Below are 122,356 nucleotides of genomic sequence, written 5' to 3' on the forward strand. Positions count from 1 at the left end.
TTACCTGCATTCAAAACAAGATTACATTTAACCCTAGGACGATTATCGCTCGAGAGTTAATGAATGATAAACCCCAAATAAATTCTCAGAGTAACATATTAAAGATATAGAATGCTAAGATCTCAAATTTCATGCTACATATTATATTCAATTCTTGTGGTATTTGGTGATCTAGTTATGTAACAATAAAAAATATATTTCCACTAAAAGCTTCACCTACCGTTAACATGTTGTAACGCAAGTGCACAAATCACGAGGATTGTCGTTCAACCCGCAAACTTCGTGCACTTGTGGAGAGTGGTTGAGCCCCCCACCAAGAGCACTAAGCCCCGAAGATTATCATCAATCATCCCGCAGACGACGATCCCGCAGGACCGTGCTGCTGACGACGAACCCATAAATTGTGATTAAAGCGCGCAAAAACCCTCGACACAAATCCCCCCAGCGCAGCGTCCGGACAAGGTTTCAAACCCGCTTTTTCGCCGAGATAGTATGCAGATTGTGGACGAGCACCGAAAGCATGGCATTCACTTTGCCTCGCGAAAACCGTTGGTCAAGTAAGTATAAAGTAGGGAAGCAAAAAACCGGCGTCGCGGTTGGGGAGGATTTTGAAACGCTTCTCGCGAAACCCCAAAGCTAAGGAAGACAGAACCAGAACCGTCCCCGGTGGAAAAGGAAGAAGGAAACGTTGCACAAACAACCGGAGAAAGGGGAATAAATGCTTTCGAGGGTTGTGTGTGCAAAGAGTGGCGAGTGCTTTATGCTCGTCCCGGTGGACTCCTTAAATGGGGACGCACAGGGTAATTCGAAAGTTGCAACATATAATTTCCATCTTCGCTTCCCGGCCCTCCGCCGACCGGGTTGAAATCTTTCCTCCCGATTCGCGTCACGAACGAGGGAGGCCGACAACAAAGCTCGCAGCAGACCCGGCAGCTTTTCAAAATCACGTTTCCTTCGTTTACATTCCGACTTGGGGCTCCGACTGTTTTTTTTTTTGCAAACGCGAGCGAAAGGGATGCAAGGATCGCGGATTCCTGCTGCAACCTTTCCATTCGCGCTGGGGTTCTCATGAAAAGCTCGTCGAATCAGCAGCTGACGCACATCCTTTATATGGCCGCTTGGAAGGATGGACTAAATAGAAAGAAGAAAAGTTCCACGATAAACATAAAAAACATACAACATTAAATGGAGCGTTTGATTGCCGGCACTAGCATTAAATACATATGTCCATGTTTCGGACGCTTTGGAGATCTTTTCTTTTTACGCTTTCATGTCCGACCGCAATACGCGAAGGTACTTGTATTTCATTACCTTCGATTTCGGGATCCTTTTTCTTGTTTGGTTGTTTTGAATGTTATTTCCCAAATTTTGCGCTCTACCTTTCGGATCGTTTGTGTGCGCGATAAAAATCCCCCAACCTTGCTGCGAAGAGAACACAATGGCATACCGCGGGGCTTTTGAGGCGTTGCGCTCACGAAGTTCTTCGGAACAACATGAAAAACTGCATCACCATCGCCTTATCTGCCGAGCCCGTTTCATCGACCACCGAGAGAAACCGAGAGAACCGGGCCTAATGAGGTATTGAATGCTAACGATTTCGTGCCGCTGATAAAAGCAGTGCACGAACAGCTTGAGGCCGTCTCTTCCCGCATTATCGCGCTTGTTTTTTTCTCTTTTCTCGTTAGGTAATTAAACTTTTGTTGGTGTCGATCGAATGTTTTCGCCGCGGAACAGGTTTTACTTCATTTTCCACCGTCCAATGTGGCCGGTGTTGTAAAGTGCTTTTTATTTTACAATATTTTTGTACAACACGCCAGCCGAGCCGCAAATTATGCGCCGATGTTAAGAGCAGTTTGATTTAGCATAATTTATTGATGGAAATTAGTCTCAAATTTTCCACCCCGAATGATACCTCCGTGTGTGTCGTGTCAACACCGTGATCTTCCGCCGTGCAGCATCCTCCTGCTTGCTTAGCGAAGGCTTTTTATAGTTTGCGCCTTGGCGTTTACGTGTCAGGAATTTATTGCCCGCTTCACTAGAACCCGCTTTCCAACTTCGATGGAGCCCCATCTCGACAATGTCATAGTTTCTAGCTCTGATCTATGGACCAGGAAAGACCACCTCGAACCACGGATAGAAACTAGAGACGACGACAAAACGAAGGGAAGTCCGAAGGGAGGAATGGAACGAGGCTGGCTTTACTGCCAGCAACTTAGTTTGATTTATTTTATTTTCAACGCTTTCGCCTTTCGCTTCCAACGGTTTGCGGGAGAAATATGAATATTCTTTACGTCGTGCGTTTAGTCCAAGGCCAGTTTCCTAGAAGCGTGTCCAATGACAGGTAATTCTTTTCTTCGGAACCGGGAACGTGCAAAGTTCGAGAAGTGTTAGATATAAATCCTCTAAGATACACAACACTCCTTCTCATTCTAACAAAACTCTTCATATACTTAATTTGCTATACGATGCAAAAATTGCCCTTTTACTTAACTGGTTTCTTTTTAAATCGCGAAATTTTGGGTCTACCCAAAGGGTCAACTTGTTAACCTGTTATTGATTACGATTGCGCAAAAGAGAATAAATCAGGATCTGGACCCATTTTCTTCGCATTTCTGAGTCATTTCTTTTCTGGCGATTGAAAGAGATTACATCACGACAAAATGTTCCCGCCGCAAACAATTTAAGACGCTCGCTCATCCACCGAAAACCATGAAGGGAGCCAAAATAAATCAGTCCATCTAGAAGGACGTGCGCGGATGGTATTGAATCCATAATGTACGCAACCGCTTTTTCGGGGGAGAGCATTCCTTCCTGGGCGGCCCTTTCTTGCGCGAGGACAAGAGACAATAATGAACATATCCCTCAAGGATGGTTGGGTAGTGGGGAGGCATACGCAAACGTACGAAAACGGTACCGTGACGCCGTAGCGTGTTGTTCCGACGCAACGCGTCTCGTCGAAAAACCGGTTTTTGCGCTAACGGGCACATGCTCTCACGGACGACGATCGCGTTTTAAGGGTTGAAGTTTTTTGTCTTTCTTCTGCTAGAGGGGGTTGCTTTCCGACAGCTCGAAAGCTGCTGTAAAGCGTCTCTCGCGTGCAGGTAAGATCTCACAATTTCGAGAGAGTAAACATGGAAGCAGCAGCCATAGTAGTGACAGATCTTGGTGTTGGTATCGACCATGATGGCGACCTGGTTGGGATTTAACGCACAAGAGGGTGTACGTTTTGCGACGAAACTAAGGATGCTGCGTTGTGGCGGAATTCCCGGTGACACTTTAACACTTCATTATGCTACTAGTACCATTGTAAGTACTTTTACAATTTACATTATTGAGCCTTTGTTTTGACTTACTTCGTAACAATGTTTGATCTCTACGTACTCCAGAACAGTTAGTAGTAATTTTTAACTTTTTTTTTTCAATCCACATAACAGCATATTATTAGTTCTAAAAATATCTCCAATCGTCCTATGAATCTTTCTATCGAACCAGTACCAGGATAATTCAAAAGTTTTGAATAAAGTTCCTTTTTAAATTTTTGTCCAATTCAATCGGTCAAACGGTTCAAATAACGGTTAGTTCAAACCTATTTGAACGTTACCAACCGGTTGGCCGATAACTTTGTACTAAAGATCGAAAACCGGTTCGAGCTAACGCCAGAATGTATGCAATAATATGTATATGCCCCTGAAGGTAGGCAGTTGTATCAGCTATAACGCATAGTAACGTTTGAGGTTTTTTTCTGTTCTAAATTGCTGAATCGTAGTTTTAACTGTTTGTTTTTGTAAATTAATTATAGAATTTCCATTGAACGCTCTCAAAAGGTAGTAAATAACCCAAAACTATTAATTATATCGTCAGTTTCGAAAAAACGCATGGAAAAATATTTAACATTGATTGTCTTTGCAATACTACTTTAGGTGCGCAACTTGAACAAAACAAACTCAACGGAATGCGAAACCTGGCCACTTGAATTGCTGATGTTTTCCACGCTTTTTTTCTCTTCTCATAAACAAACCCTTCTTTGCAGCAATAAAAATGTGTATTGCCAAACGCAAGATTCCATCGTCAGCACATTCTACTCATCGTTTTGGGCAATTAATGAAGCCGGTTTCGAAATTGTGAACCAGAATCAAATAATTGCCGTTTTAGTGCGCAGCTTATTGATTTCGTCGATTGGACGGGTTTGGTTTTGAGCCAAAATGATTTTTTTATGACATACGCGAAGTGGAAATGACGTACTTTCAAGAGAAGAAAACAAACACATGTGTTTTTAAGACAATGAATAAAAAGAATGATTAGGTACGGTCACACGAGACGAACCCTGCTCGAATTTGGACGCTCGGCGAACCTTTTCTTGAATGTGTTAGTGAATCGAGCAGAGTTCGCGAACCTTTTTCGAGCAGAAAAGGTTCACCGATTAGGTACGATCACACGAGACGAACCTTTGATGGCGAACCTTTCGCACACTATTACAAACGAATGCCAAAAAAAGGTTCGCCGAACCTTTTAGCGTTCACACGTAACGAATCTTTGATGTAGTTTCATTGATAGTTGGTAAGAATAAATCAAAGTAAGCATTGTAAACAAATGGGGAAATCGAACGGAGCGTCAAAAAGGTTCGCGGCAAAGGTTCGTGCTATCCACCAAAATCGGTGAACCTTTTCTGCTCGAAAAAGGTTCGCGAACTCTGCTCGATTCACTAACACATTCAAGAAAAGGTTCGCCGAGCGTCCAAATTCGAGCAGGGTTCGTCTCGTGTGACCGTACCTATTTTGGTGGATAGCACGAACCTTTGCCGCGAACCTTTTTGACGTTCCGTTCGATTTCCCCATTTGTTTACAATGCTTACTTTGATTTATTCTTACCAACTATCAATGAAACTACATCAACGATTCGTTACGTGTGAACGCTAAAAGGTTCGGCGAACCTTTTTTTGGCATTCGTTTGTAATAGTGTGTGAAAGCTTCGCCATCAAAGGTTCGTCTCGTGTGACCGTACCTATTGAATGATGAAATCAATCTTTCGTATTCCTATTTCACCTCTTCTTTTTGAAGCAGTCCGACCATCCATTGTCCCAGTTGGTTCTCATATAACTCATCAATACGATTCGACATGGTCCATGAAGATTGTCATGGTATTTACTAGACTAAGCGAAAAGAAATTAACACATCTAAACGTGATCGATCACCTCCTTTCGGTGGAGACGAATCGAATGCAACTGCTTGCATCGAGACGAGTTCAAACGAAGGGTTGTATCACACTCCATTACACCCTGAGAACTGACCACTGCAGTACACCCAACGCTCAACTATGCCATCGACAGCAGCGGCGGGTGCGTTATTTAACCTTTTGACAAACACTAATTAAAAAACCGTCGAGTCCACGACATCACAACGACGACCGCGGCGTCGATCGACGATGACCGTTGACGGATCATATAAATGTCTTAATGTTAACAGTGAGCGCTGAACGTAGCGACAATCTGTCTAGCCGACGATGGCGCCCGCGGTGGACATCTTGCGGCATTTTTCCACGAACTGTCCTCCGTCACCGCCACCTGAAATATTAGCGCGCCACGAATAATTGGTGATTCATAGTTTCTGAGACGCGGAAAAATTAGCACATGGTTGATGTAACGATATGCTCTAGAGATGATGAAAGACGCGATAAATACACAAACCAATGATGAAAAATGCACGCGATTTATCCAGCTTTTTATTGCGATTTCTTCTCAAAATAGTAAACAAGATAAAACAACGAACATAGTTTGTCATAAATATTAAGTTGCGTAATAAGAAGTGATATGAAAAGATAATTGAAAAAAAATAAAAAGTATCCATTTCAAATATAATCGTATTGAAACCAAGTTAGACAATATAAAGTCTTGTTTATAATTAGACATATTTCAAGATATACATTGGATCAAACAAGATCTCGATAAAAGTTGATTGCGATATAATTTTAAAGCATTGCAATGATGCAAACCTTGAGTTTAAACAAAGAGTATAACAACAGAATGAAATGCATATCGTTGAATGAAAAAACGCTTATGTACAATACGATTCTCTGATCGAATGCTAAGCGATTCCTATTACGCTTCAACTCGACGTTTTCCGACGATTAAAACTTAACTGCCAAGATTTTCGGCTTACGAAAATCATCTACCCGCCCATTTCCCATCGTTCTTGCGTCAATACGTGTCCATGGACATGGTAGAAATTGCCGGGAATTTGCAGTTTCCCGTGCGAGAGACGGCGCACACCACCTCCCGTTGCTTTCCCGACACCCGCTGCCCGTTGAAGGAAATAGTCTCGTACGCTAATGTCTATGATTTAAATCCATCAAGTTCTGGTGTGCGCGGCCGAGAGAACGCCAAAGGGAAAAACGTTCCCCGTGCAGTGGTGCAGGGGATGTTTTCCCCGAAATTTCCGATGAATGAATTCCCCAATCAACGGCGTGGCCCTTTCCTCCTCCTCCTTCTCCTTCTCCTGCTCCTCTTTTCCCTTGTCGGAGGTCAACTGAACAGAACTTTGACCGACGAGTCAAGAGCTCTTGGGAGGGATGGGGAGCGAAAATGAGCTGAAAACGCTTTTTTTTCCAGCCCATTCGGCCCATTAATCGACCGTTCAGGGCTTCTGGCCGAAGCGGAAGAACCTAGAAGGGTTCTGTGGCCGCATCTTCCCCGGAGCAGGTCGTCGCGCTTTGAAGGAAAACTCATGAGTGTGTGAGGAGCGCAAGGAAAAGCCTCGAAAGATCGCTTGTGCATTGGCAAAAAAAAGGTGGCATAATGGAGGAGAGGCTTGAGCCAGAGGAAGGCTGTTTCAGACCAGCCCAAATCGTAGCCGGGGATGAAGAATGGTAATTATGGGCCGAAAGCCAGCGCGAGCGGCCAGTTATTAGAAGTTACAATGTTTCATTGGCCAAAGGCAAAGAGGCCCAAACTCCCCTTCAAGGTGATTGGACTGTTCTGGAAGTTACGGGACTGTTCCTCCAATTCATATACTTACATCTGCTTGCTTACATCCTGGGCTGAAGATCTTCAACAACAAAAAACATGTCTGTCAACGTACCTGTAAAGAAAAGAGCATAAAGAATCCTACATTAGATCCATCTGAGCTTGAAGAGAAATATGAATCGGTGATTAACGCTGAACCGACGTTAGTCTTTCCTTGGAACTATATTTCCCCGAAAAAAAAAAAACTGCGTCCAATTGATGACCCCTGGCAATGGAATTGGTCACGCGATTCTGCATCCCCGAGCAAACTTCTTCGCTACCAACACAAACACGCGGTCGCATGCCGAAACATAACATTGAAAAATGGGCAACGGGCCCGCATACCAATTCTCGCCAAACTGACCAAATTGTTCAATTTTGGAGGAGGTGGAGGGAAAAGGGAGCTAGGAGAGGGCGGACACCAAGCTAGGCGATTCAATTTATGATCTCTCTATTTTTAATTTCCTCCACCGACAACGGAGACGCTGGGGGCAAGACTTACTTCTACGATTTGTCCAGCGCCTTCGCCGCTGTGTCATAAATTTCCATCAACGAACCGACCGCATCTTTAAGCCCCGTGTTCCTCCTCGGTTCATACTCCTACGCGACGAGGCACGCCCAAAAACCAAAGGCAAAGTGATTGTTTGCCACCTCTGGAATCTTCCCTCGCAAAACGAGGGCATTTCGATTAGGAGAGGGTGTTCTCGAAACCGGCGCTGTGTCTCATCGATCGATTGATTTTAAGTTCTGCAATCAAAGGCCCCCTCCGCCCAAAGTCGAACGGGGCTATGGTTCCCATCGCAAAACCTTGGGTGAGGAAAGCGCTGGCAGGTCCTGGGGTGGGGTGGGGTACTGTTTTGATTACTTTTAATTGATAGTTGTTGAGCCGAAGGCCTAACGGTGGCGTCTGCATTCGTTAGGAGCCATGGTAGAGCATAAAGATCGACAGCTTCTTTCTTATGCACACAGGAATGCATCAACAGTTGCACACGGCATTCGAAAGGTTATCGTTGGAATGTTTCGGGCCAAACGTTGCCAATATGACACTTCTACGGCAAGGACTGTCAAGAACTACAAAGATTGGCTCTGAAAATAGCCGAGAGAAGGAAAAAATTAACCTTTTGCTGTAGCGTAACGCTATGTAACGCTCTGTAACGTTAATTCACAAAGGAGGCAGAAAAATAAAAATGGGATCCTTTACCTCTTTGGTCGTCGTTCAACTATTGTTGTCAACACTTTAAACAGTTTGAGTGAAGGGCAAAATTATTAAAAACTGGAACTGGTTTTGTGTTTTTCTTCCTAATGTTCTATTTTTCTACAATGATGACCCAGACTATTTTTTACATCGATTTTTTACACGATTTAACAATGGATTTATAATTATTTCTCATTTAGATTTTCTGTTTCTTACTTATGTATAATAATACATCTTCTTACTAATTATTTTCATTATGATTTTCTGTCTCTTACTCATGTACTATACTATATCTAACTAATTATTTTCGATCGTAAAAACAACTCTTTCACGTAAAGAAAATATGAACGATGAAAAAACAAACAAACGACGTTGCTGCTATTGCAATGATTATTATTGAATATTCCTCCGTCTGATAAATACTCCCTCACCCTCTACTTCCAACATCTGAGCACCTTGCGGTGCCAACATCGTCGCAAACATATGTTTCCAATCGAACTCTAAACCTCTTCGCTTTCGGTGCAGTCGAGAACGCTACAACCGGGATGGTGCTTAAAAATAAGACAAACGCTCACGCAGCAACACATACCCCGATGGCGAAGAAAAATACACCCACCGCCCAACGTTCAAGTGGACTGCACTTAGCGCACATTTCAGATGCACCAACTTCCGATAAAGAAAAAAGCGAACCCTCGGAGCGGCGCTATTTATTTGTAGACCACGTATGATCGAAACTGGTCCTACGAGAACGAGCTCGGGGATGATGGTAATTATAACAAAGTGGTTGCGGGATACCACTCGAACTGCGCGTTTTGGAAAGCGGAAGAAACTGACGGAGGGGGAGTCTCTCCGAAACTCGACCGGACGGACGGTGGATTTCATCATTTTCCACTGCTCGGCATGGACATGGTCAAATAAACAAGCGGGCGGGGAAAAATATCGAAAGGAAGCAGCTTATTTTTCCTGCACCCATTTGTCAAATCGAAAATGATCATTGTTTTTCTATACATCGTTTTCTTGTGTCCAATTTTATGTTCTGATTACGTTTAAACTTGCCGCAGCTACACCTTCAAAGCGTCTCTTTTTATGACGCTAAATGTGATTTAGCTCAACCAAAGGCAACAAATCTGTTCAAATCTCTACATTTTATGTTCCTCTGTCTACGCCGTTCACACCATCCTCACCATTGCGAAAACGTTAGATTTTGCAAAGCCACCGAATGGGCCATAACTTTCGCTTCTCGGTTCTCATTCGCTTTTCTAGTTCCCGTAAAATATAGCTACTGTCCCAAGAATTACTCACCAGCAGACGACAGACGAGGTCGAAGACTAGCTAAACCACGCGTGCACATATGCTTGGGGCTTGGATTTTTTTAACACGATCCAATCCCAACATTTCACACCACTAATGTTAATAACAAATGGTAGACTTTTTTGGGAGGCACAATTTTTGCCGTTGACCGCAAAAGTGTGACTTTGTGGCAAGCAAACTTTGTTCAACAAAGAAAAAAGGAAAGAAAGAATGGATGTGAACAAAAAATGCCAATCGCCCAAGAAAAGAAAATCCATCCGGGGGCTTAGGGAGAACCCTTCCCTCGGGCAGAAGTGTTCCAAGGCAAACGTTTATTTTTTCCCCAGCGCGACGCGACCCAAAGCATCCGATTCGGGCATGTAGACGTCGGTGGAGCAGCATATGGACACATCTGTGCGGCTTCACCCTGGTCAATGTATTCGAAGGCGGAATTGAACGTTGAACTGTAAACAAATAAATAATAAAGTGCGTAGCATACAGGTTTTTGGAGCCAGAAGACGTAAACTCACGCCAAGGAAACAATGTTTCCCATTGTTGTGAACGTCTTGTGTTCGTCAATACGGATTTTAGGAAATCTCGCCTCGCGTTATGGTCGTGTTGATCGCAGTATGGAAGGTTCAGAATCACACACTACCAGCAGCAGAAACAGGATACACCCAGCAAGGACCGAGACGAGCAACCCGGCATCGAATGCTGGACGAACAATGCGCGTGAGAAATCCTTCCAACTGTGCTCTCAAGTTCGTCCTTCGCGATCACTTTATTTCGTCCTCCTCCTTCGAGGATCCTTTTCCTGTACAATCTCTGGCTGGTTTGTCTTGTTTGCCTCGATCGTCCTTCCTTCGGTGTACGGTTTTCTTCTTGTCATTCCCGTCTTCTTCCCGCTGGGGTTTTTGAGAGCGCTGGTGGACGTTTGTGTACATACATCAAAGTGGCCTGTTTTTTGTGCTGCTCCCAGCGGCAACATATGGCGCACGATCCGCTCGGAGATGGAGATAGGTGGAACGAAACGACCTGATGATGAACCGATCTGATGATGGGACGAAGAAACTTGATCTACGGTACACCAACACACGCTCCGCGCTGTACATGTGCGATCCGGACATCAAACGTCTTTCAAGATCTTGATGGGGAATTGGTTTGTAGGTTCGGGTACCTTTTTTACTCCAAGGGCACAGTACAGTTCACGCTCGGTATTTGCATTTTCAAAGCAGAAACTAATATTTCCTCAAGCCCTTATAATATTTTATCTTTTAAATAATTTATTTATCCCGCTCCAGGGCGAGATTGAAATCACTGTGCCCATAGAATCTATGAGTTCTATCTCCCGTTTTTATTCATTTTTCTACAAATTCCGTAAATCTTTCGGTCGGTCGGTTTTCAGCAACTCTACCAAATGGTTTCCTTTGCACCAGTTTTCAAATCAAAGATCATCTCCCGGGGAAGCGAAATCACGGTTCACGGAAAGAACTTTCCTCTTTCCTTTTTTTTTCACCAACCCACACACACACAAACGCACACACACACAAGTGGATATAAGACGCTAATTACAGCCCCCGGGAAGGTGGATGAAATAAATCGTTTAGTGAAGCAAAACGAATCCCATCTTGCGTTCCCCGTTCGGTGGAGGATCTCTTGCGGGAAGTAGCGACGGAAGGAGCATGAAGCTTCTTAAGCCGTTCGGTTCGCTTCACACGGCCCTTCACCCTTCGGCGTGCCGTATGTGCTACCGTGCGAGCGTGTGTGTGTATGTGTTCGTTTTGGGCCCATTCGGTGGACGGCGGTTCTTGGCCGGCATTAATCAACCCCCTTCTTCCTGGACCCGAATGTTGCGGCCTCTCTCTCCACCTGGACCAACTACGCCAAGAGGCGCGTGTAGGCAAAGTGGCTACTGTGGACGCAAAGGTGAGAGGAAAACTCCACGACCGGCTACGAGGGAAAAAGGCAAACGGAGATGAATATTGAAAGATATGAAGCATAGCTAAACGCTGCGATGTAGATTGAAGGTCTCGAGCCACCACCACTTTTGCTTCTGTTTGGAACGGAAACAATCGTTCACACAAATACCCACACACACACACATACAGAGAGAACACAAGCATTGCTACAGATGGATCGAGAGGAAGCTGCGGAACCGGACGTCAGCGCACCGGCCGGACAAGGGAGGAAATGGTTGTGCAGAAGGAGTAAAAAGGGGTAAAGAAAGCATCGAAACCAAACAACAAAACCGGAAGATCGGAAGTGATCCATTTGTCGTGCAGGTCGACCCGATCGGCTCGGATGAACGTCGGATTTTGGCCATTCTTTCGCTTTCGCTACGATTCGAAGCTACCGGCTTCATATTAATTCGGAAAAGAGTTAAGAAAAAAGCTTCTAACCACGACAGTGAAAGTACCGGGTGAGAGGAAGACATAAATCATACAAGTTTATTGTGACAAAGAAAAATCGATCGTCCGATCGACGTGCAAGGAAAATGCTTGCGAAAAAGACGCTGTATGCGAAAGAAACGGTGGGAAAACTGTCTCTGTTTTAAAAACTCTTTTTTGTCGGTAGATGCGCTTTTGTTGAATGAAGTTATTTGTCATTCAACTCAATTATGAAGTGATTTACAATTGAACGTTTACGATTTGTATCGTTACCATCTGTACAGTGAGTTGCTGAGCCGATAAACCTTGTTGGCTGTATTTTTGAATACAATCATTTTAACTTAGCTTTATGTGGATTAGCTCATAGTAAGTCAATTCAAACAAACATTATTCAAGTTCAGGTTTTGGAATGCAAACTTTTTAAGAGATATTTTGAGTTTTGCATAATTGTTTGCTACATTTCTAACAACTGATTCAAACGTGAAATTATTCATTAAATATTGTCTTTCTTCAAACGTTTGCAGAATTAAAGAACCATGAAAACACATCCATAAACAGTTTTTTACAACCATTCATAAATCTTGCATCGTGAGCCTGTGGATTAAACACGTAATCAAAAGGCTTCGGTTCATTTACCCTTTACCTTGTATATACATGTTATTTTGACTCGTTGATTAAGAATGCTGAGCAGTAACTTTCAACTGTAACAACACACGCAAGAAACAAAGTAAACACGCACAAAAATTGTAAAACGCACAACAAAATCATGTCGCGACAATTTCTTATAAAGGTTTTTCAATTGAGAAAGCAACGATAGTGGATAAAAAACCAGGTGTTTGCCTGTTTATTCAAATCAGTACATTCGTTCACTCGAGAGGTCAATTCGGTACATGGTGCCATATTTTTTTACCAATGCCATCCGAAAAGGCCTTTTTCCCCTTTGCATTCGAAGGCACAAAAACAAGGCTCCACCAAAAACCACCGAAACCACAATCAAGATTTTTAGTTCGCTTTTTGTTTTCTCGGGGTTACCGGGAGGACATTGATACGCTGACACCGCGAGAAAAACCCGTCCCGCAAGCCCATTGCAAACCGAAGCCACCGAGCCACCGGGCGTGAGGCTCAATTTCATTCACGAAACCCCACCCTCTGCGCACCTTGTCCGCTTTGCTACCCCTGCTGTTATCACCATCTTTCTCGTGCTCTTGCTCTTTCCTTTGGCATAGGCCGCCCTTTTGCCTCCCCAAATCGCGCGCTTCCACCGTAAGGGGGGGGGGTGGGGGGGGGGGGGGGGGGGGCGGGGACAAGAAAAGACAACGAAAAACTGGTTTACCCGGTTTGGCGCTCCATCCATTCATCGGGGTTGGACATCGGGTTGGAGAGCGCCAACGGCAACTTGTTGCATTTTAATTCGACTAATTTTTATGAATGAAGCCACTGCGGTCAGCGCTCAGGTGTGCTCAGAAAAGCCCCCCAAGGCTAACCGGTCCGGCTGGGGCTGCCATTCGAACCCCGAGCGAAACTCTTATTCCAGTCACCATCACCACATCCGCTGTCGGGGGTTTTGGAGCATTCCATTACATGCTTTTGAGGCTGGATGCTGGGTTTCCCCTCCCGGGCCTTTTACCGATGCTGCTCCCCGTGACGGTTCGAGCGCAGACTAACACCAGACCCCGGAGACTTAGGGAAAAACACGCGAACATACGAAAACTGTACGTTGTTTCGACTGTCTGACCTCGAAACGATTAGCGCCGAGACGATTGCGTGGTCCTCCATGTTTTTCTTTCGGTTCGCTCCAACAATAATCATCGCTAACGTAATCGCTGAGCAGAGGAAAACACGCCCCAACTCCGGCCGAAGTTTGACAGCCCAAGACCATCGTTTCATCCCAAGCGTTTCCAGCGCGCCTCGATAGTCCAATTGTGTGCCTAATTATTTATGGTAATCGCCCTCCAAATCGCCTTCCATTTATGAGACGCTCGTGGTTCTTCTCATCTCGCCTTCTATGATCCCGGAGATGTTCGACGAATTTTGGCAAACATGTGTTAAAACGATTTGCGTCTACTTGATTGATTCTAGCCGTTTTCCTTTCAGGTTCTTCTGTGTCTTTCTGGAAGCATTCGATCGTTCAAGAGTTCGCCTTGATGCCATGCAATTGGACACCCCGAATTTGAACTCGTACGAGGTTCCATTTCGTAGCCTACTATTTCTCGAAAAACACAACTTCTCGATCGTTACTCAGCACGCTACGCTTATCAACTATTGCAAATCACATTCCTCGTCCCCAAACATAACCTTCGATCGATGATCAATGTGTTTTTCGCATCGCGACGCTAATCACCACCCTTCACTACTAGGCCACCATCTAAGCGTACGAACTTGTGCAACGTCGTGTTTTCGCTGCAAAGCAAATGTTTTGTTTTTGCACGCCAAGACGCCGGGTCTGTGATTAGCCGCCGAAGGCACGACGTACAGTTAGATTAGCTCTTCTTCCATCGATCGAGAAACCCTGTAGAACGGCGCAGTAGCCTTCACGCGAAGATCTCCGACTTGCAACAGGGTAATTGCTGCACCTGTGGCATCGAGAATCGAGCGAAAAGGAAGGCTGCATGCCTCGTACGATGTAATCACCTCGAATGGTTAGTGTTAGTTGGTTTGTGTTTAACTCCCTCCTGTTTGCCATAATCCGAGGCTGTCAATTGCTTCATCGAGATGTCAGTTTGGTGACGATGTTACGGATAGGATCCCGTTTTCTGTCCAATATTATGCAAGTGATTTCACATTCCGGTCGAGGTGTTCGAGAAGATACATTGCAGAAACTCTCACACACACACATAGACACTGTGGGAAAGCTACTTTGGCCACGGGAATGAGTAATGGACAATTAGTCAATCAATTCGATCTACAGCTGGCGAAGGGTACGTGCAGCATGCAGTTCCACGGTCAATATGGCGGCGTCGGATGCAAAATGGCAGTGTGGGAAAATATGGAGGTGAGGGCGCTAAAATAGTTCTCCGACCTAGCGATAGAATAGAATAACCACTTGTGTGCTTCACTCGAATAATGACGTTTAGCAAGAAAAAATTTGTTTTCTAAAAGAAGATCATTCGAATCAACTAAAGTTTACAATCAACAAATGTAGGTGTTGATTTATGCGCAGTTACTTACAAAATGTCTTTCCTTCAGCCATGAATCTTTTGATCTTTGAAACAAAACAATGGCTTCAAACAAGGCAATTCATCCCGTCGGTAATTTCTCGCAACCTATTCGCTCGCCAGGAAACGAAAGATCACTCTTCACAACTCCGGACCATTTTCAACAATTCATCGCGAAGCCGCTCGAAAACAAGACATCCTGCGGTTTTCATAAGCCGCCAACGATCATCCCAATGGCGTCTCATTTTCTCATCACCCTTTCCCCAACCCACCACCCACGCGGGGGTGGGAGAAAATGCCACCCGAAGGAAAACAAACTGGCTGGACGAGAGCAGCACCGTCAGCACCTTTCGTTCCTCGATCGCGGGTTCACGCGGGGCTGATTAGCAAAGCCCCTTTTGAGGAGGGTGGCCGGGCAAAGGGCAGGTGTATTTAAACAAACATAAATATTTATGAGTGTTTGTTTCTCCTCCCCTTTCGCCCCCTCGGTAGCTCTTGGGGCTGATGGAGATGGATGTAAAATGGTTCGAAATGGGGTTTTTTTTGCTCTCTCGCTGTTGATCTACGCAGCTATCGTTCATCTTCGGAGCAATCGGGTTGGAGGAAGCCAGGTTGGGGTGGGAAAATGGTGGCCGGATGGGTGATGGAAAATTTGAGCCACCCTACCGAAACGGGCAGGCGAGCAATTCATCCATCGACAGCCGGTTGTTGGATAGAACCAAGGGGGCAATATTGGTTGTTGGTGCGAGTGGACGACGGTACATTTTAAAAACCCTACGCCTCGCGATCGGTGGACGGTAAGAAATTCAACTCGCAACGGAACGCCACTCGCGCCTCGAGTTGTTTATTCAACGAAACCTATATTAAACCACGATCATCATCATTGGCGAGAGTGAGCACGATTCGGAAGCGCGTCGTAAGCGTCGTGAATAAATGGTCCATATTGTTTATAACACAAATCAAAAACGCCTATCGTAGCACCACATCGTTTTCCTCCGCTCTTAAGAAGGGACCCAGGGAAATCCGGCTCGGAAACGAGCTCTTTGCGTGTCACCTCACTGAGGCCATAAATTCCGGAAATGTTATAATACCAACGCCGGGGTACCTACTTCAATCCGAGCGCCCCCGGAATCCCGGAAGTAGCCGCACATTCTACTCCATCCTCTTTTGAAGACGGCGGTTTAGGGAAAAAGCGATTTAGATGCTGCCGTAAGGGTTTTAATTAATCCAACTGCCCGTTAACTAGCCGCCACGAGCGGCTCTAAAGTGAAAAGCGGAACTCTAAAGAATTCCTCCGACGATTCGGGTAGAACGTTCGGAGAAACATTTCAATTAGTATTTAAATGCGGCCGTCGAAATAAAGTCTACACTTGCGTCGGACGCAGCGGAGCTCTCACTTAGGAAAAAAGGTCGACGATCGCATGAATAGGAGAAGATTACGGGAGAGAGCAAAAGCAAAAAAAAAAGAAACAACGCCATACCGGAACTTTAAGAACCAAGAACCGGACATAAAAGCTGCCGCAAGTCGCACTCACACAATGGTTGTTCGAGCGGATGCTGTACACACTCTTCCGGCCCTGTTTCTTCTGTGTGGATGATGATGGATCATGGCGTGAAAGGTCGTTGGAGGATTAGTGTCGGCATTAACGACATTCCTCGTCCGAAGCCGGGAACCTCGTCCAGGTTGGAGACAGTCCGGGGTGCATATACATACTCGCCGTCTGGAAGCCGTTGGTCCGAATTCTCAGGATATCCATCAAACGATCTCCGGAGGAGACTGATTATGCGCGGACGCAGGTACCGTAAGATCGTGGTGATATCTGAGTTCATTGACACTCGCGTCCGTTACATCCTCGCCCCATCGGTATGGCATAATTGAATTAATGTCGCCACTGGTCACACCGTGACCAGAAGGACCAGTTTGCAATCCGAACTCCCGTTCCCCGACGTTCCTGGGTGCGAATTAATTATAAGGTGACTCACGGGCGGATCTCATCGATCGTGAGATGATCGAAGCATGTCAGCTCCAAAGACAACGGTGGCGTCAAATAACAGTTCTGTGCGGAGAACTTCTCAGCCTGTTGCACTCTAATACAAGCAATCTTGTCTTAAGGTGAGTCTAGAACGAGGCGGCCTCACGAAGGTGCCACGATGTCGCCCCAACGGAAGCGTTGCTCTAATGACAGGCTTTCGGTGGCACTAATGCTGCTCCCATGCGAGCATTTCGTCCCTTTACGGCGGCGCTTACTGTCATAGTTTATCCCTTCCGAGCGGACAGAAGAAATCAAATCCCCGACAGTTCCCTCGCGTGGCGTGGGATGTTTTGGGATTGGTGAGGCGAATCAAAACAATCACAACGCTCCTTTCCTAATCGCCCCCAGGGTTTGATCCATCGCCAAGGGAACGAGAGCTGCCTCTGCCGAGCTGGAGGTACGATTATTACTATTTTCACCACGGCGTCCAAACACAAATCGCCGGAGAAAAGTGTGGTGCATTCCGACGTTAACGTGGATCGTTAAACCGAACTTCGGGGGGATGGGAAGATCATGCCGTTCGAATCAAACAGCCATTCAGCGTCGGGTTAAGCGATGGTTTCGGGAAATGGATTTATGAATCGGTATTAGGCATAAAAAATAAAGAGAAACCTTCCAGTCTCTAGTGGGGAGAATGTGGGGAGGAACCAGATATCTATTTAAGCGCCCCATTTGTTTTGGGACGTTTGTGGCTTGGCGGAACAAATCTTTTGAGTTGCTTGTGACAGCCGGGTTCTTAATGAGCTCCATTAAAATAAAATGGTGTATAAAAATCTTACGATTTATTAAGTGGGCAGTTTTTAATGTCTTAAAAGACGCAAATAACATTTAAATGAGCTGCGTTATAAATCAAAGTGATAACTTAAAATGGACATTTATTGAAAACAAAGACAGAGTTTTAACCATAAAATTAAATACCTACGGCTGAAGAATTTACCATAACTGAATGTTGTTACATTTATCAAAATAAAGTGTAACCAAATACATTATATTAAAACTCTTTTTATAGTCCTCTCCATATGGTGTCTTTCGGTCACCAACGGTATAAAGACGACTGCAGAAGGAGTACGCACCCTCTCTTGCGTTGAGCGTTACATTGCTGTACAATTAGGTCCCACATTTATCAACGCAACAGCCGTGAAGTAACAACAAATCGCCTTCCAAAGTTTACCCATCCGGAGAACCCCAAGGGCATGGCAGAACCCTCCGAAGACAAAACCCAAACCCCCGAAGTCCTTGCGTCCAACAACTTGTTTCAGCTACGATTAGCAGTTGTTTTACAGCGATGCAGTTTTACGACAGTCTTTGCATTCATAATTTGGAATATTTATTCCAAGTGAATGCCCAAACACCCTCCCATTCCCCCATTGGTCTAGACTCTAGAGGAAATTTGTTGCGACGTTCAAGCAGCGCAACATCTAACGATTAGTTCGAGCGTCAGTCCGCTGTTGGTCCATCACCATGTCATGCTTCTTGCTGTTGGTTCTCGCTTTTTTTCGGGTCAGGTGTTGATTGTTTACATTCGAAGCGTTATTGCGAGACACAAAGAGCATTCCCTTCACTCGCGAAGGGAAAAAAGCACAAATGCACCACAAGAACGAGGTGATGGCGCGCAGGGAAAACGCATTTTTCCGTACGCGAAGACAATAACATTAGCGTGAAATTAAACGACCGCACGATCGTCGACATCAACTACTGTGGCCTAAACCCTGGTAGGTGTGCGTGTGAGTGGCTTTTGTGTGTGTGTGTGTTTGGATCGGTCGGATTCGGTTGCGAGACAGCCCAAAACATAAACTGGACCCGTCCGGGGGGGCGACCACCTCCCAGCTGGAAACCATGTTGTGGCGGTTTGTTTCCGTTCCGTCTCTCGCCACGCAACACTGATTTTGGGGGTCCACCACGACCATTGTCCACCGCACTGTGTGTCGCTGCTGAGCGCGAACCACTAACAACATCTGGTCACTTGGAAGCCTCCCCGGGAGGTTTTCTTAATTGCCGACCATTGTCAAGCAGGCGAATCAAAACAGACTCAAGCGCTTCATCTATTTATTCAAGAACTCGTTAAAAATCGTTAACCTGGCTGCCTCTTGTAGATGGCTATCGGAACGATGTTGGAACCTGAAAGGAGTTTGGTTTTTTAAAGAGTACGTTTTCCACCGCAGACATTTTCCACCGAATGGTTTCATTTGCCACATCTGATATCAGAGGATCGACCTGGGTGTAGTCATTAGCTTGTGCGACTTTACGTCTACCAACATCAGCCAAGAGTAACAACAATCCGAATCAATTATAACCTCGAGAAGGTCTGGAAGATAGTCTTGACTCGTTTTCAAGTAGCTGGATGCTCTAGAAACTCTTTGTCAAACGCACGTGGAACTGATTTGGGAGTTCTCCAAATTCATTTGGCGTCCAGTCTACGCCCAACGAAGCGACTTAAGACATTAACATTAAAATACATCCGGATGTCCATTATCAGGCGTCCATTTCGGAGCGGATCCTCCCGAGCTCCAGTCGTACATTGTAGGGCGCATTTTTGGAAGGATTGCTGCCAAAGAAGCTCCCGTCTCGCCATTCCGGAATTCTGCCATGGCCTCTCGTCTATAATGCATGGAACTAGTCCCCTTTGCCCAGAACCCGAGCCGCTATCTGATCAGCCGGAAGTCCCGAGCAGCACACCATCACCTTTTCGAGCGATCTCACTTATTTACATTTTTATGACCCCGTATGAAAAACTTCGCACGCATGGGATGCGAGCGCCACCTTTACGAATCGACCCATCGCCCAAAGTCGTGCCGTGGAGCGAAATGGAGGGTTTGCGTGAACTCGAAAGCGCCTTGGAGAAAGAAAAACGGCGTCCAACGTGCAGAAAACTCGCCGCATGGAATCGGGCTGCGAGGAAATGTCTCGTTTTCGCTCCGGCCTACAAACAATGGGAACAATGGAGCGACTTCCGCAAAGTGGCGAAGAAAGAAACCTTCGTCTTTCTTCGCTCTCTCAATCTATCTCTTTCTGTTTTTCTTCTGCTTTTGCTTCCTTACACTTACGGTGAAAAGATCCATCTTGGACCCTCCATGAGGCGAAGTTCTTTAGCCCTTCTCCACAATTCGACACATCCCAACCTTTGGCGCGGTGCCTTCCCTTTCCAACCTACGCCATCCTCCAAATCGGTCATTATTTCGGGCTTCACGCGATGTTCTGCCGGCAAAACGGGCTCGGGTTGCTTACCTGCGTGGAAGCGAGGGGAAGATAAAACATAGAGATATCGTTAGCATATGAAAGTAATGAGCGAAAATTTGAAATAAATTAATTAAAATTATTAACCTCTTGCGTGGGCCTAAGCAGGGTTAACGAAGGGGTGCAGGGAGTGAAAGGGTGGTGGGTTTACCGGGCAGGTGATCACTGGGAGCCACCTTAATGGTTCGTACTGTTGTTTTAGGTTCTTTTTTTTGCCGTTTTTGGCCATAATTTTCATATTCGGGAGTCATTAACCAAATGTCGACGGCAAACGGGAAAATGGCGTAAACCGGTGAATGGGCTTCGACGAGGCTTAGGCTTAGGTGCGAGGTAATTCGTAGACAATTCTTGCCTCCCCCCGGCACTCTCTAAAAATGGACGATAAAATCCACCATCCATTTCCTCTTTCTTTCGTTCAGGACTGTTGAGTTGATGAGTTAAATTTTCCTAGCATCGTTTTCCGAAAAGGAAAAAAACAAATCCGTTGGTTTCTTCATTTTTCCCAAAGGTGACTGACCAAAATCTTGCCCCAACGCACGCTTGGAAGTGTCCAAGTGTCCTTAAATGGTGCCACACTCAATGGAAGAAAGCGATCGGGAAAGTCAACTGGCGGTAAAATGTTGTGACATGAAAATCAGCATACGACAAATATGGGCATAATGAAAGGAACTTGTCAGGCAACTCGCGATGTGAGGCTGCGGTTGCGAACGTGAATGCGATGGATCGGCCCAAGATCGGGCAGGATTTGTGGACTGCACCGTCGTCGAGCCGGATGGGGTTTGTTTCCGAAAAAGGCAGGACAAAATTATAGCCGACAAGAGTTGGCGACCTTTTGCTGTGCAAGTTGTCCATTGCACGTAGAGTTAAACGATTACATTAAATCATTTGAAGTTGTCCCCGACTGTCAACAGTTTTGTTTCGTTTGAATGGAAGCAATGGAAGAGAAATGTGTAATTCAATGATGGTGGTATCTTTTAAAAAGAAATTATAAAAATGTTGAGTAATGTTTTTACAATTATTTTCAAACTTTGCGTAGGCTGAGCTTTTACTCAATTTGCACAACGTCTTGTACGGACTAGATTAATCATGTTGGAAAAGGATGGATTCAATGATTTTATTGATATTTTTGAAGAGCCATCATTATTTCAATGTTTTTTTGTTTTTGTTAGCAATTTGATTTTCTACTTTAACATTCTATACTCAAGTATCTTCTCATTAGTTATTTGTTTCTGATAAGTTTTAAAGTAATGCTCTACTTTATCTTTCACAACTGAATATAAAAACCAACCGCTTCTTCTCACTTCAGCTTTTTAAAAATATTTTCGTTCAAAGCCATCAAAGTGTGTACTCGATCAGCGCCTATCAACCCATACTGACAACGTTTCGGACGTAATAGTCCACTTCCTGCGGAACAGCTATCACAACTCACACGGCTTCGGGTTGTGAAAATGGGGAGCATAAATTGTAACAAATTAAAAAGAAAGTACACAAGCAAACGCGCGCGCTGGGCAGGTGATAAAAAATAATAAACGCCGCCATTGCTGGCGGTTAAAATATTTTCCCGCACACGCATCGAACATCTGCCCTCGTAATGAGGGGAAACTCGACGAAATGCCGATGCACCGCCGAGGCTTGGGCGTCTTTTGCCTTTTTGGAATGTTTCTGCTGGAACTTTGGATGCGAGCGAACGCAGAGGGGCCATGTTTCAAAACGGTCCACAGTTGACAGTTTTTCAAAAATGCCTGCATAGGTATGCCCCCTTCCCTCCGCTCGCCTCGCGGTGGGCTGTTCCTTCTCCAATTTCCACACCGTCAGCAGTTTGGACACGCAGGAAGGGGTAAGCATCGGCCGGTAAGGAACGAAGGTGAAGCCTCCGGGCCGGAAATCATATTTTCCTAATGGCGGCGGAGCGGAGCTTTAATTATTGCCTACCACTTTCCCTCCCTCTCCCTCTCTCTCTCACTCTAGGGCTACCCTCGGGAACGCCTCGACGATGCTCCAATTACCACGTGAGTGTGTGTGTGTGTGTGTGTGTCTGGGCCGGGTTGGACCTCCCATGCTGGCGCAGCGATTTTCGAGCGCGAAAACGATATTCAAATTTATGGCTTTTCCTTTCGGCCACCAAAAACCACCGACAGCCTAATGGCTCTATGAATGGGTCCGCCGATCGTGGTCTCGTTTCCTTTCTCCCAACCCCCCGCCCTCCCCAACGCACCCTCAAAACGTAAAGCGTGCGTCATACCTAGGGCTAAGGCTGTTGACCGGGGAGGGCTTCGTTTTTGGTGGTGGAAGTTCTTGACATCTGCTTCCTTCTCCTTTTGGGACCACCATTAGCGCGCGGAAAAATACGTTGGAAATGGGAGGTGGAATTTTAAAAACAACAACACATAAATACATTCAAACCCAACACGGAGCCGACGAGGCACGACAAGACAGTTGAAATTGTAATTTAATTCATTTAACTCGATGCCTGGGAAGGCGATCCTTCCTTTTCCGTTACGCACTCGCCGGAGTCGCGTTCCTTTCCGTCCTGCTTCACCCCGGGCTCAATTAAGGCACTGATAAAACGTTGTCCAAAAAAAAACCCTCCCGAAAGCAACAGTAGAAATTAATTCCACACCACCACCACCACCACCATCACCATTGGGCCCTTCCTCTTGGGGAAGGCATTTCGGTCGTTTTGTCTTGCGTGTTCTGGTTCAGCATTTTCTTGAGCTTTGTCTTCGCCTTTCGCTCATTTCATTGCAGACGTTTTGAGGATGCGTGCGTTGGGTTCGGAATGAACACACATACACACACCCGAATACATCATGGACGCTATAATTTTCCCTTTAATATCTGTCCAGCAACGCCGCCGTGGCCATCGTGTGACCGCACTGAACCATACCGAACGCTTGCCCGAGTCCTGAGCTGACGCCGGTTTGCAGCAAGTGCAGCGAACTCCCAGGTCCCGGTGAGACATAAAGAAACCCTTCTGCTGCTGCCCGCATCACCGCTCGGGCTCGGGACAGGTTGCCAGAAAAGGGAATCCACCCTGGAAGGGAGATAGGCTTCCCGAAGCGGGCTTCCAAAATAGGCCTTCGCAGGGGCTCAAGTTGATTGCTACCGTTTCGCGTGGAGTTTGATTGGCTCGTTGGCAATTCCAGTTCTTCCGTGTCCCCGATCGCCCGCGCCCGTTGCCGTGATCATGCGAAAATGGCTCAATACCATCATCATCATCACCATCATCGCCGCCATCATGGGCAGTTCGATGTTCACGACCCGGATTGCTTCGACCGCGAAAATCTACGCTCCGCGCGAGGAATCGGACAGTCGATGGCGAAAAGCCAACTCCGGTAGCAAACGCGGACAAGGAAAAAACAACCCAGTCTTACGAATCGTACGCAAAGAAAAGGAGGGAAAAATAAACCTCAAGCCAAAAGGCACACCGTAGTAGTGGTGGTAGTGGTGGTGGTGAAAAACCAACCACGCGGCTCCCTGAAGTTCGTTGATTCCTCGACGCGTCCAATATCCGAATCATGCGCCGAATCATCGCTGCGACTGATCGACTCATTCGCGATCGTATACTTTTCGTTCGTTGGGGCCTTGTTCTTCTCGTTCCCCTTTTCTTATGTTTTTTCATGCCTCTTCTTGCCAAGTCCCCGCGGGCGCTTGATGAACGAGACCTGAAATGTACCGCCTGAACCCTGCCCGAGCACTTGCGGCGTTCCTAAATCGATTCGTGGCGTCGGTTTAATCGGTGACAGTCGAGTGATCATTAATTGGCCATCAGAACGAGCGATACCGGTTAGCCGGAGGTGTTACTGGCTGTTGGCCACACTTTCTCGTCCCCCAGCTAGACTGTGGAGTTACATTGCCTGCTGGGTGCGGTTCCGGACCCAGAGTTGGCGCCCAGAGATACCCTCGTCTAATCCATCCCACCAGATTTTCGGGGGACCCAAGCTCTACTACCCGAGACATCGGAGACTTATCACACGCCGTTGCGCGATCGCTCAAACCCATTAGCTAAACGAGCCCATTTGTATTCCGGACAAAAGTTCCGTCCAGATCTGGTCTCGCCCACGCACAAACGAACGTGAAGAACTGCGCTGGAGTTGGTTTGGAATGGAGTCCGAACGGCATTTACATTTTTCCTCGCCAGCATGAAACTGTCGTCCAACAGCATGGGTCAAGGAAGTGTTGTAGAGTCTTGAATGTCTCCAGAGGGCGCGTGCGTCCCTGCATGTGTGTGTGTTATCGAGTGGACACGCAAGAGATGGCGCGCCAAAAAGGTTCTGCCCATTTCTATGACCTTTCTCTGCTGGAAGTAGTTGGACTCCGAGGTACCTGTTCGCTGAAGCGTAACGGAACTCGAGTTCGAAGGAGCTGGAGTGAGCGCATTTGTAACGATCGTTTCGTTTTTCCACCCCGGACTCTCTTGTATTTCCCTCCCAAGACATTTGAGACTCTTGTAAGAGGAGACCTTCAGTCGGCGGGTGTGCGATTCCGCTTCATGGAAAAATCATAACGCTCGTTGTCACACACTGGTTTTTCCACCGTTTCTCACTGACAAACATACTTCTCCTCACAAGCGCGTGCATCTTTCGAACGCAAACCCGGAGGAACCTTTTTACGTTTGTGACCCCGCGACGGTTCCGTGTTTTTCGTTCGTTCGTTTTTCATTCTATTCTTTCCCACTGGAGTCGTGGGAACCGTGGCACCTCTCGCCGCGATGTGTGTGCATCGAATCGGTTCCATCTGCAACATATGTTGCATATCCATTTTCTCGCATCACACAAACCGGGATCTTTTCGGCACACAACAACAAAAACACGCTCGGGTGGTCGCAAAATAGTTTTACTCTCGAGTGTGCAGCTCGCGTACGCCGTTTTGAAAATAGCAACGAATTCGAATTGCACAAAAATAGCATCCATTCGCGATTCGCTCTCGCGAGGATCGTACCGTGCAATCGCAGTAGGCTCGCAGGTCTTTAAAAGGTAACCGAATCGGAACCTGATTCCGGTACGCGACGTTCGCCTTTTCCTTCGAGCAAACCCGCAGGAACTACAACAACCGCACGCACTCGCCCGCTCGGAAATAGTTTCCATCAGGGAAAAGGCGACGGATGGCGAAGTGATGATAAAATGCAGCATCTCCGGGTCCGGGTTTCCTTTTACGGACCGTCGTTAGCCGGATTTCTTTTCGACGCGGACCGATTTTTCAAAACAAAAAAAAAAACAAACCCAACCTGGCTACTGGTTTTCCCGGGGAACGGCGAGAACCCGTGCCCTACCGTCCCGCACGGTCGCTGCCGGGTTTAACATTCCGGAACTGTACCCAATTGGAAATGCGATCGGAGCGAGAACTGTGGGAAAAATAGGGAAGGCCTCGGACGTGGGACCGTTCTTCCTGCGCAAGCGAGCGTAATTTTAAACAATCAATTGCCTGATAAAATGGTTCATTTAATGAGATGCTGATGGTGAATTTCAATCACACCCGTGGCAGGATTGGCTTGTAACGATTGTTTTCATCGTCGTTATAATGTTGTAGTATTTGTTAAGTACTTGTTTCTTATTGTGGCATTCTACATAATGTATTGCCACGTTTCCTTTCCTACCGTTCTGGATGAATTTTGTGTTTTTGAAGTATGATCAACCCTCTCTTGTACTTATGTTAATGTTATACAAACATCGGTTGGTTAGAATGCACTGCGTGGAAGAACCTCAGCCTCGAGAAAGGTGTGGTATGACTTTTGATTGCGTTCTGAAGTAATTTTCTTGCTTGAGATTCTTACATATTTATGAAGCCAAAACATATTTATAAACGGTGACTAAAGTGACGAAATTTAACTTTTTTAGCAACTTTTTAATGTCATATAATCTGTTTATATCCTTGTGTTTCATTTTTCTTCTCTCTTTTTGTTCAAATCGAAAAGTTTATGGAAGAAAACAAATATCCCCAATGTAGAATATTTCTTCCACGTTGTTTTCTTTGCAATTACGCGTTAAATAAATGATTTATACGTTCCAACAAACTTGTTCCGCGTGACGACACGGCGACAAACGCAAGAAACGCCAAAGTCAAGATCATAATTATATGCGACTCTCACCATCGCCAGCGTGCTAATTATGCTGATTGGTGCGAATCGGCGTCTACATGCAGGCTAATGATACAATGCGGATTATTCAGTGGCGACCAGCTCCCGCCACTCGTCTTCTCAACGCGTTCCGTCACCTTCGCCGCATGCGTCTTCATCGGTGACAAGTACGAACGTATGCTCTTTCCATAAAACCATCCCTCTCCCAGAAATGGGTAAGATGCTCGCACGAAGGAGGGTGGACAGGGCTAAGATGGGGGCTAAAAGGTAAAGCGTAATAACCACACATTTGTGCCCTTCGGAGATCGGGGACCGTTCCGAATCGTAGAGAAGCAAGATGGTCGCCGTAGATAGAGTGAACCTTGCGCCCACTAGTAGCACCCTTTCCCCACCCCGTCATTTTCCGATCAACCTAACATCCGTTGTACGACAACCCAGCCTACCCTCAGCCCTAAGCTTTAACAGCGCCTCTCGTCTAGCCCGGGAAGATCGATGAGTCGAACGAGCCTCACGTTCCGTGCGTTCTCCGAGAGCCTTCTACGGCGGACGACGGGGAGAAGATGCAGGGAGCCCAAAGGGTGAAACCATCAAGCTCCAAAGCCGGTCTGGTTTCCTGTTATTTACTACAGAAGGCAAAGATCGATCGATCGATCGAACCGCTTGATCGAAGGCACTCCCAGAAGAGTGGGACTGCTCGGGAAGCCAAAGGGAAAACGGGAACCGGAGTGGGGGGAGCGAAAGGAAGACGTCTGCAGTAGAGCGTGTGTCTTGCCGGGCGAAAAGGTTGAGAACGGTGCCTTTCCTGGGGTTGAGGGATGCGCGTTGGATGTCGTAATGTGGCTCCAGGCGAATTCGCCAAAGAAGTCGATGACGACGACGACGACGAGCTTCGACGTGGGTTACCAGCATACGGGGCTTCCAAAGAGGACGAGTCAGCAAGGTGCTTTTATTGTGAAATATATGGCATGATGAAGACACACTGCCGATGGGTGTTCGTTGTATTGTTTTGCATAATCGACTGCATGTCGTTTTGTCAGGACTTTTGGAGGTAACCTTTCCGACAAGTTCGGGATTCGCTGACTCAACCGCATGAAAGAGATATTTCTTGTCGAAGAACAGAACCTTCCATTCATCTCGTCACTTCACAAAACATCTTTCGATGTGAAGCTGCTTCTTTTCATCACAGTTTCCGTCCGCTAGCCTTTGTTTTATTAATGAATCTGAGCATCAAAAAAGACGCATCATACCGAAAGAGACTATCAAAGTTTTGTTCTTTCCTAAACGAAAAAAAAAAAAAACTGGGTGTGTTCAAAACACAAACATGTCTGTTCACATACGCTCCACACCAAAGTTCTTGACGCCACGGAATGAGTCACAAGAAATCGTCCGCCCGAAAGAAAGGAAGCTTTTAATTGAAGCCAGCCGTTGCCGAAGTAAACCTTTACGTTTTTGTAGACTTTTTATCCAAAGGAGAGAATTAAAAAAAACACTTACAAAACCCACACACAAACACACGCACGCATAGGCACATACAAAAAAAAACCAACAAATCTATTCCCCATTCCATTAACCGCTTGCGGTGGTGAGTTCCTGGCTACCTTCGAGCCGTGTCCAGCGAACGGCAGAAGAATGGTGGCTTGATTTGTGAATGAAAACTACCCAATCATCGCTGATGAAGCGATCGTCCGCAGGGAACGATGAAGAAGGGTTGGAAAAATGGGAAAGGGGAAAACCGAAAACGCTGACCACACTGGCTGGAAGCTGGAAATGGTTTCGAATGAGCCTTTCAGCTTTGCTAGACTCCAGCGCTGCGCGGAAAGTTAATCTTTGGCCGTTCTTTTCTTTCGAAGCAGAAACACGCGTGAAATAATCAAAACCGAACGAACCTCGGCGTGAGTTACATCGTTTTCCAGACGCGCGCACGCCCGGGCCAACAGCTGCGATCGGAGGTGAACTTTAACATCGGCTGGGGAAGTGTAACGAGAAATGGTTAATCTAGGAGAGCATTTCTCAATTACACGCGTCTATTACTCATCCGATTCTTGCGCGCATCGTGCCGATGAATGCAATGTTGAGTTGGTGGTTTTTGTACAAACATTCCTTCGCTTCAGAAGCACCCTGGAGTGATGCCACTCCTCTGACGCCTCGTCAACGAAAACACTCTTCCTGAATGTCGCTGCAGTTCTCGCACCAAGAGTGAGCAAAGAAGATTCCAAACTCGGACCGACCCGCCAGAACAGAGCTGTTGGACCAAATCAATTAAATCAATTGACGACGATTAAGTTGCCGAAGACGGCGTCGGCGCGACGATGGTTGTCGTCGTTTAAGATACCGAAGGCTTGTCATAATACACCCTCTGATGCATAGGAGAGTGCATGTCAACACAATAAGTTGGTTATGTGTTGGTATACTTATCATAAATGCCATCAAGAGTATTTGAAAAACTTTTTCAAGTAGTTATTATTATTATTTTGTGATCCTTTTTAGACATTTTCCAGTATATCTATTTGTTTATATTTTCTTCAATCTGAATGTGTTTACTTTTTAGTGCACACTTTTTGGTGAAATCTGTTCATAAATTTATTCGTAACAGATGGTTTTCGAAGACCAAGCAAAGACGTAGCTTCCCAAAGAATTTGTTTTTGATATTATTATAGTTTTTATGTTGCATTTTCATTTATTTATGAGGCAAACACTTTTTAGAACTAATGTTGCTGTCACCCATTTTGTGGTGACACGGCAATCAACGAGTTAAGAGTTAATGGATTTTTAAAACCTTAACATGAATTTCTCCAGAAAAATTCCAAAAATATGTAATTCGTTGGCCACCAGAAAAAAAAACATTACTTTTCTTTCCTATAAATCGCTTTCAAGTATGGTTCCATACGTCCCAAGTACACCCACTCAAGCCCAGGATCGACAAACGTGAACTGGGACAACACTTCCAAGGATTTCCAATCCCGCAGCGCATCTTCCGAGAAAAAAAAGGCTGAAAAGATACCCATTTTCATGTTGCGGGCGGGTGAAACGAAAAAAAAATCTCAGCCAACAACTGTGTGTGCGCGTTTCCCGGTCAACGTGAGATCATTTCCTCGCCATCTGAAAACATATGGACCAGAAAGCCGCCTGGAAAAGTAATGCCGTCGGTGCGTTAGTGTGAGGCCCGTAGTATGAACGCGTTCGAGCAAAAAACAAAACCAAAACTCGAACATCTGAAAGCACTTGAACGTTGGCATCATTTTTTGTTTCCTACGTTGTGCCTTTCTCCCTGAAGTCAGGCCACTCGACTCCAGCAGCACGATGCATTGCGCGCCCGGGAAATGGATGAATGCATCCCGAGAAGGCCAATGGGATGGGCGAGGAGAGCGACAATGTATCTCTTATTTCATTGGGATTGGAAGAAAAAAAACACACACTCCCGATCGCTAAGATGCATTTGATGTCCGCCCGGTTCACACCAGCGCGTCACGAAGCAGCAGCGTCGGATGCATCCGGGGACCCCCGAGGGCATGGAAATGGAATAAATAAAGCGAGAGACTCGATCTCATGCGCGCTCTTGACGCCTTGGCCTCCTCCAAACCGGGGTCAATCATGCAGCAAATAAATCGTGCGTACGGTTTCACCTCCGATGATCGAACATCGTTAATGGATGACCCCAAAAACAAGGCGTTCGCGTTCGTCTAACCTTTGCGCCACCACTTCCGCCCAACGTGCGACGGTCGATGAGCGCACAAATATCGATTTAATTGGTCATTTTTTACAATAGAACAACAACTGGCCTCCGCCGAAAAGGAATACAAATGGGAAACAAACAGCAGTTGAACGACGCAATGAATTATTTCAATTGCTTACCGCTCCAAAAACGGCCAAATGGCATTCCCAACTGCCAACGAGTTGGTGTGGAAAAAGGCAAAAGCACGCAGTGAGGAAGAAACAACAAACCCTAAAGTGATCAACAAACCGATCGACCAACGCATTCGATCGGTGGCGCGATTCGGGTGCACGATGAAAGATTTTACGAGCCCAGGAATCTCACGCGAGGAAACGAAGAAAGCGAAGAACCTGACGTTGCCACAATTAAAGCGAAGCTGTGGGAATGTACTGGCAGCCCTTTACCCTTTCGCGAGCCCAAGCTCGAAGCGCGAATTTTATGTCATAAACATGGGTTTTCTTAAAATGTTTTACCTACCCCTTATCGGCCCGGAGCGTGCACTCTACGTTCCAAAAGCGCAGGATTCTCACGATGCAGCACCACGAGGCTGGCAATTATCGTTCGCTCTCCACTTGATGATGATGGAAACTTTTCACATCATTACTTTATCTTCCCGACGCACCGTGCGACGGTTTTTTTTTTCAGTGACAGTTTGCTTTCCGAGCAGCTTTCCACTTTTCCTCGTACGATCGAGATATCGGGCGATCGCATTAAAAAACGCGAGAGAAACAGAACACGAAGCAGATCGCGTTCGTTCCCTTGAGAACACTTCTGGGAGTTTGTCGTAGGACAGCATGTTCTTCAAAACAACCGATATCGTTCCCGGGTATTGAAAGACCGGATGGGAACAAAAAACGGCTGGGCACGCCTTGCGGTGCGTGATTTATTTATTTGTCAGCGACCCTTGAGAATAATTTTTCGACGAAACGTGAAGATAGTAAAGTAATGCGACGAAACGGAGAGAACGATCGAAAACGAAGCAAGAAAACCCAAAACCGGAGGGAAAAAAGGATGAAACTCTGATGAGACACTACTTTTATTGTTGGAAAATTAGAATAACAAACAAGAGCCCTCTTGTGGATGAAGTACGCAAGTCCTCTTGAGATACGAAAATCAACGTTCCGGGAAAAACATTGGCCACTGAAGGATTTGTCTCTTGTTCAACCCGATCGAAAGGAAGCAAACAAACCAAAAGGGGACAATCCGAGATCCTGAGTGAAGGATTCACTTGCCGGTTGCTCAATTAGGTTTCGATTCATCACCGATCGGAAGCAATCGCCAAAGAGTCGGAAGTGTGCGCTCGTGTTTCCGTTTCTCCCCCCAGGATGTCCTCTGTTTACAAGTTATTTTCCCCTTTCAACTTACATGCTCCCGTTTTATTTTTTTGTGTAGTATCTTCAAGCGCTTATTATAACAGCGTCGTGTTCAAGGAGTGTCGTCTGGAAGAATTCTGTTCCACCGGAAGGATGTCGAGAATTGAGCAACGAAGTGGTCCTAGCGAAATGGTTCGTGATGGGAGTGGTGTCATTTGCCTATACATCGTCGAGGTGAACGTGGATGGGAAAAAACACGAACCTCAAAAGAAAATGCAGGATAAACACCCTTGTGGCAACAGTAGACCGTCGCCGGAAGGAAGGAACGGATCGGAAGTGGGCTGTATGCAGCGGATAAGAGGTTTTGCATAGGGTAGTCATCCTCAAGCAGTGCATGTTTGTGTCCGTAGGCCTTGAAGGGCTCTCGACAAAATAGAGTAGGCTCTGACTTTATTTTTTTCTCGTGCTCCCAGCTAGCAAACGTCAATTTCATCTCGCTACTGGATGACATTCGGGGTTGTTGTTCATGCTGCTTTGCTGCTTCGAGGACCGGACGTGTCGAGGATAATTATCACATATCTTACCCCGAGCTGCATCCGGTCCGGGAATCCGAAGGAAATTCCGACCAGCCTCTCGGCGAAACGATGCGCCTCGATGTGCTACGGAACATTGAGCTGGACGGAAATAAAACTCGATCGTCATGAAGCCGGGGCGACAATTATGTTGTGCCGATGCCGATTATAATGATAACTGTTTCCACTTGCGAGAGGCGTCGCTTCCCAGGATATATTCCCATTGCAGTGCCATTGCACTTTTCTCAAGCCAACGGTAGAAGAGATTCCTCGGAGCTGTTTGGAATGCCCTACTGGAAGTGAATCGTTAGGCTTCGGTTGGTCAATTTTGCTGACCTACAATAATATGCCACTTGAGGGGTTGAAAACGATTTGTTCTTCCGTTTTCCTTCCTTCAAATAGAATATTAACGTTTTTCTAAAGGAAGTTAACGGGTTTGGAGTTGTTGTTCTAGGTTCACAAACACAGAATACCAAAGTATCCCGTATTTTTAATTATTTCTACATACTTAATCAAACCCTTGCTTTTGCTACAAAAGATTGCAACGCTCTAAATACCCACCGGATCGGAGCAGGCCGACAAAAACGGCTCATTTTCCAGCTTCAACGATCACTTAATCACGGAAGCGCCTTTGCTCGCGCGGCTGTCAGTGGTTGGTTTGTGAAGTTTCGATCCACCTGAGCCGCGTCTCGCCCGCCATTCAATCTTTTCTGTGTGATCCAGTTGATTAGCGGCAACCCGGCGCGGCCGGATGCCGAAACGATTTAACGGTATCGACGACTCGCGCAAAGGGAATGCCGCCGGCCGACGCCACCGCAAAAAAAAAACCAAAAATCCCCCATCCTACCGACGAAAGTGTAAAAATGGAATGACTTCCTCCCGATCGTCAACGTGTTGAGGGGCCCGAAACTCCAAGAAATCCATTCCAGAGCGGGTTTAGGTGCTCGGGTCCGTTTCGCAGGGGGGATGAAGTTATAAAAGTTTCCAATTCAACATTAAGCATCCCTCGCTACCTGGCGTCACCCGCCCCTCGGACGGGGGGTAGGTCATGTGGTGAGCGTGCTTTCACCGTGCGAGGCCCTAATTTTCCGAATTCCATCCCGCGCGCCGCTCATTAAACTTTATAGCGGTCACAAACCCGCTGCGGATGCTTTTTTCGCTGATTATCGGGACGACGCACAAAACTGATGAGCACAAAAACCCCAAACCTAAAACGAGGCTTTAAAAGCTCGTCAAAAAACAAAAAAACTAATGGAAACAGAGATGAGGAACTTTTAAAACGGCAGAACGATCTCCGTTGCAACGTTCCGATCGATTTGTATGCAAAAATATGTCGTCTTCTCAGCGCCTCGGAGTGGCTCACATGCGACGTCAGCAGATGTGCATGGAAACTGCTGGTTGAAGTGGGTTTTTTTCTTATTTTTCCCTTCGCCTTTTCTGCTTCACAGCCGAGCCGAAGGCCAAACCCAACCACCGGAGTGTAAGTGAATGGATATGGTGAAGATTTATGATCATTCCTTTGCCAGTCGCTCCGGACATGTGTGTAGCATCGCAAATGAATGCAAAACTCGGCGAATGAAAAGAAAAAAAAAACGCGAAAAAATCAAACGGTGCGACCTGTTGCTTCTTCGAAGATCTCCGGCTGGATCGCGGCCCGATCGGTGATGCAACAAATGTTCGGTGTCACGTTTACCTTTTTCCTCTTCCCTTTTTTTCCTTTTCGATGTCGGGGGATTGGAATTAGTAAGTAAATCTTGCCAATATCAATCGCGTAAAGCCGCTCGAACAAGCTCGCCCTAGGCAGCACCCGATCTTTTCTATGAAGTCGTTCTGATTTCACACGTACATTTCACACTCACATTTATGTATGCTGGAGCGCAAGTGCTGTGGTTTGCATAGCACGATCAAGAACACAGAAAAAAGATAGCGCATTTGAGAGGAATAAAAAAAACCCTAGCTAAGCCGCTAGCGATCGCACAAGTCTAGCAAGACAAGTCTGTAAAAATGTTCAACAAAGAACGGCGACAGTGTGGCCGAAAACAGTTGCGAGAAATGTAATGAGACATCTTTTCAGACATACCAAAAATTTATTTAGTTTACAAAAAACTGCCTCGAAAGAGAAGGTGAAAGGAAATGGTCCAATCTTTACAATTTGAATCATATCAAGCATACATCCATTGATATTTCAATCAAAACCTCGTACTCCAAACTAGTTAAACTAGATTAAGGTATTATAATTCAACTTTTAAAAACCGTACAGAAGTAACATCCCTTTACACATTGCAATAATAACACAAAAAAATTGAATGGTTGTAAGATGAGTTAACTTTAAAAACAAAACAAAACGGAATAAAAATAAAAAAGAAACGTAAAACCAATAAAAACATATATTTCCTTACAAAAAGAGTAGAAAAGAGTTACAAGTTTCTCAGCTCATCTCAACTTGTTATGTATGATGCGTTTTAAGTGTTTTACTTGGCCAGTATTGCGACAAACTCGCACCACACTGTGCATGATTAATAAATTTAATAAACCCTACCCCCTCCCGGGGGCCCCAAATGTCCCTTTCGGCCGCTCGCACACATTCAATGCTAAGCCGATGCGTGGGAGTTGTGATTACAAAATTTATTATTCACCATCGGATCGGCTAAAGCCGGATCGTTTCGCGGTGTGTGCCTTCCAACCGTGCCGCCCGGGCAGAGGGAAAACCGGTGGAATGTTTCACTCCCACTCCACCATACCTCCCTTCCTCCCCCCACAACAAGTCGTACTGTGCCCTGTTTGAAACCCTGAGATTCGACAAACACACCAAGCCAGCCGCGACGACGACGACGACGACGACTATGGCAATTTAAAATTCACACTATAAAACGACACTAAGCCGCCGGTCGAGGAGATCTGCGCGGGTTTCGCGGACTGCCACACGCCGTCAAAACTTGCGCCGTACAGCAATACACATTTCGGTGCGCCGATCCTGCTCTACCCTCTGGGCGCCCGGTTGAGCTCCGCATGGGGCTTAGGGGAAGCTCGGATTTCATCGCAGTGAGCAGAAACTTTGGCCAGTTTAAACCGGAGATGGATGCTGGTGGTGGAGTAGGAAAAGGGGGTAACGGTGCCACCACACCACACGAATTATATTCACTTGAAAACAGACACAACCATATTTGAAACTGGAAGGCTGTAAGATTTGGAATCGGCCGTGTAGCTTAAGGTTGGAATTTTCTTAAATCGCATGGCATTTCATCTCAAACTTTTATATTTTTGTATGTTATCGAGATGAAAAAGTGTCTATTTATTGTAAGAATAGATTGTCGAAATGGTAATTTTTCAATTGAAATTTTGGGTTAATTTGGAAAAAAAGGTAACCAGAAGAAACCCTGTTTGAGAACCTCTGGCATGGATAAAAGACAAAGGAACATAGCTTAAAGGCAATGCTTAGTCTTCAAAGTGTAAAATGAGACTTTTCCTGGGAAATTGCTTACCGTGTCCACAATCATCAGCTAGTGACAAAGTAATAGAGACTTGTTACGCAAACAAAAACATGGTGTCTCAGTGACGTTTAGTTTTTTCTAAAATTGTATGGTTTTCTTTGTCACATTATTTACGCTTAGGTCACTGCATTTTCAACTTTAACTTGAGTCTCTAACTCAATAAACAGGAGACTTTCAAGTAGTAAGATAAATATCGAGAATCAACTTGAATGTACATTGCTGAATGAAATCTATTTCCGTCGATTCTGTCACTTTCATCGACCACTTTTGATTTATTTGTCTGATAGCTTCGAGTGGTTGGACCGATCCCCATCTTCCGTTGCTGATTAAAAATAAAAGTATCTTTCCTTTCCACGATGAACCTGCGGTGGCGCAATGTGGCTTGTGCATGTGTGTACGATACGTTTCTTATCAAATCCCATCCCAGTGGTGGATGGAACCACAGATTGACCGCAATACCGCTCAGCTCTGTTTGACAGGGTCGGCTCAACAACATCAACCTGACCGCGAAGCGTCCACCACGCGGGGAAAGATATGGCCGTGTTTGTTTGTTTGTTTGCACAGCGCTGCCAGGGTTCTTATCGGGAAAAATAAACAACCTCCATGTCAAAACCAACCGAAGTCGCCTTGCCCCTTTCTGTCATTGCCTTTTTCTCGCGCTAGAAGCGGGATACCGTAAACTCTGGTGTTATCTTATCAAGTTTTATCGCAACGGAATTGTTTGCCATGAAAGTGTCTCCGAATGCACCAGAGCGTATCGCTTGCCTAGAAGAAAAAGGGTGGTACTTTTTATCTAAGTTTTTTTCACACTCTGATAAAAAAATATCAAAAAATATCTGAAGAGAACAATATCAAGATATTCCAAAAAAAGTATCTGACACACATATAAAATATTATCAAGAGCAAACAAAGCGATGGAGAAAAACTGAGCTGCAACAAAAATCTAAACACGATGTTTCGGAGTAATTTGAATAACGATCCTAAACTAAACGCTACCAGGAACTCGCTGGACTCGTCGCCCAGGGACGATATTAATATTCAATTCAAAGCCCGTAACCTGTCAGACTCGAGTCCCACGTTGGACTCGAAAATATGGTTTACATTACACGAGCTCAAAGTAAAACAGCGATCCTTTGTACGCAAACCGAATATTAAAGAAGTGCTTATTTATAGCGCTTATGCTTTTGGGATTGCAAATAGATCAAAGAGCAAACTTTGCAAACGGAATTTGCTTCTAGAGAATGATGGATCTTTGGGATTTCGTTGCTTGTTTCTGGGGTCTCAACTGATCGTGCCTTAATTTTTTCAAAACAGATCCTGGTTTCAGCACGTCCATGATGGATTGCACGCCGATACGGATGTGAGAGAATTTTGATCTTCAAAATCATCCACTAAAGTTGTTCTTTCCATCACAAAAGTATGCGAGACAGCGTGTTTATTTTCATTTTCCTCAAGGCGCAACGGATATCGACCCCGGTGAAATAAATTAAACTGAATATAAAGCATTAAATAAGCTGATTTTTCAACTGCTAGAACTAACACTACAATTTGCAACTTCTTAAGTTAATTGTACACCCTTCACGCCCGGATCTTGAACGGGTTTATCGGAGCCAGCACCAAACCACCTCGCGGGCAGCGTGTGTGGGAGAACTTGTACCGAGTGTTAAACACGTGTGTATGTGTGTACAATTGACAATTAATAGACAACGGACGGTTGGGTTCTTGTGGCGAACATAAGATTCTGGGTTAGATTGGACGAGTTTCGCGCGAATCGGGAAGGGGGTTCGTCGCCTGGCAGCGTGTCAAGTTCTTTGTTTCCCGTTCGCATCGGGTCGCGTGGTCCGCCGTGGTGTTTTGCGTGGTCGACGAACGGGTTCTCAATCTCGTTCATTCGCTTCCCAGGCGTCCCTTGGCCGCAAAACCCTTCCCTCCATAACGACAAAGAGACAAGCGGTGTGAATGGGCAAGAGGAAAAGAAAAACAGTCAAATGGAGATGGCAGTGGGTAATATTTCAGCGCTAAATCATGGCCCCCGGAGGCTTCGGTGGAACGACTCGGTAATGGTGTTGGCAAAAATCACAAAACATAAACAATCCCCACCGAAACCCCATTCCACTTAACGCGCGGAACGGCAAAGGCGTACGTGTGCGTGACCCATCGGGACAATGTAAGCGCGCCTTCGTCGTTGTTGTTTGCTGATGATGCACCACGCGGCCCATCTCAAGGCTCGGAGTGCAGAAAACACAAGTTATTTCAACGCTCAGGTTTGCTTTGGAACGGGACAACAAACAGACAACAAAAAACACACATTTTTGGAGGTTCCTTTCCGCGACTACCAAATCCGATTATCCTTCGGCGTATTGGACAGAAGCGGCTTAACGGCGCGAAAACTTATGCATGCACAGTAAATGCATGCACACTGAACGTCACGGTCAGTGTGTCTTTCCTTGTGTCTTTGTCTTGTTTATTTTCGCTCTTTTCACTGCATCACGCTTCGTTCCGTTTATACAACCAACGCGAGGGAGTGGCAGAGTGGTTGGTATCAAAAGATGCAAAATTAAAGAAGAAACGAATGCAGGCGAAAAGATCACCCGTAAAGCGTACGATCATCGTACAGCCCTCGGCAATGAAATGCAATGAAGCCCCAGTCAATCGAAAGGCGTCTCCGAATGATACCTGTTTTCATTCACAAAGAGGCTCGCGACTGCGGATTGTGAAACTGGTCGCCACACGTGAAGGCGGACGATTCGTGGGGAAGGCAATGAGCAGTGAAATCTATCTGTAAACAGCTAATCTCCTATCGGCACCTGAAGCGATTCGCGAGCGAAGCTGTTCGTGGTGGAGAGTGTTTGTTTTGGAATGATGCCACCCGACGATGGGAGCAAGTTTCTCGGAATCCAATGAGTCAGCTCCATCGTTTTGCTAGAAAAGGCCGCTTGTGGAGTTGAACAATATTTGCAACCTCGTCGTCGGAGGTTGGGATGGTAAACAGCGCTTGTAGACTTTTCATTCATCGAACTGCTTGCTCATTTTTTGCCATCGATAAATCACGAGACGGGACGATCACTAATAGCCACTTTTCACTCGAACAAATGCCACAGCTGGCAAGATTCTGCCCGTTTTCCGGCCATTTGAGTCCCGCGTCGACCAGCAAGAAAGCTGATACTTTGTACCGAGAGCCGGAGGGAACCTCCTGGTAGGCCAGAAGCGCAGTAAAACCATCGGACCGTGCCGTGCAAACGGAGTAGGAGGAAGTTTGCACTAGTTTGTTGTTTTTTTTGTTCTTTTATTTTTGCATTCGAACACTCTTTCCAACCCCGTCGACCATGGTGCACATGCACACATTGCACGGTTCACATGTCATGGGTGAAGGAAAAGTGGTTTGCGTTCCACCAAGAGGGAGAGAGAGAGAGGAGCACAAAGTACGGTAGAGAAGAAATAAGACAAACGTGAAACAGGAGAAAAGCGGATTGTGAGAGCCTGCGTGATCCGAGTGAATGAAGTGAGCGAAGAAATGATGCACGAAACGCTCGACATAAAGTGGAAAAGAGGAAAAGTGAAGAAAAACGTACCAACCAGAAAACATAAGGAGAGTAAAGAGAGAAGAAAAATACATAGAGCTCGAAAAGGGAAACGTGGATGATGATGATGATGAACCCCGGGATGGGAAACAAGAGAAGCAAATGATACAAGAAGCAAGAACCCAACATAAGGCAAGACATTTGAACAAGAAAAGAAAAAAGAACGAACCCTACACTCCGGGCACTTTATACCACAGGTATGGAGAGCAACGAAAACATGCTGGCAAAGTAAGGAGGAAAAAAGAAACAATAGAATAAGAACAACTCACAACACACAAACCAAGATGAGAGAAAAGCAGGAGGAGAATAAACATAAAAATTTCTTCTGCCAGCATAAAGTATTCGAGAGCGAGTCGGTATGTTTGGGTTTCTAAAGCTGGTCACCAACACTACCACAACCTCCACCTTCACACCACCGCGATGATCATCATCATCATCATGATCATCAAATCAGACCTTCGCGGTGAACTTTACCTGTTCACCTGTGTGGACTCCTCCACGGCGAGGCTGTAAAAAGGGCACACAACCTTTGCAGTTCTCGTTGTGTTTGCCTTTGTTTTATGTTCCCTGCTCCTTTTTCTTTTCTTTTTTTTCCTTTTTTGTCCCGTCCTGGTAGGATGCGCTCCGGTGCAACATGTGTTTTCGGGATTCCAACAGTGCCGTATGCACCTTCCGGCAAGCGGAGATGCGTTTCGGTTCCGTGCGCGCTTTTTTTTTTCTCTCTCCCTTTCTGTGCGATGAATAAACGGAAGGATCGAAATCGGATTCCGGGACAGGATTTCTGGCGTACCGGCTTTCGGGTTTTGGCGCGGTTCGCCGATTTCGGTGCTCACCCTCGAGGGTGTGCTTTGTTTTTTTTTTTTCGAGTTTGTTCGTTTTCCATTTTACTCCCTTTTTTCCACCGTGAAACACCATCTGCAATTGCAGATCGTTCTTTCCGCCTCCATCGGAACAGTCGTTACATAATTGCATACCTGTCCCGAGTGGATCCACGGAGTGTTTTTCGTTACTTGAAACCCAAATCGGACTCGGACTTTGGATTACGGCCAGAGAGAGGATCATCCCCTCGGAGGAAAGTGGATCGGTGGAAAAAAAATCTGCATCCAAATCTCGACACAATACGACGCAACCTGCCGAAACCTTCTGAGGAGCTTCTCAAATGCGAACGAAATCGCGTTGGTGAAGCAACAAAGAATGTCTCTCGAGTTGCGTGTCCATCTGGGATCAAACTGGGCATGGGAAATCAATTATCTTATTTTCCCGTCAAGCAGCGAGAAGCGATCTTCTATTTGCCTGCTGTCCCATCCCTGAACCTGATTCCGCTGTAATGTTGATCAATGACAGCTCAACGTCCGTCCGTCGATGCCGTCCGTGATTTTATAACATGTAAAACCTTCGATGGGAAAAAGTACAAACCCTAGAACTCCCCCGTCAACCGGCCCTCGACTACGGTGACTATCTTATCGGGTCGCCTCTGGTGGTTTGCATGAACTCGAACAACCTCGGTCTGTGGCCTTTGGGGTTGGACGACCTTTATCATTGCGCAGTCGATTTAATATGCGTCAAACCAACTATACATTGGGTGTATGACATTAACGACAGAATATCGTCAGTTAGAACAACATAGTATAAATAAAAGTCAATGTTTTAAATCACCAAAGTAGATAAAACATTTACAAAAACTGACGTAACGGATAAATTAAAAGAAAATTATAAGAAATAGGTTTACAGGCCACCCCAAATCGTGATATTCGGAGGGTGGCAAATAAAACCCTCGGACGTCAGTTTTGCGGCCAGGCGTCAGCAAAATTTGACGGTGCAGATCGCGTCACGCATGAGAAAAATGGCCATTTCCGGTTTCAGTTTCCTTTGTGCTGAAGAATGATAAATTTGACTCAAATTACACCAGACGGGCCGACAAGTTTTGTTACCAAAAACCGTCCTAACCCCTTTCCGTTTCCAAATGAACGGTTGGGCGGCCTCTCAACATTATCCCGCAGCCCAAAACACATTAATTGACACGTAAGCACACTAAACGTCCTAAAAGAACGAAAAGACGAAGTAAAGGGGTGGTTATAAGACATTTCCGAATGTTTCGAATCGATTGGCGCTATGAAAGACCGTTGGTGTGTGTGTGTATGGTTGTTGCTGTCTGTATAAATAATTTATGACGCAATAAGATTTGCTTGATCGAGCTGCTGTTGCGCGCTGGGCGTCGATTGGGATCGCGTGGGAGCCATTTACCTTGAGATGCGAATGTTGCCTCGATCGCACTCCTAGAGTACACCCTTCCAGCTCCACGACCAGTGAGGGGAAAGGCGAACAGAAAAAATACTTTCGACCAACAACTTATGGAGGTTTTAATATAAAGTGTTAATGATGCGTGCGGGCAAACAGCACCTTACACCGATTTGGCATCCGACCCGAAGATAATCGCGTCCAAAAATATGAAGACGATTTATTCATGTGCTTCAAGTCGAATTCGACGAAATACTCGACACGTCATGAAATGTATGTCATGAACGAACGAACACATTCCGAGGACGGAGACGAAAAAAAAGCATAACTCTTCTTGAAACAATGATTGGTCAGTGTGTCTATTTATATCGCCACGCTCTCGGCAGCGTACGCAATAAACTTCTCCCTTCACCTTGCAATCGATTCTCGGACCATTCTCGTACAAGATGGTTTTCCCAGTGAATGAGTTGTTTTTACACACAAAACTTGATCTTTAGGAGGTGATGGATATAATTTTGATGTTAACGATCCTCGCCAAACCTACCTCTCATTTCGTTGATCTCGTGCTTGTGGGTGAAGTCCTTCATGTAGCATCGGGCGGGCGTAACCAGCAGCCCCAGCATCAGCACGAACCTCGTTATCGTCGGCAACGATAAGAAACCCATCTTCACTGTTTTATCACTCGCACACGCAATCAAACACTGACTCACTCTCTCTTTCTCTCTCTTTACAAACTCAAATAAAAGGTGGGTAAGCAAACAACCCAAAACTGTCGACTGTCGCAATCTTCTCACTGAAGCTGGAACCACTTGTTGCACATTGCCACCCCGTCGATGGGGGGCCTGTATTTTCTTCTTCAACCGACCGACTCGCGTTCCGGCCAAGTTTAATTGGATTTTGGGCACGAACTTTTCACGTTTGGGTTTCCTGCTGCTGCTGTTGTTTTCTCTCGCCACTCCAAAACCAAGGAACGTATGTGCGGTCTTTGTGTGTTAATTGAAAACAACCGACCGGAGCACGCAAAGCATCATCCTCGCTGGTGCGAAATGGTGCGTAAATTTTCCCGTTTGTTTTTTTTTCAATCGACACCCGAACGACGGTGGGTTTCCCGGTCGTGGCGACCTGTTGCCATCGAAGGCGCTGCTAAAGGATGGGCGTTTTACGGGGTGGGCAACCTTCGTCAAGAAATCAACACACTTGCCCGCTCGGGAGCACCAAGTAACGGGTTCGTTTAGTCAGTGGAAAGTGAGGCTTTGGACCCGTTCGGAATGGAACACTGAGTTTTACAGGAAGCTGTACTGATGTAGTAAGATAATGGCTGTTCTAAACGACGCAGTACCTCGATCGGGCACTTGCGCAAATAAATATACTTTTTATCTTAGTTGCACTGCACTGCCCCGTTCACGGAGAGATATTTTTACTATTTCATCAACACCACACACTTGTTGCCTTCACAATCACGATCGTTGTTATTGTTGACACGCGCGCACACTTGTCGATCGTTTCGCGAACACTCCGGAATCACCGCTCCAGCAGGTTTTCCCTGCGACATTATGGAACTACCCGGCCAATTTTCGGCTTTCCTTTCCGATTCTTGCACCATGCGGCGCCAAGCGTTTCACCGAAAACTGTTTTCATTCAACGATCTCCATTCAACCCCACGACGTTTTAGGCGGAAAGGGGAACCCTTCACTTCGGTCGGGGTTTCGTTGTTTTATTGTTATGTTTCGCTACACAACATACCGTAACACGCACACACATGCACACCTGTTTGTTCGAACGTAGAAAAGCGTCACAACACGGCGGGGCAACCTTCATCTCACGACGCCGCGCTGGTCACCGGAATGAAACCGAAACAACATTTGAAGAACACTTCCACGTCGTGGCACACCGTAGGCATCCTTCGCCGATGGACCGAAGGGGTGGGATGGCGGTTGCTGGATGCGGGGACAGGTAAATATGCCCTCGGCCAACATGTACCGACAACATACACAAACACACACACGCAGAGACACACCGGTGCGCTCACTTATCTGAGGACGCTTCCCTTCGTCTTAAGTTCTTGGGGCAGACTTTCCGATGGCTTCCAAATATTCCCTACGCTCGGGACGGTCTAAAGGGCCAGCACTGCACAAAAAATGATTCCTCTTCCGTGACACGCACGCACAGCGTCCTTCCTTCTCGAACGGGTGTTTGAGCTGCACTGACGGAATCGACGCTTTCGGGGCGTCTCGATGCGCCGCGCCGTCAGCTTATCTCGCGCACACGATCGTCCGCGCGCGATCGTCCGACTCTCTCGGAGAGCACATCAATGAAACGGAATGAAAATGCGTGAGCATAGTTTTCCCAACCATTTATCTCTTTCTTTCTGTCGCTAACGATTATTTGCCCACTCGCTCTTTCAATGTTTCTTTTTCTTTTATGCTGTTGAACTCTCCAACTTACTACTCTCTCTCCCTCTCTTATGCTTTTATGCTTTTAAAACATTGTGCTGAAGTCCCCGTTGACAGAGTCTCTTACGCTCTCTCGATTTCATCACGTCATCCCTTTCCAACACTCGAACAAAAATGTACAAGTGTTGCATACAAGTTGTGCCGGGATCAGGTTTTGAATCGACGGTTATTTAACCCCACTGTCTACGACAAAAGAAATTTGTTTTGATTTGATATTTGTGTTCCGAAGTTGAGAAAAAAAAAAATGAAAATCTAACATTAACGGACACAAAAGATACACAGTTTTTAAAAGGAATTTGCATATATCGACTAATTTACGAAATTTATTTGATAGATCAAAACACACAGCAAGAAAGCTGGTACATTAGACACAAACACATTACGTTCTCCGACACAAAGAAAACTAACTTTTACTTCAGACACTGTTCCGGTCCTTTACCCCAACAACCGGCACTGGTGCACTGCTCAGAACATTCCATCCCAGCTGCACCTGTAGGAGGAAAAACAGTTGTTAACGAATCGATTTTACAACAAAGTATATCGGTTTCCACAAACAAGACTTACGGCATTTGGTAGCGTTTTGGTTCTTAAACACGATTGTCTCCTGGTCATTGCCCTTCATTATTTTATTCCAATCGATATTGTCTGCAAAGCATAGGCTGCTGTTCTCCAAGATAACAATCGAACCCGATTCGATGCGCTTTAGTGACTTTAGTTCCAATGATTGCAATGATGTCTATAACAAGCAGTACCCAATATTTGGAAAGGTATCGAAATTGAAGAGGTGAGATTCTTTAAAACATACCCGCGCAATATACACCGAGGCAAAAAAGTGCTCCTTCAGCTGACGTCCACCGACCACCTCTAGGTTGCGGAAGTAGGAAAGGTTGGTAAAGTCCGGATGATGACCCTGGATGCTGATGTAACCGGTAATCTGCTTTACGGTGGAGAACACTTCCAGCCGGTCCGGATGGATCTTGGTGTATCGCGGTCCGAACGAGAAGTTCGCAAACACCTGCTGATAGCCGTCGAACGTCTGATCGAGGATCTCCAGCGAACCCTCGATGATGATGCAGTCTTTGTACTTGCCGATGTTGTCCGAATGCACCACGCCCTCGCCGGGACATGTTTTCGGGCAGGCTCCATTGCATGGTACACATTCTCCGTTCTGTGGCATTTTGTTCGGTGGACAGGTTCGAACGCAGGCTCCGTTATCACGCAGTAGATGTTCCGGACAATTTCGTACGCATGTTGTGCCATACGCATACTTGCCATCGGGATTCGGTTCCCAGAGTGCTTTTTGAGTATTAAAGCTACCGAGGAGTAAATAATCTGAGAGGGTTAGTACTTCCTAATGGGCATTGTGTTAATTCTCAGTATACTTACATCTGTGGCCGAGGACATTTTTCCCGGCACACACCGTCATCATAGAAGTTCTTACACGCCATACAGTCCTCCTGCGTCGGACCGGTACAACCACCAGCACAGAACTGATGGCAACACTCGCCAGGCTTCGACCCAAAGCAGCGACCCTGCGAGCACTGAGGCGAACAGTTGAGCTTGCTGAACTTCTGACAGTTGTGGGCACCTTCGCCCCAGCAACCCGCTTCACACGAGTGATGGCACGGCGGACACTCCCGCTCCTGTGATGTGAAGTTGAACGTGTGCCGTATGTTACCCTGCGGATCCGACATGATCTCGTCCCAGTTGATTGTGTCTAGGTGGCACAAATTTCTATTATAAAGGATTCCCACCGATCCGCTGAGGTCACGCAATGCCGGCAGCTCGAGCGAGTTCATCTGCGAGAAGGCCACGAACAGTCCGAACTCGTCGACCCATTTGTTCAGCTTGAACATCGTTCGCCCGCGGATAATCTGAAGCCGCGGCAGGATCACCTGCGGGATGTCGACGTGGCTGATCAGCACGTACCCGGTCACCTCGCGAATGTGCTGCAGAAAGCTGATGTCGTTGCTCCCATTCTGGATCCAGGTGATCTCCAGGTTGCCATCCACGTACGTACAGTTGGTGTAGCGACCGCGCAGATTCTTGTAGTGGTTCTCGCGGTTCGGCGGCACCGACATGCGTCCGTTCGTACCGATGCATACTGCGAGAGAAAGGAAACGAAAGAGAACCACAACGGTTGGTTATGATTGCACTAAAAGACAAACGATCAGATCTCCCGTGATCCATCCTCATCTTTTCTTATCACTGTTGGTAACATTTAGAGGGGGTTTTTTAAACGTTTTTTTTTAAACGCTGCAACTTACTTTTTTCCTTCACTAACTCAGAGTGTGGGCGGGATTGTAACATCAAGGTGTCTTGTTGTGTCTCACGGCCATCCACTAGGGTTGTTGTCATCATCACAAAAATCCCCCCGGTCAGCACCACCCATAGCCACCGAAAGGCTAACCGTTGATTGTATCTCTTCATCGTGTTCTCCAACAACAAGACTATTTGAATGTTTAATCAATGCTGCAATTTATATATACTATGCTGCCACGCGAGAAACATAAAATCCGCAAAACAGAATCCTGTAGCCAGTGAACACAACCGGCTGAGCTTACGCCTGTCTGCGAACTGAGCTGCATTCGAACTAGTTCTAAACACTAGTCTGTTCCGCGGAACCGCGCAAATCGTCACGAGATGCTGGTGTTTATGTCTCAATCGCTCCTTTCTAGGAACAATAACTGTAACGGCCGATGAACCTGTGGGATAAGGAGTTTTGCTACACGTGCATACACCAGGAAACTATTCCATATGTATTTCCAGTAAACATCAAACATTATCGGCTGTATTCCTTATCAAGTGTATGAATATTGTACAATTGTACGCTGAAATATACGAAGGCATTTTCTGTGAAATTTGCTTGCAAGCTGGGTGAAAGTTACTTCAGAAATTATAATTTATTTTGCATGGTATACGATATCGCAAATTAAAAAGTATTGTTGATTAATCAGTGGAAATTATGTTAGTATATTTTATCGTTACAATAAATGTTTGTTATTATTATTGCAAATTACGAATGAACTTACCTTATCTTTGTCACAGAAAACACTTGATTTATTTGTGATGTTTTATTTGTTCCATAGTCATATTTAGAACATTGCGTTGGTGTTTTGTTTATTCTTCTCGATTTTTTATTAGTTTCAGGGTACGTGCCGTATTGTAAAGCAAAATATATTTGATAGCTCAAAACACAAAAAAAGAAAGCTTGTAAATTAGGCACACACACATTACGTTCTCTGGCACAAGGAATCGTAAATACTAATAGAGTACCCTCGATTAACGACAATCTTCCATCATTTTGGAGTCAAACGCTAATTGATAGCTTTTTTGTTTAACTTCAGACACTGTTCCGGTCCTTTGCCCCAACAACCGGCACTGGTACACTGCTCAGAACAGTCCATCCCCGATGCACCTGCAGAAGAAAAAACAGCTGTTGACGAATCGCCTCTCAAATTACTGTTACACCATGCCATGAGCTTAGATAGCAATAGCATTGAAAGCGAGTGAAGGGAGCGCGAAAGTGAGATGCAGACAATTTCGACAATTTCTACCTTGAGCTTAGATAGCAATAGCGAAGATGCCGAGCGAAGCGAGCGCCAAAGTAAGATGCACAATTTCTACGCGTCGAAATTTCCCCTAAGCGTCGAAGTTTCCCCTTAACCGCTGTGCTGTTGCTAAGGGAAACCAAATACCGTATGCGTGAAAATGTTTGCACCACCGTGTATACCATACCGTATGCGTAATAATGTTTGCACCATCGTAGTAAAATAGTTCCCGTTTTCTCTGGGCATACAAAACGAAATGAAACGTTTTCGTGATTTTGGGGACAATTTCGAATCGAACATTGCATCTACTCTTGGGAAAGGTGGTTCTTCAACGTGATGAAAATAACCAACGCAGAATAAAAATAACCAACGCAAAATAAAACTACATCCATAAGGTTGGGCCCAGTAAACGGGCCTTTTACCGGGCCCTGTAAACGGGCCACGTAAGCGGGTCCTGTTAACGGGTCGTGACACTGGGCTATGTAAACGGGTCCTGTAAATTGTTCGTGTTACCGGGCCCTGTAACCGGAACCAGTCAACGGGCCGTGTTACCGGGCCCTGTAAACAGGCCGTGCTACCGGGCTCTGTAAACGAGCTGTGTTACTGGGCCCTGTAAAAGGGCCGTCTTACCGCCGTTTACCGGGCCCTGTAAATTGGCCGTGTTACAGGGCTCTGTAAACGGGCCGTGTTACCGGGCCCTGTAAACGGGCCGTGTTACCGGGCACTGTGACCGGGTCCAGTCAACGGGTCCTATAAACGGGTCCTGTAAACGGGCCCTGTAAACGTGCACTGTAACCTGGCCCTGTAAACGGGCCGTGTTACCGGGCCCTGTAAACAGGCCGTGTTACCAGGACCTGCCAACGGGCCCTGGAACCGGGACCTGTAACTGGGCCGTGTAACCGGGCCGTTTTACCTAGTCGGTTTCTCAACAAAGTACATCGATTTCCTCAAGCAATAGGGTGAGTGAGGGTATTTTGGCCCACGTATGTAATTTTGGCCCACTTAGAAAGAAGATCAATTATTTCAATGATTTCAAATAAAAATGCCTCCTAACATTTTTTTTAGTGTTGAGGTCAATTTATTCTTGTTAAATACCAAATTTGGAGGCGATTGCATCAACATTTGTGGAGAAAATCGCTTAAAACTACGAAGCTGTCTCTTTTTCAAAAAACCATGTCGTTGGCGGATAGTTCGCCCACCTTGAGATATAAGCAACCACTGCGTAAAAAGTTCTGAAGTAATGTTTTTCTAAAGCTTTGAGTGTTTTTAGGAATTATCAAAACGTTACTTGAATTTTTAGAGCACGAGAAATAATTTTAATTTCGATGCAAAAGTGGGCCAAAATAGATGCAAGGAAATCTGATTTCGATTGGAACGAAATTTGTATGCATTTTGACACTGACAGCTGGTTGTCAGAAATTGTCTAAACGAAAATCCGGTGATCTTGGAAAAAAGTGGAAATTAAAATATCGAATTAAACATTTTATCTTCCTTATTTAACAAAAGTAAGAGTTATTAGCACAATCTAAATTATTATAAAGATTATTAAAACCATAAAACACATAAAAAAGGCATTCTTCAGGTGGGCCAAAACTGGTACACAGGTGGGCCAAAATAGAAGCATAGCGGGCCAAAATAGCGACAAAAAGTGTGTTCGGAAATTGATAATTTTTCAGTGAAAACATCAAATAAACTAAAAAATATGAATTTTAATGCATGCTTAGATAGCTACTCTACATTATCATACCCAGTTTGTCATGATATGATCGGTACAATTAATGCAACGATTTATTTTGTGGTGACCCTTCCCTAAGTGGGCCAAAATGGGTACTTTTACCCTACTTACGGCATACGGTAGCGTTTTGGTTCCTAAGTGTTGAGTTTGCGATTACAACTTCAACAATCGAGTAGGCTATAGTCATGTAGTAGACTATGATGAATGTGAAGCAAGATATTATTCTGTGTCTGTCTGTTAGCCTCATCGGATGTAATCTGTGATTCTGTTCAGTACGTGTAATAAAAGAAGAGTAGCGCAGTGGAAGCGAATCAAATAACCAACAGGTTATGGGCCCAGAATCTTGAGCGTGAAGATGGCGGATACGAATTTTTCGATTGAAAAGTTGAACGATTTCAATTATGAAATCTGGCGTTTTCGGCTGGAGTTGTTGCTGACCAAGGAAGGATTGATCGACGTAGTGAAAAATGAGAAGCCTGATACGCCTGATGCTACCTGGATTGTTAAAGATGGTAGGGCTAGAGCTTTCATTGGTTTGTCCATCGACGACAACCAAGCGTGTCACGTCATCCGTTCCGCAACTGCTAGAGAAATGTGGGAAGCTCTGCGGAAACATCATGCACGAGCCACGCTATCTTCCAAAATCCATGTTCTGAGGAAACTGATTCGTCTACAATTGCCCGAAAATGGCAACATGGCAGAACATCTTGCTGAAATAACGCAATTGTCGAACCGACTCGCAAGTATGGGAGATGCTCTGAAAGAATATTGGCTGGTTGCTATTATTTTATCCAGTCTGCATGCATCGTATGATACTTTGATAAGCGCCCTAGAAAGCCGACCAGAAGAAGATTTGAATTTACAATTCGTGAAAGGAAAGCTTCTAGATGAATGGCGGAAAAGAGTCGAGCGTGATGGCCATGGAAATGGAGAGCATTCTTGCAAGGTTGTAAGAACGAAGCAACCTGTGCAGAAGAAAAGGCTCTGCCATTATTGTAATAAAGAAGGGCATATTAGGCGCTACTGTAGGAAGCTAGAACAGGATCGATTACTGAAAAAGACGGAGGACCAAGCTGTGAACAGATCGTTTAAACAGAAGGCGCATTTGGTGGATGGAAATGCAGAAGTAGAAGTGTGTTTGGGAGCTAGATCTGAAAAGGAGAATTGCTCTGCGTCATGGATCTTCGATTCAGGAGCAACTTCTCATATGACTAGCAACGCATCGCTACTAGATGATATACGTGCAAACACCACAAATGTGAGCTTGGCTGATGGAAGGGAAACATCTGCAGCAGGGTTTGGATCTGCTAAGTTTCGATCTATTAATGGAAATGAAAAGGACATCCTTGTGAGGCTGAAACATGTGTATCATGTGCCGTCACTGTCAGGAAGTCTGCTGTCTGTAAGCAAGTTGTGTGATGAGGATTGCACAGTAACCTTTTACAAAAATGGCTGCGTTGTGAAGAAAGACGGCAAAGTGTTGATGAAAGGACAACGCAATGGAAATCTTTATCAGCTAAATACCAATGTACAGCGTACGTTGTTGGCAACGGCCGGACATAATGCTAACTGCATTGACATGTGGCATCGTCGCCTGGGTCACAGAGACCATAGTGCTGTGAAAATCATCATGTAGAAGAAATTAGGAGTTGTGTGAAAACGGAATGTTGCAACTCACTTATTGTCCCACAGAACACATGGTGGCTGACATCTTTACCAAGCCACTAGGAACAACAAAGTTCAAGAAGTTATCTAGGTTGTTAGGTTTGACCTAAGGGAATTGTTGAAGCGGTTGTGATTGAGGAGGAGTGTTGAGTTTGCGATTACAACTTCAACAATCGAGTAGGCTATAGTCATGTAGTAGACTATGATGAATGTGAAGCAAGATATTATTCTGTGTCTGTCTGTTAGCCTCATCGGATGTAATCTGTGATTCTGTTCAGTACGTGTAATAAAAGAAGAGTAGCGCAGTGGAAGCGAATCAAATAACCAACACTAAGCACGATTGTGTCCTGGTCATTGCTCTTCGTGATTTTGCTCCAATCGATGTTGTCCGCAAAGCATAGGCTGCTGTTCTCCAAGATAACGATCGAACCCGATTCGACGCGCTTTAGTGACTTTAGCTCCAATGATCGCAATGATGTCTATAACAAGCAGTACCCAATATTTGAGGTAGGTAAGGTGTTCAAGTTGAAGAGGTGAGATTCTTCAAAACATACCTTTACGATGTACACCGAGGCAAAAAAGTGCTCCTTAAGCTGACGTCCACCGACCACCTCTAGGTTGCGAAAATACGAAAGGTTGGTAAAGTCCGGATGATCGCCCTGGATGTTGATATAACCGGTAATCTCCTTGACGGTGGAGAACACTTCCAACCGGTCCGGGTGGATCTTGGTGTATCGCGGTCCAAACGTGAAGTTCGCAAACACCTGCTGATAGCCGGCGAACGTCTGATCGAGGATCTCCAGCGAACCCTCGATGATGATGCAGTCTTTGTACTTGCCGATGTTGTCCGAATGCACCACGCCCTCGCCGGGACATGTTTTCGGGCAGGGTCCATTGAATGGTACACATTCTCCGTTCTGTGGCATCTTGTTCGGTAGACAGGTACGAACGCAGGCTCCGTTATCACGCAGTAGATGTTCCGGACAGTTTCGCACGCATGTTGTGCCATACACATACTTGCCATCGGGATTCGGTTCCCAGAGGTAGTTTGTTGGGTTATAGCTGGTGAAAAGAAAAAATACGTTGAGGTTAGTACTTCCTGATCGACGTTTGATGAATCCTCAGTCTACTTACATCTGCATCGGAGGACACTCCTGCTTACACACACCGTCATCGTAGAAGTTCTTGCACGCCAGACAATCCTGCTGGGTCGGACCGGTACAACCACCGGCGCAGAACTGATGGCAACACTCACCAGGCTTCGACCCAAAGCAGCGACCCTGCGAGCACTGAGGCGAACAGTTGAGCTTGCTGAACTTCTGGCAGTTGTGTGCACCTTCGCCCCAGCAACCCGCTTCACACGAGTGATGGCACGACGGACATTGCGTTGGCATCATTTGGAATGAGTGTTTAATCCTACCCTGCGGATCCGAGATGATCTCGTCCCAGTTGATCGTGTCTAGGTGACACAGGTTGTAGTTGTTGAAGATCCCCGCCGAGCCGTTGATGATGTCACGCAACGCCGGCAGCTCGAGCGTGTTCATCTGCGAGAAGGACACGAACAGCCCGAACTCGTCGTCCCATTTGTTCAGCTTGAACATCGTTCGCCCGCGGATAATCTGAAGCCGCGGCAGGATCACCTGCGGGATGTCGACGTGGCTGATCAGCACGTACCCGGTCACCTCGCGAATGTGCTGCAGAAAGCTTAAATCGATGCTGCCATTCTGGATCCAGGTGATCTCCAGGTTGCCATCCACGTATGTACAGTTGGTGTAGCGACCGCGCAGATTCTTGTAGTGGTTCTCGCGGTTCGGCGGCACCGACATGCGTCCGTTCGTACCGATGCATACTGCGAGAGAAAGGGAGCGAAAGAGAGCCACAACGATTGGTTACGATTGCACTAAAAAACAAACGATCAGAGCTCCCGTGATCCATCCTCATGTTTTGTAACATTTAGGGGGGTTTTTTAAACGTTTTTTTTAAGCGCTGCAACTTACTTTTTTCCTTCACTAACATGTCTTGTTGTGTCTCGCGGCCATCCACTAGGGTTGTTGTCATCATCACAAAAATCCCCCCGGTCAGGACCACCCATAGCCACCGAAAAGCTAAACGTTGATTGTATCTCTTCATCGTGTCGGCAATTCCTACAACAAGACTATTTGAATGTTCTCAGCACTGTACCTCCCAATACAACCCTCCCAATTGTAGTGATCGCTTCTAAACAGAAGAAAGCCCGCACACTATTTACACTTAGAGAGATTGGTCAATTTACAATATTTGGAAAAACTAATTAATAAATCAGCAACGATAGAGGTGTCATCGAATTTTTTAAAACTCAAATTTTGTTTTAAACTGAAACGCGATTTATTGTAGAGTAACTGGCAATCTATGGAATGATAGATGCTTACCAAGCAGGTGTGCTTGAATTTACGAACGAATCTACTTCTTAATACGGTTCTTCAAAACTTAAATTTTTCATATGGAATACGCTGCCACGCGAGAAACATAAAATCCGCAAAACAAAATCTTGTAATCAGTTAACACAACCGGCCGAGCTTACGCCTGTCTGCGAACTAACCTGCATTCGAACTCTAAACACGTCTATTCCGCGGAACCGCGCAAATCGTCACGAGATGTTGGTGGTCATGTCTCAATCGCTCCTTTCAAGGTAATGCTGAGGATTGGGAGTCTGTTCGTACTGATGTATAAGGGTCGAGTGACGAACCTGTGGGATAACGATTGTTTGTTTTTTTGTGGGATCCATGTGGGATAAGGAGTCTTGCTACACTCGCACGGTCGACCAGATAACTGTTACATATGTATTTCCAGTAAACATGAAACATCTTCGGTTGTATTCCTTATCAAGCGTAAGAATGTTGTTCAATTGTACGCTGAAATTTACGAAGCCATTTTTTGGGCACGATTACACTATATCTACCTGAACCAATACCTCCAAATATAATACCAGCTTATGTAAAACAATCCCGGAACTTTTGACAAGAGAGAACGCGACCTTTTTTCGGCGCGCCAATGTTGCTTCCGATAACGGCAAAGTTAAACTTAACAAGCCCAAAGTGCTTCCTAACGATGCCAAACAAAAGCCTTGCGCGTGCAATTGACTGCCTACTACCGGCAAATAGCAGCTTGATACGGACGAATTGGCCCTGAAAACAGTGTATTATTACAAATTACGAATGAACTTACCTTATCTTTGTTACAGAAAACACTTGATTTATTTGCGATGTTTTATTTGTTCCATAGTCATATTTAGAACATTGCGTGGGTGTTTTGTTTATTCTTCTCGATTTTTTATTAGTTTCACGGTACGTGCCGTATTGTAAAGCAAAATATATTTGATAGCTCAAAACACAAAAACAGAAAGCTTGTAAATTAGGCCCAAACACATTACGTTCTCTGGCACAAGGAATCGTAAATACTAAAAGATTCCCCTCGATTAACAACAATCTTCCTTGATTCTGAAGTCAAACGTTAATTGATAGCTTTTTTGTTTTACTTCAGACACTGTTCCGGTCCTTTGCCCCAACAACCGGCACTGGTACACTGCTCAGAACAGTCCATCCCCGATGCACCTGCAGGAGGAAAAACAGCTGTTGACGAATCGGTTTCTCAACAAAGTACATCGATTTCCTCAAACGATACTTACGGCATTTGGTAGCGTTTTGGTTCTTAAACACGATTGTCTCCTGGTCATTGCCCTTCATTATTTGACTCCAATCGATATTGTCCGCAAAGCATAGGCTGCTGTTCTCCAAGATAACGATCGAACCCGATTCGACGCGCTTTAAAGATTTTAGCTCCAATGATCGCAACGATGTCTGTAACAAGCAGTGCCCAATATTTGGAAAGGTCTCGAAATTGAAGAGGCGAGATTCTTTAAAACATACCTCCGTTATATACACCGAGGCAGAATAAGTCCCCTTCAGCTGACGTCCACCGACCACCTCCAGATTTCGGAAGTACGAAAGGTTGGTAAAGTGCGGATGATTACCCTGGATGCTGATGTAACCGGTAATCTCCTTGACGGTGGAGAATACCTCTAGCTGGTGGGGTTCGATCCCCCTGTACCACGGTCCGAACGAGAAGTTGGCGAACAGCTGCTCATAACCAATGAACGTCTCATCGAGGATCTCAAGGGAACCATTAATGGTGTTGCAATCTTTGTACTTGCCGATGTTACCAGAGTGCACCACGCCCTCGCCGGGACATGTTTTCGGGCAAGGTCCATTGCATGGTACACATTCTCCGTGCTGAGGCATCTTGTTTGGCGGACAGGCCGGAACGCACACACCATTATTACGCAGTAGATTTTTCGGGCAGTTTCGCAAACATTTTGTGCCATACGCATACTTGCCATCGGGATTCGGTTCCCAGAGTGCTTTTCGAATATTAAAACTACCGAAGAGTAAATAATCTGATAGGGTTAGTACTCCCTAATGGGCATTGTTTTAATTCTCAGTATACTTACATCTGTGGCCGAGGACATTTTTCCCGGCACACACCGTCATCATAGAAGTTCTTACACGCCATACAGTCCTCCTGCGTCGGACCGGTACAACCTCCAGCACAGAATTGATGGCAACACTCGCCAGGCTTCGACCCAAAGCAGCGACCCTGCGAGCACTGAGGCGAACAGTTGAGCTTGCTGAACTTCTGACAGTTGTGTGCACCTTCGCCCCAGCAACCCGCCTCACACGAGTGATGGCACGGCGGACATTGCTTAAACATAAATTGGAATGAGTGTTCAATCCTACCCTGCGGATCCGAGATGATCTCGTCCCAGTTGATCGTGTTTAGGTGGCACAAATTTCCGTTGTACAGTATTCCCACCGATCCGCTGAGGACGTCACGCAACGCCGGCAGCTCGAGCGTGTTCATCTGCGAGCTAATCACCAGCAATCCGAACCCATTGCCCCCCCATTTGTTGAGTTTGAACAGCGTTTGGCCACGGATGATCTGAAGTCGCGGCAGGATCACCTGCGGGATGTCGACGTGGTTGATCAGCACGTACCCGGTCACCTCGCGAATGTGCTGCAGGAAGCTGAAGTCGTAGGACCTACTCAGGATCCAGCTGATCTCCAGGTTACCTTCCACGTACGTACAGTTGGTATAGCGATCGCGCAGATTCTTGTTGTGGTCCTCCGATGGCATCGACAGACGGATGTTCGTACCGAAGCACGCTGTCAACCAAAAAGGGAACGAAAGAGAGCCACAGAGGTTGGTTATGATTGCGCTACAAGACAAACGATCAGAGCTCCCGTGATCTATCCCCATCTTTTCTTATCAACTTTTGGAACATTAGGGGATTTTTTAACGTTTTTTTTAACGCTGCAACTTACTTTTTTCCTTCACTAACTCAGACTGTGCCTGCTCCAAGGTTGGACGGGATTGTAACATCAAACGGTCTTGTTGTGTCTCGCGGCCATCCACTTGGGTTGTTGTCATCATCACAAAAATCCCCCCGGTCAGGACCACCCATAGCCACCGAAAGGCTAAACGTTGATTGTATCTCTTCATCGTGTCGGCAATTCCTACAACAAGACTATTTGAATTATTGTTCTCAGCACTGTTCTGGTTCTTGGACTGTCTTCTTTTTTCTATTGCCCCAACCCTCCCAACGGTAGTGATCGCTTCGAAACTGAAGAAACACCGTACTCAGAGAATATGATCAATTTGCAATATTCGAAAAAACTAAGCAATAAAAATAGTGACTGTACAGACGCCATCGGATTATGTAAAACCGACATTTTGTTTTTAACCTCCTCAGTCCAATGATTGTAGGATAAGCTGATTTACATTACAAGCACTTTTTGAAAGCTCGATTTATTGCGGAATTCGTATGAAGGAAACAATACTACGAAGGCTTTACACAAATAACGGGTGATCTATGGAATGATAAACGCTTACCTCGTATGCTTGAATTTGCGAACGAATCTGGTTCTTAAAAATTTAAATTTTTAGATAGAATATGCTGCCACAACAAAATCCGCACAAGATAAGCCTGTAATCGGTGAACACAACCGATCGAGCTTACGCCTATCTGCGAACTGACTTGCATTCGAACTCGTCCTATACTCGTCTGCTCCACGGAACCGCGCAAATCGTCACGAAACGTTGGTGGTCATGTCTCAATCGATCCTTTCTACGCAACACTGAGGATTAGGAGTTCGTTCGTACTAATGTATAAGGGTCGGGCGACGATCATTTGGGATAAGGAATCCTGTTACACGGCAAGACGACTATTATGTATACATATATTTACAATAAGCAACAAACTCCTTCGACTGTATTACTTACGAAATGAAGAATTCTCGTACAATTTTACGCTGAAATATTTAAATTATCTGTAATAATCGGTTGAAGCAAGCAGGATGAAAGTTATTTTAGAAGTTATAATTTATTTTGTATATTATACGATTTCACTAAACAAAAAAATTTTGGTGATTAATCAGTGGAAATAATATTAGTATATTTTATCATTACAATAAATGTATGTTATTCTGAATTACGAGTGAACTTACCTTATCTTTGTCACAGAAAACACTTGATTTTCATATTAAGAACATTGCGTGGGTGTTTTGTTTATTCTTCTCGATTTTTTATTTCATAGTGTATTCATTTGGTTTGCTTTATTGTGACTGTTGTTTTGTTTTGCAGGACTTACATGCTTTTGCAAGCTATTTTTTCCACTATTGGTAGTACCCTATTACGCGTTGCTCGTTTGCATTATCTCTTTTCTTCTCCTCGTGTGTCGGCAAAAGTGTGCGCGCAGCATCGTCAAATCCCTATGCTTTTCTAACTGTTGTATGTTTTGTTTTTCGCTCGCTTACCTCTTTCCATCTTGTTCATTGCATTTCTTGTAAGTACTGTGGCATTTTGGTTTAGATTTATCTTTTCTAATAGTTTTTTTCCTTTCTACTGTGGCGCTGGGTTTAGCTGATGAATTGTAAGCATTTGCAGAATCCAGAGTTCATCCACTGTACGTCTGCGTCCAGTGCTTTAGCAGCTAAGAGATATCAGCACTAGCTTTGAAAAGTGTTTGCAGCCACGGATATCCGCATTCAATCAATTATGCATTTAAGTTCATCCGCGTGATGCATGCTGTTTTATTTTATAATTTCTCCATATTTTTCCATACTGTTACTATTCATTTTTATTGAGAACGAAAACTTTAAATGAATAAATTTATACAAATTACTTGACAAGCAGTTGTTATAATTTCACTTTTAACAATTTTCTTTAAAGAATCCTTGCAATGCTGTGATTTTTAAGGGTGTAAAGTCGCTAACCTTAAATGTTTATATCAGATCAATGTGACGTGCCGTATATAAAATATTGTACTACCACCAAACCAAACAAGCATCTCTAATCGTTCAATTTGATGTTGCTACCGGTAGTCTGGGTTCGGAAAAATCCTTACCAAAATCAACTCCGATTGTGCGGGGCGAAGGCAAAACATATTTGATATTTCCTCAAACCACTACCCCTGCTTTCCGCTCGCTGGTGGCTCTATCATTTTCATCCAATTTCAATAATCAATGATTAGGCACTCAAGTGTAACATAAATCTATTTTAGTCGGCTCTATCCGGTGTCCGGTCCACCCTTGCATGGGGCACGGCTGCGCTGTCGTATGAATCTGGTGTTTCAGCTGTTTCAGTTAAACGTTTCTTCACTTATTTGGAACCGTTCCTTGCTAGGCGGCATGTAAAGTTCACTGTTCAAATGTCGCATGCTCATCCGAAAATAGCTTTTGCTACGGGACCTGCTTGCACTAGTGGTTCCCTCCTGCCGCACCTATCACAATGGTTCCACCACGCAGGAAAATGCCAGCGAGCAAGTGTTCGTCCGGCGCGGCATTGCTTAGTAACGAGTAAGTGTTTGTATGCTAGCGGGACATGCTTACTTCGATCGCGCTAAAGCGAAATCCATTTGTAACACACTGAAATCGTGACATATACCGGCGTCGACCGTACAAAACCAAACCAAACCGTTTGAAGCGTTCTGCTGGAACCGGGGAGGGGCAAGCGTACAGCTACGAACTAGCTACGCGGTCCAGGGTTGTGCTAGGCGTTCGGTTAAGAATAAGTAGATCGTTCCCGCTACCCCTTAACCATTCCCTTCCTTGAGCGAGGCTGCACCCTCGTATCGACAGTTAACAACTCCAAGCGTACCCTTTGAGCAGCAGCTGGACTACTTTGTAGGCGAAAATAGCTCCGTATGCGAATAAATGTGTTCATAGATGCGTCTATTCACTACCGCTGGCAGGAACTATTTCCCACCAGCATAAAACTACACATACACACACACGCAGAGGCATGCTGCTTGTAGCCCGGATCAATGATCCTGGGTTGTCAAACGTTCGATACGTTTCATAGTTGTGAAGAAAAAGGGGGCCTAGAGCTACTGCCAAGCTAACACATGGGAAGTATCTACAGATAGTAAGTATCGTTATGTCCTATGTAAGTTTTTAGTACTGCACATTTTCACGTTCTTTGCCTTACAATTGATGGTAGTATTGCTGAAGGTGGTTGAATACTGATAAATGTAAAGTTGTTAACCATCAATAGCATAACAAGGACAGATAAATAACAAATTTAAGAATCGGAATGTCTCAATACTTAAGCATAGGACCTTAGAAAATACATTAGACTTTGTTGTTAATCCACAAATTGTTTTTAAATAAATCAACTGCGTGGAAACTAAATCTATTAAATTTCACCATCAACAGATACTACCAACAGTTGCAAAACCCATCCACAGATGGTCCAAAGCACCTCTCCAGCGGGGACTATTAAAGGACAAAGTTAAGATCAATAATAACCGCGACAGCTAAAAGTTTGCCCAGTCAAGTCAACATCACTACTATAAAGTTCGACTACCCGTCAAAACGGTAGCCAATGCTAGCGGTACCTGCTCGTCTAGGGTAACAATAGTTTGATTTTGGTTTCGGTATTTTCTTTAACAACGTCATTTCTAACTGCGAATTCTATGGATGATTTTGTGTGTGAGTGTGTGTGTGTTTTTTGGGGGGGTCTCGCTGCACATTTTTGCATTTTTGTGCTCATTTTATCGACTGCACGGATGCGTTTATTGTTAGTGTTCTCGGTTTGCTTAACATCGATTATTGGGTGAACACCAAAGTATTGGAAAGTAGGTCAAGTAAAAGTGGTGGTTTTAAAGGAACAAAGTTACGTCCAGCATACATTCATCGAACATATATTCAGAGGAATTGTCTTAACTAGTACTAATACGAGATTTGAAATGTAATCAATCGAACGTAGAGTCAGAGTACATTCTAAAAGTTGTTTCCTACTATCGCATTCAGGTCTATCTAACAAACTATCAACATGCCACCACCACTTGCTTCTGTTTGTTTCTGCGTTTTTTTTTCTACAGCGCTCAAATATTGTTCTTCTGTTTGCTCGTTGTTCAACGTGTCTCGTTGCGTGTTTTTTTGTTTGTTCCGGCGGAGAAACATTAAGAAATGTGTAAGTAAACTATGGCAGTTTGTTTTTGTTCGTCACAAAGAATGGGGGTTACATAGATAGGGTTAGGTTGAACAGAGATCCTTACTTTCCACACGTTCTCTCGGGATAAAATGACACACTTAGACCAACTTAATTAGCCTGAGTATAGAAATTTACGTAAGATCCTTCTAATATGCTGATAGTACCGTTCGATAGTTTTCAATATAGCTCCACTAAAAATACAGGGGTACGAGCGTGTCTGCCGATAAGCAACTGTGTCCATATTTTGTTTTAAATTATTTAATTCGTGTTCGAGTGCTTCCTGTTCGTGTTTCTGTTTTTCACTTAATTTATACGTTTTTTTCGCTTACTTGCAGAACCACTTGCAGGCAGACGGCGGTTATCTAGAAGTTACGTTACGGGTTACTCGCTTATTAGCTTAGTTCGTTTTAACGATATGCATCTCACGTCACAGCAATTGCCACATCTCTTGGTAGTCTCTGGATAGTTTCTTCATATGCCCTTTTTTGCATGATTCTGGTAGCCTATTTTATACGCATTACCAGAGTCCTCTTAAACAGCTCACCGACCGTTTATACACCCGGTACCGCGTTCGATATTATTACTGTTTCCCTTAGTTGCGCTTGGCGCATGGCGGTGTCCGACATTTTCCATCCTTTCCCCTATACCGCTCACAGTTTTCCCATTGGCCACCTGGTCGTTCCTAGGTTCTAGTATTGTTTTCTACAAAATTTACAGTTCCTCGTTTTGCTATTCCTGTTTCAGCGCTAGGGTTTGTTACGGGCTTTCGGGAGTTCTCCTGCAAAAACCCGTATTAACTCGACCAAAGAAGACACACGCAACAAAAGCCCTCCAGTGGAATGGTACATTAAGAAAGTGATATTTCAGCTTCCAATTGATTATGTCTGCCCTATAGGCTCGATTGGTCACCCCTCATACCCACATCACATCATCGGGTTGGATGAAATGTATTCATCGAAAAGTCTTTTGCGTAGTTTTCCTTGTTTTTGAAGATATTTTCCTTTAACTTATAGCTATTGCTTATGATTTGTTTATTCTTTTCATTAGGATTTTTCCGAAAAACGGCACTATGTGCTTGATAGAAGATAAAAACCGTTTCGTATCCGTTCTGAGGCCGAAGAAAGCTAATTAAAAGCATGTGTTAAAGTCAGATCAACTGTAATAGTAATCGGTTTCCGATATTGGGTTTTGGTTGTTTTAATTATCATACTTGTTTTAATTTCCTTCCTACAGGATAGACGAATGGGAACGACGGTGTTTTTCCGATCCAGTTGGAGCTTCAGTTGGTCACTTTTAAAATGACATAGAAAATATTGCATTTAACAACACCTTCTCTATCCGATACCGTCGATTTGTCCAGACTTCCTCCTCCTCATCCTCGCCCTCATCCTCTTCAACGCCTTCCTCGCCGTCCCCGCACCAGGCGTACGACTTTCGCCACACCCACTGGTCCAACGGTAAACTGTGTCGCCTTTCTTCCTGCCGTCCATACTTTAACGCGCCATCCTTTGGTACTCTCCCATCATCATCATCCCCATCGGAACGATTTATCAATTCCACCGGCCGGCCATCATCGTTCCGGCCCGATATGTCTCTTTTCTAGCACGCCACGTTCTCGGGCAGCGGGTTCTCCGTTATTCGGATGGCGCCATTCTTCGACCGGCTCTCGTAGATGGCCGCACTGGTGGCGCTTCCGCCAATGCACGCGCTACCGGTGCTCGAGATATTCGCCGTTGCTGTGATGCCGATGCCACCGCTTCCGTTTCCGTTGCCGTTGCCTCCGGCCGCTGCTGGCTGTTCGGAGCTACCGCCGCCGCCACCGCCACCACCACCGCCCGCCAGCGCCATCACGTTGCCGTTCAGCTTGTCGAACTCTTGATTGTGGTTATTGCACGACACCATTTCATTGTTGTTGTTGTTGTTGTTGTTGTTGTGGCGGTTGATTGCAGTTGCCATAGCAGCAGCAGTAGCAGCAGTAGCAGCAGCAGCAGTGGTAGTATGGTATTTAGCATGCGGTGAAAATGTTGGTGCTGCCTCAACACCATTAGTACGATTAATAGCTGTAGCTGATAAAAGCGAGGTGCGTGTCTTTGATGGGATGATGTTTCGCAAATGAGCTAGTCGTTATAATTGGTTGGTTTTTATATTTTCTCTGTTTTTGGTAGAAAATATACACTGATTACATTTAATTAATATGATTCCGCGCGAAGATTCAATGTTTGTATCAGGTGAGGAAGAATGGATGGTTGCTAGTAGTTAGTCTCGAGTTAGGACCGGCTTCTCCGGAATGGCTACCGAAAAACGAGAGACACCTCAGGCAAAGACAATCGAAAAGTTCAATGTATGTTTGACATCTATCAGATCAAAAAAAAAACTTCCTCTTGGAGTGACTACTTCCGGTCTAGGTGGGATGTTTGAGACGGTTTCTTCCTGTCCTTGCACAGTGTTTCAAAATAAACATTAAATATTGTAGCCTCGTAACGACTGTGCGCTCGAAACGAAAATAATTGTTAAACAATATGTTAGCAATTGGCGGCAAAAAAAAAGACACGAAAGAAAACAAAAAAGGTAACATTCTTCAAGTATAACCGAAACAAATCTATACAAAAAGCGAAACATTGTACATAGTAACGTTTACTGCATGAGGTGATGATAGTATGAACGAGTCGATGGGAATGTTTTATGCAAGGATACGATTACGAGTTGATGGATGGATGCTGATAGTGATAGCAAAAATTTGATTATAATTGATTATTTGATTGTTCACATTTGTTTTTCGATGAAAGTATACGAATCGTTCATAGGGATACCATGTATTTTTTTTATATTCCTTACTAGCAGTGCGGCGTTATCTACTATTTCTCCAACTGTTGCGTGTGACCGTCCCCTTAAGCGCTCAATCTGCATTATATATATATCTACTGAGGCAAAGTGTTTTCCCATGCACATTGTACTACGATCGAATTGGGCGTTCCGTAGAATTAACGTTATGATCGTCAATTTCGACCAAGAATATTTTTACCAAATTGGAAAAAAATAACATCTCTTTTAAAGAGTACACTTTCTTCAGTTTATGGAAATCGTGTGGAATGGATCCAAAAGTTGCCAATGAAAGAAACGATCTTGTGAAAGAACCTCCACTTTTCCTAAGCGAAGTCTAGTTGTTCGTGCAAATAATTTGTCTTTCTTTCAAAGCTTTATGTGTGTAAAATAAATGCAAGCATCCGCGGGTTTTTCTTTAATAATTTATTACATATCGCTTCATAGTATACATTTTTAAACGCAACAAAAAATATAATGAAAATAACGAACAGAAGAAGATAACAGCGGAAGATTTCAGAGAATAGAAATTATTTAAAACAGAAGAGTTAATACGAGAGCCGGATCGATGATGAACAGGATGCAAACGAAACATGATCAACGATAAACGATCGTTCGCAATGGATAACTAAACGGCGTAAATTGATTGCAAACGGCATACGGGCGCTGCTTTGCCAGCTCTATCGATAAAGAACGGAAACTAATAGAAATTCGAAATTAAAAAGAGTTGGAAAAGCGAACGGGCGGCACGTTCTCTCGCTTGATCATTTGCTCCAGCTACAACCGCACAAGCTTTAGCACGGTAACATGTTTTGTTTTGTATGTTTTGTTTTGCTTAGAGACCAGCCGGTGCCTTTGCTTTAGTGGGTGAGGCAAGTTTCTTCGCAACTGTGGAGAGAAAATACATTCCACGAAAGATTTAGCTTGCTTCCTTGGTTGCGGAAGGATGATGGAATTGTGTGAACGCGATCACGCCATTACGGTGATCGACTGTGGTTATGTAGCTTGCAAGTGAAGGATATACGCGACCGTGGGTGTGAGAAAGCATAAACTTAGTCTGTATTGTAAGAGCAGAATACAATCGCAGGCAAGGCTTTACACTGCAAGAAACACAGCAACGTTTAGCAATAGTTTCGTTCATTCTCCCATGTTTAAAGGTTATTTCACTATAGGCACTACTTGTATGTAAATTAATAACACTATTATGGTTCGATAAAAAAAAACAAATGCAAACAATGTTGTAATGAAAGTGTTATTAAAGCCGACCCGTCTGGTTCAAAACGACTCTTAGAAAGCTAATCAATTATTGCACAAAGTGAAGAATTATGGAATGAATTCAAAAAGGGGTGATGTGATCAGAAAACATAAGAGTAAGGGTAATTGTGACTGTTTATGTTGAGTGCATCCAAAGGGGATGCCACCAAACGGGGTCGAAAGATTGTACTCAATCTTTGTTAAGATTTATTTATCTACTTTTCCAATTTGGACTTCCATACTTTCTACACGCTTTCAACGACGCTTGAAATAGCGACTTAAACGCGAAATTAACTATAGTCTTAAACTAACGACGTCTTACGATGGCACCCGGTAGCGGGCTAGAATCGTTTTGCGCGCACTTATCACTCAGAGTAGAAATAGGGATGAGAACATTATGTATGGGCGTACGTTTTTCAAACACCCAAAGGAATAACACAGATTGTTAGGTCAATCTTTGGTTTGCAAAATATGTTACAACTCGTTTTTGACGATACTACCTTCTCTCAGTAGCGGGATATTAAGAACACTTCAAAATATTACTTGATACAAACCGTGTCCTTTAGCAGTACAGTTCGAATTTTACATGCTTCAAAAACGTACGCACATACTTTGAGTTCCCCTTTGTGCTTTCAAATGTTTATATCCATTTTATATGACTTAGGTTTGTGAATATGTTTTCCAAAATTAATTTATAAAGTTCATGCAAGAACCTGGGTTTTCTTAAGGCGACATAGCACAACGGCGGGAAACATGAGGATGATAAACCTTATTTCGCCCGATCTAGAGGCGTTTAATACGGACTGCTGCAGCGCAACTCTTAGAAGCAAGACCGATCGAGGAAGACCAAAACGGAAACGGGGTAGCGTGGCGTTCTACTGGGACAAACTTTCTACCGTCCCCGCGCGAGATAGTTTGCCTAGTTTTTGCAAAGCTCCAACGGCTAAAAATAAAGGACATAGATGGTGTTATGAGCAAAATAATAATTGCGTGAGCTAAATCCATAAGGCGCAAAAATGTGATATGAGCTTGAGTGGGTAAGATGATATTTTGCTTGCACATAAATTAACAAATGTTTCCATGGAAGATAGTACACAGTAATGCAAATATAAATCAATTAAAACCAATAAAAAACATTGTGAGCACTCATTGTAGATTCGCATTCGCTTAACGCAAACATTTGGATAGCAGTTTGTAACGAAATCATATTAAATTTAGGTAGATCCCTTTCCTCTATGTTGGACAGATTTATGGTTGAAAAGAGAAAGCTTATAAATGATCGAAAAGGACTTCCTTGATACGCTTTATACACACTGAAATACACATCGAATTTTACGTTCCTTAATACACACATTCACACACGCACACGATTCTACCAATACGATTGTTGCAATCTGCAACGGTACATGACGAAGGGAGCAAGAATGATCTATTACAGCGAAGAATAAATTGAAAATAAAGTATGAATTTATCTGATTTATGAATATGTAAGATTGAAATTTTCAGTGAAAAAGATTCCACACCAATACCATAAAATGAAATGAAGTAGATAGGATTTTCCACAAAGATTAAGTTATACCGTAAAATACGTGCGATTCACAAGAATTCAATGCTTGATAATCGGGGTGGAATATGAGTAAAGAAACGCAAATCTAAATGAAAAGCAAGTGGATTTCAATATCAACGTCAAGCTTGTCTGGGTTTGGTAGTTTTCTCAAAGCTCAAACAAGCTAGTTTCCTTTCGGCTTTATTGCAATTTTAAATTTTAAATTTACTATAAATTCATCGTAACACATCGTGCTTTCCATCTCCCACTGATCCATTGGATTGATAGTTCAACTCACTCACTTTCCCTACGTCTTTCGCTGCATTTTTGCATGTCTCTTCCTTTCATTCAACGAAACGTTGTTACATAACAACAATTCTATTTTAACCTATCAACCAATCATTCTTTCCTGGTGAAAACAGAACAAACAAACATTTTGATTTCATTTGTGCTAGTGTGAACCTTTGCTGGAAGAACTGTATGTGAACAAACGAATCACAAATAAGGTCAAAATTGCTACTTCTGCGTGAAAACGCATTGTCTAAATTTTAGCGTCAAAGTCAGTTTCAACACTGCCAATTAAAGCCATACTAGATTAGCTTGTCCTATATATTTATGTTTATATGCATTTGGAAACTATGACTAGTTTTATCGTTTTGATTCTGTTCAAAGTTCAAGTTATTAGTTCAGCGGTTTATTATTGTTCGTTTGTTCGTTTCCCGTATTTCGATTCGCACAGACTGCTGGTACAAATATTGAACTTATCCAGTAGCGATCATATTAATTCATAATGAAACCAATGCTATCGGTCTAATGAGCGGGTTATTGTGTGAGTGTTTTTTTTTTGTTTGTTTGAATGAGCCTCTTATAAGTGAATGATTGGAATTTCAGACCTTCGATTTGGTAGTGGCATATTTTTACCACGTCTCGAATGATATGATGTGTCGTGAATCGTATGGCATTCATTTGGTGAAATAATTGTGTGCTTGTGTCCAGACAGACAAGGGATGTATGTTTTTTTTTTTACTGAACGTCTCATACTGATTCTTTGCTGATCGATGACATTTTTTGACAATTTTCTTTCTCTTGGTATATGAGGTAAGGTGAACTGGTGGAAAAAGATACTTAAGGATGCAGTTGTTTTATGGTGATAGCTCTTGCTCCTTTCCCTGCGATAATATTAGCGAAACATGTATGGCAGTGTCTATGGCGTACTATATGGAACATCCCGAGCGACATCAACGATCAATGCATGAAGAATGCAGAGCGATATTTGTTGAGCAAACATGTTGTGAAAATGGATATTTATATGTTTGGCGCTTCGAATGCATTCCGCCGCTTTGGTAGCTCAATTCGCGCATTCACAAAATAAAAGCAAAGCATATCAAATAGCTAAGATTCTCAGATCGTGTACGTCCTCCAGATGGGGCGTCCGTCCCTCAACTCTTACCCTTACGCTAACCATGTTGTGGTCGCGCCGGTATAGCGTGTATGTGTGCGCTTTAACGCGGTGGTGTGTTGTCAGTGTGCGCGTGTATTTCAGCGTGTAAGTGTATAAGGAATACTACTTCGGTTTACTTTTATTCCAATTCTGACTGCCCTCCTTCACAGTGTACTCTTGCGCCAATGCTTCACAGATCTGCTCGATTCGCCTGCCCAGTTATTAATTTCGCGGTCAAGGACTGTTTGAGTATCATATTTATGTTACGACTTCCGGACATATCGATTTCTTAATACGGCTCTAAAACTGCATCTCAACTGTACGGTGGGGTGGACACTCTCTAGCACTCGACTGGTTTATTGATCGGGTTGGCTCAAGTTGAAATGTGTGTACTATGCGCGCAATACTCTTACATCACTAGTACGGGTGTGGGAAGTCGGAAAATTTAACACTTACCGTAGCCTTCACCCTGCAGGAACAGTCGGAATGCTTCGGCCAGCTTGCCCGGTTGCTCCTCCAGTACCAAACCGCAATCGGAGATCTAAAATGTAAGGGACCACGTGTTAGTAACCAAACCAAAGAAGGATCGTTTGAATGAACGATGATTGAAAGACTTTAAATGGTGTCCTCCCAGACCTTACATCCCCCTCACTTATTGCATACGACTTACAAAATTGTGACGAATGAAAATGCTTGAATTTAACTTTTCCGACGAAGAAATTCCACTCCGAAAACTTTTACCACCAGATGGTACCTTCTTCCTACGCTTTTCCGTTCTGTCAAACTACGACGGAAGCATAATTTAGAAGCTCCAAATTCTAAGAAATCATCAGGTCCTGACCAAACGTGACTCGAACAGTGTATCCTTCATCACAGGGTTGGTCTTTAGGTTTATCAGAGCGTTACCATTTGTATTCAATACTGCACTATCAAGGTTCGGAGGCAATAAAAATATATATAAAAATAATACTTTTTCCTATGTTTATCACATATTTACGTAATTTGGAATGCTGAAACAAAGTCTGCTGCACGGCGATTATTTATTTTTATTTAAACGCATTGCAGAAAAAATATGCTGGGTAGAGTCATGAAAGACAAGGAAGTACCTGTGACACGTTACGTAATTGCATTATTTCAGATCGATGTGAGCAGAACGGGAAGTGAAACGGTGAAACGTGGTCACATCCTTCGTCCATTAGTTACCGCTTCAACCCAAAACCACACCCGAAACTGAAACCCCCTATCCACCACCACGCTCTGTCAACGGACAGTGGAATTCGACGGCGGAAATAACATTCCGCACGTGTTCCACACACACACTCACACCCACGTGCATGGTCAGAACTAACGACACGGAAACGCATATTCGTCGAAGAAGGGAAAGACCGACGACGCGTCGGATGGCGTCGATTGACGTCGTTGGAATTAAAATGAAATTACCTTCATCCAATTAGTCTTCTCGGGGATAAGTCTACCGTTGAACGTTACTGTATCATCGATGTGGGGCGATAACGCGCCAGTAATGTTTAGCACGGGCATCTTCAGCGACGGGGCGGCAACTGCGGTTGTGCGAAGAGACAAAATTAAAACAAGCATTAACGTGGTGTCCATCGGTGCGAAAGGCCTTTCGCAGAGCCGGGCCGAAGCGAAAGGATATAGATTAACATGATTAAAATTTAATAGAAATCCAATCAACCGATAGCTGATAATTGCGCTAGAGTTCTGTAGGAAATGGGAAAATTATCCTTCTGGCGAAAGTGATTTAATGTAAATCTCAAAACAATAAATAATTTCCACAACACCAGAAAAACTCGAATTAAATTGCTTGATATAACAAACTGTAAACCTCTAGAAAGTCGATAGTGTAATGCTAAGGATGTTTTCAAATGTATGTGAACACAGTGTTAAAGTTTATTTCTATACTGCAAATGTTTGGCAAAAGATTAAACTTGACAGCACAACCTGTAAAAACATATTCAGCCATTCTACACAGATCGCAATTTGCTTACCTGTTTGTGGTGAGCCGGAAGGTGTTCGGGCGATGTTCAAATCCGTACGCTTAATGTAGGCGTCAATCAGCATGGCCAAGTTAACTGGGTTAATCGAACGCTCAAAGTTGCTCTTGTACAGCTGTACACGTAAACATTAGGACAGGCGTGTGTGTGGGCATTTTTGTATAGAGAAGGAGAGACAACATGTTAATATTAGTACACTAGACTAGACCCCAACAATATGTCGTATCATTTGGCTCGCTTGAATGCACTCACCTGAACCAGATCCAGATTGCGCTCCTCTGGATTCCGCCCGAAGTGATGCCACATCAAGTAGTCCAGCACACCCTGGGTCATGCCCTTCGTGCGGAGATTACGGGTGTTCAGCAGCTGGTAGCCCCATTCGATCCAGCCGGCCGCCGTCGAGCTGCAGTTGATAAGGCAGAGTGCGCCGACCTGTCGAATTGGACGAAATTGAATTGTTTTTTACCCATCGGTTCCATCCTTGCTCTACTAAAATGCTGTCATGGTCCTTCGCTTGCGTGTTCAGTCCTGAACGCGATGGTGGGTGTCACTCATCCTCCGCGGGGGGTGACAACGATTTCGTGCCGAGCACAGAATTGGAGCATGCTCGTTATCAGCACAGCGCTTCCACGCGGCGACAGACAAGCTTCAAGACTCACCTTATCCGGATTGGCCAGGGCGAAGCGGGCAAGAATGTTTGCCCCAGCGCCAACGCCGAACCCGATGATGGATTTCAAATTGAAGTGTGTCATCACAAACAACAGCTGCGATGCCAGCTCGTCGAACGTGGGGTACACGTAGCTGTGGAGAGATTATAAGGAAAAATGTCAGATGGGTTTCATTAGGGATAGGAGACAAATATACTCACTCTTCCGGGAACGTCGGAGCACCTTCCTCCTGGCCGGGTGCGTTCACGTGGTACACACAGAAGTTGTCCAGCAGCGAGCGCATCGTGGGGAAGTTGAAGAACCCGGCAAAGCTTGATGCATCTGAGTTGAGTAGAAAAAAAAGAAGAGTCCCATTACAAAACCATATCCAGTGTGGGATTACATCCCGCCCCGACGCAACACTCACAGTTCAATCCCAGATCGTGGTACGTCACGATCGCCGGCTTCGTTGTATCGCCCTGCACCGCCACCAGAATGTCGCCCTTGTCCGTCGGGACGCGCCGTAGGTCGCACGAGCCGACTATCGAGCCGCGCTGGTTCGGATACTGTAGCTGCACCGAGCGCAGCTCAATGTCGTCCATCGGGTCCACCGGCATCGCTCTGCATGGCGGAATAAAGAGGATCGAAGCGGATGGAGTCAGTCTTGACCGGTACGGGGCTGTTGCTGTGGTTACGCAGTGCCGCTATCGTTTACGGATTCGGGGTCGTACTCAGGGACGTCCCAGCGCATTGCATTCAGTGACGATGACGATTTTTCGTCCCACAAGAAGCAACGATCGAAGTAAACAATCGTAATACCATGAGGGACTGAAACTGGTCCCATCCATGCGACGTAATAATGCCCAAGGCCTTTATTACCATTCAACGTTCGCTTAGGACACTTCTTATATATTTAGATCATATTGCATCATATATTGAGATGTGAGAATCTTGTCTCAAAAGTTCAAAGGACTTTTAGGCAATACAATTTTCTATTTATCGATTACGAAAAAGACTATTCTATTTTCTATCTATCCCGAATAGAACCTACAAAAAGTTTATAAAGCTATGTATAGATACAGCTCTTTTCTACTAAGAAGGAACATAATTTACTACAAGCTGTTCCACTAGTAACTGTTGAAAATTGAATACTGAATCATGCAAAAAATGTTGCACATTAGGTTAAACAAAATTTGATCTTTTTATTGCATCGAACAGAAGATTCCCATCATAAAAACTAACAAGATCGAAGATCTTTACGAACAGTCGATAAAGTTCAAGATATTAAATTACAAATCAGTCGAACATACATTCGCGTTCACCCTGTTTTTCCCATGAATCATTCGATTTTTGGTTCATAAAATACGCCTGCGAACAATATCAAACCTACCCCGACGTTGATTAGAAACCAACCAGTCAGATAGCTGGTAGAATAGCCTGTTACAGATTCCAGTCTGTTTTCTTTCATCTGAGTTTTGGGTCCTGGCTGTTTCCAATCGAAGCGCTTTTTGCACGGGCGGCCCACCCCCGAAAACTTGCCGGCCTTCGGTGTCCTTCGCAACTTTCCCGACTGAAGCAATAACGCGCCTTCGGGGAAGTTTTCGCCAAAGCGTAAGGCTAGATGAGGCGGACAAAATATTTGCTGCCCCAAGCCCTAATGAATCGCCGGCCGAAGACGGTTTGATTTGGCGAAGCGGGGTGGGTGAGTTTTCTTTTTCTGATGCGGAGAATTTTGCAAATTGTTAACTCTGTGGGATGGTTTACTTTTCTTAACAAATTCTTCCCCGCGCTCGGCAGCGGTAAAGCAAATTTTGGCAACTTCAATCGATTCCGAGCAAATGCGGTGACGCGCGGATCTGGGAGTGGGAAAAAGTTGTGCGCCCGGGTTGTTACGTAATAGTATCGCTTTCCACCTGGGTCCCACAGCCAAGCCAGTGCGAAGCATCGGAAAACCCATATTCCATCATTTATGCCACAGGCAGCAAAAAAGAGTAGAGAAGCGCTGGTAAATGGGGCCGTTTTTATTTTCCCATCCACGAACGGACGGACGGTTAAGGCTTGCCATAGCCAGAAAGTCAAATTGAACACGAGACAACATTATTTTTAGCAAATATATTCGATTCTATAAGGCTAAAAAACAACCTCCCCCCGCCCAACAGGACGATTATGTCCTTCGACAAAAGTGTTCGATTTCAGTCGTTATGCGATTTTGTTCACACTGGCCTGGGTATTTTATTTTCCACCCGGTTCGCCTGTGGGATGGGCTGACGAGAAAATCGAACACACTCCGACGACTGGCTGGCGCGCCGAACCACCGGTGGTTACTATGGCAACCCGTTGGGTTAACACAGAATTCAACAAAAGTTCCGCTACAAATGCCGGTGGAAAAAAAATCATATGCCACTTGTTTCCACCTTTTTTTTGTGGTGCGGGGGGAAAAAAGGACGATGAGGCATGTGAAAAGATAATGGGAAAGGACCGTTGGCTGGAGGGTCTCGGAAAACACCTGAAACCTCTCCAACGCAGGGCACTCCGGCAAAGAATCCCTTCGTACCGACCTGGCTGTAACATCCACCTATTTTTTTTACCAATCATCAGGTCAAAGGCCACTCCACACACACACACACATACCCCATATTTGCCCGGCGATTGCCCCGGACGGTATTAAACGATTTTCCACAGGCGGAAGAACTTTTGGCAGTCTGTCATTGTTAGGACAACGTGCGTCCGCCGGGGAAAGGTTTCAATGGAACAATTTATCATTTCAACCTTTCTCGCCGTGATGTGATAAGGGGCAGCTTTTTGACCTTTTCACGGACGCTTTCCGCGATGGCCGGGAAATGAATTGCTAGAATGTCAGCTAACGAATAGAACAAAAACAAGCACGAGGAGGTTTAATTTTCCTCGAGGGTGTGCTTTTTCCTCCCCCCCGGACGGAAGTGGAGCCAGACAAATCGAGCATTCTGGACGTTAGTTTACCGAAGAATTCATCAATGTTCAAGCCCATGTGCAGGTTCATTTAGAGTTATTTGGTTTTAAGTTTACCCTCGAAACAAATTGCATGTCGCACAACGACGTGCCTATTTTAAATGAAAGCTATTTTTAATACGCATCACTTGTGGGCGAAAGCCAAACCAAACAAGATCCCGCGTCCCGAATGGGTTTCCAATAACCCAACGGAAAAGTAAACATCGGCAAGCCGGTATAATCGGTTTCTCCGTCCCGAAACGTGCGCCAGCGAAATTGATCTGGATTTGATAGACTAATTAATTCGCATCCCCATGAAAGGACGATTATCTTTGCCAAGGTTGGAGGAGAGGGATGTTTACAGAGCAAATATGGCGAGTGATGCCCGAAGTTTACGACTTTACCGAACCGTTCACACATACCCTCGGTCGGTTGGTTGGTCTCGATTCGCAAAACTCGTACGAAAAATGTCCCCATCCCAAAAGCCCATGACGGATGGCGCAGTACTGCATTACCCAGTGACACACACACACACGTCTGTCGACTCCCGCATTGGCCCGCATGGTTGTCCTCCGCTTTGGACTAAATTTAGCCGACGACTGATGTCACTGATTAAACTTACCGGAATCCATTTTCGATCCCTCATCCTCTCGAATGGAGGAACTTCGGGCGATGTCAAGGCAACCTGCCAAAAACAATGGGCGACGACTTGGGGGGAATTCCGGGAGATGAGTTTTTTGTTGTTGTTGTTGAAAAATTCGAGCAGATTGCGCAACCCCCACCGGAAGATGGGGCACCCCTTTTCGGAAGCCGTCGCACTCGAGTTGGAATTGGAGCAGAGCCTTTTCCACCGAGAAGAAAACCCAACATTGAAATATTGTTTCCCATGTTTTAACTCGAACCCTTGTTGACATAACACTGTAGAACATTTTCAAAAAGAATCAACCTGATTTGCGAAAACCTACTATCGGAGGGGAGTAAAGACCTCCAAGCAAACGGGCGACATTGTTCTACACAATCGCAACAAATTGCGACAAACTAAACACTTGCAAAAAGAAATTTGCATATCTTCAACCTTAATCATTGGAAACAAGCCAAGGAGCAATTTCGCAAAGGTATCTTTCTTCCATGCAAAAGAACTGTATTTGAAGATGAAAAGGTCTTTGTGATGTCGGATCGATTTGTTCGGATAGTTAGTCTAGTCCTCTAGCTCCCCACACCCAAAAAGGACACCAAGAAAATCTAATGAACAGTATCAAACACAATTCGGGGGACATCATTATGGTGTCACGCCGCAATCAGGCGACTTCTGCGTCTTACTTGCATGTCGCTGGGTAATCCGAGGGAGCTTGTTTACTCCAGATTTGATTTTTTACTGCTCCCCTCCTTTCCTGCCACCCATCGTCGACGTTTGTGCGTCGCTCAGCCCTTTTCCAGTAAATACCGGTTAGCTTGCCGCATGACGAAGACGCTCATTGGAGCGTGGCTGCGTAATAAATAACAAAACCTGGTCAGCATGAAACCAGTCATGAAGACGCACCCAAAGTGCCAACCTCGGCCGTTCTTGTTGGTGTTTCTTTTCCTTCTTCACCGGAAATAAAGCGCACACACCCCAATTGCTTATCACCATCCATTTCGAGTAGTTTCAAGCTCAACATAAGTCGAAAATGGCACTCGTTACCAGAGCTCAGCACTTCAGGGAGCTGGTTTCTTACCCGGCAACACAACACGTAGTTCGTAGTATTTCGCGAGAGTTGGATAAGGGTGCGATCTCGTTCACGGCACAACGCAACAAAACAAGACATGCTAATTTGCCAACCATGTTAGTGAAGCTCGCGTACCACACCTTAACACTGGAAGTACGTTACACATTCTTCAACGTGATTTCGTTCACCGTTGCGCATAACGAAATCACATCAAAAGCATATGACTATTTAGACCATCAACGGGTAAACAATTATCCTCGTATAAAGCACCGAGGAGATCCATGCCAACGGATGGTTATCAACAACCCAAACATGGTGATGCTTCGAAGCAGCTCAAAAAGATGCCGAAAAATACACGCCACGATTGGCACGACGACCCGTTCAAATAACTCAAACCCTGGTTGGCATGGAAGGAAAAATGCCCGGATATCTTATGGATCTTGTTAAAAGTAATAAATTCCCTGTCGAAACGTGTTGTTTTTGCTGATCACTTTTATGCCGGCTCGTGCAGTTTTTCTTTGACGGGCTCGAGCAAAACGAGTAGAACAAAAGCACCGTCGTTCGGAAGCGACTCCCATGGAAACGCGTCCGTTTTTCCGCCCACGACTGCACTTTCCACCAGGGGGCAGCAACAAAGAATAAAAACTCAGCGAAAAAACACACAGCGGGACCCCCCAACGACGCGGCATCGAATGTGTAAACAAAACACTTCAGCGTGGGATGTTTTTCCGGAGATTGTGAAAAGCGAAAACAGCGACGTGTTGTGCAGGGTTTTTCAAAGAGTCCATCATGACATCGGTGTCGTTGGTCGGCTTGTGTGCTACAATGCACTACTCTTCTAATGAGGGAAGATCCTTGAAGCCTTCCATAATCCCCCCCACTCCTTGCCACGTTCAAGAGGGAGGGTGGAGGGGGTTTGTTCTCATATGAATTATAACCACTCACCCAGGAAGTGGCCTCCGTTTTTCCAACGATAAGGATCGCGCTGCGCAGGGGGGAGGACAAAATGGAGGCAAGTTAATGCACTTTTCCTGCGGACTACATTTTCCCGGCCGGCTCTCTCGGGCGCTGCACCTTCTCTCCCGCCCTTCGTTGCATAAGAGCTTTTGTTCATTTTGCCATCGATCCGTTTTTCCCCGTAGTCCCCTTCCTTTTTCCCCAACAGTGTTCAACTTATTCATTTTCTTGCTCTTGAAAGAAGTCTTTCTACACGCTTGTCGAAACGACGACGACCTGTGCTATGAAAATTGTTGCATAATGGAAATTATACTAAGACTCCTTCCTTCCTCTGCTTCACTGACGTTGTTCCGGGTGCCTCCTCTGTCCATTATCGACACAGTTTCAAGCGCACGCCGTTCGTCCTACGTTCGACGCTCCTTCTCTCTAATCGAGTTGATGGTCGATGATGGAGGAAGAAAATGTAATAATAGGAAAAGTTGGTGACGGCAGGCAGAGTGGGGCACTTTTAATTGCCTCCCGAGTGGAAAAAGGTTTCCTTTTTCCTTTTTTTTTCAAAACCCCGTTTCTAATGTCCCAGCAATTCTTCTAATTCAAATGAAGTGCAAGTTCATTACGAAGCTTTCAATGTATAACTGAGATTTGCGCTTGCAGGCAAAGGTATTGAAACCGATAGAAGAACTAGTTTGAGGGCCACCAAAGGGATCTTTTTCATTTTGCTATACAACATTATTGAAATTTGAGCATACTGTACATACTGTTTGCGACTATATTCCAGCTTGTGCTACAACCGCAGGTGCAACACTGATTTTATATCGATGGCTATATGTTTATATTATGCTTATGTACTATTAAAAAATGTATATAAATATGTTTGCGAAATAGAAGTATATCATATAGGTAAATATATATAGGTTGCCACAAAATGAGAGCACTACGCGGCGATACGATGAGCTTGAGAGCATGATAAGGGGGAGCCAGTCGTTGAGTGTATGCTGAGCAGATTGTTCGGTAGCTGTTGTTGATTTGTTTGTTTGCTTGTTTTGTTTGTTTTGTTTTGTTTGTTTGTACATTGCTGTGTCTCAATGTTGGACGGTGTCGTGCTTTCATCAAGCAGGTTAAACAAAAGTTGAGTAAAAAAAGAACTTAACTAACGAACCCGGGATATGGTTAGTGATGATTTTGTGGGGACTGAAAACAAAAACTCAAACCAAGCATCATACACGCGTCTCATTCAAGGTGGGCTTGGCGCGAAATCCCCACCAACGCCCGCGCGGACGATGCAGGTCGTTTGCAAATGCCGAAGAAAGAGGAGGGCGGTGGGGGCAGTAAAGTAAGGTAAAGGAAAAAAAATCATAACAAAATGCATCAATCTTACCCAAGCAGGCGAGCTTCCTCGGCAGTGTGTGCTGGTGCGGATGGCATTCTTGCGTTCGCTGCTTTGCCGGTTTTGTCGCGATCTCTGAAATTAGTACTAAATCACATGCAGAGGCCGAAAACATACGTAGTAAAAAATATAAAGTAAAACGAAACCAAATCGAACACAAACCGGGGGAGGAATAGAACAAGGGGTGTGGGTAGCAAAGTAAACAACGAAAGGAAAAAGGAACAGATTGCAAAAAAGTAGTTAGTAGGAACGATAGATAGAGAGGGACAACACACACAGGCACACACATGTGGCAAGGGCAACAGAGGAGGTTTGGGAAAAGTTTTAAGAGGAGAGAAAATTTCGAAAAATCAAATCGTAAGTGAATGACGGAAGACACAGAAGGGGAGGGTGGGGTGGAGTATACGGTGTGGAATTGATGTGTTAATCTGTTTCATTTCTTGATTCACTATCCTGTTACTTTCTGGTATTTTTTAAAAAATTTTTTGTTTTTGTTTTGAGTGTGAAAACTGCGCTAAGCTGATTTTTAACTTGCTTTGCGGACATTGATTATTGATCGAACGGAATGCGGGAAGAAGACGTGATTAGCTGATGTGAGAATTCATGAGTAAAAGTTGCGGTGATAATATTTGCATGGCGGCGATGGCAACAGATCCCTCACACGATGGCACAGCAGCAGCAGCAGCGGTTGGCAGAAATCGTAAAGCAAGCACATTCACACGAAGCAACGAAAAGAAAAGAAGGTAAGCATCTTCAACTTGCGTACCTTACCTTTTGTTATCCTAGCTCTCCTTGTTACAGGGTCGGTTTTCCTCGATCTCGGGGAGAAAAGTCAAGTGTGTGTGTACCATTTGGCGGGGGTGCAAAGCTTCAACAAGTCCCCGGAAAGTTCCCCGGAAAAAGTGGTTCAAGCGAATCCCATCCGCTCGGATAATGCCCGCGAAAAGGGCGCCGATTCTATCTTTGTTCAATCAAATCTGACAGCTGCAAACGATTCTACAGGCAAATTCACGCATGATAAAATTCCTTTCCGATTATTACGCGGCAGACAAAAATAGAAGCGTGTCGGCAAAACAAAAACGAAAATAAAAAAACACCCACCCGATCTACATACATATCTAACCGGCACTTATCGGAGGATAAAAGCTTCGAACGAAGCGGAAGATTAAGTAGCAAAATTCTTGTGCGTTTCCTCCTATCGAGCTGGAATTAATTCAATATAACAAAGCTCCGCAGCGGAAAAACTCCGGAACGAAACTCGGGCGGGAATGTGAAGTAAAAGCATATTTTATACGAGCAGGGTAAATATAAACTTGCCGACTGAATCAAGCAATTTTTTTTTTATTTTTGTTAAGAGATCAAAAACGTAGAAAAATATTTCCCGGTCGTTTCTTTTTTTCCTCCCACCAGAAGTTTGGAAATATTTTTGTTCATCATGGCGTTGGGGAGAATCTCTGGAATGAAGCCAGCAGATCTCGTTCTTCATGTACACCGGAACACGACGCGTTCACCGAGGCATCGAGAAGGTAAAGCTTGTAGCATAATGCAGCAATTAACAAGTGGTTTCAGTCCATCACGACAAGTATTATGCTGGCAGCTGGAAGAAAGTGGCTAGCCACCGTCCATTCGTTTGCCAACAGATATTCTTTGTGCCAAGGCAGAGCGAGCGTTTAAGCGGATTAGAAGAGGGGTCTCGACAAAATGGAGAAGCTCTGGAGACATGTGGGCTGCTGTGCGGTCGAAGAACATGAAGCAAGGGAACATAAAAAAAGGCCAAACCATGTTCCGAATCTGTACATTCGCGTCGATGAAATGAACGTGATTGCACAAGTGTGATAAAAAAAATCAACCCTCATACAACCCTGCGTGCTTTCTCGCCAAACACAAGTTGGACAAATTCTGGTTCGGTTGCCAAACCGGAGGGAACTGAAGCAAACTGACATAAAGATAAGCCCGGGCCCGTCATTTGCGGTCTAAACACAGTGTGTTGATGCCGAAGTGGGACGAAGGTGGGGCCGTTCTTGGGACGCCCTAATGACTGCGGCGTTCGATAAGGCATCGGGGCTATCGATCTGTTGCGATACCCTCCTGAGTTAGAGACACATGTCGCCATTTGGTTTGCGCTCTGGTAGTCGTTCCCACGTTTAGATTCTACGGGAAGAATAAATTCCTCATCACTATTTCGACACAGAGTGGCTGCCAGTTAGAAAGGTGCGGTTCAATCCGCTTACAAAATGTGCTAAAATTCTTAAAATACACTTAAAAATTCCTTCGTAGATATACCGTGGGGAAAACGTAGCATTTAAGTCGATGTTTGAACAGCACAACGCGGGACGAGCTTCGATAAAATAGATAAAACCGGCCCCAACCGGAGATTCCTTGTTTACCTAAATCCGATTTTTCATAGCATAATTTTTATTTACCGAACGTCAACAACTCATGGGCTCGCCGCCGTCGGTGATCGGCAAGTTTTTCGGGGGGAGCGAAAATCAATACCATCGACCGGAAATTGATTCACCCCGTTCGGTGAAGCACGAACGAAGCGTCAAGACTGTATTTCTCTCCTATCCTCTACCGATTTGGCGCAGATTTCAGCCATGCGCGAAACGAAGTCCGCCAATCCGTAACATTCGTCCGTGCGTGCCTCGCTGGCAGAACGTGAAAAGATTCCGAGGCTCGGGCAGCAAAGCTAAACTACGTGCACAATCGAACAACTTCCGGAGGCCAGGCATCGGTCGAATCCGCACGAATCGATGATGCTTTTTTGTCACCGGAGTTGGTCACACCAACTAGTCAGGCCTTTGGAGAAGACACACTACTATCGCTACTATTTTGTGCTCTGCGAGGCGCAACAAATGCCGGCGATGATTTTCCGTCGGCAAATTCGTCGGAAGGAAATTCGCTATCCGGTTCATCGTTTTTCATCTGGCCAGGAGAAAAAAAAGCTTGCTCATGCCGAGAACGTCCGAGCCCAACCCGGGATGAGCATATGCTGATTGGTGTTTCTTTGTGGACTGGGATACGTTCGGAAACTATTCTGTGTAACATTTCCGCCATGGGGAATCGGGAAATCTTTCTCCCCGTTCATAGAAGGATCCAGTGACGCATCAATAATTTATGCCTTTCGTCAAGCAGCAATTCGATTATTTTTTCTCTTCTTCCCTACTCAAATCTATCACTCGTCGCTTGTTTGTCGGCTGATCGTACACCAATGAACATCGACTTGAAATCGTCAAAAAGCTGACATACACAATACAATCAAGCTATACGATCATTATGCAAATGATGTTGCGACTCTTGGCTTACTACTCGTTTCTTATCCATACTAGCATCGAACTTCCTTTCAACTTCAAATTCATGTCCTTTCTGAGGATATTCAAAAGAACAATAAAAGAAAGAGAGGATTGTTCCTTTTTATCACACTTTCATACTTTGGCTCGGCTAGTTATATTTTTTTGTAAAAGTAAACGGAATCATAAAAAATAGTTCTATTCTATCTTTTTACTATTAAATTCTTGACAAATGAATGAAAGCAAAAAACCTGGGACAGTTCATTTTAAAAAAGTTTTATAACTTACAGAAGACTATTTGATACTTCAGCTTCGCAATAAAATGTTGAATATCGTAGTGAGTTAAAATATCCAACTACAATACCGCAGACTGTTTTCGAAGGATACACACACGCTTGAAACACACAGCACACAAACACAATGTCGAAGCACAATGATTATACTTTGCGGCTGCAATTGCTCTGCGGTTTTCTTATAATAAACCCAATTGCAACATCCATTATAACGCTTCACCATACCAAAGGTCCTTCCTAGAAGGAAGGAGGATAAAGCGAGCAATTGAACCCAGTTGACCTGAATTTCTACCAACCGGGAGAAGAAGGAGGAAACCCCACACTGTGTGTGGGGGAAAAGTGTCCTAGGTAAACAGTACATTATCCCTGGATGCTTCCGGTGCTTGCCATACGCAATCTGGCCCACGGCTTGCTATCTTTAGAGTTCGTGCCATCGACGGAGGGATAGGCAGGGGAAGAGGTGGAATGGGGATGGATGAAGTTGAAAAGTTGCTTGCCAAAGCTGGAATGGATCATGCGGCGATAGTGTTACGGCGATGAGAGCAATGGCAACGGATCGGGGAAGTTTGGTTGACGCACCATTCGAGGTCTGAATGGTTCGACAAATCACGGAAAAGGAAGGATAAAGCTTCCGTAGGGCCGGGGAAAACCCGCAAACTTGATGAGGATGAAGAAACGTGAAACGATGCGACTGAGGAGGGTGAGAAACAAAAGAAAAACCACCAACACACACACACGCGGCGAGAGAGAAAAAGATAGGCGGAAGGAGAAGCGGCAACGGCAGTGTGGCAGCGGCAGCGGCAGAAGCTCCAGCGCGGACGCGGAAGAGGGAGGCGAAGAAGAAGCGAAGGGCGGAAATCCTGGCGGTTTCGTCCGGTGTGTCCTTACCTGGCACTGACGATGTACGGCTGGGCCCCTCCGCCCCCGGTGCGCTCCAGCAGCGCGTGCTTGTCCTGCGCCCCGATGGCCGTCCCGATGACGCGCTTCACCGTCTCCATCACCGTCTTCGGGCCGGACTGCGGCTCGGTGGTGGAGTTGTAGATCGCCGAGTTGAGCCCACCGCCTCCGCCGCCGAGCGAAACATACCCCCCGTCGGACTGGGGCATCTTTACTGTACCGAGCGTCGGAACGGGGTGCGGGTATGGTGCGAGGGGGTGAGGGATGTACGCCATGAGGGTTGGGATTTTGTTTATATTGTTTTTTGTCAATGTTGAACATGTTGAACAGGTCATGTTTGTGGTGGGTGTTGTTGGATTTTGATTGCAATTTTTATGGATTCCATTTCAATTTAAAACAACGGATCGCAAAAAACGAAGTTGCACAAAGCAGCGAAAATCGTAGTATAAAATTGGTTGAAAAACAAACCAAACCAAATATTCAAGATGATAGAACAAGCGCATTTGAAAAGCCACCAAACATAAAAAATATCAAACCAAACAGCACAAAAGAAAAACCGAAGGAATTCACGTAGGAGAAATTCATTCCATAACGATCGCAATTATTGGTTGACCGGTGTAAATGCGTTTCCGGTTGATTTCATAAACGGTTGAGCATAAAAAGAAGATAAAAAGAAAGAAAGAAAAAAAAGAACAAAAACCATAATAAGACAAAATGTAGCTGAGACACGGAACAGGTACGACAAACTAAAGCTAAACTAAAGTGAAATACAGAAAAAATAAAGTCAAAAAACGATCATTGTGAAATAAGTGAGCGCTACACCAAACGCGACATTGGCGAGCTACCGATGGAGCACAACTAGGAAGCGAAAAGAATTAGAAAAATACCAACACCATCACCTACAAAAAGGTAGGAAAAACAACCGACCAAATGAAAACCAACACCACCAAACCAGACAAAGCTAACCGCGTTCGAACGGAAAAATGTAATCTTGCACGAGCCAAATGCCTTCCCCACCCGCCCCCGCTAGCAAGCCCAGATTTAACAAGGACATTAAGAAAGCATTAGCAACGCGAGGTGCCACAGATGACCGGCCCAAATAGGAACGTAACGTAAAGCGGAGTACAAACACACAAAAAAGCTGCGCCGGGGTGGAAAACTTTGTCCTTTTTCATGTGCGATGTGTGTGTGTGTGTGTGGGTGTGGGTGGAGAAAGGTGGGAAAAGTGGGTGTTTCTTCTTGTGGCAATAAATGTGTGCGAAATCGGTGTTGTGTTTTCACAACTTTTCTCTTGAGTTTGTGGTGTGTGGTAGAGGTGCGTGTGGACAACAATTATGTGTGTGTGTGTGTGGATGAATTGGAAGTTTTTGTAGCTGAAATTGTTTTAGTGCCTTTCCGGTGCCCTTAGGCAATCGGCCCCCTTCGCTCCTCACTCACATCTCGAGTGTACAATGGATCCTGGTGTACTACACTCCCTTATTACCTTTGGCCCATGAAAGATGATTGAAGGAAGCCGAGTGAATGAACATCGAGAGAAATGGTGTAATTTGCGATGACATTTCCTTTTCATTTGTCTAATGGCAAGCAATCACGCAATGCTACAACGCGCGCCAACACTAAAGGTCTCATCGCCTCTAATCGTCGGTGTTCGGTTGGGTGTGGAGGTACTTTCGCTTTGTTCGTTGTTGGTCAGTACACGATTGTTTACAATGGAGGGCTTATCGCTCGTCGAGCGGCGACACACCACATTGCGACACAAATCGACCCAACGGTTGAAAATAAACCCATTAACCAACGAACACGGACCGCGCGGCCTAGCGAGCAGCTACTTCTTCTACAACTACCTCTAGAATTAAGTCAACAAGTGCTTTGGTGTGCGCAGTGAGGGTGGGTGGTGCATCTGATGTTCGATTCCGGTGCATTCCAGCACCGATAACCTCGATGTGTGTCGGTGAGCACTACTTAAGTCGTGCGCGTGTGGGATTACGCGACAAAAGTCCTCCCCAACTCACAACCCGAGCAGCAGATAGCGACATCTGCTTCCCTATCTTGGGCAACATCGCATTATCGTTACCATCGGTATCTGTCTGCTGGACAAATCCCCCCCCTAGCGTCGGTAACTCTACCCATTTCGGTAGCGTCCACCACTTCACACACAATCGAGACACACATATATGATCATCCCATATTGCGCAGAAACAATCATTCCTCGACCTCAAGAAGTGGAATCCGGACTAAACAACGATCTCCGGAGACAGAACAGGAAGCGAGCTCGCGTTTATTTGCCGTAATTGAGCCATGCTGTCGAGTTTATCATAAGTTGTGTGCATAGGGTTCTTTCTTCGCATTGGAAGGAAACATTGAGGGAGGCAAGAGAGAGCGAGAAAGAGTCAAAGAGTAGGGCTTTGTAGGAATAAAGAAGAAGTAGTAAATAAAGAAGACTAGTTGCTAAGGTTTGATCTTGGAGGTAAATTACCCTAATGGCCATAAATGGCCATAAATATGCATACGTCTCAAAAGAGTTGAACGATGCAAACACACCATAGAAATCTTATCTCTGCTACGGTTCCATACACGTTCATGATAAGATGTTGCAGACGCTATACAGAGTTGAGAATAAGCCAAACTGCATTCTCAAAACAAAAAGAATGTTGAAGTTATAATATTTTAGAAGAGGAATGCTTCTTCTTGCTGTACTTGTTTGATTTACATTGGCTATGATACTAGCTGATACCTTGTTGTTCGTTGGAAAACAAAAACAACAGTTGAATCATGGTTTGTCCAAAGGAACTCATGGGCAGACTTCACCAGGTGATCCCCGCCGGATTTCGCAATGTTTTCAACTTCTTCCACTATACGGGTTTTACCGTCAGATGATGATCAGCTTAATCATATGACTATCGACAAAACCATCTGCTGCGTTCGATGCAATTAACACCTTTTGGCGAATCTGACGCATTTATCGACGCTACTCACCGAAACGTAACAACATCAGATGCCATTTTCTACAATCTCACGCTAGCTTGACAACGGTAGGAAGCGGTCGCGAAGTGGTTAGCGCCATCCGGGAGGTGCGATATGTGATCATGCATCTGGGAGCAGGCCATTGGCCAATGCCTTCGTTGCTTCTGGAACGTATCATCGCCGTATTTTCATGTTTCGAGCGACGAAATCACAAGCGCAAAATATTTATTGATCGATAATGTTATTACCAAACATGAAAGTGATTCTGCCAACAACCGGATTCCTGGCCGGAACAAAGGGAAACCAGCTATCATGCAAGCCACTTCTGAACCTGAGAGGAGCAGCAAGCAAAAAGCGGCGGGTTCGGCGTTTTGTTGTTTTAGCCTCCTCGGAGGCCGGCTGCAAGTTTTCTTTATCGTTTGCTCTTTATGGAAGAAGGGGCCTTGTAGAAAAGATGATTCGTCATCAAAGACAAAGGAACCAGCGGACAGATCCGCGCCCCATCACCATATCGCCTCGAAGTGTCACCGGCGTGTATCGGGGGCCACGATTATCTTATGCCGATTCAATATTTATCATTTTTCCGCGCTTCGAAGGTAATTCGTTTAGCAGTCCTTTTTGTCGTTGCGAATTATTACTTTTTCCTGTTCCTCGACCCTGAACGGGTCCGGGCGCCCGGATTTTATTGAACGAGTGAACGTATAAATTTCGTACGCATTTGATTTTATTTTCACTGCTTTTGCATGGGAATTATCGTCCACCGACCGAACACAGGCGGCCAAGCGTGAGCCAAAAACAACCGTCGGGGAATAAAAACGGATGATACCGACACTTGGAAACATAACCTCTTTATGGCAACCTCTCATTCATTGCTGCAAGAAGATAATTCTTTTGCTCGCCGGTGCGACATAATCCTGTTTGATTATGCAAGAGGAGCTCGGTGGTACATCGAACCACAGCACAGAGTCTACAGTTGTCTTCGGTTCTCCGGACAACGCCGGGATGGTTCGGTAAACTTCAAGCAACCAACCAAACCAAAGCCCTATGTCGTTGTTCCCATTCCCCCCATTTTAAGGTACGCTTACTTCGGTTGTCCTACGTGCACTCGGACTGCGTCATGACCACTAAGTAGGGCACACTTCAGAGACCGTCGAGAGAGCGAGCCAACCAACCGAACCGGGATTGGGGCGACAGAAAAGTTGTCCCATCATTTATAGCTTGGGCGAGAAATTTATTCATTAAAACTTATTAATCATTCTGGTAACCCCATTTAAAAAAAAGGATGGCAGCCATCAGCGTTCTCCTTGGTTGTGCTGATGTCCTGGGTAGCAAATGGTAGTCAGTGACCAGGGGGGGATTATCCAGTGAGACAGTGAACCTAGGCTGGGCATAAACCCGCAATTTTTTCGAAGCGGTTCCTCTCCAGCCATTTGCGGACACATCGTTTACTTGAAGATACCCATTTTGTTGCATCCAGAGAGACAGGAGCGGAAAAGAACGTCCAAGATTGAAGGAATAACAATGGATAACCACCAAGAACTGCGGGTACGATTACTTTATTGCATTTCCTGTGGCTCAAGGTGGCGAATCACCAACCCGGCTTCAAATGCAGCCATGGGGCGTAGGTAGAGATCCAGTGGAATGACTTGGTCATGAATAAATATCAACCAACATCAAGGCGCAGTGCAGATGGCAGTAAGAACCGTACCCTAACGTCGTCGTCTGTGGAGTTCTGCATTGATTTGACCTCGTTCCATCGGCCATTAGGTGCTATTCGCATGCTCGTTAGCGTAATTTTCCAAACCAAACTTCATCCTACTCTCGAGACGCCCTCCTGGACATATCCCCCGACGTGTGTCATCATCATCCCGCTCAGGTAACGTGTTGTAACATCAAAGCGATGCTGATCGAGTTAGCTGACGAACGGACACACTACATCGGGGCGGGGAATATAGATCACAACGGAGGCGATGGTGATGATGACGCACAACGGAGCAGCTGAACTGCGACGTACCTACTAACCGGTTGCCGCCGTTCAAGGATAGCCAGCAGACCGAAAGCTGTGTTTGCGGTGCCTCTTTTGCCACGTCACCGGGTCGGTCGCGCGCAGTGGCTGGAAAGCATACTTGATTGCATGAAAATTGATACAACGCCCACGGGCCTTAGAGTGCCGCCCGGTCCGGTTCCGGGTTTGTTCGGAGCAGGTGCGCTGCAGCTCTGCGCTCGAGGGGGAAGCAAAGTTTGCGCGTGCCTTTGCGTGACGGAAAACGAACACCTCCTAAAGGCTTCGCCAAGTTCTGTGTCCGTGTGCGAAGTTGATTAGTGCTATCGGGTTTCTCGTTCTATTGCAGCGTGACATCGAATATCGCAGCCAAACGTCTTGTGCCGGTGTGTCTTGTCTTGTTTGACGTTCGAATTGCCGACGTTAAATGAACGCGACCTCACCGTGAGTCACGTGAAGCGATTTAAACTACAAACACTGCTGTCAAAATGTTTGATCGTTTCGAGACCGAAAGCCATTCCTCGTCTTCGGGTAAACCGGGGAGAACTTCCCTACCCGTCCTCGAATATGACAAGTACATGTCAATCAAAGTTCTAGAACTATTCTACGGCCCCGTTTTGGGGGAATTCCCAAACGATTTGATAACGTGAACGGGCTGTAAATTAAATGGGACAACTTTCTCCACACAGAGTCCACAACCAAAATTCAACCGGCATTCGGCACAAAAGCACACAAACTCATTAATGTCCACCCGTATGTCCACCGGGACCCGGTCCATGCCGGATTATGTCTACACCATGTTCCATTCATCCCATTAAGGTTCATATCCGGCGATGACAGACGGGTCGATTCTGAGATCCTCCAAGGACTCGTGCGATGGGCTCCGACATCCGTATCTCCAATCGATGTCAACGACAGCAGCCATCATCATCCATCCGATCCGTTGTTCTAATAATGACCCACACTCCAGTCGCCTTCACCAAAACCCTGGTGAAAGCAGCTCCGAGGCGGCTTAGGCCGGGGAACTCCGTACCGTATGGGGATCGGGCTACTAAATTTTTAATTCCAAAAGCGACCCTGTGGGAAATCCACCCGCTGGTACGCCAACACTCAGGCACCGGAAGAGGCATGGACGGAAAACTTGGCAAGTGACAACGCGCGCTGACAGTTTTCCGATTACACATACACACACCCCGCAGGGGACCTTCCTGAGGCGGAGTTTTCCTGGCGCCGAAAGAATACGAGAACGTGCGTACACAACTCGACTGCTCTCGATGGAAAGTTTCACCAACTTTTCCACATTGTCATGCATAAGAGAAAACGTCGTCCAAGTTTCCCCGAGTAGACCAAAATCCACACAAAATGTTCATGGCAGGAAACGATGCGTTCCACACGGAGTTTCCGAGGGATGCAACATCATTTGCCTGGGGGAACACATAAATAACCAGGTTAGCATTTTTTTTTTCTCATCAGCTCCGGAGCTTCCAAATCCAACCACGATCCGAGCGGAGAACTCGCGCGCGCAGACACAATTTTGCCGCGAATTAATTTGATCAAGTTCGCCCTTAACGCTCCAACGCGCCTGCAGTTCGTGTATCTCACTGTCCCTTCTCGGTGGAAGGAGCCGTGGCGGTGGGGGCCTTGCTCACCGGAGCTTGTACCCACTCGATGTGGAATCATTTCGCTGGCTTCGGGCTCCGGTGCGGCGGTAAAATCGATACGTTGGTCTTGGTCTTGGTGGTCACGCGACAACTCCCTCCACCGTAAGCCGCTTAGGCGCACAAAACAAGGTGTGGGGAGGATCGGCAAAACGGAACGGTGCTTCTCGCGAACTTGCCTCTACCATATGTAACAGGAGACGGTTTGCAAGTTGCCTTCCATTTTTTTTTTTTCGAGTGGTTTCTTAGAGTATCATAAGCCCCACATATGGTACTTGTTTATATTCGTTCATCTTCGGTAAATTAATCTCCATCACACCATTTTTTCGTGTGCACCGAACCAACTCGCCGTCGAGGTTCTAAACGGTGTTTCAATAGTTTATCGATACGGTGGTGCCTATGCGACTCACACGCACCGGCAGGTGAGGTTAGTTTATGTGAAAGTTCAATAAAGCCCTTAAATATTCATGCATACACATACCGACGCCGGTGAAGTCACGAATCGATCCATGGCAGCCCCGACCCTACTACGTTGCCCTCGATCAATAATTTACATTAATGCAGTTCTTTTTTTCGTTCCTCAGCGCCACCGGACCTCCTAATCCACCAGTTGTTCGAACGCACACCACGGACGAGCGGTGTGTGTTGTGCCACAACGTCGACGACGACGCACGGCCGCCCGTTACCACTGACCTATTTTGCGGAGGTTGTAGTGCGCACCGTGGCTGCAACGAGTGCAGCATGCGACGACGTGAAGTGCATTCGCTGTCGGTGGCTATGCGTTGCGCGAGCCGCGGTTTGGATATTAACGCCGCTTGCGACCACCAACAAACGAGAGCGGAGTGGTCGGTATGTGTCACGTGGCGGAGTACCGAGATATAATCGTTGTGGGCATTTTTGACGGGTACCTTACCCTCCCCCCTGGTGCAGCATTGTTTGTGGTCAGTTAATGAAGCAGCACACTATAATTTTGCTCCGCTCGATATGACAATGTCATCCATTTCCACATTCCTGGTGTACGTGGGGAATATAAACTAACATCCTGCAGCGCGTTTTTAACATCGTTTTGCCATCGGAATCCAGGCACGGAGCAGAATATCTGTTCCGAGTCACCGGCGGTTTAGCAGGTTCCATTAGATTGCATGTTTATGGCATGTCGTGAGATTTGCCAAACCAAAGTTTTGCCTGAGGCGCATTGCAGATATTTCTCTGGGACCAAACTGTCTTGAAGTTGGGCTTTACTCCAACCTCTAATTGTGGAACGATAATCTCTAGTTGTAAGGTAGATAATTAGTTTCAAATAAGATATAAACTTTGGTAAATAGTGGTCCAGCACCAAAATGCAAATATACCGGTTTGTAGCAGTTGGATCAGAAACTCTGACCTTTTCCAGAATCGCGTGCAAAACACATCCAATCCATTTGGGCTCTTATTAAACAAGGACTAACAATGATCTCACCAAAGGTTCTTAACATGTCGTCGCCAAAACCTACTCTTCCAGCTAACCTTATCAATTTCTCACACCAGCTGCACCCGATTAAACCGGAAAAGTCCAGCCAGCGATTTCCGCGCGCGCCATCAATTCATCGCCTCTTTCTTTTTCGACTCCGAACCGGTTCTACGATGTATCACCAAAAAACGCGAATATTTTATCGCCCATCCACGGACGTCCATTAACGGAGAAGGAAATAAAATAGAACCAAAATCACCGCTTTTTGGCGGAAATATCCCGCTCCTCCTCACGGGCGCATAGTACACCTCTTGCAACCGATTGTTTGGAGCACTCTTTTTGGGGGCGATGAATACTAATGACATGCCACGCGTTTCGTTCGCGAAAAAGGAGCCCCAACATGACTAAATTTGTACGTGCGGACCCCCGCTCCGAGCGGACGGACAGACGAGCTGGCTCCCGCCGAGTGGTTGGAGAGCTGCCGCTTGGCACACCTTATTGCCACCGAAATCGTGTTTCCTACTCAAAAACACCTAGCTCGCGGGCAAAAGGCTTCTCTCCTTGGGGCCGTTTTTTTTGGGAGGTGGGGAAACCTTGCTTTCTGGCGGTTCATTTCGGTTTCGGTGCGGTCATTCGGCGATCAAGGTGAAGGTCGATCGAATTGATGTTTCGATTGCTTCGTTGCCACTCGTCCGCTGCTTGTGGTATATGTACCAGCAGGTTGGGTCTTAAAAATCTCCGTTGCACGACGCCCGAACTTACGTAACGTCCAAATGGAGCTCCTCTTTGCCTTTCCTTCAAGGACCTGTTCTCACCATCCTTTTTACCCGCTTTCTCCTAATGACTACTTTCTATTCTGGGGAAAAAGCTGCTTACTCCAAGCTCACTCCAGCGATTCGAGCGCCAAACGATTACCGGCGAGCGAGCAAACACGCCTAATTAACTCTCACAATGCCATTCGGTAATTAATAACAAAGCCTACAGAAGTACGCTGCGGGGGCAAAAGCGATGGAAAAATGATTCCACCGGGGACCTTATGCTCCGCCAAGGACAATCTGAGCACATCTGTGTGCCTGGGAGCGGGCGTTATGTTGGAAACAAACCAACAAACGCAAGGTAATCACATTCCAGTATAACTTAACGTACATAATTCTTCCAAGCCGGGAGCTCACCTCAACGCGCAACATTTATGGTGGGGTTCGTTTTGGCTAATTAATTTCATGTTCAAGCATGGAAGGAAGTGTTTCCCGCTGAAAGGCAGCTGATCCATCTTCACCTGATCTCTAATTTCCTGTTTTAATTGGGCGAATCACGATGGTTTTACTGTGCAAATTCATCTTCCAATGCTCGCAACGAAGGGTTTTTCGCTCGAAAGGATGGTCTTGTGTTTTGGAAGTTAAAATTTAGCAAGAATCCTCCCAAAACTTTTCATTTATCCTTTCTAGAATCGCAAAAAGTAAACTATCAAGGCCAATACTTTGGAGATTACACTGAATCCCATCAATTTTAATTACAATTTGGGTCTCATTATTAAACTGAGGGCACAGATTATCAACTTGGTGGTATGAAGCACCATCCTCTCGATAGCAATATCTTAATCAAAGCCAAACGGCTCCCCGATGGTTTGAGATATCTTCGTAATACTTTTCGTACGAAATGAGAATGGATTTGCATTATCCTACTGAAAACAACAAGAAAAAATAAAACCGAAACAACTTATTCTTTGAAACGATTCCGACGTAGAGGAGAGCTTTACCGAGAAAAGCTTTAGAGAGATTCGGCCGAAAAGTTCCTAGCAAGGATTGCGAAACCAAGTCACTTGATCCTTTCTCGACAACCCATCCCTCAAGAAAGCCACATTTCTGATTATACAATGATTTTTCCTGCCTAGAAGTGTGCAAACAGAGCAAGTAGCAGAAACGACGACGAAAAACCTTCAGCAACATGAAACATACGCTTCGTTCCGCGTCCTAACGGGGTTTTCACGGCCCTGCTGCCGTCATCGGACATGCAATCATAAATTTAAACTATTTTTTCCACTTTAGCCCCCCCGCTCGGGAACGAATTGCAATCGATAAAACAATCAAACGCAACTCGAACGGTACCCTCCGGCCACTCGGTGGAAAATGGGCAAACGGGAAGGAGGAAAATTTAACATTCATTGAGAATCGTCCAGCCGGAAAGAGCTGTGCTTGCGCCATTTGAAAGCTTTCCACGGCTTCGGTGTGTTAAAAACTTGTTTAAATTCATAGCCGGAAGCGAAAGGAACAAACTCGTACTCGTTCCCGATGTTGCTAGCAGTATTTCTGTTTAATAAAAGAACGAAGTAGAGGCATGCATTTTTCAAAGTTTTAAACGATGAAACTTCTCGTGAGATTGCTAGGAGTGTAAATATTAACACTCTATCCCGAGATTGAACCTGGAATAACTGGCCCTGGTGTGAAGGGATTGGTTTCGTGGAACAAAAGTTCGCGGTTTGTTGACTCCCGTTACGTCACGTGTTGGGTTGGAAAAACTATTCCACGCGGTTCTTAAAACCATGTGTATGTAGCCATGTTATGTAAGCCGAAGGACTCCATGGAGTGTCCATGCGTCCGGCGGGGTATTGTCCGGGGTTGAAGTGGAGTAGTGGCCAACAATGTCTACCCGCATTCCGCGAGGTGACATTCAAATGAACGCCGTATACTATCGCAGGACATTTGGCAGGTAGGTGAGAAAATGAATAAGTCCTTTTTCTCCCTGTCCTTGTCAAACGGGCAACACACTCCACAAATCACCTGCCATCGCCTGCTGGGAGTGTAGAGGCACGTCAAAGTGTCAACTCTCCGAAGAAGAAATGCGTAAGTCATTTCGAGCAGAGTCATAACAGTTGTTCACTGCTACGCAACAACTACTACGAAGGATTTTCCTGACCGTTTTATTTCCTTTTTCAACCCCACCGAAAGAACATCGTTCATGGGATTTTCCGATATTCCAAGCACCTACTTTCTTCGTTTCTCTCTCTCTCTCTTGTGTTTGACTCTCCCATTTATTTTCCGATTATCTCCGCGAAGGGAAAATCCTAAACAACCTGGTTTCGAGAGAGTAGCACCGGTAAAGTGAATCCTTGCGAGAGAATTTTCTCTGCGAAACCAATTTGACAGGAGTAGTACTGTTTTTTTTGCATTGCGGTAAAAGTGTGTGTCTTGCTTGTGCAGGACTTCTTTTTCCTGTCCCCTTTCACTTTGCTCTTCTTCCCGATGACGGATCCGATTCGATGCTACCACCAGGACACGATACTTCTCTTATGTAACATGGATGCACAGAAAACTTTTTTTCCACATCAAACCCGTGCTGGAAAATCTACACGGCAAGCAGTCGATTTTTTTCTTGCAACGTCGTCGAGATGCTCTCCCTGCCCCTCTTTTCCCAATCGTTAAACGAGCAGAAAAATGTCCATCAAGCGAAAAAATGACACACAGCTCTAAAACGCCTACTATTCGAACTGCAACAGACGGTAAAATGTGAAGCTTATAATTACCTTGCACAAAGAGGGGCTTCTCTACCGGACGGGCAACTAGAACCAGAACGACTCGACTGTTCTTTGTGGGAATTCCTCCGTTGAACTATCGCTGGGCAAAGTATCCCCGAAACTGAAACTGGGCACTGCGTTTGATGAAAACTTCCTCGCTTTTCAGCGCACACACGCCGTCCAACTGTGGAACTGGGCTGAATTTCGGTCGGTGCCAAATCCGATTCCAGCCAACCAGGTGCCAAATCTAGCAAACTTTTGGATAGTTGTGTAACAGCTTTTGGTTCTGTGTGCTCTGGACTCGAGGCCGACGAAAGGATACTGACGTTCGGCCACTACAATCGTCCTCTGTGCTAAAAGACGTGGGGGAAAAAAATGGCTCGCAATTCACTCGCTTGTTCTAACCGATTGCACCATTGCGGTATCCTTTTCACACCATTTTCCAAATCGCTCGCTCTTTCTCTCGTCTCTCGCTCTTCAACCGAAAGGATACATTTGACAGTTGCGCCCCAAACAGGGAGAGCCTTTCGTTATCCTGTGTCGGCAATGGGGGCACAAATACCAGCACCGAAAAATAGGTGGAAAATTCTGTATGCATGTTGTTTCCAGGTGTTGGTGTATGTAAGTGGAAATGCCGGAAGGCAGTAAAGAACGGCCCGACGAACTGCTGTGGAAAACCAGTGCGTCATGGCGTGCTGGGTTTTTGTTGTGTGCAGTGCATTTTGTTTCTGTGTGCGAAGGGGAGTTTGTGGTCGGTTGATCAAACAAATGCACTCTCCCCGTTCTTGAGTGCAAGTGCACGACGGGAGTCCGCGATCGGACCAGGAGACGAGACGGTTATGACACAGTTTTCCAGGTACCATCAAGTCCAACTAACCGGACGGGAGCACACTACGACTAGACTAAGGGAAAAGTGATGAAATGATACTTTCTACACACAGTAAAACACCGAAAGCAGTTAGTTATGGGACCGGCGGGAAGCAACGAAACACGATAATGGGATGATCGAGTGTGTGATGAGGGGTAAATTGTTTTCGTCCCAACCACATTACGAAACACGAGGAAAATCAATAATCAATGCCTACTGGTAGTTGTCAGTTGTCGCGCCTAAACTAAACGCCTAGCGACCAATTATCTGCGTTTTCCCTACTGTTGCTCTACCAAATGTGGAAGCCGTTGTTAGTTGTCTACGCATTAGGGTGGTTAAGACCACTCTGCTATGTTAATGATGTCTAATGTATCGACTCTTTCTCTTCTATCTATTCTAAACTAGAAGAATTTCACTTCACCCATCACCTAGAGGTAGTAGAGGACTCAGAAATACGGACGGGAAAAACGGGAAAGAATGCTACGTACCTTTAAGATGTGTTAGGTTGCTTTAGGGAAAACGATTTCCCAACGAGATCCCGCACGCCGATCAAAACAATGTCACGCGAAACAACGACCAGATGTCAGATCGTGTGACGTTTCGATCGCGAGTTTTCCTGCGCCCTTTTTTTTCTTTATAAGGAAAACCTGCGGGAAGCGCACGCTTCGAAGTGGGGACTTCACCGAAATTACACAATCGTCGATCCCTTTTCCAAGGCCGACACTCTTCTGCTTTCTTTGCGAAAGACTCACTGTTTACACAGAAACTGGTGGAAAACCAAAATGAATCACTAATTAATCGACTTTGCTCGCCAATTGCGCCTCTCACAGAGAAACGACAATCTCAAAGGAGAAACCACAACACAAATATTCTGTAAACTGCAGATGGGACACTGTTGTTTTTTGCTTTCCTTGGCACCTTGAACACCTTTAATGGTGATGCGAAGAAAAGCTTGCGAAAGACCAACCTTTTGCGTGACCGACCTCGTTGACTGTCGAAAGAAGACTGACGGATCTGACGTTTCGTCTGCGAAACCAAAACATGTCAGAGGTCGCAATAATTAATCTTTCTGCTAAATTCTTTATAACTTTTTAGTTACAGTACCGATTTTGACAACAGACCCCTCAAATGAAAGGTCTTTTTAAGACGCGCAACTTTGTGAAAGTAAAGATTTATCCATCATTTCTAGTTTTTAAGAATAACACCTGTGATGGAACGAGTTCGCCCTGCGGGCGAAAATGACACGAACCGGGAATTTTCCCGATACGAGTTCGCCTTTTCGCCTCGAAAACGAGCGGCGATTTACCGGTTTGATGATCTTTCAAGGACATTGGCCAAGGTTGCTGAAATAAAGCTACACCGCTTGAACAAGGTGGCTAGACTAATGCTGTACCACGCACAACCAAGGTTTGTATTTCAAGCTTCAAACTACAACACTTTTTAAAATCAGCACAGTCAAAACCGTTGCAAAAGAACTGGCGAATGTACGTATTTTTTTAACGAAATGCTCTCATTTTGTGGCAGTATTGAAAAAAAATTATAAGAAAATTATATAAGAACTTACGGAGGCGTCTCGATGTGCTGCATTTCCATGGTTGCCATGTTTCTGCGCTTTAAAGATGTTCTTCTTGGGTGACTCTGTTGATCTTTTTAAAGTGGCTGCGTTGTACCAGATGCTTTTTGAACACACTGCACAGATCTGTTTGGGCACTTTACTGGCACTCACACTTTTTGCACTTTACTCTTTGGTAGCTGATAAAAACAAACAAAAAGCCCAATTCACATTAACCTTCACACGAAGCAGACTTGTTTGCTAAGCCAACAGAAATAATAAACACTAAAACATCGACCCAGTGCTCGAGGGACAACTCATTTGACATGATTTCGCACTACATTTCTACACTCGTCCACTTCGCCGTTAATGAGTGATAGCAGTGCGCGGTGCATTGCTCAAACTCTTTGCCACTACGGAAAAACGGTTACACACGCGATAAATAATTCCTCCGCAATGCTACACTCTTGCGCTGCGAGAAACCACCTTCTCCGACGCTCAACAAAAATGATCACCACCGCGAAGAGGAAAACGTTTTCCATCCACACATCATCCCCACCACCGCGCGTTCATTAGTGATAAAGAAAGAAGACTAATCATAGGTTTGCACGTGCGATCAACAACAACTGGTACCCTGCACCGTTGGCATCCGACACCTGGTGAGTCGGATGGTGGTTGAACAGCCCGAAAATGCGGATTACGTCAAGCACTGAAACTGACGGCGCCGGTGTGCATGACTTCTTATTCGTTATGCTGATCGTTCACGTATCAACCGCCGGGAAGGTCACGAGCCAAGAAATCCCCCACAGAGACCCGAGACAAACATGCACGGGAGGATGAAACCAGTTCTGCGCGGAGATCGCCTGGACAGCCTCTCCTCGGGTCGGGAGGAAAGGAAAGATGGATGTTTTTGCGTAGCCAGATCGCGAAATGACTGACAGTTCGTCGACAGAAGAACCGGCCATCAACGTGTCTTTTTTTCCTTCAACCTGTTCACTAGCATCCATGTAGTTGTGGCCAACATACCATAGCCGCCCTTGAGGAGAAGGGCTTAAACACTGACCAAAACGAATCAACAATGCTAGGTTTTCAACCTACCCTACGATATCTTGCGTTCCGAACGAGGTTCGACAATGGAAATGGATAACGAAAACCGGCATTCCAACATCTCACCAATGTTGTCGCCTTACTTCGGCGCCACAAACTAGTTTCCTTTCTCCCCCGAAAATGTGTCGCCGATAGTCTTTTTTTTTTTAATTTCACGCAATGTTCCCTTTTTTTGTTGCGACGCGGCCTAAATGTCGTTTTAATATGTTTATCAAGTTTTGAGTTCGAGCGGTAAATGTGGAGAGTTTATGTATCACATGGCCTAAGCTGGGTATTTGGCACACTCATAAACAAAAAAAGATAATGGTCACCAGAAGTATCTAGATTAAACCAGCTCAACTAGTACCACTAATCCGCTTAATTATCAAAGCATTTTCTTCAAAATAGATTTAGAAAGAATTCAAAACCCTGATACGTTAATAGTTGAGATTGTCGGAAACACTGTTGCACCTCTTCTCGATTGTTTTCATGACGAACGTGATACAGTCGGTGCATTTGGGAATCCCTTCGACTCACAGCTTAACCGGTTCTCAAGGTACGATCCATAAAGACAAAAAGTGCCCGTGCATTTACACACCTGACAGTACGTTAATATAACCGGCGTATCTCGTTGTTTTGCTATTTTCTTGCCCGTCTCCTCCAACCGCCAACGAAAGATGTGATGATCGCCTCCACCAACCGTCACTAGACACGTTCGATACGTATTGCCACCACTAAAGCTAAACCTCTCTCCTCCCGATTTCAAACGAACTCCACTCGAACTCGCGATGTGTGTTTCGCGTTTTATCGCACTTGAAATTCAAACAGGAACTTTCCACTTCGCACAAGTTTGTCTCACAGGCTCGGTTGGATCGATTCCTCCGATGCGGGTGAGTGGTGGATCAAAAGAAAGGTTTTTGATTGTCCTCTTATAAAAGTGCACCAGACGGAAGCAGAGAGAAAGAAGGTGACGGGAAGACCGGTGAGTGGGTTGCATTAGAGGACATCTTTGTTGTCGACCAAAACAGCATTCAACAAGTCGCGTTCGCGGGGCAATTAGAATCGTGTTGAAGTCGATTGTTGAAGTGGATCAAACATCTGGAACACAGTGGTTTTCATGTAAAAATGAAGCGTAAACAATCTGGATTCAATTAAATTTATTTTTTAAGGCAATAATTAAAATTCCATTTTTTTTTTTTCATTTAACAACATTTTGTTGGAGTTTAACAAAACGAGTTTTTATCCAAGGCCGAATGTTTTGAAAACAATTTTGTTCGAACATTGAAATGGTAGAAGAAAAGCGTCAAAGTAACCAAAACCCTTCAAGGCAATATTTGTTAGCGTCAATTAACAAAAGCATGGACCTTTAATATCATTCGTTAATTCAAATTATTTAGCCAAATAAAAAATTAAATATAATATTTATAGTAATTTTCTAAGCTCTAAAGATGCATGAAAAATTCTGTTATTTTATTTTATTTTTTTACGACGGCCAAACGAACTTGTTCGAAGTTCGAGCAAACGAACAAACGAAGATGTTCTCTTTAACAGTGTTCTGCTTGGCATCAGAAATCACTTCAAGGCATTGTACATTTGCTGTGTAATGAGCTCGCATGAGCCGCACGCTTAAACGCGTATATTTTGAATATCTACATCAAAATGTTAACCCTCTAGCGTATCTAAAGTGGAAATCTATTCCCTACACAATTGCGTATGAAAATTATACGCTTTGACCACTCTTGGTCCCTCGTCGGACTGGCAAATCGGACATACAAAAATTCAATTATTCATCAGCTCGAACGGATGAAAAAAGCCATGTACTTCACCGAGACTTCGATGAAGAGCACTCATCGCGGATTGTGATTGAGATGACTTCGCGACTGTTTGTCGAATGCAATCGATGGTAGGGCAAACGGAGAGGGTGAAAACGAAAAAAAAGTAGTTGAGCTGAGCTATTTGGATGGCAAAATAAAACTCCATTGCTGATGATGTGTGTCTGTGTGTCGAGGTATCTTTTTGTATTATTTCCCAATCGTATTTTATTGTAGAGGACGTGTCTGTATCGCGTTGAATCGTGACTAGATGAGCTACGACGAGGTCATTGTACACTGCATCATAAAAGATCACATAGTAAACATCTTCCATGTTAATTAGGAATAACCCTGGGGGTTTTCGCCAGTTGGTTCCATCGTTTCAAGCGAACGATCATCGTTATGCAGCATCCTGAAAGATTCACTAGAATCGCGGTGTACGAGATAAGATGGCCAACGCACACTGATGCACTCGCTAAAGAAAGATGCACCGCTTTTGCCCGATTCGATGAACGTGCCGACTCATTTAACTTCGCGATTTGTGCATTTTATTATTTTTCCCCCCGTGGGTCGCCTCGTCAACGTAGTAAACACACCGTTCTGCGCACTAACAGTTTGCTCCCTCGACGATGGACATAATCTGATCGCACCCAGTCGTTCCATCAACTGATCCGATCTGCCGGTATGCGTAACCATCGAACGATCGCAGAGGGATCATGCATCGCAATTGGCCATATCCGCTCGGAGGCGATGCCTAATACAGCTGGGCGGAATTCGACGAGAGTAGTGACCCAGCCTCGTTTATCGGCGTTGGATGGATTGACAATGTTTTGGGCGTATTTAGTTGTGTTGTCCGATCGCAGCATCCGAAGGCAACGTCACACACGAGTGGGTATCAAATGTGTGGCCCTCAAACAATTGACTTTTGTGACGACTCTGCTTTGCCCGGCGTTCCTCTTTTACAAGTTCAACTACAATGACAAGGTTTTTTTTAAATCGTCGATCGACGAAAATTGCCGTTTCGAGTATTTTTTCACGAAAATTAAATCCACCTCCACTTCATGTACCATTGGCGTTGTCACACGCTACGCAGATATACCCAACTTCCAAATGATCACGTTGGTTTCGACTAACAACTCCGTTCGAAAGAAAAAAAAAACAGTAAAAAACACCAGGTTTTGAACCAACAAAAAAACATGGCACACACGTTACAAATTTCGAGCGTTCGAGGGGAGTTTGCGTTCACTATCCGCGTCAGAGGACTCAGGACACGCGATCACCCACCCCACACGCCTCCTCCTCTCCACCCACAGTGATAGAAATCGCAGGCACCCCGTCGGGTGGAGCTGGTGGTCGGGCCTTTGGAATGTCATAAATCGGTGATGAGCAAAGAAAATACCCGAAAAAGAAAACACGAATTTATACCAGACGCGGGAAGCTTTCCGATAGACAGCCACGCGCGATTGGCGCTGGTTGGAAAGAAAACAACGAAACGCGCACTAAAACCGGTGAAACTCCTCGCGGATTGTTACCAGCGGACAACGGGGGGGGTTTACGATCTCGGATCGCAGACAGACCACTCAGACAACATCACTCGGCAAACGATTGACGAGAACTGAGCGCAAAACAAAAAGCTATCGACGACGGACGGGCCTCGCGGGTCTCCATTCGGTCGGCCCTAGGAATGGCTGAATTCGACACGGAGGTAAAATATCACCACATTTGAAGTGGATTTTAACAGCATTTTTAAATGACCCTGTGGTAGAGTATGAACGAAAAACATTTAAATTTCAAGTGAATTCAATTTCGTTACATTCGTTCTTAAATTTAATGTAATTACCATCTTAAGTACTCAAACAACTAATTCAACGGTTAAAATGTATTGGTGGTAGTATGTCATGGAATTGTAATAATTTGAGGTGTTGTTATTAACCGATTAACTTGTTAATGGCTCAACACATATTTGTAAATTAGAATATTCAAAAACACAATAAAATAAAATCAAATATTTGTAAACGTGGATTCTCCCCTGTCCTATTGATATTGTTGCAAAGATTTCATTAATGCTGCCTTCATGGTCAAAGGTAATTAACATCAATTAATGCAATTATCAATTTTCTAGTCGATGTCTTAAGATCGAGCGGAGTGTCTTATGTATAAGCGGTGAAACGTCACGCATGCGGGATGGAATTATTATTTCGACAAATATTTGACCAATAGTGATAATTGCACGAGAAACTACTGAAATAAGATAAAACAGAGTTTTTATTCGATTATGAATGATAAATGAAACGGTTTTTAGAATTTTATTATCAAAAGAACACTTGATTTTGGATCAAGAAAGGGACATACGAATCTATTTTGCAATAAAATAACGTGGAAAAGGAATGTGCGAGTAGATATGATTGAAATTTTACGAATAAAATCTAGTCTTAAGCAACAGGCATCTTGTATTACTAATTATGGTCTTTGAATCAGATTTCGGGTGTATTATTCATTTGAATATAAAAGTCTGTATATTGTATAGTATATATACTTTTAACTGAGACTTTGTTTCAGTTGGGTTTCGACACATAAAATTAAATTTTTACTGAAGAAGAAACAAACATTGGTTAAATAGAAATAATCTTCAAAGCAATTTTCTGTAACGCTATAGTGTCTGTAACTAACTAGTTACAAAATATTCAAATAAAACGATCTCCCGAGAAAAAAGCTCTGATGTAATTCTGGTTACATACATTTCAGGTGAAAAGATCAACGTTTCGCATCTTCGTTCGTCGAAATCGCTGATGTAGCACCTGTTGCATACAGGGGCGGAGCTAAATTGCGTGTTTGCGAATGAACACGGGTACGCTCGCGTTAGTGATGGGTATTACATGAATTCACCAAATTGGAACGTGCATTTTAAAATAATAATATTGGTTAAAATAATTAAAAATTCGATTGTATTACAATGCAAACTATGTTATGTAAATGAAAAAATGTTCGTTCAATTTATAACCATTTTAAATATAAAAACCATTTTCGGTTACCTGCGACCCACTTTTTCAATCTTTTCAAAAAAAAACGTTTTAAACGATTAACAAATATTTATTATTCTTAACACATTCTATGAGCTACAAGTACAAAACAAAATCTTCACCATCTTTTATGTTGTAAGGAACTGGAACTTGTTCACTGAAATAAACCTGTTGCATGGAGCGGTTCATCCCTTCCAGCATGGCCTCGGTTAAGGGTGGCTTCTACTTTAGCATTTGGAATGCACTTTTGTCAAAACAAATACGATTTATTCACAGCAATCTATGATCCATTGAACTGCATTTTGAAAGCAAGTATCGCATCGTGTTGTAAGTTATAAATTATTTAAAAAATAGGAAAATTATTTCACTGACCAAAGATACATCTTTCCATCACTTATTCTATTCGTGTACCACGGTACATGCATTCCGTTTCGCGTGATGAGAGTTTACTTGTCCATAGCCACTTCCACCATCGCTAACGGAAGCGCGCGTGGTTGTAACAACCCGGGAGTGTCTGCTTAGTATTCGTGGAACCGCGGCCATTTCCCCCTCCTGCCACACCAAACGCCGCGATCCGCACAAAAGGGCTGTAAACGACTTTGTTGATTAGCGCCAGACGTCGGCGCGGCCCCATCTGTCCGGTTCGGTTCGTTGTTCAGTCTGTGTGGAGCATCGCGTTTAGTCGGACGTTGACGTAGTTGCCAGCCATAAGCAGAAACCCGCGAGCAGTGATTGTGCGTGCGTACTTCTCGCTCGTGTGTCGATCCTCAACCAGCAAGCAGGCGAAGAAGAAGAAGTACCCCTAGCTCCGGTAGAACTACACTATCAGCACGGAAAGGTGAGAAGCGATCAGTGGTTTTAGCGAGTTTCTTGGACTGGCCCGCACAGGTATTTGTGAAGCGCACGACTTGGAAGTACACGTCACGAACCGCGATTGGATGTGGTTTTTTTTTCCGCTCGTAATGCTGTTCGCCTACCGATCGATTACCGCTGAGGTTGTGATGCTGAACAAATATCGCGCTTATCGGAGATATCGGCGTTGGTCTCTTTCGACCGGCTTTTTTAAATTCCTCCAGACCTCGTGGGTAGACGAGGCACGGGGCTCAAAGGCGGGGATGGATTCATTTGAAGATTGTGGGGGGCTTTAACGTTCTTACGGGACACAACGTGGCACTTTGCCGTGGTGGGATTCATCGTGGCAGACCGAGAACCGAGATAGTGAACCGCGTACTTTGTGGGGGTACAGTAAACGTCACCGTCGTCATTTCCCGCTATCGCGGGGAGGCGAGGCGTTTTTTTTCGTCTCGGGACGATTCGAACGAGATGGAGCATGAGGGGGGAATCGTTTTCTTTTACCAAAACCCCCAAACGAGATAGCACACCGACAACCTCCGGGAGTGCCAGCAAGCGAGCGACAGGGAGAGACAGTCAGAACCGCGCGCGCGTGCAGCATTACGGTATGGAGCATGAACATGAGCCCCACGGCGGGCCAAGATGTGGCGGACCTTTCCCCACCGAACCAGGGGGACGACGACTGGGAGGGTTGATTCCTTCATCCCTTTCCGTTCACTCGCGTGCCCTCCCTTTCTTTTGCGTGGCCAAAACAAGCGTCGCGCTGGTTCCGTTAGGTCGCCGAAGAAAGTTTGCTGGCCGGGAGCGATCCGGATACGGCAATCGTTCAGTCTGCATCGTTGTCTCGTCGGTGACGGCGGTGGTTCTTTTTCTGCAGCATTCAGCCCGCGTTTCCGTTGGAGGTGCTTTTTTCCTCAAACCGACAACCGTTGGGGAGGTTTTTTATTTAGAGTTTCATTGCTTTCGACGAAGGAGCACCGTAGTGAACCTGCTCGATCATTTGATCTGCAAACGTTTTATAAAAGGTTAGTATAGTTTGTGTGTGGTGAACCGGCTGGTGAACTCGAGAAGAAAGAAACCTCCCAAAGCACCCTCAGCACGGACCGGGGAAAAATTCCGGTTTTGGGAAAGAAAGAAAACCGGATCAATCGCCACTATCGTCGCCGCAGTGGAATGTTCAGTACAAGTGACCACAATTCCACCACCCGGCCCGGGGACGGAAGAAAAGTGAACGTTTCGAGACCGGCGATCGCGCGATCGAGGAAGAAAGATGCCAAAAAGGTCCGCGAGGTTCCGTTTCAGATGGTGGTGGTGGTGGTGGTGGTGTTTGTATTGCCGGACCGGCTAAAGTGACTTTCAAATGCCGTTATGCGCCAGCCCAGTCCAACGTGAACGGTTTTGAGCGATCTTCCACCGATCCGCCAAGGAAAGAAGGGAACGCCAGTGGCCACCGGCTGGAGGGAAATAAGTAAACTTTCTTCGGGCAAAACATGTTTCCACATGTCAAAGATACAAATGGTCATTCAAGTCAACCGACGACCACGGTTTGCCGTGGGAAATGACGTGTCGTGGGAAAAAAAAACAGCCTAGTAACGAACGAATTGATCATCAGCGAACTGCAAGTGCAAGGTTAAGCGCGATTGCATTTCATCGCGAGCTGCAGTGGCCATAAATGTTGACCAACCGTTACGCAAACTCTTATCGTTCGATTGTGTCTACGCGTGCAAATACGAAGCAAAGAAGAAAGGTCGAGTAGGTTAACGTAATAGCGATTAGAAGCTTTTGGCATGCAGCTGCACCAACCACCACGAATCGATCGAAACGTTCACCGTGTTTGATCAACAAAAAAGAAAACCGCTGACTTGCCTATTTACATCATAAAAATCCATCCTAGGACGGTTTAGAAACGTCTAAAAAGCCATTTAATTTAGTTCATATGATTAACATGAATTGAAAAAGGATTTTACCAAAATCGACTAAAGACTACTAAAAACTGCCTTGTAAAACTACCAGATTGGTATATTTAATATGGATATATATTTGGCATAACTTTTCTTGTTTGCTGATAGGAAAATGATGTTTGATCTCGTTTTGCTATGTAAAATTAAGTCGTCGATTTAACAATTCAGAGACATTGTGCAAGGACCTTTTTGAATGACGAAGATTTTAAAACTCTCAAGTGCGAACGATTTCATTCGCTAATTTTGCTTTAATTAACATATAACAACAACATGTTGATGGAAAACCAGTAGAAGGATGGTAAATTTCCGTAATTTCAAATGAAAGAATGAACAAAGTCATATGAATTCATAAGAAGTATCGTAAAGTGTAAATTAAACCTCAACGGTACTCGCGACATACTTCAATTTTATGAAAAAAGTTAGGGTGGTTGTTTTTCGCATATGTTATTCATAACTTATTAAAAACGTATGATACTTGATACTTGTATTGTACTGAATTCGTTTGGGTAATTTTCTGGCATTTATTTTCTTTTTTTTATTTTTGGTCATTATTTCAAACCATCCTTTAAGCATCCTAGTTACTCTCACTTTGGTTAATAAATGAAAGTACTCAAAACTAAAATATTATTTAGGTACATTGATTTGCTCCATGCTAACCTCTTTCTACATTATTTTCCCCGTCGTTTTACAGATGCTCTCGAAACTTATCATCCTGTCGTGCCTGGTGGCGGTGGCCATCTGCGAGTCCAAGCTGAAGGTGGAAGTCGTGAGCGTGCCGGAGGGCTGCACCACCAAGTCAAAGAATGGTGACATGCTAACGATGCACTACACCGGCAAGCTGACCGATGGCACCAAGTTCGACTCGAGGTGAGTTTAGAAATTTCCCTGCCGGGGGTTGTGCTATCGGTCTAATTATGTCAAAACCAAACCCCCCCACGTGCGTTTGTGAGAATGCTGTTGGCGTAAGTGTATGTTTGACGCGCTCGGGGTGTCGTGCGGACTCGCGCGAAAGTGCCTAGAAAGCCGGCGTTTTCGGACGGAGTGTCAATGAAATGGTACCGTTCATCGTGCCTTATCGCGCCCGCAACGATGTTTTACACATTGACACTTGCCTTACGCTCCTGCAGTGGCCGATGCTGGTTCGATGGGGATGGGCACAAACAAACGGTTGGTGGGCACGCGCTCGAACCCGGACACCGGTACCATTCAACCCGATAATCCGCCGGCCCGTTTTCCGTCACGTGTTGGTTCGTACTCGGAGCACTTTTATTTCCCACGTCGTCCCCGGCTTTTACGGGACAAAGCGTCAAAGCTGGGGGCACGTGGTGGGCAATATATTTTACATTTTGTCATAAATTACAACCTCTCAATAAAGCTTTACGCAGACGCTTCACGTGTGCTGGTGAATGGAAACCCGCAATGCGTAGCGCGCCAAAAGTGCCACAAGGAGGATGATGGCAAGGGTGCCCCAATTGGTTGTGCCAGGGATGTCGGAATTGCGCCCCGGACAATGAGGGTCGCTACCATGGACCATCCTATTGTGAAGCAGTGTCAAACAGTTTGCACTATGGAAGTGTAGAGATTGTTATCTATAACAATTTGATTAATTGATTTTTCAGTACAATGCTGTAAGGCTGTCGCAAATTTTGAGTAGATAAGGCTCCTCCTTATGTCAAAACAATGTGCGATAGTCACATTACAGGAGATAATTGGGATCATGTTACCAACGGATGGATGATTTGGCTTAAAAATTATCTTCTGTTATTGTCTCTGTTCTACGAAATCTGTTGAATAAGGGGGAGATATTTATGCTACACCGATACTAGTTTCTTAAAACAAATAATGCATGATAATGCATGTTTTACCAAATATGTTGTGAAATTAAAACAGATTATTTTTAAAATCACATTGCAATCTGTTCTTCATGTCAAAGAATCATCAAATTTCCTCGGCATTTGTCAGCGATTGATGCTGGAGTCCTCTAAACCTTTCCATGAAGTATGGAGCGTTCCTGCCATTAAACGATTTCTTTTTGCTGAGACATTCCAACATTCCCTGCCTTCAATAAACAACGGAAGATTTGAGCTCATCGTTTATGAATGAGCAAGCAGCCTCATTGCTCACGCGAGGCCTTTTTCCTTCGAATTGTTCGAGTGTTTTTCCGGCCAGTAAAACGATTTACGACGAGTTCGGTTGAGCCACGAGAGATTTGCAATGGTGTCGACCTTCCTTCCTACCAGCCGTAAGGGAAAAGGGGGAAGAACATCTGGTTGGTTTTTGCCTCAAATCGGCGTGGGCGATTTATGTGTGAACAAATTTTCTTGATTGACTGATACTTCCCCTCCCGGTACGTTGAGGAGGGGCAAACGGAAAAGCGCTTCCGGTTTTACCTGTGGTGGTTCCGGTTCGGTTTGAAACGCTGAATGGAGAGTGAACGTTGTCCAGTGTCGGTGATTGGCATTGTCTCGGAAAATATGTTCTCGATTGGGGTTACGTTGGGGGAAATGAGTTCGATACGAATAATGCTTTGGGTCGCCTGTAGCTTCGTCTGACACTGACAGCCATTTCACGGTTCGTTGGCAAATCTGTATGTTATGTTTAAATTCTCATTAATTTCGCTCTTGTTTCTTTATAACATGGAGGGAATGTTATGTGCAGTGGAGCTAAAAGGTAGCTGATTAACTCATTTGATGGCGCATAATACGTCTGAAACCGTTCCTTTCCTTTCAATATCAGAAGAAGCCCATTTCTCTATTTAGATAAATTGGAAAGAAAGTTGAGGATTAATGAGCAATAGGATTATTTAAAGGAATTGCTAATTTCTCCACCAATATATGCCATGTGCATCGTCGCCTACCGTAACTCTTCTTTAAACACAAACCCCCCGTTGGAACCTAATTCCTTAACGATGCAAAACACATTAACTTTCCCATCCATTAAATGCGAGCTGCTCGCTGATTCTTAGTGAGCTAAAAGTTGACTGCATTGTGGTGATGAATACCAAAACAGGTGAATGAAGCCGTTTAGTTTGCGATCCTCCAACGGTGCGAAACACTAATAGGCCCCAAAATTGAGGCCACCGTTCGGCAGTTACTTTCATCCTCTCCGATTACCCGCGATTAGATAGTTGACAACATTTTAAACTGCACTTCGTGAGAGTTGAAAATTTTGTCTTTCATTGGCCTTCCCTTTTTTTTTTGCTTATCCAAAAGTAATCTTCCCCTCTTTGGCAGCTCGTGCGTAGCGATCGCTACGCTTTTCCGGTATGGAGGTTTTTCCCGGCTATGTTTTGCATGCCTGCATGCATAATGTGCCTTCCGCCGAATGCATAACGACGTTTGAAATGGTTAGATACGGCATCCTAAAACTCAAACGGGCGAAACACCGCCGTTCGTCGACTTCCAATCTCCGTGACATCGTTGCTTTCCACTAACCCCGAAACCCGCAAGTGGTGGTGCATCGTGCTGTGGCCACGTTTCAATTATTCAAACTAACCGACGGATAATTGAAGAGTCTCGACGCATCTAAACAACTCATCGCGCACGACGGTGAAGGTGATTTTTCGATTGAGTGCTTGGTGTTTTCGCTTCATCATCGGTATTACGTAAACCGGCGTTTACGCGTATGACTACGGCTAAAACACCCGACCGTTGGTTGCTATCGGGCAGCGCGATGGTGGCCAACCTTCGACCATCTGTTTTGCGATTACATTCAAACGCCCGATTCCCGCGCGATCATCGGCGTAAAGTGCGCAAGCCGCCGAAGAGTTCAGCGTTGGGAAAGGTGATTTTTCCCTCTTTTTTCGGCTTCGCTCGGGAATTCATTTGCCAGGGGAGCGATCACTTGAAATGCACACCGCACGGTCGGGGGTTTACGGTTTGGGGCTACACTTTCACTTCTCCCCGGCCGAAGCCGGACTTTGCGACGGTGCTGGCGGTCAACCGGAGCTGGAAGGGTTCCAAACGGGCCACAAACGTGTGGGGGAAAATAAAATGCTGAAGCGATAAGTACCGCCAGACGGAAAAACTGTCACCACCGCGGGTTGTGGTCGCGATCGTGAGCTTTGTTTTTCCTTTGAGATTGTTTTTTCGTACCGCACGCCGTGTTGGAGTTGGGCGAGGAAAAGAAAGAAGTAAAACACGCGGCCAGTTTAAACTAGCACCGCAAGGATGCCACTAGGCAAACACGCCAACCGACATTCCTTTGCTCAAAAAAAAACGTGGAAAGAAAGTTTCCCTCAGCCATCCCTCCGTGAAGGCTGGTGGAATTTTGCACACATTTTGTACATTGTGCCAGTGTGGTTCGCGGGGCAATGAAATAGAAAGGCCTTCCGCCAAGAAACAAAAAGGAAGAAGCATCGCGGGAAACAGTGGATGCACTTCGGAAAATGCATGTTCTCTTTTATTTCCCGCCCGCGGCACGTGGGAATTGTCCAAATGTCTTACAATGCGGAGTGCGGGCGTACGATCCCACATACTCCATTGGCCACCGTCTGCTTTCGGTAAGCCATAATCGGGAAGTGTTGGAGGATTCAGAGAGAGGCAGAGGCAAAAAACAAACAAACCTAAACATATTATTTCCACCAGTGGGTGGTTTTATGTTGCGATCATAAAGAGCGAACAGTTTGATTCGTGAGTTGTTAAGCGGGTGTTACACCTTTACGGAAACAAAGCCATTGAGCATATTGGCGCTTGTATGTGAACGCTTTGGATTGGAAAATATTTGTTTAATTGCATTTTTCTTTATCGTCGCTTGTCTTTGCATAAGCATAACAAAGAAAGTGAAGAAGTGCATTGCCTTGCGCAGGACATGCATGGCTGGATTGATCAGTTGAATGATTTTGATCACAATCAACGCTTTATGATGTGTATTAAATGCCAGAGAGTTTATTGGTTTTTCCCTGAGGCTTAATTAAGATGTCTCTGTTATGTTTCAAAAATAGAAACTGGGCTTTGCTTTTGATGAACCAGGGCCTAAATATTTAACAAAACTTACATATCAGATTTTAGCTGTAGCTAGTTTAAATATTTTCATTTTTTAATTTATTTTTTAAAAGTTATCTGAAGGATTTCGGAACGAAATATGAGACTTTTAGAACAAGCATCAATTTAAAACTTTTGATAGGTAACAGTTGATTAGCTTGAGAAAAGAAACTCTTTTTTACAAATATTCTCCTGCAATTTACAAATAAAATAGATCCAACCTCCAACAGAGAAAACAAACAAAAACGAAAGATTGTACCGTAAAAGTATCATTACTAGTACTTTGCCCATTGGTGTTGTTTTACATCTGTGTCCTAAGTGCACTCCTTGCAATTAAGCTACTTTTGGTTACTATTCTATTACTTTATGTCCACCTTAAGCTTAATGCACTCTCCCAAGGAGAGGACACTGGTGAAAACAAAAGATTTCAACACCCACCGGAAACAGAAGCACCTGATGAGATTTATTATTCAACCTGAAACCATCCGCGACTATCGCGTGGTGTTCAAACGACAAACAAAAAAAAAACGCAAAACACACAAGCCTGCACACTCGTCAACGGTCAATTTGAAAATTAATCCGACTTATTCGCACCCGGCACGGAAAAATGTCGTTCCGCCGACGACGATCGGCAACCGGAAGAAGGTTGTGGCGAAATAAAAACAAGCCGGAACCCGGCCCACACAAACAAGGAGTAACACGAAAAAAGTATACACCGTATCCTGTGGCCTTCTCGGGAGCGAAGGCAAAGTACCAAACGGTATTTTACTGGCACTTTAATGTCGTCCGCTGTAACATGTTTATTATTCATGCCGGCTGGCGGATGGTTCCGCCGGGTTTGCCCCGATGGGGCCAACCGTAGTGTCGGGCAGATGATGATGGTTTGGGAAAGAGGACTTAGAGAATTGGAGCTTTCGAGTGGAAAAGCAGGAGAAGGAGTGAAAAAATATATATCTCTTCTCCCCAGCCCCGGTGGGTGGAAACTAAAAGAGGAAATGTTCTGCAGGGGGAAAAAAAGAGTAGACCGCGACACTGGAGGACACGCTGCGGCACGAAAACTTGAAGATCTTCCCAACCTTCCCCCGGTTAAAGCCGACTAACGCAGTGGAAGGAAGAGTATTGCTAAAGAGTCCGGAAAATGGGACATAATGTGTCGCGGTCGGTGCTGGAGCTGGAGGCTCGTTTCCACGTTGGCCACACGCTGGCGGGTAGTCCCGGCACCTCTCGAGCTTCTCCTTCTCCCGAGCCCCATCAGATTTCGTTGGGGGATATGTTACCGTTGCGCCTTTTATATCGTCCTCGGGGACGAATGGTCTCGCATCAGGATATCAAGTTTTGTCATATCGCAAACCACTCTCTTCCAGCGGTGCGTACGGTGCGATGTTTTCTTGGGATGAGTTAGATACGGAGTGAACCTTCCGGAAAGGGGGCGAAAGATGAACTTCAATCTCATCAATTATGGAGCAGATCGGCCGTGTACAGATTCAGTTGTTCCCGGAGGCTACCAATGCTATGTTTTTTTCTCCCCCGTTCAGCGATCGTCCTTTTCTGAGACGTTTTTCACAAACTTCTGAGGGTGAAGTATGTACCAAACAGTTTGATTTCTTCTCTGCGGTATCCAAAAGAACCAAATTAAGGAGCCCCATGGTTCGACGGGGAAGGCCTTTCTGACGAACGTCTCCATCCCAAGGTCCCACCGGTGGGAATGGTTTTGATTGTCGGGGAAAACATGAGTGATTGCTGATGTAATGCCGGAAAATCACGGGCCCCTCCATTGATGTATGCATAACAATCGGGGCAAACGTCTTCTACGTCCCGGTGCGCAGCAGGAAGTATGGAAAGCAGCGCTGGGAATTTCGGAAGTGTATTCAATCAATCAAAGGTATAGACGTACGTAAATGCAATTTAACCTGTTTATGCACAATACATTCTCTTCAGAGCGTGTTATCAGAAAATTGTGATTTCACATGCACCAAGCTGTGGCGTTGCAAAATGTTAAAATTAATACTTTAAAGGACATCAAATTGTAAGCGATATAATTAAACGCTCTTAAAGATAATCCACTTCTTCTCGTTAGCGTCATGTTTTATGTCCGTAATCGTATGCTCACTTCCTACCACCACTGCTTACCAAGGCAAGTAGCGACAAATTGAAACATAATCGGGTCATTCTGGTCGAGTAAGACGCCGACTCCAGCCTCCTTCCATGACGACTTGTGAAACTTGTTAATAAATTTCGAAAAAGAAAAAAGCGCTCCCTCCGAGACTTAGAGGAAAGTATTGGCATGGGGGTGAGGGAATGAGGAACCATGCAGGTCCACCCTCTGTCGCGTGTCGTGCGAAGAACACATTCTTTCCCAGCCGAGTACGAGACGCTTTGCCAGGCAGGCAAGATAATGACATTCTATGGAGCTAATTTCCGGAAATATTGCACTGCCCTCTGGCATGTTCTCTGATGTTGCTGACTTGTTGTCCCCTTATCTCATCTTAAGGGGACGTGCAAGGGACGAAACCACCCCGCCAAATGCAGAAAGTTTCCATTTTTATGTGAAGATATCTTATGCACCTGCAAGCAAGAAGGTGGGATGATATGAAAGGAAAAAGTCTAGTCCAGGGGTTTCCGATCGTTGACTGATTTTTATTTTGAACTATAGGTACATGTTTCTCTTGTAACTTTGTTTTGGGGTAATCGAAGCAATTTTAGCTTATCACCTTTTCGGAGAACCATTTGGACGAATCTTTACCGCATCGAAATACTTTTCCATTATCAGATTGACCTTTATTCAACATTAAACCACTGGACAAGGCCTTGGACAACAAACAACTCCAGGAATTGTGTTTGGTATCGGTTGATTATTTTGTGACAATCAAAAATAACTCCATTTCTCAGCCGAACTTGCCGACCACTGACTTCAGTAATCTCGTGGTCAGCCCAACGTTTTCCAAGGAACGGCGCAGAAATGTGTCAAACGCGCTTGACGAAGATGATGAAGGGTTTATGATTTTGCCGCTCAGGATTTTCCTTCTGCTTGGTTTCTTTTTTCCTCCCCACGGTTTTGTCGTTTGGTGTCGGTCGGCGGAGAAAAGTGATAAATTAAGCGTTCTTATGGCCGTTTCACCCCTCCCCTCCCTTCTTTTGGATGGCTCCCGGATGTCGACATAACATCATTATAAAATTTTCAACAGCAAGCCAGCCAACGTCGACGAGCAACATCCTACAAGCTAACCGAGCGTTATGTGTGTGTGGTTACACTCCACTTCAAGGATCCCGTGACGATGGTATGGGAGAGACGAAACGAGATTCATGCTTGGTGGAAAATGTTTTATGAGTGGGAAATTTGTTTCCCATTTGATCTCTTCCCTCCGCATCCTCAAAACGAGTGTGTAGGTGAAGGTGATGCTCACCTGGCCGCTTCCTGCAGTTGGTGGAAATCCCTTTAATCGACCACTCAAGGATGTTCGTACTCGGTTGTAAGGCCTCTCGAAACAGAAGCCTCTCCGTTTGAACCGCACCCGAGAGGAACTCGAAAGGGGGAAAGTTCAGTAGCATTCGTTGCCGAAATGACGCTGCTTTTGGCGTTGTTTTAAACTGTTCCGTGCGCGGCATAAGCATACACATTTTGCCCAGGCTAAAGAGACGTGCCCTACTGCTGCTTTCAAATTGCAAAACAATGTTGCAACATTGAAGTTGCAAGAAGCAACGGGGGAGGAAGAAAATAACAATTGGATAAATCAGATATTCATGCAAAAAATCTAATATGTATGATACTACACTTGCCTCATTTTCATAAGAGTACACTACACACTCGGGCCGGGAAATCCTAGCGCATCCGTAGCGTATGTGTTCCGTCGGTCAAAGGATTACGGTACGTTTTTGGTTGTGCCGATAGAATTGCGCCCCGAACGCGAATAAATGTTGGAGTTCCGCGGACGACAACGAGGTCCATGAAAAGGGGGACGGAAGGTGACGGTGATCCCGTTGGGGTGCAAGGGACGTCAGTGTGGGTTTTGGTTGCCATCAACAAATGCAGGCGTGTGAAGTTTGGCCGAGTGCGAAATGTTTTAACCTGGCCTAAACCGTGAAGCTTTCCCTCGGCATTCGGTGGTAATGTAATTTTGAATTTAGATGTGCATATAGCCATTTCCATGGGTGGCGTTTTTAAGCAGAAGAAGTCACTACCTTAAAGACCTATTCAACAATTTTTTTTGCTGGAAACAGTTTTAACAGCCTTTAAAAGAGTTCTCCTTTTCCACGCCTACTAACGTTATGCTACTTTTTAATCAATCTAGATACCTTTCCGTGATCGATGATTTGGTCAGTGATAAAATTCCTGACATGTAGCCAAGATAAATCTAAACGATTTTGATGAAGTATTCGGCCCCGGACGAGGAACCCATGTGCTGTACTTTTCCTATACGATGAATAATTTATCAACATGCAGACCAGGGAGGATGATATTTTGCCGACTCAAACTAAGAAAGTCCGAATGTGGGCAGAGAATTAGGGCACGGCAGTGACGGAATCGTTGTGGAAAAAATAAATTTGGATGCCGTTCTGCTTCTTGGCATGGACTTGATGTAGCCTTGAATCGTAAAAAAGTAAGTAAGCTCTACCAGCAGCATCGAGGCTAAACTGTAGGGAAATTCTAGGAGTAACACATGCGCCTCGAGTTGAGTCAGTCAATCCTTGCCACAGATGGAACCGTTGCAAGGCGAAAAGCAAAAAGGGGGTGAACAAAACTTTTCTGCCAAATAAAACATTAATTTTTAAAAAGGTCATGTTTCTCATCGCCCGCCACTGTCTTAGCATATCGGGCGTGTTGGCGAAAGGAAAGGCCCAGAAATGGCGCATGGCGGTCTGGTGGCCATGGGTCGCGTGCTATGGTATCGTTCTCTAAGATACGCCAAAAGAATGCGCAACATACTTCACCCTTCTCCGACGACGAGACAGTGAAAACTAACCGAGCGCCGATTACCAGCGATCCCATGTGGGGCGTGGAATTTGCTCGGAACCAGAAATAACCTTCCGTCCTCCTGTCAACAATACCGAAGTTTAGCGACACTTTCCCTTCGGCGTCCGGATGCGTCTTGCTTTGGTGTCTTTCGGGGGTGGTAAAAGTTTTAGCGATTCACAACGATTTGATCGATCGAACAGACGACGGATGGTTGCGAGGTTTGGGTTTTAACAGACTTTGTTTCGCATGTTTTGTACTTCATATAAAAAAATGCAACAGAAACCAATGATTTTGCTCTTAAAACAAGTGAATCTTTTCTTAAAGCAGTTCCTGAACTGAAGCTTCTAACACTAGAGCAACCAGCAATCCCTTAAAAATATACAGCTCGGATCATAAACGTAAATAATACAACCTTCGGGACGTCGGATCGTCTGGACGGAAAATCTTCCTTCCGACCACGCACGGAAATCCTATAACCACGGAACTTCCGAGGAGGTTAACTACTAGCGCGAACCGTCCCACATTTTTATGTCGTACAACCTTGGAAAAACCCGTTGGAATCGAGCGGCGGCGAGGACGATTGTGTGTCGATTGCATCGTAAAATAAAGCCCGTATAGTTAAGCGCAAGGGAGGAAAGAGTTTTCCACGCTTAAGCTTCCCAACGACACCGATACCGAGTGCAGAAATCTTTAAGGACAAATTTGCAACATCCGGTACATTGTGTTTTTACTAAACTCTGTGTTGCTCTTCCCTTATTCAAGAGCAAGACTTCATAAATTCGGCTCGGCTGGATTTTCCGTGTGCGCGATTTGGCGTTCTTTATTGTTATGGTTATTGATATATTTATGGGCCACTTCCGTAGGCCTGCATGTGTGTAATACACACTTGCGGAAGCTTCCGGAAAACACATCATCCGGTGTCTAGGGAGATGATAATTTTGCAATAAGCATCAACGCCATTGATTTCCGCGTGGAAATTGGGTGGAAATTCTGTCGCAAGTTATTGTCAAACAATTGATGCTGGTAATGGCTGGGAATAAAAGTAAATTCTACAAGTTAAAGTACCTTTATTTTATGTTTGAAATGATTTTGGACAAAAGGGTTGTGTTTAACGAAAAACGAGCAAGAGAATACAATTTATCTGTACGAGAAAATAATATTAATCGTTCATTTCAAAAAACATATCTGAACCAGAATACGACTCTCAAACAACAAACAAAAGTCTTGCAGAATGCTTGTATCTAAATAGAAAATCTTGTTTCTTTAATCTGAATAATACATAATTTCAAAGTAACAATTTAATCTTGTTGTACTAGTTTTGTGAACGGTTTCTACTACTTTGTTTCAACAAACTAATTCGCCCTATAATTCATTTATTTTTATTTTATCCATACTCTTTATTGCCGTGGGAGTTCATGTCGTTTCCGTAGGATGATTTCTTTCTCTCGATGATCGTCATCAAACCTTTTGTTGCTACAAAACTATGAATCAGCTCTGTCAAGTTGATGGCCTTTGGTGTATGAACCCAACAAAACAGATGACAAGGCAACAAGCAGTTTGTCGAAACGAAACTTTCTCTTGCACAATAATTTTTGCACATCTTACAGAGAAGACAAACAATCTTTGCAATCCCCCATTTAAGATCATCCCGGACATGAGGCTCGCGGCCCACTCACTTTTATTTTACCCAGCTTTTATTTCTCGACGCGACGGTTGCTCTTCAGCTCGCTTTCAAAATCCTTGTAGATCGACGCGCGAAACGGTGACGTGCCGCGAAATTTCTCACCCCAAAATCGCCCCAAAGTCGGCTGGACGATTTGTCTTGCTTCCGGCGCCAACCGAGAAACCCTCCGGGAACTTTATTTATAACCGCAGCGCCACGGAGCAACGATGAGACGCGAGGCCCAATTTGGTGGATGGATTTTAATTGCCCCAATCAGCGTGACGGACGCGGACGAAGATGAACCTTCCACTTGTGTTGGCAGTGAGCGTGTACCGTATAGGGTTCGGGTATAGGGGGATTACTATGTACCGAGGATGAAAAATCTCTCACCCAGCCGTCGGTTTCCCCGAAAGACATTTCACCAACCTCCCTTGAGGTATTGAGCCAAGACAAATAAATCCTGTTGCTTGTTTTCCCACCCCGTAACGCATAGGGAGAAGAAAAGAAGAGTGTTTGAGTACAGTTCACTCGTGACAACCAACAACAAGAACCGCTGGTGTCCCCCGAATGTTGTCGTAAGGATTTGACGAAAAATGATCCTCCTAATTCCGAGCCCAGTTTGGGTGAATGCTGGCACGTTACCACCGATCCTGTTGTCCCAACTCTGGTTGTGGTTGGTTGTGGTTTGGTTTGTTGAGCCCGTCTGGCTGACGATATCCCATCCGAGAGGTGTTCTCCACTTCGGAATCATCTCGAGCCGGAAAACATTGTCGCCTATTTCGCCCGTCGAGGCCGTGTGACACATTTTCTGAGATCAAAATGCAAAAGATGCTCGTCGTGGACGGTTGCTCCTCCGGGACCCGTTGGGGCATTTGTTCATGAACGTCATTTTTCATGTTTTTCCAAGCGCAAACAATGTTTCGTGTGCGAGGGGATTTTCCACGCTTGGAATGAGGGAGGGAGTTTTTGAGACAATTTACCTTATTTCTTGCCTGATTGTTCGTAACCACTTCATATATTATGTTCTCCATAGCAGTTGCTTTGGTTTCTATTCTAAATTTGAAGCTGATGGTAAATAATTCAAATACAAGTGTACCTGGCACAAGTTGTTCTTTTATCAATAAAAGACTAATAATGATTTTAAGAAACACATGAACAAATAGATATGCTGTGCTCAAATCAGAAAACTTATAGAAAACTAAAGACGGTAGTCATTACATTTGAAGATAAAAAATAAAACAGAACTTTCTATCCCCTTTTCTTACAAAAAATAGTTTAAAAAAATGCTTTGCAAATTGTGCAACACGCATTCAAATGTAGGTTAACGTTCGTTTCAACTTGACTCAATGGCGTCCAAAGTGCAATAACCAGCACTCGCGGGTGATCGTATCGTTTACAAAAATAGTTTCCAGTCCGACTTTTGCGAAACGATGCAATCGAAACAAACGGCCCGAAGTGGCCAGTTGAAGTATTCGCGAGGATTCCACCCGAACCCGGCAGCAGAAATAACCGGTTCCAAAGATGGTTTTGACCGGACGGTGATTGCGTAACCGGCTGGTGCTACCTACTGTCACGTAGCTGACCGTGTCCACGACCACAGCCGCGATGTGCCGAATGATTCGCAATCCGCAATTCTTCGTGTTGTACGTGGTTGACGAAGACGCCAGGCTTTCTTTCGTATAACGGGTCAACGATCTTCTTGTTCAACCGAAGTGCTTTCCGGCGGCCATCACGAAACGAAAAAGCCAAGAAACATTTCACGGCAGAAGAGCTTTGCTTCTCGTTCACCCGTTGACGATCGTTCTTAAAATGTCTCCACCTGCTCTATTCCGAAGAGAATGTGGAGCAATGGCTAAGGCTTAGCCCATGGAGCCTTACATTTCTTTTCCGATTAGCATTGGCAGCGCGCAAAACCTGCAAAACGACACTCTGTCACATTCGCGCCCCAGTTCTCCTCCGAAATGCCGTTAGATTTCTCTTTTGGAACCCTTCGAAAGCATGCTGCTTACATGCAGGTTCGTCACAGAAAGTAAAGACACACATATGAAGCTCATCGTCACATTTTTGCTTGTGTTCGGTTCACCACGCGTGCCATGCTTGTCGCTCATAAATCATGCTAAACACTCATTTCCCCCCGGCAGAAAAGGGCTCGTCGGGCAGGCATTTAGGGCATTTAGCAACGAATGCAACGCACTCGAACACACGATGTGTTCTGATAAGGGAGAGAAAACAAACAGATATAGATCAAAACCGTGACCAGTTAATTGACGGTGTCGACGCCACTGACTCATAGAAAGTTGCACCCGCTTCCGCCAACAGAAGACTAACGTTGGGGTGTTGGAGCAGTCGTCTTCGAGGTTAGGATGTGTAGACATGGTGCGATGATGTCACAACTCCATTTTTAAATCGAGTGAAAGTTTGATTGTATTTTTACATCTTCGATCGACACAAACGAATCTTCTGGAAGGTCAGAAACAAAGAAAACAAAGAAATATTGTTTATTTTTATATCCAAACCTGGGCATAATTTGAATCAGTGTTTGTTCCTTCTTCCTTGAGGAAATAAACCAACTACTACTTCAATATTAATGTTTTAAGTTCATGTTAAATGAAACCATGGGGTATTTTTTAGCAATCTTTTGAATTGTTTCGAGATTTTAAAGTTCTTTTTTTAAATTTTAATCCACACTTTGTACTCTGAAGTGTCAGATACAAACATCCTCCCCAGGTCAGCTGATCCCGGAACCGAAGTACACGTGCGTTCCCAACCCTTTCCAGTTGTGCCCTTCTTCCGCTAGTAGACTCATGATTATTTGATTTTATTACCCAACATTTTGGTGAATAATTCCACGTTTCCAACTCCGCATCAGCTGCTGCTAGTGTGTAGGGTGGAAGTAAGATGCTGTTTCATCCGTGCCCGACTGAGTGTAGAGTTTTTCTTTGGCGCAAATTTAAAAAATTAAGACATTTTGACTGCGCGAACTTCGAGGCAATCCGCATCGATTTCTGCACTGTTGCTTTGCCGAACATCGGAGATAACGGTCGTAAGGGGAACAACAGCGTTTGCTACAAAATATTTCTTTCACCAAGAATAACGATAAGGCGTTAATCCACAAACCAGTTCTTTTTATTCGTCAATGCGGGGTTATTTACTCCGGCTACGTGGACTTCGGATGATGATGTTCTGCAACCCTTTCCCAGTTTCGTTAACGATTCACCCTGCTTTCACTAAGTGGCGTATCTTTCTTCTTCGATCCCGCGAAAGCAAAAAGAGTAAAAACCCGACTCACTGAGCACCTCGCAAGTGATTTGATGGCACTGCAGTTTCCTTCCAGTCGCTTTGCCGTGGGATGCTGGGGTTGAAACACGAGGGAAATAAATCGAGGGGAATTTCCTCACCCATAATATTCGAGTGCTTCCCGAATCGTGTCGACTTCACAACTCTTCCCGGTTGTAAGTCGACGTTGTGCGAAAAGGGGGTTGTAAAACTTCTCCCCCTACCCTGTGAGAACGATGTACGGATGTGTGGTGGAACGAGATAACCTCACGATATTATCGCCCCGGTGCCAGGAGCGTTTTCGTCCGAAGCCCGAAAACTAAAACCCAATCGAACCACTGCTCAATTATTAATGCTAACAGTTTGCCTTTCCCTTGCCGGCAATCGGTTTTTCTCGGTTCCCGAGACGCGGCTGACCATTTCGCCCAGTTTCGCACACCAGGGCCCATCAATTCGTGTAAAATGTGAATACAGTTTTATTTGCAAACGCTCCCCTCTCGGCGGGAATTGGATTGAAGGTGTTTTGGGGGATGCGAGAGAAAAAACCCTTCTTCACTCGGATGTTTATTTCAATTTCTTCACGTTAGTTCGCTGCAGGAACGATCCGTTTTCACAACACACACACACACAAAAGGACGAGCTAAAGTTCCTTAAACATTGCTGAAAAACAAGGCTTCCGTATCGATTACCGGGAACGGGCACTTCCAGAAGGGAGCACCGTTGAAGGTGTTGAAAATTCCATGTGTTAATATTTGCTTTTAATTACAAAAATAACATTACACCCACCGACAGCTTCCCGGGTGTACGTAAAAGGAGCCAGATTGTGTTTGATTATTCATTATCCTTTCACCCATTGTTTGAATTATTTTTAGAGAGCGAAGAAAAGGTCTGTTTCTTGTTGATTGTGGGAAAAAATCTTTCGTTTCTATCCTTCGAATGCTTGGATTTGCTTGCTTTTCATAGATGGGAGCTTTTGAAAATTTATTCGCGTTTAATTTCGACAATCTGTTTGCAAACGAATTATTTCCTTGCAGTAGGCGTGGTGTTGGTTTCAAGATGGAAATGTATCTCTTATGAAAGAAGCGTGAGATGATATAAAATATGGTTTAAAAAATACTTTAATGTATTTTAAAATGTGACGAGGAAATAATGACCAGATTTTGTGTAACTTCGTATCAAAACAGTAAGATGCTTGAAGAATCATTCGGGAAATGTTTGCAGTGGACTTCAACATAATTTAATTGCGTCACACAATTTATCCAGCAGATTGTAAGGAAATGAGAAAACTAATCCACATTTTCCCTGTGTTATTTTTTATTGCAGCTTCGACCGTGACCAGCCTTTCACCTTCCAGCTTGGAGCCGGACAAGTCATCAAGGGTTGGGACCAGGGATTGACAGACATGTGCGTCGGTAAGTGAACATCTCGAAGAAAAACCCCTTTTGGAAGCGCAAATGATACAAATGTATTTTCAATGTGTGTTTTAGGTGAGAAACGCAAGCTAACCATCCCGCCAGAGCTCGGTTATGGAGATCGGGGAGCCGGAAATGTCATTCCCGGCGGTGCCACGCTGGTGTTCGACGTCGAGCTGATCAACATCGGTGATTCGCCCCCGACGACCAACGTGTTCAAGGAGATCGACGAGAACAAGGACATGCAGCTGAGCCGCGAGGAGGTCAGCGAGTACCTGAAGAAGCAGATGGTGGCCGCCGACGGTGGTCAGGAGTCGGAGGACATCAAGAATATGATCGCCGAGCACGACAAGCTGGTGGAGGAGATCTTCCAGCACGAGGACAAGGACAAGAACGGCTACATCTCGCACGACGAGTTCTCCGGCCCGAAGCATGACGAGCTGTAGAAGGACGCGACGGGGTGGAAAACCGCGGCACTTCGGTGCTTGTTAATGTTTTGTCCTTTTTAAGTAATTTTATTATTTTCCTTTTTTTTCCTTTTTACGTTGACGAACATTGTCCAACTCTATTTAACGTACGTTAGTTGGTACGGGGGATGAACAAAAGAAAGGTGGACTTCGCACGTACGTTGCGAACGATTTTCCGCGGCCAATATTTGTCGGCTGGTGGTTGATTTGTTGAATTGATCGGTGGATAGTTGGTATTTTTCCGTTGCTTGACTGATTCCTCATGAGATTCCATTCCATAGGCTCGATTAGAGGAGGAGGGAAAAGGATTTATTTATGATACACAAATCCGTTTCGTTCCCTTGTTTTGCCACCTTAACCCAAGAGGGGGGGCATTTCAAGGGAAGGGAAACAATTTGTTTTGCTAGCTTATCATAGAACGACGCACATCATCATCGTTGCACCTTCATCGTCGACCATCGCTGCCCAGCGATGGGTATGTTTTTGTTCTAAGCTTTTTATCTCGCACAAAGTAGGAGAGAGAGAAACAACATGCAAGGAACCCTTATTTCCCATCCTTTGGTCGTGTAAATACATTCACATCACGCGAGCGGTGCGGGACGGCAGGCGAGATCGTGTTTCAGTTTTAGAGGAATATGATTAGCGAAAGCGTTCGTAGCGTAAAGCCATGTGCACGTCACCACTTAACGACAGCGGTCACATGTACTACACGAAATACATATCACAACAACGGAAAATACACTGTTTGTACTAAAAAACGAATCGAAAACTGTGTAGTTTGCTTCGGAATGTCTTCATTTGGAAAGAAAATGCACTTCGGCGCGGGTACCATAAGGCATTTGGTTTTTATGAGATGGTTCAATTAAAATCGATGTCCAACGTGCGTTTAATTTCGGAAGCAAATCCATTTTGCCTATTTTTAAAATACTTCGTTTACAATAACTTTTTATTTATTCAAATAAATGGGTAACAAACTGTATGTTTTTGATTAATAATTTTCATTTTCAACAGAATTCAAATGAACGCATTTCCAACTCTTTCCTCTTTTCTTTCTTACATCAGAATCCTAAACAAATGATCTGTAATGTTCTGCTCATTGATTAAGAAAACTCAAATTCGAACCAAAATACGTTTAATACTTTTTAAATATGTTACACAAATCTGAATTTTACATTGTCAATCTGAAGAAATATTTAAAAATTCCAAGCGTTTAGTGAAGACACATTCTCCCCACAGTTAGCGGAGACACATTGTGGGGAGTTTCTGGTTTTTAATTCGAAAACGCAATGTTCGAATGTTTGAATTGAATTCGTTTACAATTCAACATACAATTGTTTGAGCTAAAAATTTAAAATCTCATACTTTTCTAATGTGATATTGATTTTGTTTATTGATGACGCAATTACTCTTCTGAAAAACGGAACATCACCGACATAAACGTT

At 44.8% G+C, this 122,356-nt stretch overlaps 5 protein-coding genes across 9 annotated transcripts; 1 reads left to right on the forward strand and 4 right to left on the reverse strand.

Moving 5' to 3' along the window:
* Positions 1 to 44,136: 44,136 nt before the first annotated feature.
* Positions 44,137 to 46,084, reverse strand: LOC131262098 (epidermal growth factor receptor-like). The gene is made up of 5 exons (XM_058264022.1): positions 45,994 to 46,084; positions 45,113 to 45,830; positions 44,532 to 45,039; positions 44,291 to 44,462; positions 44,137 to 44,216 (listed from the first exon to the last, which is right to left on the reverse strand). Exons 1-5 carry the CDS (start codon positions 46,082 to 46,084, stop codon positions 44,137 to 44,139), a joined length of 1,569 nt encoding a protein of 522 aa, XP_058120005.1.
* Positions 46,085 to 47,043: 959 nt separating this feature from the next.
* LOC131262106 (epidermal growth factor receptor-like) lies at positions 47,044 to 52,735 on the reverse strand. Its single transcript, XM_058264029.1, has 5 exons — positions 52,675 to 52,735; positions 51,812 to 52,526; positions 51,232 to 51,739; positions 51,003 to 51,156; positions 47,044 to 47,144 (listed from the first exon to the last, which is right to left on the reverse strand). The coding sequence occupies exons 1-5, from the start codon at positions 52,733 to 52,735 to the stop codon at positions 47,044 to 47,046; spliced, it is 1,539 nt and encodes a 512-aa protein (XP_058120012.1).
* Positions 52,736 to 54,192: 1,457 nt separating this feature from the next.
* Positions 54,193 to 57,535, reverse strand: LOC131262109 (epidermal growth factor receptor-like). The gene is made up of 4 exons (XM_058264032.1): positions 57,526 to 57,535; positions 55,164 to 55,875; positions 54,583 to 55,090; positions 54,193 to 54,513 (listed from the first exon to the last, which is right to left on the reverse strand). The coding sequence occupies exons 1-4, from the start codon at positions 57,533 to 57,535 to the stop codon at positions 54,193 to 54,195; spliced, it is 1,551 nt and encodes a 516-aa protein (XP_058120015.1).
* Positions 57,536 to 61,804: 4,269 nt separating this feature from the next.
* Positions 61,805 to 99,917, reverse strand: LOC131262494 (protein NDRG3). Of its 5 annotated transcripts, XM_058264507.1 has the most exons (12): positions 94,846 to 94,868; positions 94,367 to 94,644; positions 81,417 to 81,639; positions 76,937 to 77,032; positions 70,356 to 70,549; positions 70,150 to 70,270; positions 69,941 to 70,082; positions 69,534 to 69,713; positions 69,276 to 69,396; positions 68,707 to 68,825; positions 67,723 to 67,807; positions 61,805 to 62,235 (listed from the first exon to the last, which is right to left on the reverse strand). In XM_058264507.1, exons 3-12 carry the CDS (start codon positions 81,632 to 81,634, stop codon positions 61,805 to 61,807), a joined length of 1,707 nt encoding a protein of 568 aa, XP_058120490.1. In that variant the 5' UTR covers positions 81,635 to 81,639; positions 94,367 to 94,644; positions 94,846 to 94,868. The 5 variants fall into 5 exon arrangements, with proteins under 5 accessions (XP_058120490.1, XP_058120493.1, XP_058120494.1 ...); XM_058264510.1 differs by lacking the exons at positions 61,805 to 62,235; positions 76,937 to 77,032; positions 81,417 to 81,639; positions 94,367 to 94,644; positions 94,846 to 94,868 and adding exons at positions 64,955 to 65,222; positions 95,443 to 95,630; positions 99,860 to 99,917; XM_058264511.1 differs by lacking the exons at positions 61,805 to 62,235; positions 76,937 to 77,032; positions 81,417 to 81,639; positions 94,367 to 94,644; positions 94,846 to 94,868 and adding exons at positions 64,955 to 65,222; positions 95,443 to 95,630; positions 99,828 to 99,916.
* A 2,103-nt stretch (positions 99,918 to 102,020) lies between these two features.
* Positions 102,021 to 121,669, forward strand: LOC131262043 (FK506-binding protein 2). The gene is made up of 4 exons (XM_058263953.1): positions 102,021 to 102,185; positions 104,852 to 105,027; positions 120,359 to 120,447; positions 120,523 to 121,669. Exons 2-4 carry the CDS (start codon positions 104,852 to 104,854, stop codon positions 120,891 to 120,893), a joined length of 636 nt encoding a protein of 211 aa, XP_058119936.1. The 5' UTR covers positions 102,021 to 102,185; the 3' UTR covers positions 120,894 to 121,669.
* The last annotated feature ends 687 nt before the right edge of the window (positions 121,670 to 122,356 follow it).

Source organism: Anopheles coustani, chromosome 2 (assembly GCF_943734705.1).
Source record: "Anopheles coustani chromosome 2, idAnoCousDA_361_x.2, whole genome shotgun sequence".
NCBI classification, from domain to species: Eukaryota; Metazoa; Arthropoda; class Insecta; order Diptera; family Culicidae; genus Anopheles; species Anopheles coustani.

Excerpts from the sequence above, each read along its gene's own strand:
- LOC131262494 (XM_058264507.1), bottom strand. The coding sequence starts at position 81,634 with ATGCCCCAGTCCGACGGGGGGTATGTTTCGCTCGGCGGCGGAGGCGGT. Across the intron at positions 70,083-70,149 it reads GCTCCGACGTTCCCGGAAGA|CTACGTGTACCCCACGTTCG; the intron begins GTGAGTATATTT and ends ATCTCTCCACAG. Across the intron at positions 69,397-69,533 it reads GCAATCTGGATCTGGTTCAG|CTGTACAAGAGCAACTTTGA; the intron begins GTGAGTGCATTC and ends TTACGTGTACAG.
- LOC131262106 (XM_058264029.1), bottom strand. The coding sequence starts at position 52,735 with ATGACAACAACCCTAGTGGATGGCCGCGAGACACAACAAGACATGTTA. Across the intron at positions 51,740-51,811 it reads GAGTGTCCTCCGATGCAGAT|CTATAACCCAACAAACTACC; the intron begins GTAAGTAGACTG and ends TCTTTTCACCAG. Across the intron at positions 47,145-51,002 it reads CACAATCGTGCTTAGTGTTG|GTGCATCGGGGATGGACTGT; the intron begins GTTATTTGATTC and ends TTTCTTCTGCAG.
- LOC131262098 (XM_058264022.1), bottom strand. The coding sequence starts at position 46,084 with ATGACAACAACCCTAGTGGATGGCCGTGAGACACAACAAGACACCTTG. Across the intron at positions 45,831-45,993 it reads TGAGTTAGTGAAGGAAAAAA|TATGCATCGGTACGAACGGA; the intron begins GTAAGTTGCAGC and ends TTTCTCTCGCAG. Across the intron at positions 44,463-44,531 it reads CCTCGGTGTATATTGCGCGG|ACATCATTGCAATCATTGGA; the intron begins GTATGTTTTAAA and ends TGCTTGTTATAG.
- LOC131262043 (XM_058263953.1), top strand. The coding sequence starts at position 104,852 with ATGCTCTCGAAACTTATCATCCTGTCGTGCCTGGTGGCGGTGGCCATC. Across the intron at positions 105,028-120,358 it reads GGCACCAAGTTCGACTCGAG|CTTCGACCGTGACCAGCCTT; the intron begins GTGAGTTTAGAA and ends TTTTTATTGCAG. Across the intron at positions 120,448-120,522 it reads ATTGACAGACATGTGCGTCG|GTGAGAAACGCAAGCTAACC; the intron begins GTAAGTGAACAT and ends TGTGTGTTTTAG.
- LOC131262109 (XM_058264032.1), bottom strand. Across the intron at positions 55,091-55,163 it reads AAATGTCCTCGGCCACAGAT|TTTTAATATTCGAAAAGCAC; the intron begins GTAAGTATACTG and ends ACTCTTCGGTAG. Across the intron at positions 54,514-54,582 it reads CCTCGGTGTATATAACGGAG|ACATCGTTGCGATCATTGGA; the intron begins GTATGTTTTAAA and ends TGCTTGTTACAG.